Source organism: Gobius niger, assembly GCF_951799975.1.
Source record: "Gobius niger genome assembly, chromosome: 8".
Lineage (NCBI taxonomy): Eukaryota > Metazoa > Chordata > Actinopteri > Gobiiformes > Gobiidae > Gobius > Gobius niger.
In genome coordinates, this window is record NC_136859.1 from 456,202 (window position 1) to 584,435 (window position 128,234).

General features: G+C 43.7%; 3 protein-coding genes and 1 long non-coding RNA gene across 4 annotated transcripts; 2 read left to right on the forward strand and 2 right to left on the reverse strand.

The window, feature by feature from the left end:
- The first annotated feature begins 14,031 nt into the window (after positions 1–14,031).
- LOC306966977 lies at positions 14,032–14,844 on the forward strand. The gene is made up of 3 exons (XR_013793143.1): positions 14,032–14,169; positions 14,251–14,313; positions 14,711–14,844. It is a non-coding gene; the product is annotated as an uncharacterized lncRNA (long non-coding RNA).
- A 33,397-nt stretch (positions 14,845–48,241) lies between these two features.
- Positions 48,242–120,493, reverse strand: LOC306966770 (uncharacterized protein; the record flags this gene model as incomplete). The annotated part of the gene is made up of 9 exons (XM_079561588.1): positions 48,242–48,361; positions 48,453–48,552; positions 50,647–50,820; positions 52,148–52,321; positions 117,998–118,171; positions 119,118–119,294; positions 119,532–119,705; positions 119,782–119,989; positions 120,475–120,493. The coding sequence occupies 9 exons, from the start codon at positions 120,491–120,493 to the stop codon at positions 48,242–48,244; spliced, it is 1,320 nt and encodes a 439-aa protein (XP_079417714.1).
- On the reverse strand, positions 52,346–68,360 carry LOC306966274 (protein NLRC3-like; the record flags this gene model as incomplete). Its single annotated transcript, XM_079560977.1, has 6 exons — positions 68,086–68,360; positions 61,028–62,385; positions 60,783–60,956; positions 55,264–55,431; positions 52,541–52,714; positions 52,346–52,367 (listed from the first exon to the last, which is right to left on the reverse strand). The coding sequence occupies exons 1-6, from the start codon at positions 68,284–68,286 to the stop codon at positions 52,346–52,348; spliced, it is 2,097 nt and encodes a 698-aa protein (XP_079417103.1). The 5' UTR covers positions 68,287–68,360.
- LOC306966655 (uncharacterized protein) lies at positions 97,949–100,646 on the forward strand (the record flags this gene model as incomplete). The annotated part of the gene is made up of 5 exons (XM_079561471.1): positions 97,949–97,971; positions 98,142–98,315; positions 98,830–99,003; positions 99,254–99,424; positions 100,587–100,646. The coding sequence occupies 5 exons, from the start codon at positions 97,949–97,951 to the stop codon at positions 100,597–100,599; spliced, it is 555 nt and encodes a 184-aa protein (XP_079417597.1). The 3' UTR covers positions 100,600–100,646.
- Positions 120,494–128,234: the final 7,741 nt, after the last annotated feature.

A 128,234-nucleotide genomic window follows, 5' to 3' on the forward strand; every position in this document is an offset into this window, starting at 1 on the left:
TTCAGATACACAGAGTTCTCCTCAGCGTCAATTTTAAACCTGGATTCTTTTAAGTCATCAGCTTTATACGTTTCATGCCATTTCAATGATGATTTTGCTTTCGTCATCATGTATTGTGGAGCTCCATGTCCTTCTTGTTTGTACCAGAACAGATATGCAGTGGTGTCGCTGGTTGTAAAATTGCAGTTAATAGTTGCTGTTCCGTTAATCACAGAGGCGTCTCCTTCTGGCTGGGTCACTGTGTCTTCTCCTTTACACTCTGGGGAAGAACACAGGAGCACAACCAGAGCTGAGAGCAGTGTACACAGGGCAGACTCCATCTTCCAAACTCCTCTCCTCTCAAGTGTCTGCTGCTCTTACAGTCGGCTCCTCCTCTTGTGTCTCTGAGTGTTGGACGTCTACACTTTGTTATCCTGGCTCCGCCCCCCGGATGTGTCGTTTTCGTCTAAAACAATCCTCGCCGTCACACACATCCTCCGGGCAAACAGAAAAAAACAGAATATCAGGTGAACACACTGGTCTCTGTTCTGTTCTGATGTAAACACGGCCAAACACTTTTCTGTATTTCCTGTATATTCCAAAACTATGGATCTAAACAGGACTGAACAGAATCATTGAGTCTGAACCAGGTGTAACACTTCTGATATGAAAATTAATGCAAGTGCTTTGCATAAGATTTTAAGTTCGTCTCTCAGGAGAAATGACTAGTGCTTGCTTAAAGTAAATACTGAATACTGTATGCGTGCCACCAGATTAATTTTAGTGTTGGCTAGCCATGTTATGTACAGGTATATACAATATTTACATTTACAGGTTGGAAACAAAAAAAAAACATCAGACCACTGTTCTATGAGATGTGAGTCCACACGCTAGAGCGCAGCGTTATTGTCCATTATGCAATTGTTCGTATAGTTCGTAGACATGACACCGTCACGCGTTGGAGGTGGTGGGACACGCAACACGGACAAGAGAGTGGCCACAAGGCCTCCGGCCGCACCGTCAGAAGAATCAGAAGTCAGTGGTAACTTTGGGAAATGCAGAGGGCAGTAACGGCTCTCCCACAGACTGGATTGCCTCACGGACCCGTGGCAAACCTGGCCTGTACAAAACATGCATGTATGAGTAAACAGCAATGTCTAAAAACCTTAGATACAACCGTGGCAGAGTGGTTATCTCCAATAAATGCATCATATCAATGCACTTAGATACACATTCAACACCAATGACTGTATGACAAAAAGCATTACAAAAAGCATTGCAAATAGATAAATACAAATAGAGCGGTCAAAAGATAGCCGGGGAAAGCTAGCGGAGCTAACCACACTGGCATGGTACATGTACAAACATTTCATCGTAGCTACTTTAACTTTACTTACTTTAACCCACATTGGCAGCACGGTAGCGCAGCGGTTAGTGCCCGTGCTTCACAGCGAGAAGGTCCCGGGTTCGATTCCCACCAGGACGGGGCCTTTCTGTGTGGAGTTTGCATGTTCTCCCCGTGTCTGCGTAGGTTTCCTCCGGGTACTCCGGTTTCCCCTACCACTAAAAACATGTACAATAGGTTCCCCTCTGGGGCCAGGACTCCCCTGAAAAAGAGATTCTTAAACTCAGTGGGACTATCCTGGTTAAATAAAGGTCAATACAAAAAAAATAAAGGACGGCGCATAATCTGCATATGTATGTGCGCAATCGTCGCAAGAATAAAAACCACAACAGTGAATGACTACGTTCAAAATAGCACTGCGACACTTACCGATCCCATTCAAAACAAGGCACACGGTCACGATAAAGTGTCGCGGTTGAACCACCTGGTTGAGGAGCACAACATGTCATAAACTATTCATAAAAAGTACGCAGTTTAGAGTTTTACCTGCAGCCGCACCCGAGTCCCGCTTGTCCCACGCACCGAGCTGACAGCCAGAGGCTACTGTGTATATTGGGTTCATGGCTCATGGGAAATGCAGTTCTTACATTTACATTCACAACTGCAGGGACTGTATTAATATTAGCTATTAATATTAGCTGGGTTACACAGGACTAACCCAGAACTAAGCCCGGCCTGTAGCATGAAAGATTTAATATGTTATGAGGCACAAAACAACCGAGTGCAGTCACAACAACAGGACAACAACCACTGCACCCACAAACAAACAGAGAATCCAACAGAACTCTCTACAGAACACGTTTAAGCATCAAACATCACACATTCCATCTGAACACAGAGAGAAACCACTGCAGAACATGGGATAAATCAGGAACTCACTGTGTTCCCATCAGTGTTCCTCAAAGTGGTGAAGCTGCTCCTTCAGCGTCTGCACTGGTTTTTTCCACGTCTGTGTCAAAGTGAAACATCCATTAGAGAAGAGTAAACAAGCTGCAGGAACATGAGCGCTCTGGGTCACATGTTACAGCAGACCAATGACCGCCAGGACCATGTGTCGCACACGCCAAATGTAATGTTTACTTTGGACCTGACAGTGATGGTTCAGCCAGGCTTTACCATCAATATTTACGCCTCTTTTTTAAAATGATCAAGAGGCTTCATGATGTTTGACACATTAGACATGCCATACAGAAGATGTGGAACAATCCTAGTATTGAGGTGTGTGAAGACGCCGGCCACGAGGCTCCAAATGCTCAGGCAGACGGACAAATACAGCTCTTACCACACATTTATTTACAACAGAACTTCTCATGACGCACATGTCACAGACAAAATGGCCCCCAGTGACTAGAAGCAGTCAGGTTTTATACTTCCCCCTAATGGGAAAGGACCTCCCACCGGAAAGTAGCCTACCATTAGCTCAATGGGTCAGTTCCACATGCAAGTTCAGCTGGTAAGTTCACATTTTACATCAAATGAAATGATCTGTGTTCAAATCAAAGACAAAAGACAAATCAAAAATCATACACAAAAGGAAACACAAAATTAAACCGGTTTCCCCCGGCCACATGGTCCAGCCTAAGACTTTAAAATGGCCGACACAGACCACGCCCCTTCCTTTCTCACCAGGTGGTCCAGGTAAATGTCTGAGTAAATGAATAAACAAAGTTTTGAATGGACAATGTGATATAATGATTCACTTATACATGAATCTGAGGGTTATTGTTGCAAATGAGACAAAGCAAAGTAACCAAAACACATAATGGGACAAACCCACTTTGTCACAAGGTGTTTGTCGCCCACGCCTCTGCCGGCCCCTTGTTCTCTGAGCGACGCCCTCAGACTGAACAAAGCTCTGCTGCACCGTCGTTGGTAAGAAAGATTCCTACTTCACCTTCACGCGTTTGCACCAGGCAGAAGACCAGGCCCAGTCATTGGACGTCATTGTGAGTCACTCAAACTTTGCTTCAAACACATTTAAAGCAGTGGTTTTCTACAACTGCAGCTTCCAGGCCCAGTGTCTGTCATGAAGAGTCGTCAACACATTCAAAAGGATTTCCTCTTCAAACATAAACTTCTGTAGTTTAACCTCACATAGAACTGAAAATCATATCACTGTTTCCTCAGGACTTGTTTCTATTATTGATCAGAAAGACGACTCAAAAAACTACCATAACAAATGATTAACATCACTTCCACTTATGGCTGTGATTCACTGAGAAGGACCTCACTTTGGGCCACAATATCAACATGTGTCAATGCAGATGATTAAATCCTGTCCTCTTCATGTCTGGGTTTAGTCTGAAGCTTCACAGAGAGTGTCTCCCTCTAGTGGAGCTAGTGCAGTATTGTGTTGTCTTTGCTGCAGAGGTTTTTGTTCAGAGTTTTGGTGTTTCCTGTCACTGTGGGCCTCAGAGCACAGTAGTACACAGCAGAGTCTGACACACGCACACCCTGGATCTTCAGATACACAGAGTTCTCCTCTGCGTCAAACTCAAACCTGGATTTATCGAACTCAGTGGATTTCACAGTTTTCCGCCATTTTGATGAGGATCTAGTTCTTATCATCATGTATTGTGGAGCTCCATGTCCTTCTTGTTTGTACCAGTAGAGATTTGGAGTTCTGTCGCTGGTTGTAAATGTACAGTTAATAGTTGCATTGTTTCCCATAGTCACAGAGGCGTCTCCTTCTGGCTGGGTCACTGTGTCTTCTCCTTTACACTCTGGGGAAGAACACAGGAGCACAACCAGAGCTGAGAGCAGTGTACACAGGGCAGACTCCATCTTCTAAACTCCTCTCCTCTCAAGTGTCTGCTGCTCTTACAGTCGGCTCCTCCTCTTGTGTCTCTGATGGTCGTGGTTTGTCCTGTTGGGTTAAAATGATCAGATGTTGTTGTTTTCAGTACAGAAAGTTTCCTCCACAGTAAATAGGATGACAGAGGGCGCTGAGTTTATCCTAACAGTTAAAACACTGCTGCTCAAAGTGCTGTACACAAAAATACATGTCTATAAAATGTAATAAAAAATAAAAGTAAAGAAATATAAAGATGCAAAAAACAAATACAAACAAACATCAACCAACAACAGTGTCTTTGGTTCGATGCCTTCACAAACAAGTGAAGTTAAACATGTTCCAAAGTGTAGGAGCCCAGTTTCCTCTGCTCGACCCGTGACGTTAGTAACAGAAATGTGTTTGACGACCTCATTGTTCTGAGGATGAACAGACAGAAGCTCAGGGCGGTGCCGAGAAGCCGTCCCTTTAGAACATTCACACACAAACAACAATCCATTCATTTACTCACATTCAAGTCTTTTCTGTTCACGGTCAGTTTGTAGATTTATTTATTACAGATTAAATGTCAGATTGTTTTTGTCAGATTTTCTTCCTGCCCTGACAGGAAACGTATCGTCTGTGTTTGTGGTTCATCTTCAGGTCAGACCAATGGGCGCTGGCTGCTCTGCTTTATGACCACCACACTGGGGGCCGCCATTGCTGTAGTACCTCCATATCACCACTAGTCTCCCATTGAAAAGCATTGGAGTTTAGACACGTTAAAAACAACTTTAACGCCTGGTTAGACTAGGCTGATCTTCCTCCTGAGATAACGCTGGGTTAATCACAATGTAAGAAACCTGGTTTTCGTAAGAAGAATGTTAGAAATCTGGTCCTTAATGAGGGTCGGACTGTTAGCATTGGAGCAGCGCGAGCTACACGTCACTCAAGGGCGGAGTCTACAGTGAAGATCCCGCCCTTATGCCCTTTTTAGGAACATGCTTCATCAGAGCTGGGGGAGTCTGTAAATCCGCCATGACTTCCCCCTCGACCGTGGTCACTATGGTAAACGGGGAGGAGTGAGGAGGAGACGTCCATTATATTTACAGTCTATGGGTCAGACGAGTGGAGTCTCTTAATGTTGTATTTCGGCTCAGGAGGATCTGGACAAAGCTCTCTTTGGTACAGTTTGTTTTTGACTGGTTCAGATTTTGGTTTGAAATGGTTTGGACTGAGTTCAGACTAACTCTGGCTCACATCATTGTGTCGTAGCAGAGTTTGTGTTAAATCTGTCGGACTGTCCACATTTCAGGACCTTTTATTTAAAGAAAATGTTTGTTTTGATTGTATTTCTTGCTGCCTCTTTATCCAGAACAGTTGGATTGAATCTAAAGTGAGGCCAAACCAAAGCTCTGGGCTCAGGAGGTTTGAGGAGCTGAGTCTCTGGGCCGACTTCAGTTTGTGGAGTCTGTGCAGCTGTGGAGATGTTTCTTCACAGGAACAGCTCTGATGGAGGCTCCATCCAACAATTATCACACAGTTTCAACAGGAGAATAGTGTCTCCCTCTGGTGGATGTGTGGAGTACTGCAGTTTCCTCCAGAGGTTTTTGTTCAGAGACTGTGGGTTTGCTGTCACTGTGGGCCTCACAGCACAGTAGTACACAGCAGAGTCTGACACTGCAGCAGGAGACACCAGCAGATGGAGATCACGCTTTATCACTTCAAACTTCAGTCCTTTCACGATATCTGTGAATAAATCTCCTTTTCCAGAATGTGAGACTAGGAATTGTGGAGGTTTTCCTGGATATTGTCGATACCAGAAGAAATAATCGGTGTATATTGGATCTTTGTAATAAGAGAATCCCAGAGAGACGTCTCCTCCTTCTCCAGTGCTCTCCTCAGTCTTTAGTGCAGTGAGCTCTTCACATCTGACTCCTACATGAAAACAAATGAATGTCCAAGTTAGAAACATATTTGCTGCTGCTTCTTGCTCTGTGCTTCAGCAAGTGTTCAGTGGATGTAATAAAGTGTGAACATAGGTTTCAATAAGACTTACCACTCAACAAAAGCAGGAGCAGTGCTGCCATTAAAGGAAACATGTGTCCAAAACACAGCTGAGTGATCCTCATGTCAACTTTCTGAAGTCTGCTTAGTTTCTCACACTGACAGTTGGCTTTGCTGCGTCTGGGTTTAGTCTGAAGCTTCACAGAGAGTGTCTCCCTCTAGTGGAGCTAGTGCAGTATTGTGTTGTCTTTGCTGCAGAGGTTTTTGTTCAGAGTTTTGGTGTTTCCTGTCACTGTGGGCCTCAGAGCACAGTAGTACACAGCAGAGTCTGACACACGCACACCCTGGATCTTCAGAGACACAGAGTTCTCCTTTAGATCAGCCTCAAACCTGGATTTATCAAAGTCTGGGGATTTTGTGATTGATCCAGACTTCACAATCATCATCATGTATTTTGGAGACTTTCCATCTTCCTGTTTGTACCAGAACAAATATGGAAAAGGGTTGTTGGTTGTAAAATTGCAGTTAATAGTTGCTGTTCCGTTAATCACAGAGGCGTCTCCTTCTGGCTGGGTCACTGTGTCTTCTCCTTTACACTCTGGGGAAGAACACAGGAGCACCACCAGAGCTGAGAGCAGTGTACACAGGGCAGACTCCATCTTCTAAACTCCTCTCCTCTCAAGTGTCTGCTGCTCTTACAGTCGGCTCCTCCTCTTGTGTCTCTGAGTGTTGGACGTCTACACTTTACAGAACGTCTCTCCTTCACATGAAAACAAAAGTATTGTTAGTCTTTGTAATGACTGATTCTTTCTCCGCCCACATCAGTCTCTGCTCCGCTGTGCTCGTCCAATCAGGCGACAGAGGAAAGAGTGACTGCAGTAACTGTGGTGTTGAGTTTTTGTAGAAAGAGAATATTCCTGCGCTTTAGTCTGGAGTCATAATGTTGGAGCTGATCAAATCTAAACAGACCTGAGTGAGGGGGACACTGTGGACGTGAACATGTGTAAGGCTGTGGGGTCCCCCAGGGCTCAGTTCTCGGGCTCGTCCCTTTTGCTCTAATCCGTCTTCCCCTCAGTGTCAGCTTCACAATGAGCTCCAGTTTTGGTTTGTGTTTTGGGCCTGTGGAAGTGCTGGGGGGCAGTGTTTTGATCCATTACCATAGAGAAGTTTCCTAAAGCCTCATGACCCAGAAACAAAACCTGCTTACTTGTGAGCATGCATTAATATATGATGGATTTGGACGTGTGCTTAAATTAACTAGAAGTAAAAGAGGCGTCATCACCCGACAAGTTGACTCGACTTTTCTCGATAAATAAGTCGACCTCTAAAAATCACTAGTCGTTAACGCCCTAGTAAGTGGATATGGTTCAGTATATCAAGCTGTCTTACAGCATTTAGAGGATATTTTATGCATCCGCCACAGCCCAGTGACAGCGGGACTGAAGGCTACGCGGAGTCTACTCTGAGCAGGGGCGAATCCGAGTATACAGGGGCTGGGGCAGCACAGGGGAACCACTGACATAAACACTGCCAGAAACTAACAAAAATAAAAAATATTATTTTATATTTATTTTTCAGACAGCAGGAAAAGCAGCTCATGTTTAAAATACTATATTTCATATTCTTTAAGTCGCCCCCCCCCGGCCCCCCTCCTTAAAATGCTGTCCCGGTAATTTTGTACATAGACTGGAGCATTTAAAATACATATATTTTGAATTTTGTGGCGTTTAAATATTAATTGAACCTTAAATCCAAATCCATGAGATTTTAAAAAGTTTGATTTTAGCCTAAACTTTCAAAATTACTGTATCTCGAGAAAACACTTGTAATTTTCAAGATGAAACACATGAAAAGTCGACACGCTGGCGTTTGTGACTTGACTTGACTTGACTTGACTTGACTTGACTTGACCCATGACTGATTGACTTGGACTTACTTGGGACTTGGACCTTCACGACTTGACTCGAGACTTGCATTTAGTGACTTCCTCCCACCTCTGTCAGACACACAAACCTGAGAGAGGATTAAAAACAAAACACAGTCTGAGTCCAGAATTTGAATGTATTTCATGTGATCAGAGACACAGAAGACGTGAGTTTCCTTAAAACAGAAGAGACGTCCTGTGCAGGTTAGAGTAAAAGCTCATTTCCACCTGCAGTCCCTGGACAGGATGATGTCATACACAGGTTCATCACATTTATACAGAATAATACAAGATCAAATAACAGATCTTTATTGTTTGTCCTAATAGAGGCAGAAATGCATCTTTGACACGGTTTAAAAGACATTCAATCATTTCAAACAGATACAAATACAAACAAATACAGGCTGCTGTACTGATGCTGGTGCTGCTTGTTCACCATCTTTATTGCAGATTTAATGGATGATTGTTTGTGTTTTGATTTGCTGGTGGGACCTTGTATCTTCTGCCTGAGGGGAACATGCAGAGGATGTCCGGGGTCAGCGGGGATCAGGGCTTTCCTGGTCAGAGAGAGGGGTCTGTGGTGAACCTGTGGCCTGGTTTATGATCCGGGACATTTTTCTTTATAACTGTTAGAACATTGTACCAGGATGTGATGTTGAAGGAGAGAATGGATTGGATGAGTGACCTGTAGACAACTGTTCACATGTCTTTGCTCACATTCAAACTCCTGAGCTTCCTGAGAGGTGAAGCTTCTGCTGGACAAAGGACAGGCAGGTGTGGATCTCTGTGCCCAGGTCTTTAAATGAGGACAACAGGGGTGTTGGTTCCTCCCTGTTCCCCCGACTCCTGCAGCTCCTTAGTTTGAGCAACATTCAGCTCCAGACATTGGTCACTGACAGGTTGGACCAAGTCTCTGACTGTCTGTTGGTCCCTGGTCAGTAGCTCGGGGTTCTCCACCCACACCACCAGTGCTGTGTCATCCACATGTTTAAAGAGGCTCATTCCCTGGTGCTGCACATGTTATTTGTGCACGTGGAAAAGAGAAGAGGAGATAAATCACAGCCTTGTGGAAGTCCAGCAGCGGTTAGCGCTCACGCCTCACAGCTAGAAGGTCCCGGGTTCGATTCCCACCTGGATGAGGCCTTTCTGTGTGGAGTTTGCATGTTCTCCCCGTGTCTGCATAGGTTTCCTCCGGGTACTCCGGTTTCCCCTACCACTAAAAACAAGTAAAATAGATTCCCCTCTGGGGCCAGGACTCCCCTGAAAAAGAGATTCTTAATCTCAGTGGGACTATCCTGGTTAAATAAAGGTCAATAAAGGTTGTGTGGATGGTTTAAAACCATTAAAAAGCACTTGTTGACGTCTGTTGGTTCAAAAGCAGTAAATCCACAGCATCATTATTCAGTCACAGCTTCAGGAAACTGTCCCTCACTCAGGGTTTACTCCATTCACATCAGAATCCTTAGTTTGAAATGGTTTGGACTGAGTTCAGACTAACTCTGGCTCACATCATTGTGTCGTTGCAGAGTTTGTGTTAAATCAGTCGGACTGTCCACATTTCAGGACCTTTTCTTTAATGAAAATGTTTGTTTTGATTGTATTTCTTGCTGCCTCTTTATCCAGAACAGTTGGATTGAATCTAAAGTGAGGCCAAACCAAAGCTCTGGGCTCAGGAGGTTTGAGGAGCTGAGTCTCTGGGCCGACTTCAGTTTGTGGAGTCTGTGCAGCTGTGGAGATGTTTCTTCACAGGAACAGCTCTGATGGAGGCTCCATCCAACAATTATCACACAGTTTCAACAGGAGAATAGTGTCTCCCTCTGGTGGATGTGTGGAGTACTGCAGTTTCCTCCAGAGGTTTTTGTTCAGAGACTGTGGGTTTGCGGTCACTGTGGGCCTCACAGCACAGTAGTACACAGCAGAGTCTGACACTGCAGCAGGAGACACCAGCAGATGGAGATGTCGGCTTTTCACTTGGAACTTCAGTCTTTTCACATTTACATTCTCTGTCATTAAACGTCCTTTTCCAATATGTGAGACCAGGAATTCTGGAGGTTTTCCTGGATATTGTCGATACCAGAAGAAATAATCAAAATCTGGATCTTTGTTATAAGTGTATCCCAGAGAAACTTGTCCTCCTTCTCCAGTGCTCTCCTCAGTCTTTAGTGCAGTGAGCTCTTCACATCTGACTCCTACATGAAAACAAATGAATGTCCAAGTTAGAAACATATTTGCTGCTGCTTCTTGCTCTGTGCTTCAGTAAGTGTTCAGTGGATGTAATAAAGTGTGAACATAGGTTTCAATAAGACTTACCACTCAACAAAAGCAGGAGCAGTGCTGCCATTAAAGGAAACATGTGTCCAAAACACAGCTGAGTGATCCTCATGTCAACTTTCTGAAGTCTGCTTAGTTTCTCACACTGACAGTTGGCTTTGCTGCGTCTGGGTTTAGTCTGAAGCTTCACAGAGAGTGTCTCCCTCTAGTGGAGCTAGTGCAGTATTGTGTTGTCTTTGCTGCAGAGGTTTTTGTTCAGAGTTTTGGTGTTTCCTGTCACTGTGGGCCTCAGAGCACAGTAGTACACAGCAGAGTCTGACACACGCACACCCTGGATCTTCAGAGACACAGAGTTCTCCTTTAGATCAGCATCAAACTTGGATTTATCAAAGTCTGGAGAATTACTCTCTGTTCCCAATGTGTTACGGTGCAGCATGAACTTTGGAGAATCAGCATCTTTTTGTTTGTACCAGAACAAATATGCATAGGAGCCAGAGGTTGTAAAAGTGCACTTAATAGTTGCTGTTCCGTTAATCACAGAGACGTCTCCTTCTGGCTGGGTCACTGTGTCTTCTCCTTTACACTCTGGGGAAGAACACAGGAGCACAACCAGAGCTGAGAGCAGTGTACACAGGGCAGACTCCATCTTCTAAACTCCTCTCCTCTCAAGTGTCTGCTGCTCTTACAGTCGGCTCCTCCTCTTGTGTCTCTGAGTGTTGGACGTCTACACTTTGCAGCAGAACGTCTCTCCTTCACATGAAAACAAAAGTATTGTTAGTCTCTGGGAATGACTGATTCATATTTTTAGGAAACAATAAAACTTTGCTGCATGAACCTTTAGAGAATCTTTTATTTCAGATCTTCAATCAATCAATCAATGGTTTTGTGTAGCCCAATATCACACAGATGTTTCCTCACAGCTGCTCCGAACATTCAGGCAATAAAACAGGAGACACCAGGTCAATAGTGATGAACAGACGACAGATAAAAGAAATATTGTATCATAATAAGACAAAGTCTGCAGTAAGAAGAAGAGGACAGCGCTCAGTGGACCGTACTTCCCACAGCAGTGTTTCTCCTCAGGCAGCTTTACTTCAGGCTGAGGTTCAGAGCTTTACTTCAGGCTGAGGTTCAGAGCTTTACTTCAGGCTGAGGGTCAGAGCTTTACTTCAGGCTGAGGGTCAGAGCTTTACTTCAGGCTGAGGGTCAGAGCTTTACTTCAGGCTGAGGTTCAGAGCTTTACTTCAGGCTGAGGGTCAGAGCTTTACTTCAGGCTGAGGGTCAGAGCTTTACTTCAGGCTGAGGGTCAGAGCTTTACTTCAGGCTGAGGGTCAGAGCTTTACTTCAGGCTAAACCTTTATGGATTTAAATGTGAGGAGCAGGATTTTAAATGTGATTCTAAACTCAACAGGAATCCAGTGACAGACTTTAGCACAGGTGTGAGGTGTTCTCTTCTCTTTGTCCACGTGAACAATCTCACAGCTGCATTTTGAACTCATTGAACACTTTTGAAGGAACTTGTAGGACCCGCTGCAGCAGCAGTTACAGTCCAGCCCTGAAGAGACAAATGCATGAGTCAGTTTTTCTGCATCGCACTTAGGGAGGATGTTTCGTATTTTAGCGACGTTGTTCAAATCAACTGGAGCTGCGTTTGACTCTGTTGTGTTTCTCTGCTTGTTTTTTACTACATTTTGATATGGTTTATATGGTGTATGTGAAGCACTTTGGGCCCAGTGTCGTTGTAAATGTGCTCTACAAATAAAGCTGACTTTGACGTTCACATCACACTCATTGGTTTGAAATGGTTTGGACTGAGTTCAGACTAACTCTGGCTCACATCATTGTGTCGTTGCAGAGTTTGTGTTAAATCAGTCGGACTGTCCACATTTCAGGACCTTTTATTTAAAGAAAATGTTTGTTTTGATTGTATTTCTTGCTGCCTCTTTATCCAGAACAGTTGGATTGAATCTAAAGTGAGGCCAAACCAAAGCTCTGGGCTCAGGAGGTTTGAGGAGCTGAGTCTCTGGGCCGACTTCAGTTTGTGGAGTCTGTGCAGCTGTGGAGATGTTTCTTCACAGGAACAGCTCTGATGGAGGCTCCATCCAACAATTATCACACAGTTTCAACAGGAGAATAGTGTCTCCCTCTGGTGGATGTGTGGAGTACTGCAGTTTCCTCCAGAGGTTTTTGTTCAGAGACTGTGGGTTTGCTGTCACTGTGGGCCTCACAGCACAGTAGTACACAGCAGAGTCTGACACTGCAGCAGGAGACACCAGCAGATGGAGATGTCGGCTTTTCACTTCAATCTTCAGTCCTTTCACGATATCTGTCATTAAACTTCCTTTTCCAGTATGTGAGACCAGGAATTCTGGAGGTTTTCCTGGATATTGTCGATACCAGAAGAAATAATCAAAATCTGGATCTTTGTAATAACTGTATCCCAGAGAGACTTCTCCTCCTTCTCCAGTGCTCTCCTCAGTCTTTAGTGCAGTGAGCTCTTCACATCTGACTCCTACATGAAAACAAATGAATGTCCAAGTTAGAAACATATTTGCTGCTGCTTCTTGCTCTGTGCTTCAGTAAGTGTTCAGTGGATGTAATAAAGTGTGAACATAGGTTTCAATAAGACTTACCACTCAACAAAAGCAGGAGCAGTGCTGCCATTAAAGGAAACATGTGTCCAAAACACAGCTGAGTGATCCTCATGTCAACTTTCTGAAGTCTGCTTAGTTTCTCACACTGACAGTTGGCTTTGCTGCGTCTGGGTTTAGTCTGAAGCTTCACAGAGAGTGTCTCCCTCTAGTGGAGCTAGTGCAGTATTGTGTTGTCTTTGCTGCAGAGGTTTTTGTTCAGAGTTTTGGTGTTTCCTGTCACTGTGGGCCTCAGAGCACAGTAGTACACAGCAGAGTCTGACACACGCACACCCTGGATCTTCAGAGACACAGAGTTCTCCTTTAGATCAGCATCAAACTTGGATTTGTCAAAGTCTGGAGAATTGCTTTCTCCTTCATATGTGTCTCGGTGCAGCATGAACTTTGGAGAATCAGCATCTTTCTGTCTGTACCAGAACAAGTAGTAGTGAGCGAAGTTTCTTCTTTCAAAAGTGCACTTAATAGTTACAGGGTGTCCCATAGTCACAGAGGCGTCTCCTTCTGGCTGGGTCACTGTGTCTTCTCCTTTACACTCTGGGGAAGAACACAGGAGCACAACCAGAGCTGAGAGCAGTGTACACAGGGCAGACTCCATCTTCTAAACTCCTCTCCTCTCAAGTGTCTGCTGCTCTTACAGTCGGCTCCTCCTCTTGTGTCTCTGAGTGTTGGACGTCTACACTTTGCAGAATGTCTCTCCTTCACATGAAAACAGACACGAAAGTATTGTTAGTCTTTGGGAATGACTGACAATAATGGTGTAAAAAGTCAGTTTAAATATGTGTCGGTGAATAAATCCTGTACCTTCATCTTTCACATTAACATTAACCACAGCATTCATATAAAGAGTGAAAAGGAGCGGCCCCAGAGCAGAGCCCTGTGGCACGCCCCTAACCCTCCTGGAGTCCACCTCCTGCTCCGAGGTTCAGAAGCTTCCACTTGTTCTTCATGTAACCCGGGTTAAAACTCTGTCATATACAAAACTATTGCGTATACTAGTTCTGCCCCTTTAAATTTTCCGTGCGTAGTGCGTGCCCTTCGACCTCACGTAGCCAATCACGTGACGGTGCTCAGCCAATAGCGCAGTGGAGCACTAGTGTTTAACCTGGTTGCGGCGTCTTCCTCATTCAGAGGTGTGGGGAAGCCGACCGACAGCTGCGGACAGGTTCGTGTCTTACAAAATATTCACTCGTGTGCTCGATTCGATTCATGCCTGTTAAGTTAAGCTTATTATTGTAACTTATAGAACAACCTACTGGGCTGCAGGGTATCCGTCGCCGCCATCGTGTTGCGTTGCGTAGAGGAACTGGTGAGTAAGTTGAATGAATGAATGAGCTACATGCTACATGCTAAATGCTAAGCTAGCGGCGCCGAGCGTTAGCATTGGCAGTGGCATTGGCTGTTTAAAGTGGTTTTAATACATGTCACGAAAGTAATTTTCTGTGTACAATTTGTGCACACAGATCTAAGTGTGTTTACATGCATTGAGATAATTGGATTATACAGTACTGTTGGATTTCTATGAGCTTTGTGCAGCTAATGCAAAGCTAGTATGGCACTTTTTGACTGTTTTGTCAATCTTCATGTTGTTGTTTATACATTTGTTTATTTTGTGTACACTTTGACATTGATATGAACATTAGCTACAGTTAGATCAACTTAGTAACCTTAGCCCTATTATTTATTGGTCTGTTGTGGTGTTACAGGCCAGGTTCTCTCAGTCTCTTGGGAGACAATTGATGGCGAGCTGAACTAAGGCTGGGAGCCTACCATCTGAGCTGCATCCACTGAACAGCCACCCTGCTGGTCTGGTAGGAGGGTTGTTCGCAGCCTGTCCTCCACACACTCTCAATCAACCGACGTTTCACCTCACTTGCACATCCCCTTTCCCCACGATAAAACATGGACTTGCAACTCTGAACTCTCACAAACCCTCGTGGGTTGTCGCGTTGGTTGTTTTGAACGAAACCAATTGTTTTTGGACAATTCTTTTTGTTTGGTTTGTGTGCGTGTGTATTTGCTAAGCTTTATTGTCATATTCCTCCCGCTAATAATAATACAGTGCACTTAACTATCAATTACCGGTTCAACTGCAGTGTGTAAATATTTGGGGTTTTTCTATTTTTTTCCCTTGGTTCTGTTATGTAAATATTTTGTTTCCCAATCACTATTCAATATATGGTGCCTGCACCAAATTGAAATGAAATGTGTCGTGTTGTTCCTGACCATTAGCTCCTGTAGACGGACTTAGTCTTTTGTGACTTAACTAGCCTATACATTATTCTTTAACTAGTAGTATTAACAATACTTTAATACTCATCAGTGAAAGCAAATACCCGCTACATCTACAAACGGCCTCTTTGTGGAGCAGAAGGAACATGAGCTCTTCTCATTATTACTGTCCATTATTTGTGAGCTGCTCAGAGCCTTGTGTTTGGGCTTTTGTTCTAGTCTGTGCTTCCTGCGCCTCGTGGCTGTGCGGCCGAGTCGGCAGCGTCAACCTCCTGATCGCCTTCAGTACGTGGCATTAGGTAATCCTCTCATTTCCGTTGTTCAGACGCTAGTACACGGTGTGGGAAATTGATGATTTTTAGTTAATGTTATATTTTATAATGCAATTGAATGTTTTTGATGAGTTTAATCTATGTGCTTTAAGTTTCAGTTGAAACCAATCTTTTCACACGCACATCGCTGCAACAAGACCCCATTTCTTGCTCTTGCATTCTTTTGCTCAAATCTATGGAGACAAATAAGGCGTCAGGAAGACTCTTCTAGTGGAAAACTATTGAGAGAAAAGCTTGGTGACCTTGGCCTAAGCTCAACTCATCTCCTGTCTCTTCGTGAACGTCACATTTTTGATAATATATATTGTAAGAGCGCAGTTAGACGATGATTTTCCCGGGACGGCCCCGCTCGAGCACCGTGTGTGTGTTAGTGTCGGGGCTTTAGCGCTCGGAGAATCTGTGTTTAGAATTGTAATTGTTATAGGGAATAAATCTTCTTTGACTAAAGCTACTGAATTGGTGGTTTCTTCTTGGACCTTGGGATCAACGAACACGCTGGCGAGACCTTTTTGATACTTTAATATTTTAAACTTAACTGTTTAAATGTGTTTAAAATGATCTTATGGAGTCAGATCTTATGTAAATTTAGAGTTTTAATATTTCCTGTGAAATCGCCCACAGCGGTTTAGTGGATGCCGACAGCGAAGCGTTCACGACCTATGCAGCAAGTGACCTTTTGAAACCTCATGTTCACCACGTTTAGCATCGGGAGGAGCAAGATCTAAAGGGGGAGGATGTGACAAAACCCTATTACATATCCTTTTTATTTGTTGTCCGTCTACGTTACGTGCGTTTACGTTACGTGCGTTTACGTTACGTGCGTTTACGTCACGTGCGTTTACGTTACGTGCGTTTACGTTACGTGCGTTTACGTTACGTGCGTTTACGTTACGTGCGTTTACGTTACGTGCGTTTACGTTACGTGCGTTTACGTTACGTGCGTTTACGTTACGTGCGTTTACGTTACGTGCGTTTACGTTACGTGCGCGTCATTGCGTCACACGGTCACGTGACCTAGCGCTGCTCTCAGACTGGCATAATACCCGGTAGTTTGTAGCTCCCGGTGAGAGCGAGAGGGAGGCGCTGTGTGAGGTGCTGCAGGTATGTGTTTGTTTTACGTGTTAATCATAAATCAGTCTCTACACTGAAATGTGAACATGTTGAACTGCAGGAGCGACTACCGGAGCCGTGGGTCGTCCCGCAGGAGTGTTTGTGCTTGCGTTAATCTGCAGAATCGGTAAGTCGCGTCTGTAGCTTTTCGTAGCCGAGCCGCTGCATTTGTTTTCAAGGGAGCGCTTGGCATTTACGTGGCCGTTTCTCTGAATATAACTAAGTGAAATGGTCTCACTGTGACCCACTGTCTCATTGGTTCTGATTGTTTACCATGAATGTACTGCTGCTTCTTTAGCACATGGTTATTGTTTTGATGTGTGTTAATGCGATGCATCCAAGGCACTTTACGCTGCAGTCCAGTCACTGTGTCTGCTACGCACCTTATTTGTGGATGCGGTGTTTACATTCTGAGATTATTAGAGTGATGAATATTTTAATATAACAATTATTGTATTATCTATTCTAATCAGATTTATGCATTGAATCAATCTATTGTACAATAAGGAAATGCTTTGCTATTTCGATACTTAATGTTTAGCATTTAGCATTCAGTATTTGAATGTATTTGTGCGCAGTAGAAACTTAACTGGTCCTGTCCTTTTACACAGGCCAGGTTGGATGGCGAGCTTAGAGCCCGAGCTAGAGCCTGTTTGAAGTGTTTGTGTGATCTCCCTCTGGTGGATGTGTGGAGTACTGCAGTTTCCTCCAGAGGTTTTTGTTCAGAGACTGTGGGTTTGCTGTCACTGTGGGCCTCACAGCACAGTAGTACACAGCAGATTCTGACACTGCAGCAGGAGACACCAGCAGATGGAGATGTCGGCTTTTTACTTTCACGTTCTCTGTCAATAAATCTCCTGTTCCAGAATGTGAGACCAGGAATTGTGGAGGTTTTCCTGGATATTGTCGATACCAGAAGAAATAATCGCCGTATGTTGGATCTTTGTAATAAGTGTATCCCAGAGAGACTTGTCCTCCTTCTCCAGTGCTCTCCTCAGTCTTTAGTGCAGTGAGCTCTTCACATCTGACTCCTACATGAAAACAAATGAATGTCCAAGTTAGAAACATATTTGCTGCTGCTTCTTGCTCTGTGCTTCAGTAAGTGTTCAGTGGATGTAATAAAGTGTGAACATAGGTTTCAATAAGACTTACCACTCAACAAAAGCAGGAGCAGTGCTGCCATTAAAGGAAACATGTGTCCAAAACACAGCTGAGTGATCCTCATGTCAACTTTCTGAAGTCTGCTTAGTTTCTCACACTGACAGTTGGCTTTGCTGCGTCTGGGTTTAGTCTGAAGCTTCACAGAGAGTGTCTCCCTCTAGTGGAGCTAGTGCAGTATTGTGTTGTCTTTGCTGCAGAGGTTTTTGTTCAGAGTTTTGGTGTTTCCTGTCACTGTGGGCCTCAGAGCACAGTAGTACACAGCAGAGTCTGACACACGCACACCCTGGATCTTCAGAGACACACAGTTCTCCTTTAGATCAGCATCAAACTTGGATTTGTCAAAGTCTGAAGAATGAACTGTGCCTCCATATTTTCCTTTCAGTAGAATGTATTGAAGGGAGTCCCCAGTCTTTTGTTTGTACCAAAACAGACGTGGATCCGAGGAAGTGGTTGTAAAAGTACAGTTAAGAGTTACAGGGTCTCCCATAGTCACAGAGGCGTCTCCTTCTGGCTGGGTCACTGTGTCTTCTCCTTTACACTCTGGGGAAGAACACAGGAGCACAACCAGAGCTGAGAGCAGTGTACACAGGGCAGACTCCATCTTCTAAACTCCTCTCCTCTCAAGTGTCTGCTGCTCTTACAGTCGGCTCCTCCTCTTGTGTCTCTGAGTGTTGGACGTCTACACTTTGCAGAACGTCTCTCCTTCACATGAAAACAAAAGTATTGTTAGTCTCTGGGAATGACTGATTCTTTCTCCGCCCACATCAGTCTCTGCTCCTCTGTGTTCGTCCAATCAGGCGACAGAGGAAAGAGTGACTGCAGTAACTGTTGTGTTGTCGTGTCAGGAGTTTCTGCAGAAAGAGAATAATAATAATAATATATTGAAATAGTGAAATCCTCGTTACAGGATTGAAATAAAGCAAAGCCAGTGAGTGGGAAGGGCATCAGGGCCACAGCTCGGGGACTGTGAGCTTCACACAGGTCAGAATCACAAGTGTTTCTATTGCCATCGTTAGTGAACAGGGTCAGAAAGTAGAAATTGTGTTTGGTTCAATCCAGCAACATGAAACATATAAGAAAAAGCTCGGTAGATAAATAATATTCACCTCATTCCGGACGTTGTGGTGGGCGTGGCCATTATTTGTGCCCGCCCCTTCACTCGTGTTAGTTTACATAGGACTGAAGAAGTCAAGATCAGATCAGTTAGAAGAAGAAGAAGAAGAAACTTTATTTATATAGCACCTCTCACAGATAAAATCACAAAGTGCTTCACAGAGAATCACAGAAAACATTACATCATTTACACAGGAACAATCACAATCACAGCCTTGTCAACTAAAAGCTCGTCTGAAAAGCAGCGTCTTTAGCTGCTTTTTGAAGGAATCAACAGATATACATAGAGACAAAGGAAGGTCATTCCACAATTTAGGAGCAACGGCTTCAAAGGACAGATAACCCTGGTTTTAAAGCGGGTTCTTGGGACAGTGAGTTCTGGCTCGAGGACCTAAGGGTGCGACCTGAGGAGTCGGGCACAGCAGGTCAGACACATATCTGGGAGCCTGACCGTGCAGCGCTCTGAAAGTCAAAACTAACATTTTAAATTCAATTTAAATTTGATGGGGAGCCAGTGCAGCGAGGATAAAATGGGAGTAATGTGTGACCGCCTGTTAGATCCTGTTAAAGAGGGGGTGTTCTGCTTTAAAGAGGGCGTGTTCTGCTTTAAAGAGGGGGTGTTCTGCTTTAAAGAGGGCGTGTTCTGCTTTAAAGAGGGGGTGTTCTGCTTTAAAGAGGGGGTGTTCTGCTTTAAAGAGGGGGTGTTGTGCTTTTGTCAGTCACATAGCACCAGTCTATATCTCACTACAATGATGACAAACCTTCTGTTGGTCTGTAAATGCAGTAAATTAGAATAACTGCCTTGTATAAAATGTCTCTCTCAAAATGGCTGTAGTGAATGTCTTGAAATAGGCGTCTGTCTCTTTAAGAACCTCTGAGCCTTTAGACACGCCCCCTCCACACGCTGTCTGTGGCATCAGTGGGGAGGGGCTTCTGCTGAGGAGCAGTGGTTGGTTACTCGGCTGGTGACCAAAGCTCGGAGGCGTCTCCAGGAGGTGGGGGCGTTCCTAGGAGGACTCAGGCAAACCTATCCCTAAAATGGCCGCCATCAGAGTTTTTACAGATTACTCAGAAATACGTGAATGTGCCAAGGCAACACTTCAGCCATGTTTTTAATGAGGGAGTGACAGAATAACATGATGGAAAGCTTGAACAAGTCCATTTTGCAGAATACCCCCCTTTAAATCAGCAGCACAAACAACTCATGTCATGGCCACAGCCCCACACACGGAACAGCACAACTTTATATCAACTAAAGTTCACGACAAACACCTTTTCCAGCTACTTTTCTGCCTTAGCTTCTCAGCTCTCCACTGTCTCCTCTGTCTCAGGGCTGATGGTCTGTCTCCTTTTCATATTCAATCCAAAGAAATACATCCTGCATCTTCGTCTGTACCAGGTTAAAGGCTCATAGCAGCAGTTGTGACAGCGATCACATGACACTGTTGACCAATCCGCAGACCACACGTTTTCCCACACTCACAAACACAGGCCTTTATTTTCTGATTTTTTGAAGCTGGAGGAGAAATGAAGCCGTGGAGAGGACAGACACGCTGTTATAAAACATCAGAATCATGTAGTGTGTTCGCTCTTACCATTCTCAGTCGCTCTGTGTGAACCCCAGACGTTTTATTATCGCACTGCATTCAGCTGTGTCGTGTGGACCCCCCCATTCTGTATAAAATCATATAAGGCTAGAACAATCGTGCAGTGTGCTCTGATCTTTAGAGTGTTTTGTGTTGAATCAGTCGGACTGTCCACATTTCAGGACCTTTTATTTAAAGAAAATGTTTGTTTTGATTGTATTTCTTGCTGCCTCTTTATCCAGAACAGTTGGATTGAATCTAAAGTGAGGCCAAACCAAAGCTCTGGGCTCAGGAGGTTTGAGGAGCTGAGTCTCTGGGCCGACTTCAGTTTGTGGAGTCTGTGCAGCTGTGGAGATGTTTCTTCACAGGAACAGCTCTGATGGAGGCTCCATCCAACAATTATCACACAGTTTCAACAGGAGAACAGTGTCTCCCTCTGGTGGATGTGTGGAGTACTGCCGTTTCCTCCAGAGGTTTTTGTTCAGAGACTGTGGGTTTGCTGTCACTGTGGGCCTCACAGCACAGTAGTACACAGCAGAGTCTGACACTGCAGCAGGAGACACCAGCAGATGGAGATGCTTTTTGTCTTCACTGATTTGGACTGAAGCTCTCAGGATTTCATTTCTAATTTCTCTTCCTGATCCTAAATTATAGTAAATAAATGTCGGAGCTTTTCCTGGATATTGTCGATACCAGTAAAACTCATCAGACGGAGAAGCTCCTCTCTTATAACTGTATCCCAGAGAGACTTGTCCTCCTTCTCCAGTGCTCTCCTCAGTCTTTAGTGCAGTGAGCTCTTCACATCTGACTCCTACATGAAAACAAATGAATGTCCAAGTTAGAAACATATTTGCTGCTGCTTCTTGCTCTGTGCTTCAGTAAGTGTTCAGTGGATGTAATAAAGTGTGAACATAGGTTTCAATAAGACTTACCACTCAACAAAAGCAGGAGCAGTGCTGCCATTAAAGGAAACATGTGTCCAAAACACAGCTGAGTGATCCTCATGTCAACTTTCTGAAGTCTGCTTAGTTTCTCACACTGACAGTTGGCTTTGCTGCGTCTGGGTTTAGTCTGAAGCTTCACAGAGAGTGTCTCCCTCTAGTGGAGCTAGTGCAGTATTGTGTTGTCTTTGCTGCAGAGGTTTTTGTTCAGAGTTTTGGTGTTTCCTGTCACTGTGGGCCTCAGAGCACAGTAGTACACAGCAGAGTCTGACACACGCACACCCTGGATCTTCAGAGACACAGAGTTCTCCTTTAGATCGGCATCAAACCTGGATTTGTGAAAGTCTGGAGATTTTGTGATTGATCCAGACTTCACAATCCTCATCATATATTTTGGAGACGTCCCATCTTCCTGTTTGTACCAGAACAAATATGGATAGGAGTCGCTGGTTGTAAAAGTGCACTTAATACTTGCATTGTCTCCCATAGTCACAGAGGCGTCTCCTTCTGGCTGGGTCACTGTGTCTTCTCCTTTACACTCTGGGGAAGAACACAGGAGCACAACCAGAGCTGAGAGCAGTGTACACAGGGCAGACTCCATCTTCTAAACTCTAATCATCTTGTGACTGTGTTGTTTTGTCAGCTCCAGACTCCGCCCACATCAGTCTCTGCTCCTCTGTGCTCGTCCAATCAGGCGACAGAGGAAAGAGTGACTGCAGTAACTGTGGTGTTGAGTTTTTGTAGAAAGAGAATATTCCTGCGCTTTAGTCTGGAGTCATAATGTTGGAGCTGATCAAATCTAAACAGACCTGAGTGAGGGGGACACTGTGGACGTGAACATGTGTAAGGCTGTGGGGTCCCCCAGGGCTCAGTTCTCGGGCTCGTCCCTTTTGCTCTAATCCGTCTTCCCCTCAGTGTCAGCTTCACAATGAGCTCCAGTTTTGGTTTGTGTTTTGGGCCTGTGGAAGTGCTGGGGGGCAGTGTTTTGATCCATTACCATAGAGAAGTTTCCTAAAGCCTCATGACCCAGAAACAAGCCGTGATGACACTTCATAACAAAGTGTCTCACGTTTTATGAATGAAACGGACAGAACGATAGAAACGGCTCTGAAGTAAATGAATAATCCCCTTCCCTTGAGCAACGCACTTTGAGTGACTCGTGTCATGTGAACAGAATTTCCTTCCCCTGAAAAGGAGATGATTGCAGGTGGTTTTGCATAGAAGTTGTTGCACATGAGTTGGTTTCACAGTAGGGTTGTACAGTCTGACAGGGATGAAGGACCTCCGGGTGGTTCCCCTCAGACACAGCCCACCATGGCTGAGTCATTGGAGAACTTGTGCAGATGACAGCTGTCCCTGTTCTATGTGACGTCCACCGTGTAGATGGTGAAGAGGAACGGCCAGAGGACGGTGCCCTGAGGGGCTCCAGTGCTGCAGACGACCACCTCAGACTGACAGCTGCACAGCCGTACTGTGGTGGGTCCGTGAGGTGGTCCATGGTCCAGGCAGTGAGATGTCCATCTCCTCCTGTGTCCTCCAGCTTCCCCCACAGCAGCTCGGATGGTGTTGAAACATGAAATCTATTGGAGACACCGAGAGAACAGCCATCATGATGATCATACAGTCCTCACACATCTGCACATATCACCACTCATCCATTCATCACAAACCAGAGCTGGACATGAAAGGAAAAGGTGTCGCTCACATGACATGAGTCACATTAGAAACACGTCATTGTCCAGAAGCTCAGACATGTGGAGTGATGTTCATGTTTCACTTTGATTCTACATCACAGTTTCACAGAGAAAAGGTGAAACAAACAGACCAGTGTTAAACTATGGAGAAACATGTCACCGTGTCTCCCTCTGGTGGATGTGTGGAGTACTGCAGTTTCCTCCAGAGGTTTTTGTTCAGAGACTGTGGGTTTGCTGTCACTGTGGGCCTCACAGCACAGTAGTACACAGCAGAGTCTGACACTGCAGCAGGAGACACCAGCAGATGGAGATGTCGGCTTTTAGTGGTGATGTTTATAGACAGCTTTTCAGGATTTATATTCAGAAAGGTAGCTCCAATCCCATTGTGATAGACCAAAAGAGTGGGAGGTTTTCCTGGATATTGTCGATACCAATAAAACTCATCAGCTGCTGAAGCTCCTCTCTGATAATTACGTCTCAGAGAAACTTCTCCTCCTTCTCCAGTGCTCTCCTCAGTCTTTAGTGCAATGAGCTCTTCACATCTGACTCCTACATGAAAACAAATGAATGTCCAAGTTAGAAACATATTTGCTGCTGCTTCTTACTCTGTGCTTCAGTAAGTGTTCAGTGGATGTAATAAAGTGTGAACATAGGTTTCAATAAGACTTACCACTCAACAAAAGCAGGAGCAGTGCTGCCATTAAAGGAAACATGTGTCCAAAACACAGCTGAGTGATCCTCATGTCAACTTTCTGAAGTCTGCTTAGTTTCTCACACTGACAGTTGGCTTTGCTGCGTCTGGGTTTAGTCTGAAGCTTCACAGAGAGTGTCTCCCTCTAGTGGAGCTAGTGCAGTATTGTGTTGTCTTTGCTGCAGAGGTTTTTGTTCAGAGTTTTGGTGTTTCCTGTCACTGTGGGCCTCAGAGCACAGTAGTACACAGCAGAGTCTGACACACGCACACCCTGGATCTTCAGAGACACAGAGTTCTCCTTTAGATCAGCGTCAAACTCAAACCTGTATTCTTTGAAGTCATCAGCTTTGTTTGTGTCAAGCCATTTCAATGATGTTTTTGTTTTCTTCATCATATATTGTGGAGCTCCATGTCCTTCTTGTTTGTACCAGAACAGATATGCAGTTCTGTCGTTGGTTGTAAAAGTACAGTTAATAGTTACAAGGTCTCCCATAGTCACAGAGGCGTCTCCTTCTAGCTGGGTCACTGTGTCTTCTCCTTTACACTCTGGGGAAGAACACAGGAGCACAACCAGAGCTGAGAGCAGTGTACACAGGGCAGACTCCATCTTCAGGCTCAGAGCTTCTTCTTTAATCCTCATAAAGTTGGTCTGGGTGATGATCTTTGCTTCTGCTCTGCCTTTTGTCAGGCTTCAGCATCACATCCTCATGAGGAACGGCTCCTCCCACAGTTCACTTTAGAAACACAGCATTAGTGACGTGACATGAGCCCGTGGTTTCCTTTCACAGACACAGGCTGCTCGGGCTCTCAGGCTGCTGTACCAGCTCCAGGAAGCAGCTGTGTGGGGCAGGAAGTGCTGCCACTGTCTCCCACCTTGTTGTCCCCTCTCCACAGTGAGCGGAGGATTTGTCAGCAGTTTCTTTAAGACAGATTCTCCTCAGCTTGTTTGGGCTCACAGCCTGGTAGTTTTGAAGGTCTGCGTCCTCCTCTTCTGTTCTTATTTCTTCTGGAGGTGCTCGGAATCTTTATTCTTTATTCTTTATTAGGATCCCCATTAGCGCCCACAAGTGGTGGCTCGTCTTCCTGGGGTCCTGACACAATATACAATTACAAAACAGTTAAAATAGAATCCATGAATGTTACACATTTCATATAATCATATAACCTTATAGGACACATGTAGGACATGGTGACTATGTTCACATGTACTGAGCTAACTGACCTTTTACTTACAGCTCTAAGTGTGGTTTACTTTTAGTGTTTCTAATATTAAAAGGAAGCGAGTTCCAGGCGTTTGCTCCTCTGTACAGAACAGTTCTTTTCATTGAGTTACTTTTGGGTCTGGGAACAACCACAGAGTTTGTCGTCACTTGGCGAGTCACAAATCTGTGACAAAACTCGCTGAATAAGAGTTTGTTAAAGAAAACACTGGGCTGTTTGTCCATCAGAACTTAGTGCATGAACTTGAGGAGACTGGCCTGTAGTTTGGTCTCCTGAGCATCTCTCAGACATTAGTGTGGAGTGGACAGTGAAGCACAACTCGAGCTGCTCTGTTCTCTGATCTGAAGTCTCTGAAGATGCTTTTGTGCAGCATTGGACCAGACTATAGGGCAGTGATGTAGGTGAGACAATACTATGCTTTGGACGACAGTTTCAGAACAGGAGTTGGGCAGTTTTAAGCAGAACATTCTTTGCCATAGCTTTACCTTTGCCCATCACACCAACAATATGATTAATGTGATCTGACCAAGACAATGACTGATCCAGTCTGACACCCATAGCTTTACTGTTGAGACCTGCTCCACTAGTGCTCCCCCTAGTGACAGATGAAGAGCATTGGCGTCTGATGGAACACACTTTTTGTTAAAAACAACACATTTAGTTTTAGACGTGTTTAGTATATTTGTTTCGACCCACTTCAGTGCCAGGTTGAGCTCATGCTGTAGGTTCTGTTCAGCTCAGATATTGTGGGTGACGAGGAAAACAGAGTCATCAGCGAACATTATAATACTGTTATTAACTGTAAATGGAAAGTCATTTATGAATATAGAGAATAACAGTGGGCCCATACAGCTCCCTTGAGGCAAACCGCATGATGTCATTTTGGAATCTGACAAACTACCATTAAAAACAGCTGTTGATCACGATGGGAGAGGTAAGAGATGATCCATTTAAGAGCTGTCTGAGAAAAAACATAAGATTTGAGTTTGTCAGTTAAAACACACTGGTCAATGACGTCAAAGGCTGCTGTGAAGTCCAGTAATTCAGCTCCCACTGATTTATTTCCATCCAAAGCTCTTAACCATTGGTCTGTCATATGTGCCAGAGCAGTGTTAGAGTGGCCCGGTCTGTGCGCATGCTGAGCTCTGGGAAGGAGCTTATTTATGTTGAAATATTTCATAATTTGGTTAAAAACAGTTCTTTGTAACACTTTCCTGAGCAGAAGAAGTAAACTGACTGGTCTGCAGTTTGCACCAGTGAATGCTGAGTTTCCATCTTTGGGTCGGGGAATAACTTTTGATTGTTTCCAAAGGTCTGGGAATGTTCCGCTGGAGATCGATTGATTAAAAATGTGATAAATTGGTTTGACAAATGTACTGGAAGCAGCTTTAATGATTTTTCCATCCAGGTTATGGATGCCAGGTGACGTGTCCTCTGAGAGACTGTGGAGCATCTCTTCAACAGTCTTGTGATCCACTGTCTCCAGATTGAAGCTTCACCAAGCATCAAATCATTGATCAGTTTGCAACAATTGTCCGTTGAGTTCATCTGGGACCTCAGAATGTTGACTTTGTGAAGAAATGATTAAAATAGTTGGCGACATCTGCTGGCCTGGTGATGAATCTCCCCTCACATTCCACAAACCTTCTTCTTTTTACACATCAGAACATTCAAGGTCTTCCACAGTTTTTTACTGTCGCTGCAGCTTCGCAGATTCTGTTTGAAGGAATCTCTCTTTTTACCATAGTTCAGTTTTTACTCTTGGGGCCAGATCTTGTGGTTCACAACGCAGGCTGTAGAGCAGACGACTGCGCAGACGGGGGCGCTATTGCAATCCTAAGTGTCATACCTGGCACAAACAGTGGGCAGGAATGATTATTAATAAAGATGAAAGAAATAAAAGTTTGCTGCGCTTGGTTTGAAACGGTTTGGACTGAGTTCAGACTAACTCTGGCTCACATCATTGTGTCGTTGCAGAGTTTGTGTTAAATCAGTCGGACTGTCCACATTTAGGACGTTTTATTTAAAGATCTTCCAGTTCAGAGAAAATGTTTGTTTTTGTAACCCGGAGTAGTTGTACCGGTTCCCTACATCTCTCGCTCTTTTACGTCAACTTTAAATATGGTTTACGAACGTGATATCGCGTTACTTTGGTCCGCTTTCGCGAGACCTCCCGCGCTGCGTCTGACGCAACTTCCTCTTTTATCATGGCCGCCCCACACACTCCACTCTCTGTGTTCGCGTGGGTGAGGCAACTCCGAGCGGCTACACAGGTACGCGATAGAGCCTTTAAATAGCTGGTTTTAAACTTAACATGCTGTTGTAGTGACTGGTATGCCTGTCAACTTGTAGGCGCCCCTTTTGCGGGACACTAGCTGGTCCCCTTCAATTGATCCGTTTAAGAGGAGACTGGTGAGCATTCACTCATTTGTTTGTATTAGCATGCTCGTGTTAGCTATGAGCCGCCAGCCTTTGTTTTGAATGGGGCTCCGGACATTTGTTGTTGGTGCGGGCGCTAAAAACCTCTGTCCTCTGATCATTTTGTCCTACGGTGTTTGTCGTATTGATATGTTTATCTAATGCCTCAATGGCAATAATTGTAGGATGTTGTCCGTGAGTTTACATTTGCAGAAATGAATTATGAAGTAAACCAGTTATTGGCTTATAGCCACTAACATGGAAACTGATTGGCCTTTGAACATTAAGCTTATTGTGCACAAATTGCATTATTATTTATGGTGCAGTATTAATTGAACCTAATGATATATGAGAACTCTAATGATTATTGACTTGTTTTTTTGGAATTTGTACATGTACTAGACCTGTTTTGTTTGAGGATTAATATGTTTAATCAACATAACTGAAGGTTGGTCCTGTTTATGCAGGCCAGGTTCCTCTCGACTAGATTCGTGGGTTCATCTAATCCCTTGATCCATCCAATCCACGGTGCTCCATACCGCCTATGGACCCAGCTGATGGCGAGCTGAAAGCCCAGGACCGAAACCCTTTCAGACCCACTGTTCGGTAGGAGGCGCTGTAGCTGCTCAGCCCACACACACACGCTTAATCACAGTCCATGAACTCTGAACACTGGACTATAATCCCTATGAACTGAACAATCAAACCGGACAATCGTCCATGGGATTTTCTTTCCCCCATTACTTCTTTTTTTTGTAAAGAATGAAATCATTGTACATATCAAATACACCCTTCACATCTTGCTGCACCATATTCTGTGTCATGTTGTGGTTTACACTCTGTTCCATGTCACTCTTCAGAGCCGAGCAATAGAACTTCTGGTCCCAGCCTAACATAACAAACCAAACTCACGTTCACTATCTCTTGCTCTCTAAAGGGAGTGTTACATTTTGATTGTATTTATTGCTGCCTCTTTGTCCAGAACAGTTGGATTGAATCTAAAGTGAGGCCAAACCAAAGCTCTGGGCTCAGGAGGTTTGAGGAGCTGAGTCTCTGGGCCGACTTCAGTTTGTGGAGTCTGTGCAGCTGTGGAGATGTTTCTTCACAGGAACAGCTCTGATGGAGGCTCCATCCAACAATTATCACACAGTTTCAACAGGAGAATAGTGTCTCCCTCTGGTGGATGTGTGGAGAACTGCAGTTTCCTCCAGAGGTTTTTGTTCAGAGACTGTGGGTTTGCTGTCACTGTGGGCCTCACAGCACAGTAGTACACAGCAGAGTCTGACACTGCAGCAGGAGACACCAGCAGATGGAGATGCTTTTTGTCTTCACTGATTTGGACTGAAGCTCTCAGGATTTCATTTATAATTTCTTTTCCTGATCCAATATGAGAATAGATAAATGTCGGAGCTTTTCTTGGATATTGTCGATACCAATAAAACTCATCAAACAGAGAAGCTCCTCTCTGATAACTGTATCCCAGAGAGACTTGTCCTCCTTCTCCAGTGCTCTCCTCAGTCTTTAGTGCAGTGAGCTCTTCACATCTGACTCCTACATGAAAACAAATGAATGTCCAAGTTAGAAACATATTTGCTGCTGCTTCTTGCTCTGTGCTTCAGTAAGTGTTCAGTGGATGTAATAAAGTGTGAACATAGGTTTCAATAAGACTTACCACTCAACAAAAGCAGGAGCAGTGCTGCCATTAAAGGAAACATGTGTCCAAAACACAGCTGAGTGATCCTCATGTCAACTTTCTGAAGTCTGCTTAGTTTCTCACACTGACAGTTGGCTTTGCTGCGTCTGGGTTTAGTCTGAAGCTTCACAGAGAGTGTCTCCCTCTAGTGGAGCTAGTGCAGTATTGTGTTGTCTTTGCTGCAGAGGTTTTTGTTCAGAGTTTTGGTGTTTCCTGTCACTGTGGGCCTCAGAGCACAGTAGTACACAGCAGAGTCTGACACACGCACACCCTGGATCTTCAGCTGCAGAAAGTTCTTCTTTAGATCAGCATCAAACCTGGATTTGTCAAAGTCTGGAGAGTTGCTCTCTGTTCCAAATGTGTCTCGGCGCAGGATGTACTTTGGAGATTCAGCATCTTTCTGTCTGTACCAGAACAAATATGCAGATGAGAAACTGGTTGTAAAATTACAGTTAATAGTTGCATTGTTTCCGATAGTCACAGAAGCGTCTCCTTCTGGCTGGGTCACTGTGTCTTCTCCTTTACTCTCTGGGGAAGAACACAGGAGCACAACCAGAGCTGAGAGCAGTGTACACAGGGCAGACTCCATCTTCTAAACTCTAATCATCTTGTGAGTGTGTTGTTTTGTCAGCTGCAGACTCCGCCCACATTAGTTTCGGAGCTGAAGTTTCTCATGTTTCTCTGCAGTGGAGCTCTGGAGGTCGTTCTACAGCTCTGTGGTTTGAAACGCTGCTGAAGCAGGACATGAACCACTGGGTCTTTGTGCCTTTGGTAAATACATGTTTCTCCAACAGTCTGCTGTTTAAAGCAGCTCACTGTGAAAACCTCTGCTTACACTTGTTACATGTAGATCCTGGTTCTCTGAGCTCAAATGTGAACTCTATGTATCGTTTCTTATGTGGCCTTTTCCTGATCTTTAGTTTGACAAGCTGCAATAAATACACTGAAGCAGCTCTGATTTTATAAATGTAGCCAACACTGTGTGTAACAGCGCCACCTGGAGTTTACATCACAAACCAACACTGGGCATTTCTGTCTAGAGCAGGAGTGCCCAAAGTGGGGCTGAAACAATTCTGTTGGCGCCAGAGAGTGACCTACTTTCGTGCTGCGTTTGGTTAATACTAACTCTCTTCCATTCATTCTCAATGGTAAATATGGATGCAGTACACTTTTGACCACCAGCGTCAAATTGGGGGCGCTGTTTCACTCCTTTCACAGAGTTAAGGAAACACTGTTGTGGAGTCTTGGTATTTATCAATCACAGAGCGTTGTAGCATCAACTTTCACAGTTTTCCAACTTTTATTGCAAACGTTGTTACGTCAACAACAGTATATGTTAAGAACGACTTATAAAAGAATTGATGCTAAACTGACACTTTCAAAATAATCTAATGTGGCATTTTCTTTGAGTGAACGAACGAATGAGGTAAAGTCACTGTAAATGCTGCAGATACAGGTTTTTTCTGACATTTTGCACTATATTGCTACAGTTGTTGATTTTGTTTTACTAAAACTAGGCTTTTGCCATAGCTACCATTTGTTTATTATAGCTTGTTATTTGCATGGATAGAATTAAATGAAATGTTGGCAATCGAAAAAATAAAAAGTAAATAAAATAAAGTAACTATTATTATTTGCAGTTATTTGTGTTTCTCGTGCTTGACGTCGCCGTGTTTGGCCGCGGCTCACAGGCACTTTTTCATTTTGGCCTCGGAGACAAAAAGTTTGGGCCCCCCTGGTCTAGAGTAAAGAGTGTGGCCCTAATACTGACCCCTGAGGAGCTCCACATGTTCCGCTCACACACATGTGTTGAGTCTGTACAAACTCCTGTGTCTCCAAAGAAGCTGAGCCTGTTTGTGTTATTGCTGTGACTCCTGATGGTCCTACAGAATAATGATGGAACAAACAGAAGCTGAACGCTTTATCACTTCAAACTTCAGTCCTTTCACGTTATCTGTCCTTCCAAGCCCTTTTCCAGTATGGTAGACCAGGAATTCTGGAGGTTTTCCTGGATATTGTCGATACCAGAAGAAATCATCATAACCTGGATCTTTGTAATAACTGTATCCCAGAGAGACTTGTCCTCCTTCTCCAGTGCTCTCCTCAGTCTTTAGTGCAGTGAGCTCTTCACATCTGACTCCTACATGAAAACAAATGAATGTCCAAGTTAGAAACATATTTGCTGCTGCTTCTTGCTCTGAGCTTCAGTAAGTGTTCAGTGGATGTAATAAAGTGTGAACATAGGTTTCAATAAGACTTACCACTCAACAAAAGCAGGAGCAGTGCTGCCATTAAAGGAAACATGTGTCCAAAACACAGCTGAGTGATCCTCATGTCAACTTTCTGAAGTCTGCTTAGTTTCTCACACTGACAGTTGGCTTTGCTGCGTCTGGGTTTAGTCTGAAGCTTCACAGAGAGTGTCTCCCTCTAGTGGAGCTAGTGCAGTATTGTGTTGTCTTTGCTGCAGAGGTTTTTGTTCAGAGTTTTGGTGTTTCCTGTCACTGTGGGCCTCAGAGCACAGTAGTACACAGCAGAGTCTGACACACGCACACCCTGGATCTTCAGAGACACAGAGTTTTCCTTTAGATCAGCATCAAACTTGGATTTGTCAAAGTCTGGAGAATTGCTTTCTCCTTCATATGTGTCTCGGTGCAGCATGAACTTTGGAGAATCAGCATCTTTCTGTCTGTACCAGAACAAGTAGTAGTGAGCGAAGTTTCTTCTTTCAAAAGTGCATTTAATAGTTACAGGGTGTCCCATAGTCACAGAGGCGTCTCCTTCTGGCTGGGTCACTGTGTCTTCTCCTTTACACTCTGGGGAAGAACACAGGAGCACAACCAGAGCTGAGAGCAGTGTACACAGGGCAGACTCCATCTTCTAAACTCCTCTCCTCTCAAGTGTCTGCTGCTCTTACAGTCGGCTCCTCCTCTTGTGTCTCTGAGTGTTGGATGTCTACACTTTGCAGAACGTCTCTCCTTCACATGAAAACAAAAGTATTGTTAGTCTTTGGGAATGACTGATTCTTTCTCCGCCCACATCAGTCTCTGCTCCTCTGTGTTCGTCCAATCAGGCGACAGAGGAAAGAGTGACTGCAGTAACTGTTGTGTTGAGTTTTTGTAGAAAGAGAATAATAATAATATATTGAAATAATAAAATAAACCAAAGACTGTGAGTGGGAAGGGCATCAGGGCCACAGCTCGGAGGAACAGGGTCACAAAGTAGGAATAGTTTTCGGTTCAATCTTGCAACATGAAACATGAAACATATGAATAAAGTTTGGGAGATAATACAGCTGGGACAAAATATTGCGATTCTTTTTGTCACGATACGAAATATCGATACGTCAAAAGTGCTGAACGTGAGGAAAAGTGCCGCGCCCATAGAGGGCAGCACCGCACATCCACTGGCTTTGGAAATGCTTGATGCTATGAAGAACAAGACTGGAGTCAGCAGTGGGAAACATGCACAATGGAGGACACGGGAGAGCCAGGGGAAGAAGACGCTCAGCAGCTGAGACCTGCACCATTTCATTTTAAAGCCAAAGTCTGGGCTCACTTTGGGTTTGAAACCACTTGGACATGGCTAAAGCCGTGTGCAGACTGTGCCGCTCTGCCGGGACAGACAGCGGGAACACCACCAATCCAATCAAGTCACTCTCCACCATCCAGAGGGGAAAGTCAGCACTGGGTCCACAGAAGAAACAACAAACATGTGAGGAAGCTTTGAACAACAATCTGCCAAAGAACTGTGAAAAGGCCAAGAACCACCTGTGTTGGACGATATATTAGCAAAGAGCTCCGCGCGTGTAGTGAGACTGAAGCCTCGGATTCCTCATTATCATTTACAATGTTATACCTTCACCAAGGTTTTCTTCAGAGACAGTCATTCCAAACATGTACAACGAGACCAGGGCCTGCGTCAAAGCAAAGCTGAACATGGCTGAAAGAGTCGCTCTCACTGGCGATGCTTGGACATCACGAGCGACGGAGTCTTACGTTCCTCTAACAGCACATTACATATGGGAAGATCTGTCACTGTCTTCTCAAGAACTCCAGACCAGAACAATGCACCAAAGTCACACGGAGCCGAATAATGTGCAGAGCTGCTCCACAACGCGCTGACTGAGAGATCCTCATGTCAACTTTCTGAAGTCTGCTTAGTTTCTCACACTGACAGTTGGCTTTGCTGCGTCTGGGTTTAGTCTGAAGCTTCACAGAGAGTGTCTCCCTCTAGTGGAGCTAGTGCAGTATTGTGTTGTCTTTGCTGCAGAGGTTTTTGTTCAGAGTTTTGGTGTTTCCTGTCACTGTGGGCCTCAGAGCACAGTAGTACACAGCAGAGTCTGACACACGCACACCCTGGATCTTCAGAGACACAGAGTTTTCCTTTAGATCAGCATCAAACTTGGATTTGTCAAAGTCTGGAGAATTGCTTTCTCCTTCATATGTGTCTCGGTGCAGCATGAACTTTGGAGAATCAGCATCTTTCTGTCTGTACCAGAACAAGTAGTAGTGAGCGAAGTTTCTTCTTTCAAAAGTGCATTTAATAGTTGCTGTTCCGTTAATCACAGAGGCGTCTCCTTCTGGCTGGGTCACTGTGTCTTCTCCTTTACACTCTGGGGAAGAACACAGGAGCACAACCAGAGCTGAGAGCAGTGTACACAGGGCAGACTCCATCTTCTAAACTCCTCTCCTCTCAAGTGTCTGCTGCTCTTACAGTCGGCTCCTCCTCTTGTGTCTCTGAGTGTTGGATGTCTACACTTTGCAGAACGTCTCTCCTTCACATGAAAACAAAAGTATTGTTAGTCTTTGGGAATGACTGATTCTTTCTCCGCCCACATCAGTCTCTGCTCCTCTGTGTTCGTCCAATCAGGCGACAGAGGAAAGAGTGACTGCAGTAACTGTTGTGTTGAGTTTTTGTAGAAAGAGAATAATAATAATATATTGAAATAATAAAATAAACCAAAGACTGTGAGTGGGAAGGGCATCAGGGCCACAGCTCGGAGGAACAGGGTCACAAAGTAGGAATAGTTTTCGGTTCAATCTTGCAACATGAAACATGAAACATATGAATAAAGTTTGGGAGATAATACAGCTGGGACAAAATATTGCGATTCTTTTTGTCACGATACGAAATATCGATACGTCAAAAGTGCTGAACGTGAGGAAAAGTGCCGCGCCCATAGAGGGCAGCACCGCACATCCACTGGCTTTGGAAATGCTTGATGCTATGAAGAACAAGACTGGAGTCAGCAGTGGGAAACATGCACAATGGAGGACACGGGAGAGCCAGGGGAAGAAGACGCTCAGCAGCTGAGACCTGCACCATTTCATTTTAAAGCCAAAGTCTGGGCTCACTTTGGGTTTGAAACCACTTGGACATGGCTAAAGCCGTGTGCAGACTGTGCCGCTCTGCCGGGACAGACAGCGGGAACACCACCAATCCAATCAAGTCACTCTCCACCATCCAGAGGGGAAAGTCAGCACTGGGTCCACAGAAGAAACAACAAACATGTGAGGAAGCTTTGAACAACAATCTGCCAAAGAACTGTGAAAAGGCCAAGAACCACCTGTGTTGGACGATATATTAGCAAAGAGCTCCGCGCGTGTAGTGAGACTGAAGCCTCGGATTCCTCATTATCATTTACAATGTTATACCTTCACCAAGGTTTTCTTCAGAGACAGTCATTCCAAACATGTACAACGAGACCAGGGCCTGCGTCAAAGCAAAGCTGAACATGGCTGAAAGAGTCGCTCTCACTGGCGATGCTTGGACATCACGAGCGACGGAGTCTTACGTTCCTCTAACAGCACATTACATATGGGAAGATCTGTCACTGTCTTCTCAAGAACTCCAGACCAGAACAATGCACCAAAGTCACACGGAGCCGAATAATGTGCAGAGCTGCTCCACAACGCGCTGACTGAGAGATCCTCATGTCAACTTTCTGAAGTCTGCTTAGTTTCTCACACTGACAGTTGGCTTTGCTGCGTCTGGGTTTAGTCTGAAGCTTCACAGAGAGTGTCTCCCTCTAGTGGAGCTAGTGCAGTATTGTGTTGTCTTTGCTGCAGAGGTTTTTGTTCAGAGTTTTGGTGTTTCCTGTCACTGTGGGCCTCAGAGCACAGTAGTACACAGCAGAGTCTGACACACGCACACCCTGGATCTTCAGATACACAGAGTTCTCCTTTAGATCAGCTTCAAACTTGGATTTGTCAAAGTCTGGAGAATTGCTTTCTCCTTCATATGTGTCTCGGTGCAGCATGAACTTTGGAGAATCAGCATCTTTCTGTCTGTACCAGAACAAGTAGTAGTGAGCGAAGTTTCTTCTTTCAAAAGTGCATTTAATAGTTGCTGTTCCGTTAGTCACAGAGGCGTCTCCTTCTGGCTGGGTCACTGTGTCTTCTCCTTTACACTCTGGGGAAGAACACAGGAGCACAACCAGAGCTGAGAGCAGTGTACACAGGGCAGACTCCATCTTCTAAACTCCTCTCCTCTCAAGTGTCTGCTGCTCTTACAGTCGGCTCCTCCTCTTGTGTCTCTGAGTGTTGGACGTCTACACTTTGCAGCAGAACGTTTATCCTTCACATGAAAACAGAAACAAAAGTGTTGTTAGTTTTGGGAATTAATGATTCTAACTCCGCCCACATACAGTTTATGTTCATGTGTTTTATGAACCCATAATACACATTTCAATCAACCGTTATTAATACATTTTGATGAACAACAGTCAAGCTTTTTGTTTCTTTATGACAGTAGTTCTAACATTTTTAAATCATTCTCTAAATGCTCATGTGCCACTATTATAATTTATGATGTGTGTTCTGAAGCATCATGTCAGTTTTAATTAGCCATCATTTATGTTCCTGCAAAAACAAAACAACTGCAGCAGAGAAGCTGACGTCTGTTATGGTGTCAGTCTGTGATTGGTTAAAAAACTCAAAATGACACTTAAATGCAAAACTATGTGTATGTTTGTCTCTAAGTCGGCGACCACAGAGCGACCTAATATGGGAGGGGCCAGAGCTACAAGTGGTGCAAGAATACAAGTGTTTAGGCGTCACTATGGATTCACAATTATCATTTAAAAACATGTTAAGAAATTGAGGAACAAAATTTAATTCAATTCAGTGAATTTCAAACATATTAGAAATAACTTAACGACTGATGCTTCAAACTTGTACCTAAACGCCACAATTCTCTCACATATTAATGACTGTTTGACGAGCTGGTCTCAGGCCAACAAGACCACACTGTGCCTGTGGAAAGACTTTATAAGCAGTAAAAACATTAGACAAACAGAACAATTCTTATCATTACTGTAAAGTCTTTACCAAACATCATTTTTTAAAGTGGGAAAATGTGTTCATGTATTCAGATGTAATTATGGTCTATAAAACCCTAAATGGACTAGCCCCGCCCCCATTACAGGATTTTTTACAGCTGAATGTAAATACAAGCAGAGGAGACTGTCAAATCCCATTTAGAAAGACTTCTTTTGGACAATCTGCCTCAGTACGAGCAGCTCACTCCTGGAACCTGATCCCAACAGAACTGAGGAACCTGATCTCAACAGAACTGAGGAACCTGATCCCAACAGAACTGAGGAACCTGATCCCAACAGAACTGAGGAACCCGACCTCACTCCACACTTTGAGAAACTCTGTGAAGAAGTGGCTTTTGGACAATCAGACATGTGACACAACATGGTCCAGAGTCACCACTGACACATGTCTGGCTGTGTGGAAGATTGTGGTGTTTTGTGTTTTGTCCCTTTCTGATCTTTTATCTGTGAACATTTACCTACTTTTTACATATTTAATGTTGTCATTCATCATTCACTGTCTTTATGTCTCTGTGATGGTGTTTTTCTGTATGTTTGTGCCTGTGTTTGTCCTGTCATGACATCAACCTGCCATATGACGACGGATGAAAATGAGCCTGTATGTCTAACTCCGGCACATTTACATGTTGAAGAAACACATGTTGATTAATGTGCACTGTCCCGATTTAAAAGATATTGAAAAAAAAAGAACATTCGCTGCTCGCCGACATTTCCGAGCTCAGAAACTCAACTTTCTGAAGTCTGCTTAGTTTCTCACACTGACAGTTGGCTTTGCTGCGTCTGGGTTTAGTCTGAAGCTTAGTTACAGGTTCTCCCATAGTCACAGAGACGTCTCCTTCTGGCTGGGTCACTGTGTCTTCTCCTTTACACTCTGGGGAAGAACACAGGAGCACAACCAGAGCTGAGAGCAGTGTACACAGGGCAGACTCCATCTTCTAAACTCCTCTCCTCTCAAGTGTCTGCTGCTCTTACAGTCGGCTCCTCCTCTTGTGTCTCTGATGGTCGTGGTTTGTCCTGTTGGGTTAAAATGATCAGATGTTTTTCTTTTTAATGCAGAATGTTTCCTCCACAGTAAACAGGATGGATAGACGGCTCCAGGGCTAATTAGAGCTCATCCTCAGATACCAGAGGTGGGAGACTCGAGTCACATGACTTGACTCGAGTCGCAATTTTCGGGACTTGAGACTTACTTGACCAAAGCTCCAAAAAGACTTGACTTGACTTGACTTGGGACTTGCTGTTTGTGACTCGAGACTTAACTTGGACTTGAGGCCAGTGACTCTCAATGACTCGCTGTGACTTTATAGTTATTATTTATTTGAGTGAATCTGTCGAAAGATCAGGATTCATTTTGTAAAAGCGGCGCATCTTTGTTTACATTATGGTGATTATCCACATGCGTGTTCGGTTTTAGAGCGTCTGATCAACACAGCGTTTAAAGGCAGGAGGAAATACAACGTGTTTCTTTGGATGCATTAAAAGTTTTGTAAAGACAGTGAAGAGGAGGAGATTTACGGACAGGAAAACGTTTGAAACAATGGGCTGGACCTACAGCGCAGACGGAGCCTCCAGAACCACCATGTCAGAGCTGATTCATCTACAGGAATCTTGAGGCTTTTCCATGTTTTAATTCGTTCACACAAAGTTTACAGCATTTAGAGGTTATTTTAGCATCCGCCACAGCCCAGTGACAGCGGGACTGAAGGCTACGCGGAATCTACTCTGAGCAGGGGCGAATCCGAGTATACAGGGGCTGGGGCAGCACAGGGGAACCACTGACAGAAAAACTGCCAGAAACTAACAAAAATAAAAAATATTTTTTTATATTTATCTTTCAGACTGCAGGAAAAAGCACCTCATGTTTAAAATACTATATTTCATATTCTTTAAGTCAGTTCCTTAAAACAGAAGAGACGTCCTGTGCAGGTTAGAGTAAAAGCTCATTTCCACCTGCAGTCCCTGGACAGGATGATGTCATACACAAGTTCATCACATTTATACAGAATAATACAAGAAGATCAAATAACAGATCTTTATTGTCTGTCCCAATAGAGGCCGAAATGCATCTTTGACACGGTTTAAAAGACATTCAATCATTTCAAACAGAGCAGTTTTCACACAATGCAAATCCAAACAAATACAGGCTGCTGTACTGATGCTGGTGCTGCTTGTTCACCATCTTCATTGCAGATGGATGGATGATTGTGTTTTGATTTGCTGGTGGGACCTTGTATCTTCTGCCTGAGGGGAACATGCAGAGGATGTCCGGGGTCAGCGGGGATCAGGGCTTTCCTGGTCAGAGAGAGGGGTCTGTGGTGAACCTGTGGCCTGGTTTATGATCCGGGACACTTTTCTTTATAACTGTTAGAACATTGTACCAGGATGTGATGTTGAAGGAGAGAATCGATTGGATGAGTGACCTGTAGACAACTGTTCACATGTCTTTGCTCACATTCAAACTCCTGAGCTTCCTGAGAGGTGAAGCTTCTGCTGGACAAAGGACAGGCAGGTGTGGATCTCTGTGCCCAGGTCTTTAAATGAGGACAACAGGGGTGTTGGTTCCTCCCTGTTCCCCCGACTCCTGCAGCTCCTTAGTTTGAGCAACATTCAGCTCCAGACATTGGTCACTGACAGTTTGGACCAAGTCTCTGACTGTCTGTTGGTCCCTGGTCAGTAGCTCGGGGTTCTCCACCCACACCACCAGTGCCGTGTCATCCACATGTTTAAAAAGGCTCATTCCCTGGTGCTGCACATGTTATTTGTGCACGTGGAAAAGAGAACAGGAGATAAATCACAGCCTTGTGGAAGTCCAGTGTTCAAAGGTTGTGTGGATGGTTTAAAACCATTAAAAAGTCCTTGTTGAGCTCTGTTGGTTCAAAAGTAGTAAATCCACAGCATCATTATTCAGTCACAGCTTCAGGAAACTGTCCCTCACTCATGGTTTACTCCATTCACATCAGAATCCTTAGTTTGAAATGGTTTGGACTGAGTTCAGACTAACTCTGGCTCACATCATTGTGTCGTTGCAGAGTTTGTGTTAAATCAGTCGGACTGTCCACATTTCAGGACCTTTTATTTAAAGAAAATGTTTGTTTTGATTGTATTTCTTGCTGCCTCTTTATCCAGAACAGTTGGATTGAATCTAAAGTGAGGCCAAACCAAAGCTCTGGGCTCAGGAGGTTTGAGGAGCTGAGTCTCTGGGCCGACTTCAGTTTGTGGAGTCTGTGCAGCTGTGGAGATGTTTCTTCACAGGAACAGCTCTGATGGAGGCTCCATCCAACAATTATCACACAGTTTCAACGGGAGAATAGTGTGTCCCTCTGGTGGATGTGTGGAGTACTGCAGTTTCCTCCAGAGGTTTTTGTTCAGAGACTGTGGGTTTGCTGTCACTGTGGGCCTCACAGCACAGTAGTACACAGCAGAGTCTGACACTGCAGCAGGAGACACCAGCAGATGGAGATGCTTTTTGTCTTCACTGATTTGGACTGAAACTCCCTGGATTTCATTTTTAATTTCTTTTCCTGATCCAAAATTAGCATAGATCAATGTTGGAGGTTTTCCTGGATATTGTCGATACCAGAAGAAATAATCACCAGGAGTCATTTTTCTGTCAAAAGAGAATCCCAGAGAGACTTGTCCTCCTTCTCCAGTGCTCTCCTCAGTCTTTAGTGCAGTGAGCTCTTCACATCTGACTCCTACATGAAAACAAATGAATGTCCAAGTTAGAAACATATTTGCTGCTGCTTCTTGCTCTGTGCTTCAGTAAGTGTTCAGTGGATGTAATAAAGTGTGAACATAGGTTTCAATAAGACTTACCACTCAACAAAAGCAGGAGCAGTGCTGCCATTAAAGGAAACATGTGTCCAAAACACAGCTGAGTGATCCTCATGTCAACTTTCTGAAGTCTGCTTAGTTTCTCACACTGACAGTTGGCTTTGCTGCGTCTGGGTTTAGTCTGAAGCTTCACAGAGAGTGTCTCCCTCTAGTGGAGCTAGTGCAGTATTGTGTTGTCTTTGCTGCAGAGGTTTTTGTTCAGAGTTTTGGTGTTTCCTGTCACTGTGGGCCTCAGAGCACAGTAGTACACAGCAGAGTCTCTCCACAAGAGGAGATGATCGTCTCTGGCTCTTCTTGAAGACAGTTTTGCCGACACCAGAACAAAGAGGACAAATGTGTGTCACTTCATAGTAACAGTGTTTCTCTCACCTCAGGCTGCAACGCTCTTGGTAAATGTTCTGCTTGAGTGTCTGAGCCCAGCAGCACCAGGGCAGACTCCATCTTCAGACCTGCTCTCCTCCCCTCACACTCAGCTCCTGCCCTGGTGTCTCTCTCACTTTTGGACTGTTTCACAAATGGACTCTCAGGAAAGGCCAGACCGAGCGTCACACCAGCTGTGCCTCACGTCCAGAACATGTCAGGTCCAGATGTTGAGACGCCTCGGCCACATCAGCATCAGCAGAGAATCTGACGCACAATCTCCTTCCTGCATGTCCTCATAGTCTCACAGTTTTACAGTTTATTCTCTCATGTTTTATGATTGAAGTGAAGGAAAGTCCTGGTTTGTGAACCTGTGACTCTGACTCTGGTTGTGAGCGTGTGGGTCAGGGCTGGGTTTGGATCAGAACAGCCTGATGTAACGTCACCAACATGTTTCAAATCAACACGTTAACCAGATGTTTGAGAGGACACGCTACAGGTTTGGCAGAAACACTGACTGAATGAAGACAGAGGACGTCCACCAGGGGGCAGCAGCTGAGAGTTGTTTTTAATGAAAAGCTTCAATCAATACAGGAAAAATACAAACTTCAGAAATCATCAGCAGGAACTGTTCTCTGGTTTACATCTCGGATCAGCTCAGGATCGGTCATGTGACCCGTGGAGCTCGTTTTCCTGAGCTGTGACGTCATTATCTCCAGATGTTTTACCCAAATGAGGCATCACACTGTCCTGAAGCTTTACGGTTTGGGTAAAGCCGAGCTGGAGAACTCGCCCTGGTTAAGAGGTTCATATGAAAGTGTTTCATTTACGCTGGTTTGGCCCAGACTGGTCCGAGTCCAGGGCCGTGTCAGTCCCAGTCTGACCCCGGGGGGTGTAGAGAGTGAGAGGGCGGGGGAACTACTCACTCACAGGGGGGGGGGCCCAGGGCACAGAATGGCTGCCTCACTTCCGCTGACGTCAGGGCAGCTGTGGCTATAATAGTAGCTTACCACCACTGAGCATGGAGTGAGTGATGTAATGTGTCAAGAAAAAGAGCTCTATAAAAGAACTCATCATCATCATCAGTAGGGTGCATCATACGCCCCATATTTTTTTAAACTTCATTGGATCATTTTGTCCCTAGTCTAGCTTTGTTAAATATATAAAAAAGAAAATGTACGGCAAAGTTTGGTGAAGTTTAGATGGTCCACCAGTCAAATCAATGTTTTGTCAAAATATCGAAAATTTGCAATTTAGCGCATATTTCCAGGCCCGAGGTCTCAGACCCGGCCTGGAGCTGTTAGGACTGGAGGTCTGAGCCCTGGGGCTGTTAGGACTGGAGGTCTGAGCCCTGGAGCTGTTAGGACTGGAGGTCTGAGCCCTGGAGCTGTTAGGACTGGAGGTCTGAGCCCTGGAGCTGTTAGGACTGGAGGTCTGAGCCCTGGAGCTGTTAGGACTGGAGGTCTGAGCCCTGGAGCTGTTAGGACTGGAGGTCTGAGCCCTGGAGCTGTTAGGACTGGAGGTCTGAGCCCTGGAGGTAAAAGCTTACAGCACCTGGTATTCTCAGGCGTCTCCAATCCAAGCACTAACCAGGCCTGACCTGCTCAGCTTCCAACATCAAAAAATGGTCTGGATTGTTGGCGCTCAGTGTGTTACAGTCAAAATGTGCTGAATCTAACAGCCCTGTAACAACAGTTTGTGAAGGTTTAACAAAATATTTCGCAAAAACTCACAAACTTCACAAACAACTTGAATAAACAAGCAAAGAATAGTCATTTAATCAAATTCAAAACCATTGTAAAATATGAAATAAGTAAAGAGATCAACAGCACAAAACATTCAGCTAAATGAATATCACATATGCTTCATAATGCAGATCTTGCTTATTGACGTGGACCCTAAACAATGTTGGAATTAGACAAAAATTGGTAAAATCATCATCATTGGGACATCATCATTGGTTGACATTGGGGCGTTTGATTCACCCTAATCATCATCCTAAGAGACTTTAACATCAGGGGAAATGAAACGTTACAATAGTGAACAGTCAAATCAATATGTGACAGTGTTTCCCTCAGATCCCACACAAACGGGTCAGAGTTCATCAAATCAAATCTGAATGAATAAATCAAAGTGTTTCTCCAAAGCTCTGGGCCTGGAGGTTCTTCTCTCTCTTCAGGTTCATCTGGATCCGACTTTTTTATTTCGGTTTATTTCGGTTTGGTCATTTACAAATGATTCAAAACATTCAGAACAGACAAGTCAAGCAATGAACACGATAAATGAGCACTTTTAAATCATAAATGCAGCACGTTCATGGCCACAACCGTCCGTTATTTAACACGGCTGGACCATTGTCCGCTCCAGAAGCATATTTAATTCATCTTCATTGTCAAATATTTTTCTGTTATTATTCTCTTGTAAATATTTTTGAACTGAAAAACAGACGTAGCTTGTTTTATCTCATTGCAGCAGCGATTCCATAATTTCACTCCTTTGCTTCATAAACAGTGTTTTCTTCATGTAGATCAGGGGGGGGCAAGTGTTCTTGGCGGAGGCCGATTTTCTTTATTGTAAACAAACCGAGGGCCACTGATTATTAGCCCAAAGTAAACACAACACTGGAAAAATAACATCTTAAATGAGATGAATGACTTAAAATTGCTTGAATTAAATGTTGAATTTGAGTCTGTTTGAACTAATCCAAGATACAAATGCTATAGCGCCAACGGAACAAGAATAAAACCCACTTGGAATCAGACAAATAATTGATTTTAATGTGAAATGACACAAAATTATCTGAATTAACAGAATAACGACTACTAGAGGTTTTATCTCGTCTCAGACCAGAACAAATCTACTCAAACCTTAGATTTAATCTCTTAATTCAAGTAGATTTATGTCATTTCTTCCTTAAGACGATTATTCTTTTCCAGTGCACTTCCTTCAAATGCCAGTGTTGTACATAATACATGACGTCATTGGGTGTAATGACAGTATTTATACCTTTGTTTCTCCCATTTAACTCTAATAATGTTAAAAGTTGTCTCTGATGTGTGTGATAATGTTTCTCAAAATCATCTTGAGGGCCAGAGGTTCTGTGCTGGAGGGCCAGATTTGGCCCCCGGGCCTGACGTTGCCGACCCCTGATGTAGAATGTACTTGTAGTTGATTAAATATATATGTTCCTCTGAGATTATAGTTACTTTCTCGCTGGGTAAACAATATTTTCAAGCATTTAGGGATTTTATTATGTTTAACTTGGTAAATGAACTTCAGGATGTTTGATTGGATAAACAGTGAATGACTTGGTGAATTGTAAGTTGCATAATTCATTAATCTGATGATCTTCTTTTGTAATAGGAAAGTTGGATTGGTTCCAGTTTTATAAGCATTTCCCCAAATCATAAAATTGCAATTGTTTTTGATTCTTTCTTTTGCATGTTTGTAATATGTGGTTTCCAAGTCATTTTACAATCAATAATCACTCCAACAAATGTTATGTGATTTACTCTTTCATTTTCTTTAACCCCTTAACTCCCACCTGAACCGAGCACATTTTCTCCAGTTCGGCTTTACCCCAATCCAAAAGCTTCTGGAAAAAAGGTGTGAAAATAGCGACAAAACTGAGGCGAAAACAATGATGAAGATGTGACAAAAATGTGACAAAAATATGACAAAAAAATGATTTTTAAAAAGTGTCAAAAAAGCTACAAAATGAGTTGAAACCCCCCAAAAAAAAGATGGAAAAAAATCTGATGACGTGAGGAAAAAGATCCATTTAGATGAGTTTTGTGGATCTTAGCTTTCAAATGAGGCATTACACTGGCCTACAGGATTTGTGTAAAGCTAAACTGGAGAAAATGCTCTGGGTTCAGGCGGGAGTTAAGAGGTTAATATTGATCCTGATCTCATCGTTTATCTCTTTATTACTAAATACCACACATTTCGTTTCATCTAAATCCAGTGACAATTTATTCACGTCAAACCAATTCTTTAGTTTATATAATTCTCTTTCTACCACCAACACAAACTCCAACACAAGCTCCAACACAACAGGAAAAGGACCGTTCTCTCTGGGCTCAGGCTGAGGTTCTGCCTCCAGCTGCTCGTCTTCAGGAGACTCCGTTATGAACGAAAGCTGAGGAGCAGAGAACAGAGAGGATTCATTCGGACGCTGTGTTAGATCCACGAGGAGTGATTTTATGTCTATAAACCCCCCCCCCCCCCCCCCCGTGTGATCTGCTGGGTACTCGAGTAACTATGAGGCCGTCCCTCCTTTACTCGGCTGATGCAGATTGACAGCCTCACTTCCATCAGTCTACCCCAGGGCAGCTGTGGCTACTATAGTAGCTTATCACCACTGAGTATGGAGTGAATGACTAATGTAATGTAAAGTGTCTTTGAGTGTCAATCAAAAGCGCTATATAAAACCAAGGCATTATTATGATTATGATGATGATTATCATTATTGTTATTATTATTATTATTTTTATTAGGCCCGAGCGTAGTGTCCGCGAGGGACTCCACAAGCTCTAATTTTGGGGGGGTCCGCGATAGAAAATATTAAAATATGGCTCAGTGGCGCCCCCTCAAGCAGGCAGTTTACATTGAGTCAATGGAAGTCCAGTCACAAAATAAATCATCGTACAAAACTGACATTGGCCAGGGACATAGACCACGTCAGGACATGTCAAAAATGATACTATGACCCCGCCCTAAATGCTACAGGAAGTCGGCCATCTTGGCCTGAACCTCAAACCTTCTAAATCATACTTCGTGATGTCCCAAACCCATGTGGCTTTCAAAATCATCATTTACATTTTTTTTTAAATTATTGGGCGTGGTCATGACAAGGCCGCAACTGGGAGGCCATTTTCAGCAAATTTCAAAGCCTCATATCTGCCACAGACTTTGTCTGATTGGAACGGACCCAATCCAAGTTCACACTTGTCCCTATCAAATAAATGAATAAATAAATAAATAAAAATCCGGCGCGCGTGCACATTTCTGACCTGGACCTACTGGTGTGCAAACGCAGCCACTGTCGCCAAAAATGCCTTTAAATTGGCTTTTAAGTGGCTTGTAAGTGGCCCGCCCATCCTCCGTGAAAATAGCCAGAGTTCTTTGCCTGGCAGCATGTTGGACTCAGAGTTTCTCCTGAAATTCGTCAATTTTCCAAATTTCCCCCTTTATTCGCAAAAGCCACAGTTTTAGACTCGTATGGACTTATACTAACCCTCTGTCACCGAAAGAAGTTTGAATTTTGACGTTTTTGCCTCCAAATTCAGCTTTTTATGGACTGTACAATCACAGGAAGTTCAGTTAGGCTGTTTCCTGTCCGTCTCTCTGTGTGTTCCTCGTACTATATCGGTCTCACCAAAATATTGCTTCATATATCGAGGGAGCTTTGGCCGGCCAGGGGAATTTACCCTAATTACAAAATGATTCAATATATCATTTTCCAAACTGTAATTTTGTTTTCTGCAAATACACAAGTGCGGTCTTTCATAGATTATGTAAAATCGGCTGTGTCATTCAGTCTGTGTAGCTCCATTGGTAGTGCTGGGTTCCCATCCATAAGACGGCTGGATCGATCCCAACATTGACCCTTTTTTTTTTTTGGACTTAGAGAAGCCTCGCTCTCATCAGGCCCATGTTTGTCTGGACTTTTAGCTCTCAGTGATAGCGTGGTCGTCTCAGGTGAAGGCAGTTGCTAGTCCAAACACAGCTTTGACACTTTTTAATGCCTTGTCCTTTTACATGAGCGTAGGGCATTTCATAAGATATTTGTCAGTTCGCCTGTCACATATCCTATACTTGTGTAGCGTCATAGATAGAGCGTTGGGTTCCCAACCATGGGACTGCTGGATCGATTCTGACCTTGCCTCTTTTTTTTTTCTTTTTTTGTTTAACTCGACACCGACTGGGAAGAACATGAATCGGTGGTCCCACCCTCACGAAAAACAGGGAAAGAACGCTTTCACAATATGCAGAACTAAAGAGAAAGAAATGGGGAGATAGGAGGGAAACAATTGAGGCAACACTGGGGACAATGTCGAAAACAATCGGAAAAAATGTATGAGGGCGATCATTTAGTGAAGAGTAGCCCACATCAGGCCCGTTTTACGATGGAGTTACAGCTCAGTGATAGTGCGCTGGTCTTTGGTGTAGGAGGTTGCCAGTTCAAATATGGCTTTGACACTTTTCTAATGCTTTCTCTTTTCTTGCCGGCGCAAGAGTGAGGTCAGGCTGGGTGTGAGGCAGAGGCAAGAGCAGGTTTGGGTGAGAGAGAGCCTGGGCTCGCAAGGGGCGAGAGCGAGCGGGGTGGTCGCAAGGGGGCGAGGGCCTTTATCTCCGCGCACAGCTTTAATTATTATTATTATTATTATTATTATTATTATTATTATTATTAGGCCCAAGCAATAGGGACTATTTTTTTTCCCTTCATGGGCACTTCGGTGGCGAATTATGCGCTCCATGTACACGGCAGTAAAAAATGACCTCACATTTTATGTGGACCTCGGTTAGAGCTTTCCAAAGGTGCATAGTATGTGGTGGCCGGGCCAATAGCTATATATAAGATTTTTTTCGTATTATTCTGTCTTTCAGTCTTTCTTTCTTCTTTCCTCCCGTTTAAACTGGATTTTGATCCCCGAAAAATGGTCAAAAACTCACAAAAATTTGCTCAAAAATCAGGTCTGGTGAAAAATTCATGAAAATGTGTGTTTCATATTTGGGTCATGCAATATGGCACAACAGCGCCACCTGCAAAATGCTTGTGAATAAGTGGCTTGTAAGTGGCCCACCCATCCTCTGTGAAAATAGCCAGAGTTCCTATCTTAGCAGGATGCTGGTCTCTCTGGCATCTTTTGAATTTTGTCAATTTTCACCTTTATTCACAAAAGCCACACATTTAGACTCCTGCGCCTTTATATTACCTCTCGGTCACAGAAAGAAGCTTTAATTTTGATGTTTTTGGCTCCAAATTCAGCTTTTTTGGACAGTACAATCACAAGGAGTTTTGATTTGCTGTTTCCTGTCTGTCTCTCTGTGTGTTCCTCCTACTACATGGGTCGAGTCCAACAGCGAGATGAGACGGTCTCGTAAATGCACACTTTTGTTTCTGCATAATAATTATCCATGTGCTCCTTGTGTTTATATCTTGAACAGGCCCTGAACATAATATATTGGACCTGAATGTCCTTCAGAGGCTCAAACTATAACATCTACTGCTTTTTTGTTGTTTTGTGAAGGAGCTTAAAATGCTGCAATTATAATACTATTTTGTTTCTATGTAAAATTAACTTCTAATTTAAAATAGAAAGCTAATTCCAAAAAGTGTCAAAGGAAAGCGTCCTGAAAACTTTAAAACTAACATTTAGCTACAAATAATTTTCGCTTAAGATTTCCTCAACAAGTGTAGACTTAAAAAACTAAAAACCTGAGGCTTCTGCGCCCACTGCTCCAGGCTCTGAATAAACACATGAAGAGAGTCAGAGTCAGTACTCACTACAGACGCTCCAGTCGGCTGTGTCTAAGGTCCAGGAGCTCCTCCACATCTGAAACACTCAGCTTGTTGCTTTTCAGATCCAGTTCAATGAGGTGTGATGAGGGGTTGGACTTCAGAGCCTTGGCCAGAGAGGAACAGCTGATCTCTGACAAACCACAGTGCCATAATCTGAATAAAGAAAAGAACATGTCATTAAAGTTATGCAGTTACTTTAAGCCGGGAGTCGGCAACCCGCGGCTCCGGAGCCGCATGCGGCTCTTCAGCCTCCTTGTAGTGGCTCTTTGTCCCTCTGAAGCAGCACCGAGTACATCTACAAGGAGCACCGGTTCTGATGAGTAATACATCGGAACCGTGTGACTCCTTCATTAACCACGCCTCTTATTGATGCCGCTTTGCGCCAAAGCCTCTTTATAAAAAAAGCTGCAGGCGCAGAGCCGCTGCAGATACAGGCCTGCAGATACACGCCCGCAGATACAGGCCCGCAGATACACGCCCGCAGATACAGGCCCGCAGATACAGGCCCGCAGATACAGGCCCGCAGATACACGCCCGCAGATACAGGCCCGCAGATACAGGCCCGCAGATACAGGCCCGCAGATACAGGCCCGCAGATACAGGCCCGCAGATACAGGCCCGCAGATACAGGCCCGCAGATACACGCCCGCAGATACAGGCCCGCAGATACAGGCCCGCAGATACACGACTGCAGATACACGCCCGCAGATACACGCCCGCAGATACAGGCCCGCAGATACAGGCCCGCAGATACAGGCCCGCAGATACACGCCCGCAGATACAGGCCCGCAGATACAGGCCCGCAGATACACGCCCGCAGATACAGGCCTGCAGATACACGACTGCAGATACACGCCCGCAGATACACGCCCGCAGATACAGGCCTGCAGATACAGGCCCGCAGATACAGGCCCGCAGATACACGCCCGCAGATACAGGCCCGCAGATACAGGCCCGCAGATACACGCCCGCAGATACAGGCCCGCAGATACAGGCCCGCAGATACACGACTGCAGATACACGCCCGCAGATACACGCCCGCAGATACACGCCCGCAGATACAGGCCCGCAGATACAGGCCCGCAGATACACGCCCGCAGATACAGGCCCGCAGATACAGGCCTGCAGATACACGACTGCAGATACAGGCCCGCAGATACAGGCCCGCAGATACAGGCCCGCAGATACAGGCCCGCAGATACACGCCCGCAGATACAGGCCCGCAGATACAGGCCTGCAGATACAGGCCCGCAGATACACGCCCGCAGATACACGACTGCAGATACAGGCCTGCAGATACAGGCCCGCAGATACAGGCCCGCAGATACAGGCCCGCAGATACAGGCCCGCAGATACAGGCCCGCAGATACAGGCCCGCAGATACACGACTGCAGATACACGCCCGCAGATACACGCCCGCAGATACACGCCCGCAGATACAGGCCCGCAGATACAGGCCTGCAGATACACGACTGCAGATACAGGCCCGCAGATACAGGCCTGCAGATACACGCCTGCAGATACACGCCCGCAGATACACGCCTGCAGATACAGGCCCGCAGATACACGCCCGCAGATACACGCCCGCAGATACAGGCCCGCAGATACACGCCCGCAGATACAGGCCCGCAGATACAGGCCTGCAGATACAGGCCCGCAGATACACGCCCGCAGATACAGGCCCGCAGATACAGGCCCGCAGATACAGGCCCGCAGATACAGGCCCGCAGATACACGACTGCAGATACAGGCCTGCAGATACAGGCCCGCAGATACAGGCCCGCAGATACACGCCTGTAGATACAGGCCCGCAGATACAGGCCCGCAGATACAGGCCCGCAGATACAGGCCCGCAGATACAGGCCCGCAGATACAGGCCCGCAGATACACGCCCGCAGATACAGGCCCGCAGATACACGACTGCAGATACAGGCCTGCAGATACACGCCTGCAGATACACGCCTGCAGATACAGGCCCGCAGATACACGCCCGCAGATACACGCCCGCAGATACAGGCCCGCAGATACACGCCTGCAGATACACGCCCGCAGATACACGCCTGTAGATACAGGCCTGCAGATACACAGAGGTCCAATCCTCCCCAATGATTACGATGATTATAAAAGGAAATTGAAACCACAAAGCGTTCCACGTGTAGCTCTGTATAGCCTTCATATCCAACCAACAACGGTTAAATTCATTTTACAGAAAGATACTCAATGTAAAAGACTACAATACGCTTCAATAATTCACTCAAGAAAAAGTTGAAGGGACTAGATGGAAGTCGTTACTTTTCTATTCGCTACTGCCACCTCAGGTCTTATGCGTAACTGCAGTCTCTATATTAAATGTGTCTTTGAGCTAATCTCACACAGACAGTGAACTGACCTGAGAGTCCGCAGGCGACAGTCCGGCCATTCCAGGAAACCACACAGATGAGACACTCCCGAGTCAGACACACGGTTACAGCACAGCTCCAGCTCAGTGAGATGTGAGGGGTTGGACTTCAGAGCTGAGGCCAGAGAGGAACAGCTGATCTCTGTCAGACCACACTCTCTCACACTGAATAAAGAACAAATGGATGGGATTAAAGTCACACACATGAATAAGAGAAAAATAACTGCTTTGTAAACCAAACTATTATAGGGTCTTTTATCAAGGCAGGAATTAAAAAGTGGATGAGAGCTGAAAATGTAAAATACTATTTTCCTGGTATGTTGTACTTAACCCCGAGCACTTTTTCTCCAGTTTGGCTTTACCCAAATCCAAAAGCTTCTGGAAAAAGCTGTGAAAATAGCAACAAAACTGAGACGAAAACAATGATGGAAATTTGACAAAAAGTGAGAAAACATTGACAAAAAAAGTGACAAAAAATTGACGAAAAATATGACAAAAATGTGATAAAAATGTGACAAAAAATGACCAAAATTTGATAAAAAATTGACGAAAAAATTAAAAAATGACAAAAAATTGACAAAAAATGACTAAAAATGTGACAAAAAATGACAAAAAAGTTACAAAAATGAGTTGAATACCCAACAAAAACATGATGGGAAAAAAATCTGATGACGTGAGGAAATAGATCCTCTCGGTTCAGGCGGGAGTTAAGAGGTTAATTTACCATTTGATGTTGCCTCTATTGTATAATGATATATGATAATACATTTTATTTATATTGCACTTTACATTTCAAAGACAATGCTGCTTAAGCAGAAAATGCATAAATGACTGCCGATACAATTTTGCACATGCTACTCGCTTTGCTCAGGAGCAAAAGCCTGGTAAATGATCCTCTTCAGATTAGCTTTACACGTTTTCTTCGTTTCAATATCTTTCAAATAAATTAGAGAAGGAGAAGGGGGTGAGAGAGGTGAGTGATTGTACTGTAAAGGACAGTTTTTTGGTCAAATTTTGAGTAAACTGTCATGAGAACGAGGTGTTTGAGCTGATCTCATACAAAGACAGTGAACTGACCCGAAAATCTGCAGGCGACAGTCTGGGCTCTTCAGAAAAGCACACAGATGAGACACTCCTGAGTCTGACAGAAAGTTATAACTCAGCTTCAGCTCAGTGAGATGTGAGGGGTTGGACTTCAGGGCTGAGGCCAGAGAGGAACAGCTGATCTCTGACAAACCACAGCGCCACAATCTGAATAAAGAAAAAAATATTAAAGGCACAGAATAACATAATGATAACTGCACTGTAAACAAAAAGTCTGCGTTATTTTACACATCTTTATTTCAATAGTTTTAAGGGGAGAGAGGGAAGTGTGGCCATTCCCCCTCTCTCCCTAAATTTCTCTGAGCACTGACACCAGAGTCTGGCCCAGACTAGTGACAAAGTGTAGAGCCGTGTTTGAGCTGATCTCACACAGAGACAGTGAACTCACGTGAGAGTCTTCAGGCGACAGTCTGACCTCTCCAGAAAACCACACAGATGAGACACTCCAGAGTCAGACAGGCTGTTATTGTCCAGCTCCAGTTTAGTGAGATGTGAGGGGTTGGACTTCAGAGCTGAGACCAGAGAGGAACAGCTGACTTCTGTCAAACCACAGTTTCTCAAACTGAATGAAAAAAAAAGAATCACACTAATGAATATCAGGAGAATAACTGCAAGAAAATATTAGTGTTATTTATATATTATTATATCTGTAGCTAAATTCACTGATTTCTTCTTTTGAGACACTGAAGAGGCACCAATAGCCAAATGACAAAATAGGTCGAACCAGAGTGACTCGTGACGAGCCGTGTGAGCTGATCTCACACAGAGACAGTGAACTGACCTGAGAGTCTGCAGGAGACAGTCTGGTAATTTCAGAAAACCACACAGATGAGACACTCCCAAGTCAGACAGACTGTTTTGCTTCAGGTCCAGTTCAGTGAGGTGTGAGGGGTTGGACTTCAGAGCTGAGGCCAGAGGGGAACAGCTGACCTCTGACAAACCACAGTCACACAATCTGAATAAAGAAAATGTTACAAAAGTCACACTGATGAATAACAGAATAACGCTGTATACCAGGGGTCGGCAACGTCAGGCCCGGGGGCCAAAACCGGCCCTCCATCATCAAACTCTGGCCCTCGAGATGATTTTGAGAAACATTATGACCCAAATCAGAGCTCGAATGCCTGTTAAAGTACTCTAGAAATGTGGAAAATACTGTCAATTCCTTAAAATGTCTTAGCAGAGCAGCCATAAGGCCATAATCCTAAAAGAACACTCATCTATTGGTAGAAATGACTTTAATCTACTTGAATTAAGAGATTAAATCTAAAGTTGGTGTAGATTTGGTCTGGCCTCAGAGCAGATAAAACCTATTCTTGCCAATGGAACAAGCACACATTTTTTCTTAATTCAGATTATTTTGTATAATTTCAAGTGAATAATAAATATTTTTTACAGTAAAAGTGAATTTTCCTGATTTCCAGTGGGATTTCTATTTGTTCCATTGGCATTGGCGCTTTTATCTGATCTTAAATTAGTTTAAACCGACATAAATTTAGCATAAAATAACCTTTAGTCAAGTGATTTTAAGTAATTTATCTAATTTAAGATGGACGTTACTCCAGTGTATTTGATGTACAACACTGGCATATGTAGAAAGTGATGCTTTACTTCAAATCCTTCAAGTGGAGGGTCCGGCCCTTGGTCTTTTGACAATGAAGAAAACCGGCTCCACCAAGGAAACTTGCCGACCCCTGCTGTATACTGTACACACATGTTCATCTTGGGTTTTTAAAGAGAGAGAGGGAGGTGCAGTTTCCTCCGCGTGACCTCAGGCCACTCCCACTCACTCCCTGTTTGTTGCAAACATCCTTCAAAGTAAATCAAACTCTCCTTAAATGCATCATGTGCATTAGCACTATAAAACCATAATAGTGAACTCTCTATGTTTTGATGGATCTTTATAAAAAAGTTTAATACAAAGTGAGCGTTCAATTTTGTCTTTGATGTTTCCCCTCTCACTGCTCTGCTGCTCTGCCCTGGTTAACCTCTTAACTCCCACCTGAACGGATCCCATTTTCTCCAGTTTGGCTTTACCCTAATCAAAAAGCTTCTTGGGAAAAAAGCACCAAAACAATCACAAAAAATGAGATGAAAACAAGGATGTAAACGCAACAAAAAAGTGACGAAAACGGAAAAAAAAATGTGACAAAAATTCAACAAAAAAGTGACAAAAATTCAAGAAAAATGTGACAAAATTCAACAAAAAAATTACAAAAAATCAACTAAAATTCAACAAAAATTCAACAAAAATTCAGCAAAAATGTGACAAAAACTGAACAAAAAAATTACAAAAACTCTAAGCTCTAAACTAAAAACATAAAAAAGGTGACACAACACAGCAACAACGTGAGGAAAAAGATCAGTTTTGTGGGTCTTAGCTTTCAAATGAGGTGTTACACAGGCCTATATAATGGCCAAAGAGGACGGTTGGTTCAGGCGGGTGGTAAGAGGTTAAGTCCAGGTTTAGTCCTGGTCCATATGGCTTTTTAGGCCCTCTGCAGTTGATGAATTAATATCAGGATAGAACAAAGCACCAAAACGAGTTATCAAAAGAAAATCATTGTGTTGAATTCAAACACGATCATGTCAGGGCGATTCCAAAGATTCCATCACGTGTTTGAATGACACGTGAACGCAATCTATGAGTCTGTACGGAAAAGGCCAGTCTAAAAGTGCACTCAACACTTTCAGGACTGTCAGTTTTAGAGCGAATTGTCAGAGGGACTAAAGGTCACGCAAGAGTGATGAGTCATGAAGGGTATAGCCGTGTTTGAGCTGATCAAACTCTGAGACAGTGAACTGACCTGAGAGTCTGCAGGCGACAGTCTGGCTTCTCCAGAAAACTACACAGATGAGACACTCCTGATTCAGGCAGATGGGTCCTACTCAGCTCCAGCTCAATGAGATGTGAGGCGTTGGACTTCAGAGCTGAGGCCAACCCCTCTGACAAACCACAGCCCTCCAATCTGAATAAAGAATGAATGATGTGATTAAAGTCACAGATGGAAAAAAGCGGATTACAGCAAAATAACTACATAATGCTAGTTTACACACAATAATCTTCACTTCACTGTAAGAAAAAATGAAAAAAGGGAAAAAAACATTATTACCTCCTGAGCTGCAGGGACAGATCAGAACCACATCATGACACTGATTTATTTCCGTTTTCTAAACACGAGCTGCACTGTTCAATGAGGAAACTAAATGCATCGTGTAACGGCCCACTCACATGTTCAATGTGACTGTACAGTAAAGGCCGGTCTAATAACACACTCAACACTTGGCACTGTTGGTTTGCTTTTTTTTTTTTATGCTTGAATGCCTTTTAAACCATGTCAAAGATGAATTTCTGCTTCTAAATGGAAAAAACAATAAAGTTCTCTTAACTTATCAATCAGGACTGTCAGATTGTGAGCAAACCATCAGCGCGACTACATCCAAAGTGACTCGTCAAAGTGTAGAGCCGTGTTTGAGCTGATCTCATAGACAAAGGGAACTCACCCGAGAGTCTGCAGGCGACAGTCTGGGCTCTCCAGAAAACCACACAGATGAGACAGGTCCGACTCAGTCACCCTGCCTCCCACGGTCAGTTTAGTGAGATGTGAGGGGTTGGACTTCAGAGCTGAGATCAGAGAGGAACAGCCAATCGGAGAGTAATAGATGCCAAAGCTGAATAAAAAATAAACGATACGATTAAAGTCCATAGATAATTCAGACAAAAGCCAGATGGGATTAGAATTACCCGGGGTGGGCGGTCAAGCTGAAATCACTCCAGGACGTTATGTGTATGTGCATTCACACGGGATCAATGCCATTAACCTCTTAACTCCCGCCTGAACCGAGAGCATTTTCTCCAGTTCAGCTTTACCCAAATCCTGTAGGCCAGTGTAACGCCTCATTTGAAAGCTAAGACCTACAAAACTAAATTGATCTTTTTCCTCACATCATCAGATTTTTTTTCCTCACTTTTTCGATTTTTTTGGTCCATTTTTTGGTCACTTTTTTGTCACTTTTTCGTCAAATTTTTCTCACTTTTTTCACATTTTCATCCTTGTTTTCGTCTCCTTTGTTGCTATTTTCACACCTTTTTTCCAGAAGCTTTTGGATTGGGGTAAAGCTGGAGAGAATGTGCTTGTTTCAGGTGGGAGTTAAGGGGTTAATTCACATTTTTTTACAGACCTGTTTCCTGAAATTATAGATAGATAATGACACTGAATGATGACAAAAAGCCTTTTACTAATTTGTGATGCGAGCGCTAACTCTCACACACATGAATCAGATTATAAATGTGTTAACCTTTGTTGAATATGAACGGTATGCACATATGTTCATTTTTAGAAGACTCCTCAACATTCAGCTGTGAATATCAAATCATGACGGACCTCGAGTCATCTTCTGTACTCTGTAGTCGTAGTGTCAAACGTTTCACCTCGTCATCCAAAAGGCTTTGTCAACGCAGTAAGGTTTAGCACATCCCGCAGCCCAGATAAAGACCACAAGGAGGAGTTCAGCTTGGCTTATTCCCGCCCCTCCTTTAGTTCCAAGTCCGAACGACCTAAATCACACCTAAGTTTCAGTCTGAACGGTCCTAATCTCAGCTGATCACTCTTAATGACCTGCCTATTGATCTGTCCTGGGCTGAGTTCCGGCCTCATTAACGTGACAGAGCCCTCGAGGTATGGGCTGTAAGAGATTTCTGCACACTGGAGAAAGATGAGAGAGATTGTTAGCAGTGATCAGCTGAGATTAGGGCAGTTCAGACTGAAACTAAGGCTGTGTTCAGACCTGCACTGTTTGGTCCACTTTAAACGGACCAGGGTTCGTTTTGAACGCTGGTCCGGATCTTTTATGCAGGTATGAAAACAACAAACGAATCCTGGAGACTCTGAGGAGACACTGAGGAGACACTGAGGAGATATTGAGGAGACTCTGAGGAGACACTGAGGAGACTCTGAGGAGACACTGAGGAGACTCTGGGGAGACACTGAGGAGACTCTGGGGAGACTCTGAGGAGACACTGAGGAGACACTGAGGAGACACTGAGGAGACACTGAAGAGACACTGAAGAGACACTGAGGAGACACTGAGGAGACACTGAGGAGACACTGAGGAGACACTGAAGAGACACTGAAGAGACACTGAAGAGACATTGAGGAGACACTGAAGAGACACTGAGGAGACACTGAAGAGACACTGAAGAGACATTGAGGAGACACTGAAGAGACACTGAGGAGACATTGAGGAGACACTGAGGAGACACTGAGGAGACACTGAGGAGACACTGAAGAGACACTGAAGAGACATTGAGGAGACACTGAAGAGACACTGAAGAGACTCTGAAGAGACTCTGAGGAGACACTGAGGAGACATTGAGGAGACACTGAAGAGACACTGAAGAGACTCTGAAGAGACACTGAGGAGACATTGAGGAGACACTGAAGAGACACTGAAGAGACTCTGAGGAGACACTGAGGAGACATTGAGGAGACACTGAGGAGACACTGAAGAGACTCTGAGGAGACACTGAAGAGACATTGAGGAGACACTGAGGAGACACTGAAGAGACACTGGGGAGACACTGGGGAGACACTGGGGAGACACTGAGGAGACACTGGGGAGACACTGAGGAGACACTGAGGAGACACTGAGGAGACACTGAGGAGACTCTGAGGAGACTCTGAGGAGACACTGAGGAGACTCTGAGGAGACACTGAGGAGACACTGGGGAGACACTGAGGAGACACTGAGGAGACACTGGGGAGACACTGAGGAGACACTGAAGAGACACTGAGGAGACACTGAAGAGACACTGAGGAGACACTGAAGAGACACTGAGGAGACTCTGAGGAGACTCTGAGGAGACACTGAGGAGACACTGAGGAGACACTGAGGAGACACTGAGGAGACACTGGGGAGACACTGAGGAGACACTGAGGAGACACTGGGGAGACACTGAGGAGACACTGAAGAGACACTGAGGAGACACTGAAGAGACACTGAGGAGACACTGAAGAGACACTGAGGAGACTCTGAGGAGACTCTGAGGAGACACTGAGGAGACACTGAGGAGACTCTGAGGAGACACTGAGGAGACACTGGGGAGACACTGAGGAGACACTGAGGAGACATTGAGGAGACACTGAGGAGACACTGAGGAGACACTGAGGAGACACTGAGGAGACACTGGGGAGACACTGAGGAGACACTGAGGAGACACTGGGGAGACACTGAGGAGACACTGAGGAGACACTGAGGAGACATTGAGGAGACATTGAGGAGACTCTGGGGAGACACTGAGGAGACACTGAGGAGACACTGAGGAGACATTGAGGAGACATTGAGGAGACTCTGGGGAGACTCTGAGGAGACACTGAGGAGACACTGAGGAGACACTGAGGAGACACTGAGGAGACACTGAGGAGACATTGAGGAGACATTGAGGAGACATTGAGGAGACTCTGAGGAGACACTGAGGAGACACTGAGGAGACACCGAGGAGACACTGGGGAGACACTGAGGAGACTCTGAGGAGACATTGAGGAGACTCTGAGGAGACACTGAGGAGACACTGAGGAGACACCGAGGAGACACTGGGGAGACACTGAGGAGACACCGAGGAGACACTGGGGAGACACTGAGGAGACACTGAGGAGACACCGAGGAGACACTGGGGAGACACTGAGGAGACTCTGAGGAGACATTGAGGAGACTCTGAGGAGACACTGAGGAGACACTGAGGAGACACCGAGGAGACACTGGGGAGACACTGAGGAGACACTGAGGAGACTCTGAGGAGACTCTGGGGAGACATTGAGGAGACACTGAGGAGACATTGAGGATACACTGAGGAGACTCTGAGGAGACACTGAGGAGACACTGAGGAGACATTGAGGATACACTGAGGAGACACTGAGGAGACATTGAGGAGACACTGAGGAGACACTGAGGAGACACTGGGGAGACTCTGAGGAGACACTGAGGAGACACTGAGGAGACACTGAGGAGACATTGAGGAGACATTGAGGAGACTCTGGGGAGACACTGAGGAGACACTGAGGAGACTCTGAGGAGACTCTGGGGAGACATTGAGGAGACACTGAGGAGACATTGAGGATACACTGAGGAGACTCTGAGGAGACACTGAGGAGACACTGAGGAGACATTGAGGATACACTGAGGAGACACTGAGGAGACACTGGGGAGACACTGAGGAGACACTGAGGAGACACTGAGGAGACTCTGGGGAGACTCTGAGGAGACACTGGGGAGACACTGAGGAGACACTGAGGAGACACTGGGGAGACTCTGAGGAGACGTTGAGGAGACACTGAGGAGACGTTGAGGAGACACTGGGGAGACTTTGGGGAGACATTGAGGAGACACTGAGGAGACACTGAGGAGACTCTGAGGAGACTCTGAGGAGACATTGAGGAGACACTGAGGAGACACTGAGGAGACACTGAGGAGACTCTGAGGAGACACTGAGGAGACACTGAGGAGACACTGAGGAGACATTGAGGATACACTGAGGAGACACTGGGGAGACTCTGAGGAGACGTTGAGGAGACACTGAGGAGACGTTGAGGAGACACTGGGGAGACTTTGGGGAGACATTGAGGAGACACTGAGGAGACACTGAGGAGACTCTGAGGAGACTCTGAGGAGACATTGAGGAGACACTGAGGAGACACTGAGGAGACACTGGGGAGACTCTGAGGAGACGTTGAGGAGACACTGAGGAGACGTTGAGGAGACACTGGGGAGACTTTGGGGAGACTCTGAGGAGACTCTGAGGAGACACTGAGGAGACACTGAGGAGACTCTGAGGAGACTCTGAGGAGACACTGAGGAGACACTGAGGAGACACTGAGGAGACACTGAGGAGACACTGAGGAGACACTGAGGAGACTCTGAGGAGACACCGAGGAGACACTGAGGAGACACTGAGGAGACTCTGAGGAGACACTGAGGAGACACTGAGGAGACACTGAGGAGACACTGAGGAGACATTGAGGAGACTCTGAGGAGACTCTGAGGAGACACTGAGGAGACACTGAGGAGACACTGAGGAGACTCTGAGGAGACACTGAGGAGACACTGAGGAGACACTGAGGAGACACTGAGGAGACACTGAGGAGACACTGAGGAGACACTGAGGAGACACTGAGGAGACACTGAGGAGACTCTGAGGAGACACCGAGGAGACACTGAGGAGACACTGAGGAGACTCTGAGGAGACACTGGGGAGACACCGAGGAGACACCGAGGAGACACTGAGGAGACACTGAGGAGACACTGAGCCTCCTGGATATTTGGGCAGATGCTCTAACACAACTGCTAGAAAAGACACAAAAAAATGCCTTTGTGTGCAGAACTATGAAGACTTATAACTACAACTCCTCAAGTGTCAAGTCTGTCTTTAATTTTTCCTCTTAGATCACCTGCTCACTGTCCTCCCGAACTGCTAAACTATGGAATTGAATAATTGGAATCTCAGCACAATTGATACGTTTTTTTTCCCACAAAGTGAGGACTTTCATAGCTCCGTTTGCGATGAATGGATTTCCTCGCGGTCTTGTCGGTCGGAGACAAAGATATTTACTCATTTGGACTCTTAACAGGGTACCTGCCCTGGATTATCTGTCATTTAAAAAACAGATGGATTTTATTTTGGGAGGAAAAGGGATGAACTGTGAAGGAACTACCTGCTCTGGAGAACTGAACTAACGCTGAAAGACCAAGTAAAAAGTAAATTCATTATAAATTTATGAACTAATCTGGAATAATTCTTACCTCCTGAGAGGAGCTAAAGCAGCTGGACCGCTTATCTCTCCTACGCCGTCAACACTTCCCTTCAAAGTCAAGCCACGGAGCTAAACCAGATATGGACTGAGCTCTCTGGGTCATGTTTTGCATAACACTGACTCTCAGGATCATAACACACAACCCCTCCTTAACCACAACCTGAAGGGTTAGGGTTAGTCTGAAAATCCTTTTAAACCTTAGGTTTACAGACTGACCTGAATGAGGAGAGTTGACAGTTCGGACTCTTCAGACCGTCACACAGCACAGACACTGATGCGTCGCTCGGTTCAATGCTACTCAGCTCCAGCTCTCTGAGATGGGAGGGGCTGGAGCTCAGCGCTGAAGCCACCATTTCATAGTGAAGCTCAGAGATGTCATAATTATTAAACCTGTAACAGAGTCACATGTGTTAGATCAGAGTGAAGGTCGGTGAAGCTTCTGTCTGTGATTGAGGACTCACACAACCTTCCTGCAGTTCCTCACCGCTGGGATCAGTCTGTGGCTAAAGTATTCACACGTGTAGTACTGAGACATATGAGAAAAGTCCAGCTCCTCCACGACCTGCTCTGACATCTGCATTATGTAGGCCAGAGCCGAGCACTGGATCTCAGACAGTTCCTCCTTATATTCACATCCAGACTTCAGGAAGTCCTGGATCTGCTGCTGCACGGTCTGGTCCTTCAGCTCCGTCAGACAGTGGAAGATGTTGATGCTTCTGTCAGGAGAGGTATCATATGTATTCATCTCTTTAAGTTTTTGAATGACTTTGGTGATTTCTGATTGGTCGATTGGACTCAGCAGAGCTCCTAAAAGTCTGTAGTTGGACTCCAGACTGAGGCCATGAAGGAACCGCACAAACAGGTCCAGACGGCCGGTTGGACTCTGCAGGGACTTTAGAAGACATCGCCTGAGGAACTCGCTTGGACTCGAGATGGTTTCTTCACCTGCACCAGGACACTCTTCATCCTCATGGTCTTCCTTGCTGCTGTCGCTGAAGCGGAGAAACTCCCTGACCACCTCCTGGTTGTTCTGAAAGCAGTGGTGAAGGTAAACGGCTGCCAGAAACTCCTGCACGCTCAGGTGGATGAAGCAGTAGACTGACTGGTTGAAGACACTCTCTCGTTTGAAGATCTCAGTGCAGAGTCCGGAGTAGACCGAGGCCTCGCTCAGGTCCAGACCCACCTGCTCCAGGTCTTCTTGGTAGAACATGATGTTTCCTGTCTGCAGATGCTCAAAGGCCAGTCTCCCCAGCTTCAGGAGCAGCTCTGTGTCGGCCTCTGTCAGCCCCCAGGTCTCAGACCTGACCTCTGTTTGTGTCTGTTTGTACTTCCTCTTCCTGTGCGTCTGCACCAACAGGAAGTGTGCGTACATGTCTGTGAGGGTCTGGGGCAGTGGTCCGCTCTGATGGCTTCTCAACACGTGGTCCAGGATTGTGGAGGTGATCCAGCAGAAGACTGGGATCTGGCTCATGTTGTGGAGGCGGCGGGAGGTTCTGAGGTGGGACAGGACTGTTTGAAGCTGCTCTTCATCTGAGAACCTCTTCCTGAAGTACTGCTCCTTCTGTGGGTCAGTGATGAAACCCCTGACCTCCATGACCCTGTGCACGCACTGCTCTGGGATCTGATGGGCCGCCGCTTGGCGGGAGGTGATCCATATAAGGGCGTGAGGAAGCAGAGCGCCTCTGATGAGGTTCACCAACAGTACGCCCACCTCTGACCTCTGATTGACCTCAGAGATGAGCTCACAGCTGAAGTCCAGAGACAGTCTGCTCTCGTGGAGGCCGTCAAAGATGAACAGGAGTTTACAGACGGACAGAGTCTGTGACAACGACACAAAAGAGGATTAAGAACAAACTACAGTGGGTTGAAAAAACTATCTGCCTTCTTTTAACTTTGACATTTTGTCACGCTATGGACCATAAACATAAATATGGTTAACTGAAATGTTATGTGAAAGACACTAAGTGACACAATCATGCAGTGAATTCAGGGACAACAGATGAAAAATAGCCTTCGTGGCTAATTTTGGGGCATTTACAGAAATGTTCATCACTGCACAATGTCCCTGTCAAATAAACTAATGAAATAAATAAATCTGCTCTCTTTCCTTTTAGTGCAACCAATTTCCTTCAGAAGTTTCCTGATGATTTCTGAATAATCACATGTTGACCTAATGACAGTTCAAATCCAGCTGCTCTGTGATGGTCTCAGGTCTGTTAGAGACTATTGGGGAGCAGAAGCATCATGAAGTCCAAGAACACACCAGACAGGTCCGGGATTAAGTTATTGAGAAGTATAAAGCTGGGTTAGGTTATAAAAAGATTTCCAAAGCTTTGAACATCTCTCAAAGTACAGTTAAATACAGAATCCAGGAAGGAAAGAGTCTGACATCACTGCAAACCTACCAAGGAGATGGCGGCGCCCGGTGTGCTGGGTGTGGCAGCGGCTCTCCTCACTTATGTGTTGCTCACCATCAATTTTAAATATACCGACACCGGTCAAATCTTGAAGGATTCGTACAGCAAAAGACATCGCTTTGGTCAACCATAAGTTTCGTAGTGGGGGTTCAAAGCTAACAAGCATTTTGGACACGGGAGATCTGCCAGAGCTGCTACCTTCATTCATCCTCTTCTTTATACATGCATTTCAGTCACGTGACATCTGTAGTTCTAGCCGCCATTTTGAACACCGCTGGCTAATGCAACAGTATCTATCTGCGTCTCAACTTGTTGAATTCAAGATGCTACATCAAAAAATTGCACACTTGAGCAGCGGAGCTGAACAGATGCACAATGAAGATCGAAACCTTGGGATTTAATTCTTATACAAACTGTCTAGAGATTTTTTTAAAGGCAGTTCGCGGACATGTATCTACATGTATGTGGTCCATAATCCCTCTCCATACACCGGTGAAGCCGGACTGTCACTGATGCATCTCAGGATGGGTCACGGATGCCAAGATACATCAGGTGAAGACGCGCAAAATGTTCTTGGTGACAGAAAGGGTAAGTAATAAACAAATAAACGTATCTGGTTGCCCCTCTTTGAATCGCCACCTTAACGTGGTGGAGGGTTTGAGCACCTGAATGATCCTGGAGCTCTGTTGTCGGGGCTTCGTGCCCCTGTAGGGTCTCTCAGGGCAAACAGGTCCTATAGGTGACGGGTCAGACAAAGAGCGGTTCAGAAGCTCCTTATGAGAGACCAACAGGCCCGGTTAATCCTGAGGCCGTCCTTCTGTGGACCCACCACCTGCAGGAGGAGCCATAAAGGGCTGGTGCAATGTGATTTGGGCAGCTCCAACAGCTGCTCCCCACGACCCGGAAACGGACAAGTGGAAGATGATGGGTGGACGTATCTGGTTGCCTTTTGCTAACGTTAGCATGTGTCGCACTCATCTCTCTCAAACAGTAAAGCTACGAGGGTTGTTATTTTGTTTTAGTCTCTACTATGAGTCGTGTTTAATCGATAGTTTATGGTTTTATCAGCTGTGGATCGGGGGAACGTTAACAAGAGAAGTGTGTTTACGTTGCTCTCCCCGACAGGCAGGTCACACGGGTCAGTGGGCGACATTTTAACCTCTGACCCCCCGCCTTAACCCAGCACATTTCCTCCAGTTTGGCATTACCCAAAGCTTTTTGACAGGAGCTTAGAGCCGAGGCCAGAGTATACTCACGTAGGTAAACAGATAGCCTAGCATTTGTTTGTAGCCTAGCCTCGTTTGTTGTTTCCGCGTTGCTTGAACCAAAGTGCTCACTGCACAGCTGGGACTCGGCCGTGTGAGTCCAGTCGTCTCTCCTGACGGCTTTTATCCATTTCTGTCAACGAACTGGGTCTTTAGGAAACTTGTAGAAAGCAAGTCCCTTTTTTGAGACAGGGTATTGCACATCCCACAGCGCAACAGGTGGACGGCATAACAGCGGTGTTCGGAGCTTCGGTATTCAAAATGGCGGCCACAACAATGCGTGACGTCCCAGGAAATGCGTGTATACTGGAGCATCAACACGCAAATGCCGCTATCAAACAACAACAAAGCCTGGCGTTAATATCATCCATCTGCCTCTTGCTGTCTGACATCCACCTGTGCCCCGGACCAATCCACAACTCTGCTCATGACACAGCTCACGTCAATATCGCCGAAGCAACTTCCAACAGGAAACTTACAGGCACGAACTTCATATACTCCAAAGTCTAACCTGAATGACTCCTCCATCCCTCTGGGGAGGCCGGGAGGAGGACCGATGGCGATCGACATGGACGAGGCTGGATGGACACCAGCGACTCGGAGCGACTTTCCTACCTGGGTGGAAGTGCGTGCGCTCTACCCCAAAGGTTGCCCTTCTCGTCTGCAAAGAATCTGGATGAGGACGTCTCCTCCCGTGGACCAATGGCTCATCAGAGATCCAGGCTGGAGATGGCGACAACTGCCCCACCGCAGCTGACCCAGTAAGGCTGGGCACCGTTAGTTTTTTTTTCGATACCACTACTTCAACGATACCTGCTTTTCGGTACCGGTGCCTTAATGGTACTTTTTCCGATACCTGTGTAATTGAGTTAAAATAATGAGCAGGAAAAGTATGGTTCAGGAGGAAGTCCAAACATGGCACGTCAGAAAACAGGAGCAGCAGCGTCGCCTGGAACTTAAAGCCGTGATAAAAAGAGAGAAAGGACATTATTCCCTCCTGAGCTGCAGGAACAGACCAGATCCACATCAGGAGCGTTTACTGAAGATAAACTTTTCTAAACTCACTGAGCTGTTCCACAGTGAAAGCTCCTCACACGTCACAGATCTGTTACATAGTGAGAGCGCTCACTCTGTCACTGACAATGCACCAGAACTGTTCCAAACATGGCTGATGCAGAGTGAGCTTCACCTTTTCCAGAGACAATCTGTGATCCAAACGCTCCGGTGCAGCTGGAGTTTAAACAGCAGGAACTTCAGGCTCTGCGGCTAAAGCTAAAGCTAAAGCTAAAGGTAAAGGTAAAGCTAAAGGTAAAGCTAAAGGTAAAGCTAAAGGTAAAGCTAAAGGTAAAGCTAAAGGTAAAGCTAAAGGTAAAGCTAAAGGTAAAGGTAAAGCTAAAGGTAAAGGTAAAGGTAAAGCTAAAGCTAAAGGTAAAGCTAAAGGTAAAGCTAAAGGTAAAGCTAAAGCTAAAGCCCATGTGTTTCTTGTTGTTGCTTTTCTCTTTGTCTAAGAGTCTAGTTTCTTATTCAGTCCTGGTTTAGTCCCGGTTTAGTCCTGGTTTAGTCCTGGTTTAGTCCTGGTTTAGTCCTGGTTTAGCCCTGGTTTAGTCCTGGTTTAGTCCTGGTTTAGTCCTGGTTTAGCCCTGGTTTAGTCCTGGTTTAGTCCTGGTTTAGTCCTGGTTTAGTCCAGGTTTAGTCCAGGTTTAGTCCAGGTTTAGTCCAGGTTTAGTCCCGGTTTAGTCCCGGTTTAGTCCCGGTTTAGTCCCGGTTTAGTCCCGGTTTAGTCCAGGTTCAGTCCCGGTTTAGTCCCGGTTTAGTCCCGGTTTAGTCCCGGTTTAGTCTTGGTTTAGTCCTGGTTTAGTCCTGGTTTAGTCCTGGTTTAGTCCCGGTTTAGTCCCGGTTTAGTCCCGGTTTAGTCCCGGTTTAGTCCCGGTTTAGTCCCGGTTTAGTCCCGGTTTAGTCCTGGCTCAGTCCTGGCTCAGTCCAGGTTTAGTCCTGGTTCAGTCCTGGTTTAGTCCAGGTTTAGTCCAGGTTTAGTCCAGGTTTAGTCCTGGTTTAGTCCTGGTTTAGTCCTGGTTTAGTCCTGGTTTAGTCCAGGTTTAGTCCAGGTTTAGTCCAGGTTTAGTCCTGGTTTAGTCCTGGTTTAGTCCAGGTTTAGTCCAGGTTTAGTCCAGGTTTAGTCCTGGTTTAGTCCAGGTTTAGTCCAGGTTTAGTCCTGGTTTAGTCCTGGTTTAGTCCTGGTTTAGTCCTGGTTTAGTCCTGGTTTAGTCCAGGTTTAGTCCAGGTTTAGTCCTGGTTTAGTCCTGGTTTAGTCCTGGTTTAGTCCAGGTTTAGTCCAGGTTTAGTCCAGGTTTAGTCCTGGTTTAGTCCTGGTTTAGTCCTGGTTTAGTCCTGGTTTAGTCCTGGTTTAGTCCCGGTTTAGTCCCGGTTTAGTCCTGGTTTAGTCCCGGTTTAGTCCCGGTTTAGTCCCGGTTTAGTCCTGGTTTAGTCCTGGTTTAGTCCCGGTTTAGTCCTGGTTTAGTCCTGGTTTAGTCCTGGTTTAGACCTGGTTTAGTCCTGGTTTAGTCCTGGTTTAGTCCCGGTTTAGTCCCGGTTTAGTCCTGGTTTAGTCCTGGTTTAGTCCTGGTTCAGTCCTGGTTTAGTCCTGGCTCAGTCCGGGCTCTGCCATCTCTAATAATGACTGAAGTTACAGCTTTGCTTCTGCATTTGTGCTGAAGCTGCTCATGAGTTCAGGCTTTTTTAGACTCACTGTGGATCATTTATTGACGTTTGGAGAGAAAAAGTACCGAAAATTAGCACACAGTTTTTTCGATACCGCCCCCTACTGGAGCTTTTCAGTCGGTACCAAGTACCTTTCAACGGTACCCAGCCCTAGTCAGGAGCTACAGAGGCCCAGTTAACCTCAGCCACAACATCACAGAGCCAGAGCCCATGGGTGCATCAATTATTTATATTACATAAACTTTTCAAATTCCTTAAACTGTTCAAACAGTTGAAATGTCCTAAGAAGAAGCTGCACAAATGGCTGAAATTCCCCCATACACACCAATGCAAACAGTTCTGTAGAAAAACTGCAGAAGGAAGATTTTTTATGAAAACCCACAAGTTGTGGAAGCTGAACATGCACCAATTGCAGAAAGTAAGAAACAGCAGGATTCTCCTCAACATGCGGAACATTTTGATGTTCGTCATCAAGAAAACACTGATGTATCGTTCTTGACCCCACGTCGGACGTTAAAACTGTATAATGCACAGTTTAATCCTTACATATATGATCTAAAAACAAAGTGAAAAGACGATCAGATCGTAATCGGCCGGTGTGAAGTTTTAATAAACTGGATTATTGGACTGGACGATTTAAAAGTTTTCAACATCTTTCCATAAAGAAAATCCAAATCCACAATCTCAGCTCATCTTCGATTCATTAAACAGAAACATGAGGCAATATTTCAACTACACAGTGACACGAGAGGTTCTTCAGACACCGAGGAGAGAACGCAGAGACACGAGAGGTTCTTCAGACACCGAGGAGAGAACGCAGAGACACGAGAGGTTCTTCAGACACCGAATGTTAGCTTTGGTCCTGGATCTTCTCAGAACAACCCTCTGTTCTCAAACAATGGCACTAAAAACTATTCTGATTCTTACTGATATCTGTCGTTATCTACGTCCGACAGTGAAGAACTTTTCTATGATGTCACAAGTACATGGCAGTAACTCTAGACTGAATTCTTGGTTTAAGGCAGAGACTTACAGTCACCTCCACTCTGCTACATGATGTTGTAACATTAAAAAGCTCCTCCCACTGAGCCCCGGCTCTGCCTGGTCCTCAAGTCTCACCTGTGGAGTCAGCGCTGGATGGAACACTTGGATGAGCTCCGTCAGACTGTAGCGCCCCCTTCTGACCAGGTTCATCTCTCTGAAGGACAGTGGCACCACCAGCTGCAGCTCCTGGTTCTCTGAGCCCTGGGCCCAGTCCAGACAGAACTTCAGGACGGAGAAGGTCTTCCCCACTCCAGCCACGCCCAGAGTCAGCACCATTCTGATGGGTTCCTCCTCCTCCTCCTCCTGTGGTTCCTCCTCCTGTGGTTCCTCCTGCTCCTGTGGTTCCTCCTGCTCCTCCTGTGGTTCCCCCTCCTGCTCCTGTGGTTCCTCCTCCTGTGGTTCCTCCTCCTGTGGTTCCCCCTCCTGCTCCTGTGGTTCCCCCTCCTGCTCCTGTGGTTCCTCCTGCTCCTCCTGTGGTTCCTCCTGCTCCTGTGGTTCCTCCTCCTGTGGTTCCCCCTCCTCCTCCTGTGGTTCCCCCTCCTGCTCCTGTGGTTCCCCCTCCTGCTCCTGTGGTTCCCCCTCCTGCTCCTCCTGTGGTTCCTCCTCCTGCTCCTCCTGTGGTTCCTCCTCCTGCTCCTGTGGTTCCCCCTCCTGCTCCTGTGGTTCCTCCTGCTGCTGCTCAGTGGGCAGAAGTTTAAAGAGGTCCTGAGCCCTGATCAGGGTGTCATGGATCAACTCTCCCATTTGATTAAATTCCTCCTTTTGCTCTTCACTGAAACGCACTGTGATGTACATCTCAGTGAAGATGCTGCTCAGAAGAGTTCCATCTCCTGTCACTCTCTCACATCTGCTGCTCAGACTCTGCTTATGCTCCTCCAGGACCTTCTGCAGACCTTCACCTGGACACAGATGGAGCAGGTTAGAGCGGTTTGAAGATACGGTTTGTAGCTTCTCTGTGGTCATGTGGGGGAATCACAACAAACTCCTAACAGGCTTAAGAGAAGAAAGAAGCAAACTCACCTGAGGAAAACTACAGATATGGCGTCAGAAGCAGACGCAGGAGCAGAACCACAACACGAACGATCACAGGGATGAAACATGCTTTAGTTTCCTCATAAACTGACCTGCAGTGGAGCGGAGGAGCTGCTCTGCCTCTTCATCCTGGAGACGCTTTTCTCTGTGGACACAACATTTCACCACATTTATCAAACTGTTCCCACAGAGACTCGGCTCATGAATGTGTTGGTCACAGTGACTCCATTAGTGATTACAGATCTCATGTTCTGTTGTTGTTCTGCTCTAGAGCGACACCTGTCTCTCTGTCGCTCACACTGCACACATTTAGATCTTTGTCCCCGTGACTACATGGTCCAGTCCTGCAGAGTCTAGGTCCATGTTGGAGATGTTCTGAGTAGGACCATCTCTGTGAAGCTCAAAGACTCTTCATCAGATCAACATCCTGCTTCTACTGCAGCAAAGTGAGATCCTAATAAACTACAGTCTCCAACATGAAGAGGATCACTCAGCACTTCTTATGAGGAGCCGCTGACATTTGGGGGAAACATCCAAAATAGAACATTGTCATTTTGAGCAGCCGATAAATCCAAAGGTTTATGATCTAGAACAGTTTTGATAATTGTTCCTGGAAACATTTTCAGTGGAAATGACACAGACCAAAGTTTAGTCCTTTACATGTTTCCATGGCTGAGTTAAAGCTCTTTAAAAGTGCTCACAAACACTAAAATCACCCACGAGCAGAAAAGCTGGTCACAACTCTGTGTTTTGTAAAGAGTGTTTTCATTATTTTGGATGTATTGGGAGTGAGAGCAAATAACGGAGCATTTCTTTCATTAAACATGTTAGAAACTCCTCTAAATGTGAGCTGACCTGGAGGCTGTGGGTGAAACTGAATGAGCCCAGAGGAAGTTTTCACTTCAGCCTGAATCCTTTTGGAAAATAAAGTTTAAAAGAGAAATGCCTGACCTTGTCCCAGTGCTGCCCCCTGGAGGTTCTTCTGAGGTGAAACCTGAGGTTCTGTCTTCAGCCATTTGTGCGGCTCCGGCTCCACCTGCTGGAGAGGAATGACCAATGAGCCAATAGTAAGCTAATGCTAATGCTAATGCTAACTAGCACATGCTGTACCCACGGAAACAACATTTCTTGTAGATACTGATTAAATAAGTTAGAACAGAAACATACTTGGATTCACACATTAAACATTGGTAACAGGAATAACGTGACATATTCTCCTCATAGACGATTATAGACTCCTCCCCCAGGCTGATGATGTCATTCTCCTCGTGTCCACAGCGGTGCCTCATGGGAAATGTAGTTCTAACGTGTTTAATTAACCAGTGGGCCGCATGTAATATAAAGAAGAAATCATCTCGCATCTGTGAAAAATCACAGACGGGGATGTTGGCCTGTGATTTTTCATCTTCAATTATATATATATATATAAAAAAAAAAAAACTACATATATATATATATATATATATATATATATATATATATATATATGTGTGTGTGTGTAATTGTTGTAAATTGTTTCAAAACTATTAAATATGACCTCCTAAAACAATGTAAATAAAGTTCTGTAACAGCTCCAGCTGTGCCGCCATTTTGTGCCTGTTTCTTTCCTGGAGCATAAATGGCGGAATGACCCACAGAGCTGTGAGCAAACAGTGCTTTAAGTCAAAGTCCGTCTGTCTTTTCCTGCGTCACAAACACATTAAAGCTGTTTCTGCTTTGACTCCACTTTCACACACTTTAAATGTTAAATGGACTCCAGTGTAGCAGAGCCTGGAGCATCATTATAAATCACAACAACAATATACTCACGTGTCCAAAGTTTCCCCACAGGAATCAAAGAGTTCATGAAAGGGCCAAACAAAAGCCCAAACTCACAGGTTTAGCTCCACTTTTCCTAAATGGAGTCGATATTAGAGATGACAAAATAAAAGCTCCAATAAACACATTAGAAATGCATTTCAAGGCAGCGTCTTGCCCGAGGACACAACAACAGTGCGCATTTGTGGGAGCTGGGATTCGAGCCGCTCCACCTGCGCCACCGTCACCCCGTAAACTGCAGCCTCACCTGAAGCAGCGTCATGACGTCAGCAAACAGGAAACAGGAAACAGGAAACAGGAAGCCTCGAATGTTTTTTCAAAAGACTCGGATCTTTTTTGTTTGTTTTTGTCCGCAGGCTGTGAACGCATTCCTACCGTTCGTTCAATATGAGAAAAACAAACAAACGCGGCAACAAAACGTAATTATGACCCTTCCCTGAACTTCTCCTGTTTGTCTGTCAGTCGGACCTTAGCCGCGCGCGCACGTGGGTTACCGCACGCCGCGCGCGCACACGCGCGCGCCCTGGAGACGGAGCAGAACTCGAATTTTCTAACAGAATGATGCATATTTTAGTGACTTTCCACCTTGGACATCGGGGACTTTTAAACTAAGACAGGAAGGAAACAGGTGAGAGAGAACAACAAAGTACACGTTTGTAATACTACAGTATATGTATATATACTACAGTATATGTATATATATACTACAGTATATATATACATATACTGTAGTATATGTATATATATATACATATACTACAGTATATATATATATACTGTAGTATATGTATATATATATACATATACTACAGTATATGTATATATACTGCAGTATATGTATATATACTACAGTATATATACATATACTGTAGTATATATATATATACTGTAGTATATATATATATACTACAGTATATATATATATACTGTAGTATATGTATATATATATACATATACTACAGTATATGTATATATACTGCAGTATATGTATATATACTACAGTATATATACATATACTGTAGTATATATATATATACTGTAGTATATATATATATACTACAGTATATATATATATACTACGGTATATGTATATATACTGTAGTATATATATATATATACTACAGTATATGTCATAACTTTGTGTTTTAATCATTGCTCTGGTGGATTTATAGCACAAAGAGACGTGGAGGGAAACAGCAGAACGAGGACAGGACGGAAATGGAGCGAGAAACAGGTAATAAATAGTGAGACCTGCTGCTCAGAGCTTTAGTTTGGACTGACGTGATACAGTCACTGCAAAAAGAGCAGCTTCAGAGCCTGCAGTTTGTGCAGTAATAGCGGGAAAAGTGTGTATAAAGTGTGTATAAATTGGAAGTATCTGGTGCAGTTGCAGTACTGGCCGAGGTTAATGGTCAAACATACACTGATCAAAGGCAAGAGAAAGTGAAAAGATTTTTGCCGTTCCTTCTTACAAGGATTCATTTATTTAGGTAGAATCCGCAGGGGTCAGGGACCACTATATAAACTTGCGGCGGCTGGTCAGGGACCACTATGTAAACTTGCGGCGGCTGGTCAGGGACCACTATATAAACTTGCGGCGGTCACGGACCATAAAAAGCCACAGGCCTGAGTTTCTAAAAAAAAGCGCGCAAAGAGAAAACAACAAAAAAAAAAAAGATAAATACAAAAATATACAAAAAAATGATGTTCCGTGCGCAAACACGTCGAGAAAACTAGGTAAACTACAAAAAATGTTAAAAAATAAATAAATAAAAAAGTAATAAACAAATAAAAATAAATAATTGTGATTGGTCATGAAACAAGAATCACAGGCAATTGCTTACTTTAAATGTGAACGGGGGACAGTCTAAATTAAACAGGGGGTATGTGCATAAACTAAAACTTAAATGGCTAACTGCACTATTGTGCTGTTTGGAATAAGATCTCACTCTGTGGAGGCCTGTGGATTTAAGCTCCATGAGGATCTCACAGGTCAGAAAGGCCATGTCCTCTGACTGTAGGGCCAAGTGACAAAACAATATTGTTGAAAGAGCAACACTAGTAAATAACTGAATATATGAGATACTAAACTCTGCTGTTAAAGAGGGGGTATTATGCTTTTTTCAGCCACATAGCACCAGTCTATAGCACACTACAATGATGACGAAACCTTCTGTTGGTCTGTCAATGCAGTAAATTAGAATAACTGCCTTGTATAAAATTGCTCTTTCAAAATGGAGGTAGCAAATGACTTGAAATAGGCCTCTGTCTCTTTAAGAACCTCTGACCCTTTCCGACACGCCCCCTCCACACGCTGTCAACACTGCGCTCGTTGTCTCGACAGTATTGAAACTACGATCGGTGCATTTTAATTTTTATTGTTGGAAAGGAGCTACTGTTTATCACTTTGTGAACAATGGCCACACAGGATGTGATTTGGAAACGAACCTTCCACACCGGACGCTTGGAAGGGGCTCTTACCTGAAAAATAACTGCTGTTTGGAGGCTTCTCTTTGCTACTGCCCTATGGATCTCTAACTATACCCCCATGGACGACACCAGGATCTGCAGGAGCCCATACGATTCAAAGACGGACATTATCTGTGCAGGTGGACAATGGTTTTTCGAGGTTACCCGTTAGCTTGTTATAATCGACTACAGCTCATTGTTGATGAAAAGTCTGTAATAAACCACAAATGTGTAAAGCCAGGCTCATTGTGTGATCATCGTAAAGGCTGCTTCGAGTAGTTGCTGCTTTATTGACGTTATTTGTGCATAATATGCTGCCTGTTTTCAATGAATGTTGTGAAGGTGAAGGTTGTTAGCTTGTCGTGGCTAATAGTGCCTTAGCTCCGGGAGAAACCACTCGGCTACGACTCACTGTAGATGAAATGTGAGCAATAAACTACGAAATCAACAAGCCAGGCTCCGTGTGTGATCATCATAAAGGCTGCTTCAAGCAGTTGCCTGTTTTAGTGACGTTTTCAATGCATAATATGCTGCTTGTATTCAGTGAATTTTCCCGTTAGCTTATCGCGGCTAGCTTGTTAGCTCCGGGAGAAAACCACTCGGCTACGACTCACTGTAGATGAAATGTGAGCAATAAACTACAAAATCAACAAGCCCGGCTCCGTGTGTGATCATTGTTAAACGGTTCTTTATGTGTGTGGTGGTTTTATTGACTTTATTTGTGCATATTTCTCGTTTTCACGTGATGACTCGAGGTTTAGCTTAGCATTAGCTTTCTCCGGAGGCTCTGTGCATCATCAAGGCCCAGCGCAGAACCAGACACTGAAATAAGTGTTCTTGTCATCGGTTTTAATCCTGGGTGTTTCGGTAACAGAAACACTGATGTGTGTCTTTGTAAAAGTCTGCTGTGGCTCCGGTTCACAACACATGAAGCTAATCCTCCATGATGACTCTGTTTACATCTTAGGGCTGGACACTGCGGGGAGGGGGTTCTGCTGAGGAGCAGTGGTTGGTTACTCGGCTGGTGACGAAAGGTCGGAGGCGTATCCTGGAGGTCGAGGGCGTTTCCTGAAGGAATCAGGCGTTTTATCCCTAAAATGGCCGCCATCAGAGTTTCTACAGATTACTCGAAAATACGTGAATGTGCCAAGGCAACACTTCAGGCATGGTTTTAATGAGGGAATGACTTAATAACATGATGTAAAGCTTGAAAAAGTCGATTTTGCATAATAGGCCCCCTTTAAGTTTTTATCCCAAGGTGCACAGGAAACACTTGTGGAGGAACCCAAGTACAGGGTCCTGGAGTAAATACAGGAAGGAGACTCGGGGATGAGAAGATTGAACAGCCGGAGGTGGTAAGAGCCTCTTGATTATGATTTTGTATTTTAATATTTAGTACGTATGATATACTTGGTTTTCTTGTGGTGAGGTTGTTTCAGTTTAGCCTTGTGTGTGTTGCTCATGGCAGATTTGTTTGGGTTAAAGGGGAATGTTTGGGGCTCTGTTCGTGGGACTGTTGGGTCTGGTATAGGGGTTTTGAGTGTGGTTTGGCCTTGGTGGTTATATTATATTATATTTTTTTATTTATTTATTTATTTTATTGTTTTTATTATTGTTTTTTGTTGCTGTTAGTGTATTTTAATCTTCTTGTAATTGTTATCTTCATTTTATTTTTGTAATATTTACACCGTATACAAGCCCTAGCAAATGGTCCTTGTTAGTAAGGACGACCTGCTATAATGTTCTTATCTGGATTTGAGGGAGGAGGGAGGCTGATGGAGCATTTCTGTTTGTCTCGTCTTCTCTGTGTCGTGTTAGTTGGAATTGTGTTGAGTAACTGTTTTGTTGTTGTTTCTCTTATGATTGTTGTGTTTGTTTTGTTGCTTGTAAACTGTGCACACTGCTGTTAGTGCCATTTCTGTTTTCTGTCTGATTTGTGGACCCCCTCGAAACCCCCTTCCATTAATAAACAAACAATTGGGATAAGAATTGACAACACATGTTTTGCATTGAATTGAATTAAAAAAGGCCATAGACGTAGTCATTTATAAAAGTATAGAAGACAAACCCCAAATTTGCCAGGTAAGACAATTGGAAAATAACAGTTAGACGTGGGGGTGAGGGAGAGTAGGGGAACTTTCCCCATTTCCCCCCTCATTCTGTTACAGATATTGGTGAGATGGAGATCATGAGGCTGGAATCCTTGGACGTGAAAGTCTAGGATCTACATTACTGATACACAATGTTGCTAAAGTTAATCACACATGATAACGCTGTGCTCTGGTAGGAATAGTTGTAGGTTTGCTTAATTAGATTATTGGGAGGTACACGATGTTTAGTAATAAAAATAATACACTATGTGCTTTGCAAAAAAAAAAAAAAAACACGCTACATGCTGGCATTGACTGGAGCTGAAAGGGTGGCAGAGCTGATTTGGGGGGGGTCAGCATCACGTTAAAGCCACGCCGAGCTATGGAGGTGAAGGTGGAATGTCACTATACATAGGATCACACACAACACAAGCTGAAATTCAGTTAGTTTAGAGTTAATTAAAGGCTAATTTAGACTGTTTAGTTTTTAAACTTAATATTATACTTACTCTTAGGGAGTAAGTAACAGGGGGATTGTAAGGATTCTAACGAAATCTGAACAGGCCTCTGACTCATGCTTTGCTCACACGCTACACAACAAGAAGACCATGTCACTGAGATGAGCTGATAGACAATGGTCCACACCATAATCATTCTGAACATAATGCAAAGTACAGATAATATACAAACACATAGACACAAACAACTGACTCACTGATAGGCCTCACCCTCTCTGTGCAGAGAAGTGCAAGACTAGGATAAAAGGAACTGTCAACGGAGGTCTGGACTTCACTTCTCTTTCTCTGAAGTCACCAGCTGGTTATACAACTTTGTAACTGGAACAACGGCAATAAAAGCCTTATCTTTGAGACGACTTCTATCTCCAGTGTCTGCTTTGGCCATATCCAAATAACTGTTCTCGCGTGATACAAAAGAACCGGATCCAAACAAACTGTATGTGAAATATCTGTCACATAAGCGTCATTTGTGGATGTTCATAGTTTTAAAGCTTTTGAGAAAACTTTTATTTTGAAATAAAGAAACAGCAAACAGGAAGTGACCTCAGCCAGAAGAACAAGTCTTCATGTCTGAGTGAAAAGGTTTGAAAATCTCTTCAAGAATTCAGAAAAAACTGCTTTTCTCCGACTCAAAGGTAAAACGTCTCACTGTCAGTGTCAGGTGGTAAAACCGATGTCAATATCAGACGATATTATTATACTGTCAAAGTGTTTCATTAGTTTTCAAAGTAAATGTTTACCCATGCTAACAAATGCTAAAGCTAATGTCAGAGTCCACATAAAAGAACATCGGACACACGTTGGACGAGGCTTCAGCCGGAATAGTTCCTTATATAACAGACTGTAGTGAAGTGTGGGGTAAAGCAGTTATACAGACAGGCTGTTCTTACTCCAGAAGAAAACTATAAGAACCTCAAAGCTCCACGAGACACAAACTAACTGTTCATAAAACTGCAGACCTGGAAATCTAATGAACTGGTCAAATTTAAAATGGAGAGTGAAAAATAAGTTGGTGCCAATAAAACAAATGTATGTTAAGGGGAGACACTACAGGCAAAACTCATTTTTTTCAGTTTTCAGGTTTTGGGCAAAATTGGTCTCTGAACATATAAACTTTCACCTGGAAACAGAAAATATGCCTAATCTTCACAACAACATGTTTAAATATTGCGATGATTCAATGTTCCCCCATAGACTTATATGGGAGAACACAATTTCAAGGGCCTTTTTCTAAAAACATGTTTCTGTCATTGTGGCGACACTATGTCCACGTCAGTCGGACCTAAAGACTTCACATTTTCCAGCCTTGGACTGAACAAGATTTGGAAGATTTTTTCAGAGGGATTTTTTATTATTTAATCCCTTAAGCCCCATTTATTGAGTTTTGAATGTCAAAAAATAAGGCGAAAATTTAATTTTTACAAATTTTTCCACTAAAAAACAGCTTATTTTAAAACTAAACAAGAAATCCTAAAATCCGCTCTGAGAAAGTCTTGGCAACTCATTTATCAATAAAATGAAACAATAAATTTGAATGTAGCTCTATCCATTATTCAGATTTTGTCGCAGAAAAGATGGGAAATTTGGGGCATTTTTAGGCATAAAACACCTCGTTCTTATATGAAACGATAAAATGACAGAAAACTTGCCATGTATTTTTTTCTCACATTTATGTCAGTGATCGACAGCAAAAGTTTCAAATTAATATCTGTACATTTAAATGTTTTCCCTATTCGCCTGCAGTGTCTCGCCTTAATCACAGACAGTAACAACAGAAGAAAGGGAGATCTCTGGGCACCACATTCACACTCTTCACACAAACTAAAGCGGTTTCTTTAAAAGGATCAGTTTATGGAACGATCACTCCATTCATTAAAATGTATTAAACAAAATGTACTTGGAAAATACGAAGGCGACGAAACATAAGAACCAATGTTTTGACAAATTTGAAACAGTCGTTGGTTTAGATGTAAAGTATTATTGTAGCTTGATATCGGATGAAACAAATCAGAAACGGGCGTCTGTTCAGAGCAAGCTCAGATATTGGAAAAAAAAAAGAGGCGTGAAATTTATGAGACAATGTTTTCCTCAAGCTCCTGTTCAGCATTGAAGACTTTGCTGTTGTTATTGTGTCTGTAATAACGCCATGGCTTTTTTTTTTTTTTTAATTATCAATTTTTTTTGTCATTTTTTTTTCAATTTTTTTTCTTTTTTTGTCTTTTTGTTGTTGTTGTTTTTCAATTTTTTGTCATTTTTTTGTCACATTTTTGTCATTTTTTTGTCACATTTTTGTCATTTTTTGTCACATTTTTGTCAATTTTTTATCACATTTTTGTCATTTTTTTATCACATTTTTGTCATTTTTTTGTCACATTTTTGTCAATTTTTTATCACATTTTTGTCATTTTTTGTCATTTTTTTGTCACATTTTTGTCATTTTTTTGTCACATTTTTGTCATTTTTTTAATCAAATTTTTGTCATTTTTTGTCATTTTTTGTTTCAATTTTTTTTGTCATTTTTTTGTCAAATTTTTATCAAATATTTATCACATTTTTGTCGTTTTTTGTCACATTTTTGTCATTTTTTGTCTCATTTTTCTCACTTTTCTGTCACATTTCCATCATGTTTTTCGTCTCAGTTTTGTTGCTATTTTCTCACCTTTTTTCCAGATGCTTTTGGATTGGGGTAAAGCCAAACTGGAGAAAATGTGCTCGGTTCAGGTGGGAGTTAAGGGGTTAACAAACATAACTTGTTTAAACTCATCATTCTGGACTCATGAATATGCAGGACAGGTGCTGTGTTATCGAGAGAGTGGAGGGACTGGATTAAACTGTTGAACATGAGTTAATGACACTGTGTCTGTGAATCTCAAACCAAAAACAGCTCAATGATGGAACAGATGAGCTCAAATATACTGATGTGAATCTGTTTCTGAACTCGGATCATTCGTGTCTCTGTGAACCAAGGCCGTGGGAACCCAGGGTGCTGAGGGCGCGGCACATTTTCTCCAGCTTTACCCCAATCCAAAAGCTTCTGGACAAAAGGTGTGAAAATAGCGACAAAACTGAGACGAAAACAAGGATGAAAATGTGGAAAAAGTGAGAAAAAATTGATGAAAAAGTGACAAAAAATGTACAAAAAAATGACAAAAAATTGATATAAATTTGACCAAAAAATGACAAAAATTTGACCAAAAAAAGGACAAAAAAATGACAAAAAATGTGACAAAAAATTACAAAAAATCACAAAAAAATGACAAAAAATGTGACAAAAAATTACAAAAAATCACAAAAAAATGACAAAAAATGTGACAAAAAATTACAAAAAATGTGACAAAAAATTGACAAAAATGTGATAAAAAAATGACAAAAAGGTGAGAAAAAATGACAAAAATGTGACAAAAAAATGACAAAAAATGACAAAAAATTGACAAAAAATCACAGAAAATCACAAAAAATGTGACAAAAATATGACAAAAAAATGACAAAAAATTGACAAAAAATCACAGAAAATCACAAAAAATGTGACAAAAAAATGAAAAAAATTGGACCAAAAAAATGACAAAAAAATTGACAAAAAATTGACAAAAAATTGACAAAAAAGTGAGAAAAATTTGACGAAAAATTGCGGAAAAAAAAGGACGAAAAAGTGATAAGAGTTTGACACAAATGGACAAAAATTTGACAAAAAAGTGACAAAAAAGTCACGAAAATTTGACAAAAATGAGTCGACTGCCCGACAAAAAAAGTGCTGAAAAAAAATCTGCCGTGAGGAAAAAGATCAGTTTAGTTTTGTAGGTCTTTCAAATGAGGCGTTACACTGGCCTACAGGATTTGGGTAAAGCTGAACTGGAGAAAACGCTCTCGGTTCAGGCGGGAGTTAAGAGGTTAATGTATTTTGGGGGTAAGTTTTGTCCCTCAGCGCCCCCTAACCCCTCAGCGCTGCAGCTGCGCTCTGCGGCCACTAGAGGGCGCCAGAGACCAGCACATTCCTGCTCCTGTGACTGAGGGAGTTTCCAGTAGAGGAGAGAGAGAGTCAGAGTCTGATTCATGAGGCCAAATGTTCCTATTGCAGCAATAACCGGGTCTAAAGCCCGCCCTAAAAGGGGAGGGGCCGGTCACGTGGCTGCAGCTGTGGCGTCTGCAGGTCGAGGTGAGTTTGTTGTGTTTAAATGTGTCTAAAAGTGGAGTCAGAGCCCAGTTTCAGACAAACAGCAGAGTCTGAGAGGTTTGAATGTGTTTGTGGAGTTTCAGCCTCGAAGCAGGAAATGAGAGAGACGGACTTTGACTTAAAGCTCTGTTTGTTTCTCTCAGTATTAATATCCAGACGGACTTTGACTTAAAGCTCTGTTTGTTTCTCTCAGTATTAATATCCAGACAGACTTTGACTTAAAGCTCTGTTTGTTTCTCACAGTATTAATATCCAGACGGACTTTGACTTAAAGCTCTGTTTGTTTCTCTCAGTATTAATATCCAGACGGACTTTGACTTAAAGCTCTGTTTGTTTCTCACAGTATTAATATCCAGACAGACTTTGACTTAAAGCTCTGTTTGTTTCTCTCAGTATTAATATCCAGACAGACTTTGACTTAAAGCTCTGTTTGTTTCTCACAGTATTAATATCCAGACGGACTTTGACTTAAAGCTCTGTTTGTTTCTCACAGTATTAACCCCTTAACTCCCACCTGAACTGAGCACAATTTCTCCAGTTTGGCTTTACCCCAATCCAAAAGCTTCTGGAAAAAAGGTGAGAAAATGGCAACAAAACTGAGACGAAAACAATGATGGAAATGTGACAAAAACGTGAGAAAACATTGACAAAAAAATGGACAAAAAAGTCAGAAAAAAAATGACAAAATGTGACAAAAAAAATTGACAAAAAAATTGACAAAAATGTGACAAAAATGTGATAAAAAAAGTGACGAAAAATGAGAAAAAAATTATAAAAAATTAACAAAAAAATGACAAAAAAGTTACAAAAATAATAATAATTGTTAAATACCCAACAAAAAATGATGGAAAAAAAATGTGATGACGTGAGGAAAAAGATCCTCTGGGTTCAGGTGGCAGTTAAGAGGTTAATATCCAGACAGACTTTGACTTAAAGCTCTGTTTGTTTCTCTCAGTATTAACGCCTTAACTCCCACCTGAACTGAGCACATTTTCTCCAGTTTGGCTTTACCCCAATCCAAAAGCTTCTGGGAAAAAGCAACAAAACTGAGACGAAAACAATGATGGAAATGTGAGAAAAAAGTGAGAAAACATTGACACAAAAGTGACGAAAAAAATGACAAAAAAATGACAAAAATGTGACAAAAAAGTGACGCAAAATGTATGAAAAAGTGGCAAAAATGTCACAAGAAATTGACAAAAAATGGACGCAAAAATGACAAAAATGTGATAAAAATTTGACCCAAAAATGACAAAAAATGATTTAAAAAATGACAAAAATGTGACAAAAAAATGACAAAAAAATGATTAAAAAATTGACAAAAAATGTATAAAAATGTGATAAAAATGTGACAAAAAATGACAAAAAAATTGGACAAAAAATTGGACAAAAAAGTTACAAAAATAATAATAATTGTTGAATATCCAACAAAAAAATGATGGAAAAAAAATCTGACGTGAGGAAAAAGATCCTCTGGGTTCAGGCGGGAGTTAAGAGGTTAATATCCAGACTGGACCATTTAAAGCAGGGGTGGCCAACCCGCGGCTCTCGAGCCGCATGCGGCTCTTGGCCAATCAGAGTGCGGCTCTTTGCATGATTGGAGATGTTTAATACAATGCGGCTCTTTGCAAAATAATTGGTAAATATTTCCCATAAACTGAAAAAGTCTTTGACCAAAAATCCAACCATCGTCCTACAGACCATGTTTCCATCTCTACACATGAATGAGAGTCTGTATCTCCCGGCGTTAAAAGGAGCCCGTGCAGCCTCACTCACAGCGGGATGTAGGTTGAACAACAGGCAGATCGTGGCACTGGATCAGCTTCTATGCTTTTCAGGTTTCTGATCAGCCTACTCTTTATTTGATGGAATTTGGCCACATATTCTCAGAAAAAGATCAAAATTAGGAAATGGAAAAAAGCGGAGCTCTTTTGAAGCGTATGATGCGAAGCGCGACATCGCAACGCGGAAATACGCAAAGTCATTGACTTTTCTTTCACACGTGACAGAGACTGTAACAGATGCAACTTAAAACAGAATCTCAGACGTCCTCCAGAGGCTCCTGGTTAAAGTTCCTAAACTTTGTGCAGCCTAGAGTGCGTTCTCTGCACAGTACAGTCAGGACACAGCTGCAGGCACTGAGCGCACAGGCCAGGGGCGAATCAGAGAAGGGGGCTCAGTGGGCAGGGCCCCACATACAAACACACCCCAGCATTAAAAAAAATAAAAAATAATAATAATAATCTAATTCTGTCTCAGTCAGAACAGGAAACACAAAATGTCATTTAATATACATGTATTTCAATCTTGTTGAGGAGTAAAACCATTCAATCTAACACAATTATTTAAAAAAAAAAGAAAAAGGCATAAAGTTATAGTTTACTGTGATTAAATAAAACGGTCACATTCTATTTAATCACAATAAAGTACCGCCCCGGGATCTCGCTAATGGTCGGTGCCTTTGTGGCTCTTCACAGGATCAAGGTTGAAAATTTCGGCTCTTGGTCTCTGACTGGTTGGCCACCCCTGATTTAAAGGTTTGAATCCATGACAAACATGAGCTTCGTCTAAACTGGGCTGAATCCTGTCGATCTGAGTCGGAGTCACTTTAAACTGTTGAGTCATGTTTAAACAAACACTTGTGTGACTCTCCAGCAGGTGGAGCCGGAGCCGCACAAATGGCTGAAGACAGAACCTCAGGTTTCACCTCAGAAGAACCTCCAGGGGGCAGCACTGGGACAAGGTCAGGCATTTCTCTTTTAAACTTTATTTTCCAAAAGGATTCAGGCTGAAGGTAAAACTTCCTCTGGGCTCATTCAGTTTCAGCCACAGCCTCCAGGTCAGCTCACATTTAGAGGAGTTTCTAACATGTTTAATGAAAGAAATGCTCCGTTATTTGCTCTCACTCCCAATACATCCAAAATAATGAAAACACTCTTTACAAAACACAGAGTTGTGAGCAGCTTTTCTGCTCGTGGGTGATTTTAGTGTTTGTGAGCACTTTTAAAGAGCTTTAACTCAGCCATGGAAACATGTAAAGGACTAAACTTTGGTCTGTGTCATTTCCACTGAAAATGTTTCCAGGAACAATTATCAAAACTGTTCTAAATCATAAACCTTTGGATTTACAGGCTGCTCAAAATGACAATGTTCTATTTTGGATGTTTCCCCCAAATGTCAGCGGCTCCTCATAAGAAGTGCTGAGTGATCCTCTTCATGTTGGAGACTGTAGTTTATTAGGATCTCACTTTGCTGCAGTAGAAGCAGGATGTTGATCTGATGAAGAGTCTTTGAGCTTCACAGAGATGGTCCTACTCAGAACATCTCCAACATGGACCTAGACTCTGCAGGACTGGACCATGTAGTCACGGGGACAAAGATCTAAATGTGTGCAGTGTGAGCGACAGAGAGACAGGTGTCGCTCTAGAGCAGAACAACAACAGAACATGAGATCTGTAATCACTAATGGAGACTGGACTGAAGAACAGCCCTGGACTCTGACCAGCCTGGCCCAAATCAGCGTAAATGTGACACTTCCACAAGTACATATTTTAACCTCTTACCCCCCGCCTGAACCACCCTTTTGGCTGTGTAACACCTCATTTGAAAGCTAAGAACCACAAAACTGACCTTTTTCCTCACGTTGTTGCTGTGTTGTGTCACCTTTTGTATGTTTGTTTTGTTTTGTTTTTTTCTTTTTTGTTGAATTTTTGTTGAATTTTTGTCACATTTTTGTTGCATTTTTGTTGCATTTTTGTTGAATTTTTGGAGAATTTTTGTTGATTTTTTGTTGAATTTTCGTCACATTTTTGTTGAATTTTTGTTGAATTTTTTTGATTTTTTGTTGAATTTTTGTCACTTTTTTGTTGCGTTTACATCCTTGTTTTCTTCTCATTTTTCGTGTTTTTTTTTTGGGTGCTTTTTTTCCCCAAGAATCTTTTAGATTAGGGTAAAGACAAACTGGAGAAAATGTGCTCGTTCAGGTGGGAGTTAAGAGTTTAACCTCTTCCCGCCCGCCTTAACATTAACGAGTGCATTTTCCCCAGTTCGGCTTTTTATTATTATTTTTTTGATCGGCATCATCAGCACAAAGAGCGGGAAAGGTGGTCGTAGAAACAGAAGCAAAATCATTCATATAAATAATAAATAAAAATGGTCCCAAAACTGACCCTTGTGGTGAACCAAACTCCCCGGAATTCCTTTTAGATTCATGTTTTTTTAATACTGGGCTTTACCCAAATCTAAAAGCTTCTCGACTGGAGATCAACAATGTAACGCCTCATTTGAAAGCTAAGACCTACAAAAGTGACAGAAACTTTTTGTCACGTCGCCACATTTTTGTCATATTTTTGTTGTTTTTTTAAATTATTTTTCTATCATTTTTTGTCCGTTTTTTCTCATGTTTTTGTTTTGTTTTCATCCTCTTTTTCTCGCTATTTTGATGCTTTTCTTTGTAGCTTTTAGATTTGGGTAAAGCTCGGTTGAGGCGGGACTGGTGGCCCCTCTGTGCTCTTCCAGATGTGGCCGGTCCGCCCTGTAATGGAGTCATTCATGAGCCGAGTCTCTGTGGGAACAGTTTGATAAATGTGGTGAAATGTTGTGTCCACAGAGAAAAGCGTCTCCAGGATGAAGAGGCAGAGCAGCTCCTCCGCTCCACTGCAGGTCAGTTTATGAGGAAACTAAAGCATGTTTCATCCCTGTGATCGTTCGTGTTGTGGTTCTGCTCCTGCGTCTGCTTCTGACGCCATATCTGTAGTTTTCCTCAGGTGAGTTTGCTTCTTTCTTCTCTTAAGCCTGTTAGGAGTTTGTTGTGATTCCCCCACATGACCACAGAGAAGCTACAAACCGTATCTTCAAACCGCTCTAACCTGCTCCATCTGTGTCCAGGTGAAGGTCTGCAGAAGGTCCTGGAGGAGCATAAGCAGAGTCTGAGCAGCAGATGTGAGAGAGTGACAGGAGATGGAACTCTTCTGAACAGCATCTTCACTGAGATGTACATCACAAACTGCCCCAGTGCAGAGGGCCGAGGCCAGCCTGAGAGGAGGAGTCTGTGGAGACACGAGGTCCACATCAGGTTTCAGGACTTCTTTAGAACTCTGGCTCTGCAGCAGCAGGAGGAACCACAGGAGCAGGAGGAACCACAGGAGGAGCAGGAGGAACCACAGGAGCAGGAGGAACCACAGGAGCAGGAGGAGGAACCACAGGAGCAGGAGGGGGAACCCATGAGAGTCGTGCTGACTCTGGGCGTGGCTGGAGTGGGGAAGACCTTCTCCGTCCTGAAGTTCTGTCTGGACTGGGCCCAGGGCTCAGAGAACCAGGAGCTGCAGCTGGTGGTGCCACTGTCCTTCAGAGAGATGAACCTGGTCAGAAGGGGGCGCTACAGTCTGACGGAGCTGATCCAAGTGTTCCATCCAGCGCTGACTCCACAGGTGAGACTTGAGGACCAGGCAGAGCCGTGGCTCAGTGGGAGGAGCTTGTTAATGTTACAACATCAGAACAACACAAACGTCCCACAGAGGATTCACTTTAAAACATTATTGATTGACTGTGGAATTCTTCCACAGTCAATTATTGGTTTTCATGTTCTTTATTATTATTCCTCTTCCATCTTTTTCCCGATTTTCTCCAGCTTTCAGCACCTTCATGCTTTGTGCAATTTATGCAAGTTATGCATCAAAACGTTCCGCATGTTGAGGAGAAGGTGCTGTTACTTTTGGGACTTCTGCAACTTACGGTTTTTCCACAATCGGCCAAAATGTCAGAGATTTTTCCCATTGACTTATAATGGGGCTGCCGCAAATCCATGCTTTTCTGCACTTTTTTCTGCAATTTCGTGCATGTTCAGCTTCTGCAACTTGTGGGTTTTGAGAAAAAATTGTCCTTCTGCAGTTTTCCAGTTTTTTTTATACGAGAGTTTGAAATGTTTGCATTAGTGTGTATGGGGGAATCCAGCCAATCGGGAGACTCCGCCTTTCAGCCATTTGTGCTTCTGCCAATCAAGCACTGAGGCCATTTCAACAGTTTGACCAGTTTATGGAAGTTTATGCAATATTAATCATTTATGCAAATTAACCACTTTATGGGATTTAACCAGTTTATGCAACTTAAGAGTTTATGCCATTTAGGATTTATGAATTTTAAAGAGTTTATGCAATTTACATAATTTATGCAGTTTATCCACCTTATTCCGGAGGTTCGCGTGGGCGTCGCCATGATATGTTCCCGCCCCTTTTCTCCTATGTGTTAACATGGGGCTGGAGAATCCACATAAAATCAGTCACTACACGAAAACAAAGCCGTTTTCAGACAGAGAAACGCTGCAGTGTCGACATGTCGGTGCAAATGAACATTTTACACAAATCAATCGACTAAACATCAGATTTGAGCGGAGAATATTTTCCCTCGTTCTCCGTTAAAATGAACGGGCTTCGCGCTCGACCGGAAGTGTCTGGACGTCGAGGAGCCGAGACAACGCAAAAAGTGGCAAAAGTGGGCGGGGCGGAATAAGGTGAATACAGTTTATGCAACATGACATTTTATGCATTTTACCAGTTTATGCAAATTAAGCAATTTATGCAATTTGAACAGTTTATGCAATTTCAGCATTCGCTTCCCGCAATTCCGCAGTCAATCTTTCTAGTTATCTGACTTTATTGCCTTTAAACACAGAAACAGGAACTTTACATTAGAACAAACCTAAATAATAATGCAGACATGTATAAAACAGGTACAATAGGGGTTTTAAACGGGCCGTGGTTTGAGCTCAGGCCTGGTCTTTTCATGTTGTCAATACTTGGATCTGTTTGTTCTGCTCATTGTCGTCTTTGTGTATTTTTAAACACACAGTGAACTGTCACTCAAATAGTTGTTACTGCGGGTCAGAAGTGCCGTCATGCACCAGCTTCATATAGAGCCTGCAGTTACGCATAAGACCTGGGGTGGCAGTAGTGAGCATACAATGCATCTCGTCTCTTTAAATAAAGAACACAAGAAGCACATATTAGAACTTATAGCCGATTTTTATAGAATCAATAAGAGAAACGATAAAGAACCGAATCAATAAGATAAATTATCAATGGTTTTAATATCGCAAAAAAGTTTTACATAAAACATAATTAATCATTTCAATCAATATTGTGAAGGAATTTGTGTGTTTTAAAAACATATCATATACATATATCATCAGTTTGTCGGTGGGTTGAGCGTTAACATGATTGTGGCTCTTTGAGACTTTGGTTTGGTTTGAAATGGTCCCAAATGCCTCCTTTGATGTTGTGGGTTGTCGACTCCTGAGTTACATCATCTGAGTAAAGTCACACAAGACTCAAAATGTGGATTTTCTAAGCAGATGAAAGTGGGCACTATATTATAAGGCGTAATAATACCTCGGGAGCACTTGGACAGTCAAAGACTGATTTAGGCCGCCTGTATCCCTGATCTTTCAGTCAGTCCCAGATCTCATGACCAAAGGTGAGGGTCAGAACTTAGATGGACTCAGCTCCGTCTTCACCACGACAGGTCGATACAGCGACGCATCACTGCTGACGCCGCGCCCATCTATCCATCTCACGCTCCATCCAAACCGCCCAAAGCAGAACAACATCATCTGCAAACAGCAGAGCTGATCCTGGAGCCTCCAGAATGATCTCATTATACACGGTCTGGGCAGGACGCCCTCGTTTTCTGCTCCTGCCAACAGATCCATGAATCAGATTAGTTTATTTGCCACATGTTGGTCGTGAGCAGCGTCTCTCTGTTTGGAAGAAGTCCCTCAGTAACAATCGACAGACCCACGAGAGCGAGACCTTTCTTCTAAACGGCGACAAATGACCAAAAACACAAACACAGTAGGTGAGTTTGAGATCCATGATCCTGTCTGAATATAAACACAGAACCGCTAATGCTGCTAATGCTGCTAATGCTGCTAATGCTGCTAATGCTGCTAATGCTGCTAATGCTGCTAATGCTGCCCTTTGCTGATTGGTTCTCTCTGCTTCCTGTTTCCGCTCTGGAAATGTAGTTGATTCTCAGTCTGAACAGACTCTATCGCTGCTGCGGCCGTGAGTCTGGACATTTCCAGGCGAGAAGAAGAAGAAGATCTTTATTTATACAGTGCCTTTCACAGAAATAGTCACAAAGCGCTTTACATGAGACACTTGTACATTCACTCCATACTCAGTGGTGTAAACTACGTTTGTAGCTTCAGTTTCCCCTGGGGGAAACTGACGGAAGCGCTTCTGGTCCCTGTGACCACCTCCATACACACATCATTCATCCTGGCCTATTGTACATGTTTTTAGTGGTAGGGGAAACCGGAGTACCCGGAGGAAACCTACGCAGACACGGGGAGAACATGCAAACTCCACAGAAAGGCCCCGTCCAGGTGGGAATGGAACCCTGGACCTTCTAGTTGTGAAGCGAGAGCACTAACCGCTGTGCCACCGTGCCGCCCAGAGATCCTGAGGTTCTCAAACCGGGCACCGTGCGGCCCCAGGCAGCCCAGAAATCCTGTCCAGTTATTGAATCCAGTCTGATGCTCTCAGATACCTCAGTTCTTAATACTGAATATCAGATCGTGACATCCAGACCTTTACAAACTAATGATGTTTGAAATAATCTGAGTATTTAGTGGGATAAATCCAGAGACTGTGGAGACACAATGATGTAACTGAAATATATTGTTCTTAATCCTCTTCTGTGTCGTTGTCACAGACTCTGTCCGTCTGTAAACTCCTGTTCATCTTTGACGGCCTCCACGAGAGCAGACTGTCTCTGGACTTCAGCTGTGAGCTCATCTCTGAGGTCACACAGAGGTCAGAGGTGGGCGTACTGTTGGTGAACCTCATCAGAGGCGCTCTGCTTCCTCACGCCCTTATATGGATCACCTCCCGCCCAGCGGCGGCCCATCAGATCCCAGAGCAGTGCGTGCACAGGGTCACGGAGGTCAGGGGCTTCATCACTGACCCACAGAAGGAGCAGTACTTCAGGAAGAGGTTCTCAGATGAAGAGCAGCTTCAAACAGTCCTGTCCCACCTCAGAACCTCCCGCCGCCTCCACAACATGAGCCAGATCCCAGTCTTCTGCTGGATCACCTCCACAATCCTGGACCACGTGTTGAGAAGCCATCAGAGCGGACCACTGCCCCAGACCCTCACAGACATGTACGCACACTTCCTGTTGGTGCAGACGCACAGGAAGAGGAAGTACAAACAGACACAAACAGAGGTCAGGTCTGAGACCTGGGGGCTGACAGAGGCCGACACAGAGCTGCTCCTGAAGCTGGGGAGACTGGCCTTTGAGCATCTGCAGACAGGAAACATCATGTTCTACCAAGAAGACCTGGAGCAGGTGGGTCTGGACCTGAGCGAGGCCTCGGTCTACTCCGGACTCTGCACTGAGATCTTCAAACGAGAGAGTGTCTTCAACCAGTCAGTCTACTGCTTCATCCACCTGAGCGTGCAGGAGTTTCTGGCAGCCGTTTACCTTCACCACTGCTTTAAGAACAACCAGGAGGTGGTCAGGGAGTTTCTCCGCTTCAGCGACAGCAGCGAGGAAGACCATGAGGAGGAAGAGTGTCCTGGTGCAGGTGAAGAAACCATCTCGAGTCCAAGCGAGTTCCTCAGGCGATGTCTTCTAAAGTCCCTGCAGAGTCCAACCGGCCGTCTGGACCTGTTTGTGCGGTTCCTTCATGGCCTCAGTCTGGAGTCCAACCACAGACTTTTAGGAGCTCTGCTGAGTCCAATCCACCAATCAGAAATCACCAAAGTCATTCAAAACCTTAAAGAGATGAATACATATGATACCTCTCCTGACAGAAGCATCAACATCTTCCACTGTCTGACGGAGCTGAAGGACCAGACCGTGCAGCAGCAGATCCAGGACTTCCTGAAGTCTGGATATGGATATAGGGAGGAACTGTCTGAGATCCAGTGCTCGGCTGTGGCCGACATGATGCAGATGTCAGAGCAGGTTCTGGAGGAGCTGGAGTTTGACAAGTACAACACGTATACAACGTATCGTCACGGTAACAAAAGACTGGTCCCAGCTGTGAGGAACTGCAGGAAGGCTGTGTGAGTCCTCAGTCACAGACAGATCAGAGTTAAGGTTTATGAAGCTTCTAACACATGTGACTCTTTTACAGGATTGAAAACTGTGATCTCTCAGAGATTCAGTGTGAAATGGTGGCTTCAGCGCTGAGCTCCAGCCCCTCCCATCTCAGAGAGCTGGAGATAATTGTCAGTGATTTGAGCGAAGAATCAGTGTCTGTGCTGTGTGACGGTCTGAAGAGTCTGAACTGTCAACTCTCCTCTCTCAGGTCAGAGTCTGTCAACTCTCCTCTCAGGTCAGAGTCTGTCAACTCTCCTCTCTCAGGTCAGAGTCTGTAAACTCTCCTCTCTCAGGTCAGAGTCTGTAAACTCTCCTCTCAGGTCAGAGTCTGTAAACTCTCCTCTCTCAGGTCAGAGTCTGTAAACTCTCCTCTCAGGTCAGAGTCTGTAAACTCTCCTCTCAGGTCAGAGTCTGTAAACTCTCCTCTCTCAGGTCAGAGTCTGTAAACTCTCCTCTCAGGTCAGAGTCTGTCAACTCTCCTCTCAGGTCAGAGTCTGTAAACTCTCCTCTCAGGTCAGAGTCTGTAAACTCTCCTCTCTCAGGTCAGAGTCTGTAAACTCTCCTCTCTCAGGTCAGAGTCTGTAAACTCTCCTCTCAGGTCAGAGTCTGTAAACTCTCCTCTCTCAGGTCAGAGTCTGTAAACTCTCCTCTCAGGTCAGAGTCTGTCAACTCTCCTCTCTCAGGTCAGAGTCTGTCAACTCTCCTCTCTCAGGTCAGAGTCTGTAAACTCTCCTCTCTCAGGTCAGAGTCTGTAAACTCTCCTCTCAGGTCAGAGTCTGTCAACTCTCCTCTCTCAGGTCAGAGTCTGTCAACTCTCCTCTCTCAGGTCAGAGTCTGTAAACTCTCCTCTCTCAGGTCAGAGTCTGTAAACTCTCCTCTCAGGTCAGAGTCTGTAAACTCTCCTCTCTCAGGTCAGAGTCTGTAAACTCTCCTCTCAGGTCAGAGTCTGTCAACTCTCCTCTCAGGTCAGAGTCTGTCAACTCTCCTCTCTCAGGTCAGAGTCTGTAAACTCTCCTCTCTCAGGTCAGAGTCTGTAAACTCTCCTCTCAGGTCAGAGTCTGTAAACTCTCCTCTCTCAGGTCAGAGTCTGTAAACTCTCCTCTCAGGTCAGAGTCTGTAAACTCTCCTCTCTCAGGTCAGAGTCTGTAAACTCTCCTCTCTCAGGTCAGAGTCTGTAAACTCTCCTCTCTCAGGTCAGAGTCTGTAAACTCTCCTCTCTCAGGTCAGAGTCTGTAAACTCTCCTCTCTCAGGTCAGAGTCTGTAAACTCTCCTCTCTCAGGTCAGAGTCTGTAAACTCTCCTCTCAGGTCAGAGTCTGTAAACTCTCCTCTCTCAGGTCAGAGTCTGTAAACTCTCCTCTCTCAGGTCAGAGTCTGTAAACTCTCCTCTCTCAGGTCAGAGTCTGTAAACTCTCCTCTCTCAGGTCAGAGTCTGTAAACTCTCCTCTCAGGTCAGAGTCTGTAAACTCTCTCAGGTCAGAGTTTGTTTTCAGTTTTACCCCTAGGTAATCCTAATCCGGTTTGAAATGGCTTTTGTCAGTATTATCTTTGGACTTTAATTGCATATTTTTTTTTTTTTTCCCAGTTTGACGCGGTATTCTCAGCCCGAGGTCGACTGTTCCTCTCTGGTCTCAGCTCTGAAGTCCAACCCCTCACATCTCACTGAACTGGCTCTTGAGCATACGAGTCTGTCTGAGTTGGGAGTGACTCAGCTGTGTGGTTTTCTGGAAGGAACAGACTGTCGCCTGCAGACTCTCAGGTCAGTTCACTGTCTCTGTGTGAGATCAGCTCAAACACGGCTCAGGATGCTCACGATCTGACAGTCCTGAATGATAAGATATAATCTTTGTCTGTTCCAGTAGAGGCAGAAATTAACCTTTGACAGGCATTCAATCATTTAAAAAAGGAAGCAAACAAATAGAGCCAAGTGTTGAGTTAGACTGGCCTTTACTGTGCAGTCACACTGAACACGATGCACTTAGTTTCCTCATTGAACGCTGCAGCTCGTGTTTAGAAAACTGAAGAAAAAAAAACAGTCATGATATGGATCTGGCCTTTCCCTGCAGATCAGGGGGTAGTAATTGATTCAACCTTTTCTTGGTCAGCACATATTAAAAACAGTTACAAACATGAGTAGAGTCATCTCTAATATAAGAAGTTTTTTTTTTAACTGTTCCAGTTACCAAGTTGGTTCTTCAGTCACTTGCACTCTCACATCTGGACTACTGCTCCATTATCTGGTCAAGCGCTTCTAAAGAGGACCTTGTAAAACTACAATGAATCCAGAACAGAGCAGCTGGTCTCGCACTGCGATGCCCATTCAGGACCAGTGTCAGTGCCCTGCACGAGAGGCTATCCTGGTTTAAAGTAGAAGAAAGAGTGGCCTGCAGTCTTATATTGTTCTGCATAAATGTTTACACTCTTCAAAAACCCTGAGGTCTGTTCCCCAACTACGGCCGACCAGCGAAAGGCACAGTTTAAATCCTCGTCAGGCTTCACGGTGTCGTTTTACACGTCCACAGCCGAGGACCGACGCTCCGAAGAGAACAGTTCTGTGCAGAGCGATGCCTCTGTGGAACAAGCTCCTCATGCTTTAACAGCCTTAGTTTCAAAAGCTGTTTTAAAAGAATGGTAGAAAAACACGTCCTAAATCACGGGATATAATGTAGTGAACAATAATCTCCCAGTATTGTAATATTGTATTAGCATGTTCTTGTGGTGCTCAGAATCGGGATTTTTAAGGATTTTAATGATGTATTTGTACATGTAATGATGATTTGTAATATTTTAAATGTAAATTTCATGGAGCCCAGGAAGAATAATCTTTACTATTGTAAGGTAAATACTAATGGGGAACCATTAATAAACAAACAAACAATAATGTTCTTTCACTCTTTTTCATAGCTACTTTCAGTTAAATGATTATTATCTGTAAACTATCATTATGTAGTTATTTTTACATGTCTTGTTCTTCTTCATCTTTTCATTTATTCTTTTTGTAGATTGGAGCGCTGTGGTTTGACAGAGATCAGCTGTTCCTCTCTGGCCTCAGCTCTGAAGTCCAACCCCTCACATCTCACTAAACTGGACCTGAGTCTGAACCGAGACCTGTCTGGACAAGGAATGTCTCATCTGTGTAGTTTTCTGGAGAGGCCGGACTGTCGTCTGCAGACCCTCAGGTCAGTTCACTGTGTGAAATCAGCTCAAACACGGCCTTTACACTTTGTCACGAGTCGCTCTGGTGTGACCTTTAGTCGTGTAGTAATGTAGTAGTGTATAGTGTACTTTGAGGCTGTGTCCTTACGTATCCTGATATCTCCACACCACAGATTTTATGGAGAAATGATGACGCAATGTTCCATCTCCATAAACTACACATTTCACCAGCGTTCATTGGGCAGGCTCATTTATTGGTCAAACTAATAAAGGTAAACACTGTTGTAGTAGAAAACAAGTCAAATAAAATAAATGTGAGTTTGTTTTGTAAAATGCAGAGGTTTCTGCTTCGTAAAGAATCTGATTTCAGCTTGTTGCGTACAAGCGCGATAATCCTGATAACATTAAGTGCAACATGTAGCTGTTCCTCACTGTTCAAAAGCCAGAGAGAAACTGCAGCAGTTTGACAGTCAACAACTTTCCCAAAATAACCTGCTTCACTCCGAAAGCCATGTGTTCAGGAGGTTATTATGAAAAGAAAAGGAAAAACAAAGCATATAAAGACTGCTCTATTTTTGCAGTAGTACAGAATTATCTGAATCTATACTTTTAATAATTCTGACCAGGTTTATTTAACATAGAAATGAGTTTTTATCAGGAAGTATTTCAACAGAACAATGTTGATGAAATGACAATATTATTTTTATTGAGATGTTTTGAAAGATGGTATATCGACTATTAAAGGGACTGGACAAGTTGGTCATTTTTATACTCGCTACTGCCACCTCAGGTCTTATGTGTAACTGCAGTCTCTATATAAAGATCGTGCATAACGGCACTTCTGACCCAAAGTAAGAACTTTTTGAGTGTCAGTGCAGGATTTTAGAGGCAGTTGTGGTTAACATGTCTGGGCTCGTTCTACACGTGAGGACATGGCTGAAACATGTAGGGCTGGAAATACATCATTTTAACATTTTTAAACTCTGTATTGTCCCTTTAAAAAAAGAATGATGTGACACAAACCCTGGTGGCCATGCAAGTTATGTAAAAATGTTGAAGAGCCCAGGTAGATACAGTGTCCTAAAATATGTCGACCCTTCTTGTTTGCACTTTGTTTCGTATAAGGTGTTAAAGGGACTAGACAGAGTTAAAATGATGTATTTTGGGAATAGAGATAAATGTGTGTGAAACAACACTAATAGGCTCTTTGTTTAAAGTGCTATTTTGTTTTTCATCAGTGTGACTTGAATAACATTTTTCTTCAGATTGTGTGACTGTGGTTTGTTGGGGGACAGCTGTTCCTCTCTGGCCTCAGCTCTGAAGTCCAACCCCTCACATCTCACTAAACTGGAGCTGGATTCTAACAGTGTGTCTGACCCGGGAGTGTTTCATCTGTGTGGTTTTCTGGAAAGGCCAGAATGTCGCCTGCAGACTCTCAGGTCAGTTCACTGTCTCTGTGTGAGATCCGCTCATACGCGACTTTAATCTCACTTTGGCTCGAGTCGCTCTGGTGCGACTTATGTTGTCATTTGGTCACTTAGACAGTTCACTCAAACACTGACAGTCAGAAGCTGCTGCCATGACCCAGCACTGGAGACGAGCTTCATTTCATCCACAAACTATGGCCCAAAGACGGGGGAAATGTCGAAGATCAGTTGTGAATAAGTGAGTGCTCGCTCTGTGTGAGAGATTTATGGGACAGAGGTCCTTCAAGACATAAACATCTCACTATTATTGTTTCATAGAGCGAATGCACATGTTGAGCATTAGTGTCAGTGTAGGGTTTATTAATCAATTAATTTGTTTATTAATTAATTAATAGGTTGTAGATTTGCCTTAAAATTTAACGGGGCACCAGTTCGAAAAGCGAACAAAATAAAAGTAAGAATAGGCTAAACTACAGATTTATCTGAAGGAAGTGAGGTCTTGAACGTACATATTGGCCCTTAGTCTGAAATAATAAACACAGACATTACCAAAGCAAACTGTGGTTTATGGAGGTTTAATGATCAGAATCAATGAACAGACGGCCTTAAATATTTAAGTGCAAACAGGATAACCTAGAACCCTAACAGGATGAATAATCAGATAAAATGTTCTAAAATTGTATCTGAAAGTCAGTAAGGTGGTTTGCATAGAGGTTATGTGAGTCTTATTGAGCCGGGTCGGTGAGATGCGCTTACGACCGTGACAGAAAGGTTTTCCACGCCACTGCAGTCCGGCGTTCCAAAGTCCTGGTGTCGGCCTTCTGGTCGTGGTCTCTTGGGTGGCGATTTCAAGCTGATGAGGCGAGGCGGGGGGGGCGGGGTCTCTCTCCAGCTCCTCTGGGCCTTAGTGTTTTGCTTGACCAGCTAGACTCAAAATGGTTTCGCTGAAAGCTCAGCGATCAAAATGTTGTCTTGTAGGAAAAATGCAAATGTTCTTAAAAGAAGTAACAGATAGTTACAAATCACGTCAAATGACGGGCTCAAACTTAAAGTTCTGAGTTGTCCATCTGAGACAAAGAGAGGTCAGAGTTCAGCGGGGGATGTGCCATGTGCGATTCTCTCTCTCCAGCTTCTTTTTATACCGGGCCGGCCCCTTTGTCTCCGCTGGGACCAATCGATTCAGTCCGTAACCCGATATAACCGGGACCCAAGTCACGGTGGGAGGAAGTGAAGACAGGAAATACATTTCTATTGCGATAAACACATTAACAACTTCACAAACTTTCCCAATGCATTACCGACATTTCGACAGTATGTTTGTACATGGCATCTTTGTTGACCTGGGGATATTTCATCATTAGAACAGATTGTTTGAGTTCATTCTCACTGTCCATGAATTAAAGAATTGGCTTATTACTCAAATCGGATGTTTGAGATTCAGTCTTTAGTCCAATTCGAAGGTCAATAAAAGGTTCTCGTCTCTGGTTGTGAAGGTTAAAGGATTAGTTCGTCACAGTCTTCATTTTGTCCTGAACTGTGTTCGATCTGATCAGCCATTCACAAGACAGGAAGTGAAGACATTCCAAAGCCATAAAATGGCCTAGGAGTTTTGGAGTGGGGGTTTTGCTCATCTCTGGAATGTGGTAACCATGGCGAAGAGACATGCTCAACTTCACCAAAACAAAAAGTCCAGTCAAGGATTTAACCTTTACTATGATGGATACTCCCTGGATGAATGAGAGCCTCCACATATATATATAATGCACATGTTGTAATCATAGCTGGGACTTTAATAAGTTAATTCAGATTTTGAAGCAATTATAATCACATTTTCCCTGATCCCCTCGCGCCCAAGACCCAGAGGCCCAGACGTCCGATCCAGGCACAGCCTGTCCTGGGTCTCCTCCCAACAGGACATGCCTGGAACACCTCCTGAGGGAGGCGACCTGGAGGCATCTGGAAAAGATGCCCGAACCACCTCAGCTGCTCCATTAAATGAAGGAGCAGCGACTCTACTCTGATTCTCTTCCTGGGCAACTGAGCTCCTCACCCAGTCTCGAAAGGTGCACACCCAGCCACCCTGCGAAGGAAACTCATTTCAGCCTCCTGTATTCGCGACCTGGTCCTTTCAGTCTTTACCCAGCTCTCATGGCCATAGGTGTTGGTAAATACGTAGATGGTAAATTGAAAGCTTTGTCACCCAGCGCAGCTCCCTCTTCACCACCACAGTCTGATACAGCGACCGCATCACTGCTGCACAGATCCGTCTATCGATCTCACGCTTCATCCGTCCCTCACTCGTGAACACGACCCCAAAACAATCGAACTCCACTTAAGGCAAGGACTCTCCGCCGATCTGAAGAGGGGAAGCACTTTTTTCTGGTGGAGAACCATGGCCTTGGATTTGGAGGTGCTGATCCTCATCCCGGCCCCTTCACACTCGGCTGCAAACCACCCCAGATCTGCTGAAGATCCAACACAACATCATCTGCAAACAGCAGAGATGAGATCCTGAGGTTCTCAATCCAATCCCTGTTCAAGTTGGAACTAACCCTCCACTGTTAACTTACCCGAACCCTTGCTCCTGATTAGGGGGTACGGCAGGTAGCAGGTGAAGGTACTCAGCACAGATCTCATCCTCCCCCGGAGACACTGAGGAGCTTTCCAACAACCTTGGGCTTGAGTAGATCTTCGAAGTACTCCTTCCACCGCCCGACAGCCTTCCCAGTTGAGGTCAGCATCTCCCCACCCGCACTGTGAACAGTGTTGGTGAAGCACTGCTTCCTGAGGCGGCGGATGGTTTGCCAGAATTTCTTCGAGCGACTCTTCACTGGGGTGAACTCGAACACATGGCGACTGAGCTCAGGCTCCTTGACCCCAGCGAGGCAACGTTCCACGTCCCAACTGCAGTGACCTCCTTTGCTGTGTAAGGAGGTCACAGCTTTTACAAAGGTAGAAACTGTGTAAACCAGGTCATCGAGACGCCTGCCTTCGACTGCCACCCAGTCCTTTCTGCACTGCCCCACGGATCCCTCTGCGGGTGGTGGGTCTGTCCATGTCCGGGTTGAGCACGGCTCGTATATGAGCTCAAACCCCAGGCCTGGCTCTAGGGTGGGGCCCTGTCTGTGCCACACTGGGCGACGTCACAGTCATGACGCCTCCACTGTTCTGCAGGTGGTGCATCTTCAGTGTTTCAGAAGAAGAAATCAGTGGATGTCTACAAGTCACAAATATAATATTATGTATATACATACTGAAGAACATGAATAAATAACGCTAATAGTTTACTTTTTTAGTTTATTGGTTTATTTTTATTATGTTATGTGTGATTTTTTTCCCTTCAGTTTGGCGGGGTGTGGTGTGACACAGATAAGCTGTTCCTCGCTGGCCTCAGCTCTGAAGTCCAACCCCTCACATTTTACTGGCCTGAACCTGACTGGAAACAATGTGACTGACACAGGATTGTCTCATCTGTGTGGTTTTCTGGAGAGCCCAGACTGTCGGCTTCAGACTCTCCGGTGAGTTCACTGTCTCTGTCTGAGTCTGGGCCAGACTCTGGTGTCAGCACCTCCCGCTCTCTCCATGAAGAATATTGAGTTAAAGATGTGTAAAATGTTAATAATAATTTGTTTACAGTGCAGTTATTATTCTGTTACTCATTTGTGTTATTGTTTTTTTTTTTGTGAATTCAGTTTGAACACCTGTGACTTGTCCGACATCAGCTGTTCTTCTCTGGCCTCAGCTCTGAAGTCCAACCCCTCACATCTCACTGAACTGGACCTGAGCTGGAATGACGACGTGTCTGAAACAGGAGTGTGTCATCTTTGTGGTTTTCTGGAGGTGCCAGACTGTCGCATTCAGACTCTCAGGTCAGTTCACTGTCTGAGATCGGCTCAAAAACATCGTTAATCGCTCTTATGTTTGCTCAAAATCTGAGCCAAAATTAGAAAAAAACTATCCTTATATACACAGCAGTTATTCCTCTCTTATTCATGTGTGTGACATTAATCCCATCATTTGTTTTTTTTCCAGTTTGAAAGATTGTGGTTTGTCAGAGGTCGGATGTTCCACTCTGGCCTCAGCTCTGAAGTCCAACCCCTCACATCTCACTGAGCTGGAGCTGGACTTTAACATTGTGTCTGACTCAGGAGTGTCTCATCTGTGTGGTTTCCTGGAGATGCCAGACTGTCGACTGCAGACTCTTAGGTCAGTTCACTGTCTCTGAGTGAGTCACTCTGGTTCGACCTAACAGTTAAATGTGGACAGTTACTGTGCATTATTTCCCCTGAATTACCGAGGATCCCCTGGACTTTTAGACACAGTAACAACCGGTCACACGCGCCACTATTTAAGAACCACTGGCTTAAAGTAACTCACAGTTCGTTTGTTTACAGAGCAGTGATTATTCTGTTATTCATCTGCATGACTTTAATAACATGTTCTTTACTTTATTCAGATTATTGGACTGTGGTTTGTCAGAGATCAGCTGTTCCTCTCTGGCCAAGGCTCTGAAGTCCAACCCCTCACACCTCATGGAACTGGAGCTGAGCTGTAACGACCTGAGTGTTTCAGATGTGGAGGAGCTCCTGGACCTTAGACACAGCCCTGACTGTCGCCTGGAGATTCTGTAGTGAGTACTGACTTCATGTGTTTATTCAGAGCCTGGAGCAGTGGGCGCAGAAGCCTCCGGTTTTCAGTCTAACTGTGTTGATCATTTAAAATAGAAAAATATACAGTTTTGTAATTGCAGCATTCTAAGCCCCTTCACAAAACAACAACAGTAGAGATTATAGCTTCAGCCGTAAACACCACAGACAGAGCTGGAGGGTTTGCGCCTGTCCCAGTTATTGTGCAGATGAGTGGGCTCGTCCTAAAGGAACCGCGTGAGCTCTTAATGTTTGGATTTGGAGCTGTTATTGTGTCTTTCTCATGTCAGAGTTCTTTCATTAGAAATAGTGTTTTTGTACCTTCATATTACGCCGGATTCCAAATGATTGTGCAAATGATTTTTTTCTCAGATTTTTTACATTTTGAACTCAAATGACAGCCAGCATAATTTGCAAGTCTGTATCTGTTAGAGGATCATTTGAATGTGTTTAGGGGAGGTGTGTTTAACAGTTTAGGGGAGGCCTAAACTGTTAAACACACCTGAGAGGGTTTGAAGTCAGTGACCACATCTCAACAAGGGTTTATCAGTGTTTCATTGAGAGCGTCCTGATATTTAGCTGAGTCTCTTGGTTTGATCATTATCTGTCAAAAACAAGGCAGTAAAATCACAGGCCAACAACAAAGCAGTTTGTCTCAGCATCACAGTAAAGCAGTGCGTCATGTCTGCAGTCAGATCACAGATGTCGATCCACTGTCCCAGTACTTTGAGCTGCTTCCATCAGGGCAGAGATACAGACTTCCTTGTGCCAAAATGTGAACAGGAATTCTTTTGTTCCCTTTGCCATCAAGGAGCTGAATAAGCTGTAACTACTGAAGTGAACCTGCTGCGTCTGCAATGAACTGATTTTATCATGTAGCTGCTGGGCAATGTGTGAGAAGCCAAAGCATCATTGTGCATGGTCGACAAGAAAGTTGTTCCATATTCTCTTTTCTATTAAGTTCTCTGCAGCCGATGTGACAGTGTCTGATCAATGAAATCCTTTTCATTTGGGAAATGTGCGTATGCGAGTGGTGTCCAACGCCGAGGGCTCGGCCTCGCTCCAGCTCCTCCACTTTGAACTGGACTCTGCTCAAGTAACACAGCGTCCAAATGAATCCCTCTGTTCTCTGCTCCTCCACAGCTTCTACAGATAACGGAGTCTCCTGAAGACGAGCAGCTGGAGGCAGAACCTCAGCCTGAGCCCAGAGAGAACCAGAACTAAAGTCTGATCCAGATGAACCTGAAGAGAGAGAAGAACCTCCAGGCCCAGAGCTTTGGAGAAACACTTTGATTCATTCATTCAGATTTGATTTGATGAACTCTGACCCGTGTGTGTGGGATCTGAGGGAAACACTGTCACACATTGATTTGACTGTTTACTATTGTAACGTTTCATTTCCCCTGATGTTAAAGTCTCTCCATCAGAGCAGAATGAGCCCCACACTTCCTATGATCCTGAGGACAAAACCAGGCTCCCAGGCCCGGTCCTCATTAGAGACTCCAGTTAGAGCTCAGGGAAGACACTCTGGAGGTCCTGAGCTTTCAAATGAGGCAAGTCTGTGATATAGAGAAGTGAGGAAACATCAAGCTGTAATGTCATCATCTGAGCAGAATCAAACACATTATTTTCAATCACTCTGATCATTTTCACCAGTATATTTGCATTGATTGTAATAAAGTGTGAGTAGAGTCGCAGTAAAGCGGGACAGAGCGAGTTTGTTTGGTGACCACATGAGCGAGAGCTCGGGACAGACATGAGAAGTGAGTGAAGATATTCCAGTGAGTTCTGAGGAAAGGAACACGGTGAGAGGAAGTGATGAAGATGAGCTGAAGTTTATCAAACAGAGGATGTTTTCAGGATTTACTCAGGGAAATGTGTCATTGTTCTGACATTGTGGACAATAAAGACCATGCATTCCAGTTCTTCTGCTGGACTTGTGTGTTTGATTTCCTCACAGAGAGTCTCAGGTTTGTGTCTCATTTACAGCTTTATGTCGCCTCTAAAAACAGGATGAGAAAGTCTGAGACAGAACGTTCTCTCGTGCAGAAACATCCAGCACTGGTGATAAATGATCATCATCGAAGCGTCAGGTCTGATGTGAGCGAGGAACGTGACCACATCACATTCACACACTTCCCACTCATCATTAGAACCGCAAATAATGAGTTACTTTTTTATGTTTCTGCATATTTGCATTTGCAAATAACATGCTACATTAAAACAAATGTTCACTCTGGCAAAATCCTCGTTTTAGTTGAACAGAATCAGCGATAAAGTGCAAACTGTAACCAACAGTTTTACAGTCGCCGACCAACAGTGACTTTACCTCATTCGTTCGTGAAGTCAAAGTAAATGCTGCATTAGATCATTTTGAAAGTGTCGCTTCAGCATAAATTCTTTTATAAGTCCATTTAAACATGACCTTTGTTCAACGACCTTTGTAATAAAAGCTGGAAAACTGGGAAATTTGATGCTCCATCGCTCTGTGATAAACACCAAGACACACAAGTGTTTCCTTAACTTCGTGAAAGGAGCGAAACAGCGCCCCCAATTTGACGCTGGTGGCCGAAAAGTGAACTACATCCATATATGATTATAAGGTTAATTAAAAGTGAAATGTCCCTTGTCAGTTTGGGGTTTTATATATAAGAATATCTTCAATTGTAAATTGCTCAAGATCATTAATTTTATTATTTAACCAGCTGGACGTCCTGCCAGAACTTTCCACTCACTGGGCAAGAGAAGAACAGATGTTCTGTTTGTTCTGGATTTTCATGACAAAAATCACGGGTCGACTTCAAAACCAAATCCACCCCTTAGTGTCTCTGCAGATGGACAGTAATTATTAAGAGTTTTAAATTGCATTTCTTTTACTTTGGGTGTGATCGGCCATTTTGTAAATGTCCAATGTTTTTCTGAAATTGTTGGATTTTGTAATATTTTAAGTTTGATCTTCCATCATTATGATAGATCTGTTCTTTGAAAGCTTTATTTAGAGATTTGTTGTCACATGTTTTTGTCTGTAATGCTTAATTCTCCTATTTTAAATTTGGGAGTTTGATTTAGAAAAAATATTTAAAAAAAATATGTTTTTTAACAGCTGTATCAAAGCCACTGGGAGAGATTTACAGATTTATTCTTTGAGAGAACATTGAAAATTAAATTTGTTTTGTAATTCTTGTATCTGTAAAACTTCACCGTTTATTTCCAAAATGTCATGTACAAAGATAAAGCCTTGGTCAAACATAAGCTGGTTGAACAAAGACTTTTTGTTTGATACAATTACAATCATTAAATACCATTTTCCAATGATGTAAAACTTGCTTGTGAAACTCAGAAAACTTAAAGGTGGTTTAGAGATTTCAGAGTCACATTTCAAAAGAAAGTTTAACCCGACAAACTTCTTGAAAATACTTTTTGGAATGTGATGCCGTATTTAACATGGCTTCAATAGACGTTCTTTCAACCATTTTATTTTACCCCCAATTACTAGTAATTACCACTTTTAGTGCCACAATAAGTACCTCTGTCATTACTAGTCATTACCACTGTAAGTACCATGGACTTACCGGCCCGTAATGTAAAGTGTCGCCCGTGTGGTTTTAGAGCAGAAGGAGAACAAGAAGAAAAAAGCTAGTTTGAAATTCAATATTTTTGACTCTTTGAAACTGGCTTTGTCTTTTCCTGTACAAGAAACGTAATATAGAACAATGTGCTCCCGAGAAAATATAGGCTTGTTGCTCTGTGACTCACTTGATTTTCAAATACTGTCCATTTTAAAATTGTCCAATGGTGTCTTAATATTAAAAGTACTATATTAAAGTGATTGTTACTATGTTTGAAATGAAGATTTGGTAAAAAGAATTCTGAATGCTTTTGAGTTTGTTTTATGTTAAAGTTTTGAGTTAAAATATGGATTTATGCTTTTTGTTTTATACTTTTAGAATGGATTAAATATTTTGTCAATAGTGGTCACGTGACTTCGTGACCAACAGGGGGAATGAGGAGATAAAATGTCAGTTATTCTGTTTATAGCCTTGTTTAAGAATTCCACGGTTAAATTGATCCCAGACACTAAACTATGTACAATATGTTTTGAGACCCAAGGACAGAATGTTAGCTATTTGAATGACTACGTATACAAGGGCTGTAACAACTATATAATATGTGAATCTCAATGCTTTGGTGGTGGGAACTGGGACTTGGGAAGTGCTCTGAATGCAGCATGTCGCCTCTCTGAATGTGTGCTCTCCTGATTGTTGCTCTTGTTAATAAATCTGGCTCTGGACACGATCCGCTTCTCTCCGGGAGTTTATTGTTGAGGTGGGAGTAAGTCACTAAATGCAAGTCTCGGGTCAAGTCCAAGTCGTGATGGTCCTGTAACATCCTAGCGCTAGAGACGCTGTAACAAGGTAATATGTGGATGTATTGTAAGTACCGCGAGACTTTGTATACATGCATGAGATCCAATATGGCCAAGTAAACAGACCTGAAGTTATACTGGTGTGGTTATTCTACAATAATAAGTTCATGCCAGAGGGCAAATACAACAACGTGTGAAGTCGTTTGCTCTAACTTTTCTTTTTAAACAATTTATAAAACAGGGCGCTGTAACTGTGACACTTTATAGATTAAAGTAGTTTCCCCCCATTAAAAACTCTTTAAGGTCATCAAACTAAAATGAAACACTGTTTATAATGTTAACTTTTCATTATGTTCAGGTGTAGCTGTGTTTTACTGTAACCTGTAATACCTGTGTGCACCAGCAGGGGGCGCGTGGGGCGTTTGGTCTCAGTATTGGCGCTGTAGAAGAAGTCCTGTCATATGAGTGAAACAGAGGCATCAAGCTCCGGGAGTAATATTACTTTAACATGTTTTACAGGTAAGCTGGTCGGTAAAACGCACATAAACAGTAGTAGACTTTCTCCTGTACCTTTTACAGTAAGTTTTGTTAAGCTAGGAAGTGTTTAGTCAATATTATTTGTGTAAAAACGAGTGTTAGACCAAGCTAACGTTTCTAAGATGGCGGACGTTGGTCCAACGGTCACCGCGGTGACCAAACAAAACACTGTTTAATTCTGTACGAGGTTAAGTTCACGACATCAGTGCTCAGAGATACTTGAGAGGATTATGATAAAGGCAATTTATGTGATAAGGACTTTCCAAACGCACTTTGAAGAGTTTAGTTTTTACTATAAGCACATCAGTTCTGTGTGTTCAGCTAAGCTACTGGTGTCTGTGCTAAGGCAGGACAATGTCACAGCACAGTTAAGTTTCAGAAGAGAACGGTCATGACAAGAGATCAATACAATTCATAGGTAATAAGTGATTAAAACATGATTAAAAGGTGGTTAAAAACAGGACTGAAGGTTTTTCAGTCATTTGAACATGTTTTGTGAGAAGTCCTGTCAGTGCGTGATATGAGTGAAACAGAGGCATCAAGCTCCGGCTGTAATAGTATTAGTACATGTTTTACAGCTTGTGTTGCACCACGAAGGAGTCGGCCCGTCTTTCCAGATGTGTGACATAACCACCTGTTCTGCTCTGGTGATGTTTGTGTTTCTGTGCATTTTTAAAGAGCTGTAGCTCAGCAATGGAAACATGTTCAGGGCTGTGTCGAGTCGACGCAAAGTATTTCCAGGAACAATCATCTAAAATGTGCTGGATTTTAAACTGTGGGATTTATCGGCTGATCAAAAGTGTGAGAGGCTCCACATAAGAAGTGTATTGAGTGATCATCTTCATATATTTGAGTTTATTAGGATCTAACTTTGCTGCAGTAGAAGCAGGATGTTGATCTGATAAAGAGTCTTTGAGTTCGAGCTTCACAGAGATGGTCTTACTCGGTCTAGTCTATGCAGGGTTAGGGTTACTAAGGCACTTACAGTTTTCCCCCAGATAGAGCCATATCAGTCATTCATTTCATTGTCATTTAGTGAAAGAGCTTTGGGCGGCTGGTTTTATAAATGTGCTACAGCCGTCGGCATTGGGGCTAAACGTACTTAAATCAGGTCTTATAGTTTGAACTAACATTAAACTCAAATGCTGCTGATGCTGTTTCTAATTCAAACTAAAGCAGAACAACTTAATCACTGCCTGTAAAGAAACGAGCTCCAGGTGAATTCACCTTTTCCATCTGTCCTCCAGGGGGCGGCACAGAGAAGGCCCTGCAGCCCAGACCTTCAGACCTTCAGACCTTCAGACCTTCAGACCTTCAGACCTTCAGACCTTCAGACCTTCAGACCTTCAGACCTTCAGACCTTCAGACCTGGCTGGCTCTGTCTGGGGAAACCTTGCGGTGATAACGACCGGTCAGAGTCTGTCAGGCGGTGAGTCCAGCTCTTATGTTACACTCTTGTTTAGTCCTGGTTTAACCCTTGTTTAGTCCAGGTTTAACCCTTGTTTAGTCCTGGTTTAACCCTTGTTTAGTCCTGGTTTAACCCTTGTTTAGTCCTGGTTTAACCCTTGTTTAGTCCAGGTTTAACCCTTGTTCAGTCCTGGTTTAACCCTTGTTTAGTCCAGGTTTAAACCTTGTTTAGTCCTGGTTTAGCCCTTGTTTAGTCCTGGTTTAACCCTTGTTTAGTCCAGGTTTAGCCCTTGTTTAGTCCTGGTTTAGCCCTTGTTTAGTCCTGGTTTAGCCCTTGTTTAGTCCTGGTTTAGCCCTTGTTTAGTCCTGGTTTAACCCTTGTTTAGTCCTGGTTTAACCCTTGTTTAGTCCTGGTTTAGCCCTTGTTTAGTCCTGGTTTAGCCCTTGTTTAGTCCTGGTTTAGCCCTTGTTTAGTCCTGGTTTAACCCTTGTTTAGTCCTGGTTTAGCCCTTGTTTAGTCCTGGTTTAGCCCTTGTTTAGTCCTGGTTTAGCCCTTGTTTAGTCCTGGTTTAACCCTTGTTTAGTCCTGGTTTAACCCTTGTTTAGTCCTGGTTTAACCCTTGTTTAGTCCTGGTTTAGCCCTTGTTTAGTCCTGGTTTAGCCCTTGTTTAGTCCAGGTTTAACCCTTGTTTAGTCCTGGTTTAGCCCTTGTTTAGTCCTGGTTTAACCCTTGTTTAGTCCTGGTTTAACCCTTGTTTAGTCCTGGTTTAACCCTTGTTTAGTCCTGGTTTAGCCCTTGTTTAGTCCTGGTTTAGCCCTTGTTTAGTCCTGGTTTAGCCCTTGTTTAGTCCTGGTTTAGCCCTTGTTTAGTCCTGGTTTAACCCTTGTTTAGTCCAGGTTTAACCCTTGTTTAGTCCTGGTTTAACCCTTGTTTAGTCCTGGTTTAACCCTTGTTTAGTCCTGGTTTAGCCCTTGTTTAGTCCTGGTTTAGCCCTTGTTTAGTCCTGGTTTAGCCCTTGTTTAGTCCTGGTTTAACCCTTGTTTAGTCCAGGTTTAACCCTTGTTTAGTCCTGGTTTAACCCTTGTTTAGTCCAGGTTTAGCCCTTGTTTAGTCCAGGTTTAGCCCTTGTTTAGTCCTGGTTTAACCCCTGTTTAGTCCTAGTTTAGCCCTTGTTTAGTCCTGGTTTAACCCTTGTTTAGTCCTGGTTTAACCCTTGTTTAGTCCTGGTTTAACCCTTGTTTAGTCCTGGTTTAACCCTTGTTTAGTCCTGGTTTAGCCCTTGTTTAGTCCTGGTTTAGCCCTTGTTTAGTCCAGGTTTAACCCTTGTTTAGTCCTGGTTTAGCCCTTGTTTAGTCCTGGTTTAGCCCTTGTTTAGTCCTGGTTTAACCCTTGTTTAGTCCTGGTTTAGCCCTTGTTTAGTCCTGGTTTAACCCTTGTTTAGTCCTGGTTTAGCCCTTGTTTAGTCCTGGTTTAACCCTTGTTTAGTCCTGGTTTAACCCTTGTTTAGTCCTGGTTTAACCCTTGTTTAGTCCTGGTTTAGCCCTTGTTTAGTCCTGGTTTAACCCCTGTTTAGTCCTAGTTTAGCCCTTGTTTAGTCCTGGTTTAACCCTTGTTTAGTCCTGGTTTAACCCTTGTTTAGTCCTGGTTTAACCCTTGTTTAGTCCTGGTTTAACCCTTGTTTAGTCCTGGTTTAGCCCTTGTTTAGTCCTGGTTTAGCCCTTGTTTAGTCCAGGTTTAACCCTTGTTTAGTCCTGGTTTAGCCCTTGTTTAGTCCTGGTTTAACCCTTGTTTAGTCCTGGTTTAACCCTTGTTTAGTCCTGGTTTAACCCTTGTTTAGTCCTGGTTTAGCCCTTGTTTAGTCCTGGTTTAGCCCTTGTTTAGTCCTGGTTTAACCCTTGTTTAGTCCAGGTTTAACCCTTGTTTAGTCCTGGTTTAACCCTTGTTTAGTCCAGGTTTAGCCCTTGTTTAGTCCAGGTTTAGCCCTTGTTTAGTCCTGGTTTAACCCCTGTTTAGTCCTAGTTTAGCCCTTGTTTAGTCCTGGTTTAACCCTTGTTTAGTCCTGGTTTAACCCTTGTTTAGTCCTGGTTTAACCCTTGTTTAGTCCTGGTTTAACCCTTGTTTAGTCCTGGTTTAGCCCTTGTTTAGTCCTGGTTTAGCCCTTGTTTAGTCCAGGTTTAACCCTTGTTTAGTCCTGGTTTAGCCCTTGTTTAGTCCTGGTTTAGCCCTTGTTTAGTCCTGGTTTAACCCTTGTTTAGTCCTGGTTTAGCCCTTGTTTAGTCCTGGTTTAACCCTTGTTTAGTCCTGGTTTAGCCCTTGTTTAGTCCTGGTTTAACCCTTGTTTAGTCCTGGTTTAACCCTTGTTTAGTCCTGGTTTAACCCTTGTTTAGTCCTGGTTTAGCCCTTGTTTAGTCCTGGTTTAACCCCTGTTTAGCCCTGGTTTAACCCTTGTTTAGTCCAGGTTTAGCCCTTGTTTAGTCCTGGTTTAACACTTGTTTAGTCCTGGTTTAACCCTTGTTTAGTCCTGGTTTAACCCTTGTTTAGTCCTGGTTTAACCCTTGTTTAGTCCTGGTTTAACCCTTGTTTAGTCCTGGTTTAACCCTTGTTTAGTCCTGGTTTAACCCTTGTTTAGTCCTGGTTTAACCCTTGTTTAGTCCTGGTTTAACCCTTGTTTAGTCCTGGTTTAGCCCTTGTTTAGTCCTGGTTTAGCCCTTGTTTAGTCCAGGTTTAACCCTTGTTTAGTCCTGGTTTAGCCCTTGTTTAGTCCTGGTTTAACCCTTGTTTAGTCCTGGTTTAACCCTTGTTTAGTCCTGGTTTAACCCTTGTTTAGTCCTGGTTTAGCCCTTGTTTAGTCCTGGTTTAGCCCTTGTTTAGTCCTGGTTTAACCCTTGTTTAGTCCAGGTTTAGCCCTTGTTTAGTCCAGGTTTAGCCCTTGTTTAGTCCTGGTTTAACCCCTGTTTAGTCCTGGTTTAGCCCTTGTTTAGTCCTGGTTTAACCCTTGTTTAGTCCTGGTTTAACCCTTGTTTAGTCCTGGTTTAACCCTTGTTTAGTCCTGGTTTAACCCTTGTTTAGTCCTGGTTTAACCCTTGTTTAGTCCTGGTTTAACCCTTGTTTAGTCCAGGTTTAACCCTTGTTTAGTCCTGGTTTAACCCTTGTTTAGTCCTGGTTTAATCCTTGTTTAGTCCTGGTTTAGCCCTTGTTTAGTCCTGGTTTAACCCTTGTTTAGTCCTGGTTTAACCCTTGTTTAGTCCTGGTTTAACCCTTGTTTAGTCCAGGTTTAACCCTTGTTTAGTCCAGGTTTAACCCTTGTTTAGTCCTGGTTTAACCCTTGTTTAGTCCTGGTTTAACCCTTGTTTAGTCCTGGTTTAGCCCTTGTTTAGTCCTGGTTTAGCCCTTGTTTAGTCCTGGTTTAACCCTTGTTTAGTCCTGGTTTAGCCCTTGTTTAGTCCTGGTTTAACCCTTGTTTAGTCCTGGTTTAGCCCTTGTTTAGTCCTGGTTTAATCCTTGTTTAGTCCTGGTTTAACCCTTGTTTAGTCCTGGTTTAACCCTTGTTTAGTCCTGGTTTAGCCCTTGTTTAGTCCAGGTTTAACCCTGGTTTAGTCCTGGTTTAGCCCTTGTTTAGTCCTGGTTTAATCCTTGTTTAGTCCTGGTTTAACCCTTGTTTAGTCCTGGTTTAACCCTTGTTTAGTCCTGGTTTAACCCTTGTTTAGTCCTGGTTTAACCCTTGTTTAGTCCTGGTTTAACCCTTGTTTAGTCCTGGTTTAGCCCTTGTTTAGTCCTGGTTTAGCCCTTGTTTAGTCCAGGTTTAACCCTTGTTTAGTCCTGGTTTAACCCTTGTTTAGTCCTGGTTTAACCCTTGTTTAGTCCTGGTTTAATCCTTGTTTAGTCCAGGTTTAATCCTTGTTTAGTCCTGGTTTAACCCTTGTTTAGTCCTGGTTTAACCCTTGTTTAGTCCTGGTTTAACCCTTGTTTAGTCCTGGTTTAACCCTTGTTTAGTCCTGGTTTAACCCTTGTTTAGTCCTGGTTTAACCCTTGTTTAGTCCTGGTTTAACCCTTGTTTAGTCCTGGTTTAACCCTTGTTTAGTCCTGGTTTAACCCTTGTTTAGTCCTGGTTTAATCCTTGTTTAGTCCTGGTTTAACCCTTGTTTAGTCCTGGTTTAATCCTTGTTTAGTCCTGGTTTAGCCCTTGTTTAGTCCTGGTTTAACCCTTGTTTAGTCCAGGTTTAACCCTTGTTTAGTCCTGGTTTAATCCTTGTTTAGTCCAGGTTTAATCCTTGTTTAGTCCTGGTTTAACCCTTGTTTAGTCCTGGTTTAACCCTTGTTTAGTCCTGGTTTAACCCTTGTTTAGTCCTGGTTTAATCCTTGTTTAGTCCTGGTTTAACCCTTGTTTAGTCCTGGTTTAACCCTTGTTTAGTCCTGGTTTAACCCTTGTTTAGTCCTGGTTTAACCCTTGTTTAGTCCTGGTTTAACCCTTGTTTAGTCCTGGTTTAATCCTTGTTTAGTCCTGGTTTAGCCCTTGTTTAGTCCTGGTTTAACCCTTGTTTAGTCCAGGTTTAACCCTTGTTTAGTCCAGGTTTAACCCTTGTTTAGTCCTGGTTTAACCCTTGTTTAGTCCTGGTTTAACCCTTGTTTAGTCCTGGTTTAACCCTTGTTTAGTCCTGGTTTAACCCTTGTTTAGTCCTGGTTTAACCCTTGTTTAGTCCTGGTTTAGCCCTTGTTTAGTCCTGGTTTAGCCCTTGTTTAGTCCTGGTTTAACCCTTGTTTAGTCCTGGTTTAACCCTTGTTTAGTCCTGGTTTAACCCTTGTTTAGTCCTGGTTTAACCCTTGTTTAGTCCTGGTTTAGCCCTTGTTTAGTCCTGGTTTAACCCTTGTTTAGTCCAGGTTTAGCCCTTGTTTAGTCCTGGTTTAACCCTTGTTTAGTCCTGGTTTAACCCTTGTTTAGTCCTGGTTTAACCCTTGTTTAGTCCAGGTTTAACCCTTGTTTAGTCCAGGTTTAACCCTTGTTTAGTCCTGGTTTAGCCCTTGTTTAGTCCTGGTTTAGCCCTTGTTTAGTCCTGGTTTAACCCTTGTTTAGTCCTGGTTTAATCCTTGTTTAGTCCAGGTTTAACCCTTGTTTAGTCCAGGTTTAACCCTTGTTTAGTCCTGGTTTAGCCCTTGTTTAGTCCTGGTTTAGCCCTTGTTTAGTCCTGGTTTAACCCTTGTTTAATCCTGGTTTAGCCCTTGTTTAGTCCTGGTTTAGCCCTTGTTTAGTCCTGGTTTAACCCTTGTTTAATCCTGGTTTAGCCCTTGTTTAGTCCTGGTTTAACCCTTGTTTAGTCCTGGTTTAACCCTTGTTTAGTCCTGGTTTAACCCTTGTTTAGTCCTGGTTTAGCCCTTGTTTAGCCCTGGTTTAGCCCTTGTTTAGTCCTGGTTTAACCCTTGTTTAGTCCTGGTTTAACCCTTGTTTAGTCCTGGTTTAACCCTTGTTTAGTCCAGGTTTAACCCTTGTTTAGTCCTTGTTTAGCCCTTGTTTAGTCCTGGTTTAACCCTTGTTTAGTCCTGGTTTAGCCCTTGTTTAGTCCTGGTTTAACCCTTGTTTAGTCCTGGTTTAACCCTTGTTTAGTCCTGGTTTAACCCTTGTTTAGTCCTGGTTTAATCCTTGTTTAGTCCTGGTTTAATCCTTGTTTAGTCCTGGTTTAATCCTTGTTTAGTCCTGGTTTAGCCCTTGTTTAGTCCTGGTTTAACCCTTGTTTAGTCCTGGTTTAACCCTTGTTTAGTCCAGGTTTAAGCCTTGTTTAGTCCTGGTTTAGCCCTTGTTTAATCCTGGTTTAACCCTTGTTTAATCCTGGTTTAACCCTTGTTTAGTCCTGGTTTAACCCTTGTTTAGTCCAGGTTTAACCCTTGTTTAGTCCTGGTTTAACCCTTGTTTAGTCCTGGTTTAGCCCTTGTTTAGTCCTGGTTTAAGCCTTGTTTAGTCCTGGTTTAGCCCTTGTTTAGTCCTGGTTTAAGCCTTGTTTAGTCCTGGTTTAACCCTTGTTTAGTCCAGGTTTAACCCTTGTTTAGTCCAGGTTTAACCCTTGTTTTGTCCTGGTTTAACCCTTGTTTAGTCCAGGTTTAACCTTTGTTTAGTCCTGGTTTAACCCTTGTTTAGTCCTGGTTTAGCCCTTGTTTAGTCCTGGTTTAGCCCTTGTTTAGTCCTGGTTTAAGCCTTGTTTAGTCCTGGTTTAGCCCTTGTTTAATCCTGGTTTAACCCTTGTTTAGTCCTGGTTTAGCCCTTGTTTAGTCCTGGTTTAAGCCTTGTTTAGTCCTGGTTCAGCCCTTGTTTAGTCCAGGTTTAACCCTTGTTTAGTCCAGGTTTAGCCCTTGTTTAGTCCTGGTTTAGCCCTTGTTTAGTCCAGGTTTAACCCTTGTTTAGTCCAGGTTTAGCCCTTGTTTAGTCCTGATTTAACCCTTGTTTAGTCCAGGTTTAACCCTTGTTTAGTCCAGGTTTAGCCCTTGTTTAGTCCAGGTTTAGCCCTTGTTTAGTCCTGATTTAACCCTTGTTTAGTCCAGGTTTAACCCTTGTTTAGTCCTGGTTTAGCCCTTGTTTAGTCCTGGTTTAGCCCTTGTTTAGTCCAGGTTTAACCCTTGTTTAGTCCTGGTTTAACCCTTGTTTAGTCCTGGTTTAATCCTTGTTTAGTCCAGGTTTAACCCTTGTTTAGTCCTGGTTTAGCCCTTGTTTTGTCCTGGTTTAACCCTTGTTTAGTCCTGGTTTAACCCTTGTTTAGTCCAGGTTTAACCCTTGTTTAGTCCAGGTTTAACCCTTGTTTAGTCCAGGTTTAACCCTTGTTTAGTCCTGGTTTAACCCTTGTTTAGTCCTGGTTTAACCCTTGTTTAGTCCTGGTTTAACCCTTGTTTAGTCCTGGTTTAACCCTTGTTTAGTCCTGGTTTATGGATACACACAGGGTTATGTAAATAACATGTAAATGATATGATAATGAGAGGGCGTGTGTTCTTCTAACACGTATGAAGATGTGTCTGTAGCTGAACATCTAAACACCACAGTCCTTCCATATGTGAAGAAAAGCCTCATCCTAAAACGGAAACGGTTTACACAGATGTTCTGCACAGAAAATCATCACAAATCTAAACATTTCCTGAGGAACAGTGATGGAAACGAGGATGAAAACACAACAAAAGTTTAGTTTGGTTTATTTCAAGCCAAAATGTAAAGATTAAACAATGAGGAGCCGTACATTAGACGGTTACACAAACCAGTCACAATCAGCCCCCCCCTCCCTCTGTTTCACCTTTATCACCTCATTTCACCCTCAAATACATCATCAGACTCTTTTCTGAGCAAAAGGCCCAGTTACATTCTGATTCACAGCCAGTCGCTTTAAATCAAAATACACAGATTCTAATCATTACACAAAACATATATTTCCTCAATCTGCAAAATCAAAGTGAACATAACAAATAAATGCACAGTGACAGTGTTTTCCTCATCAATCATTGATATATTAAAGATGATATAAACTTAAGCCCATACAAACATGTTTATAGGATCTGAGATCACTGTGATTAAACCTCACACACTCTGACCCTTTGTCAAATACTTTATAGGCAGATTTATTCCCTTTAAAAACAAAACCCTTCTCACCCTGGACACGGACTGTTCCTCCCTCTCCCCTCAGGCAGGAGGCTACGGTCCCTCCAGACCCCCCTCCCTCCACCATCACACTCACAAACAAAAGACCCAATAACTCATATCATAAATGTTAATATAAATCTGAAGCAAAAAGTAAAGCGTGTTTATATGAAGCTCTGGTCCTGGAGGTTCTTCCCGTCTGAAGCTCCGCCCACTGCAGCTCTCTCTCTCTGGATCAAACTTTAGTCAAACTCTGAACAGGAAAGAGCCGTTCTGTCTGGGATCAGTCTGAGGTTCTGCCACCAGCTGCTCATCTTCTGGAGACTTCACTATCAGAAGCTGTTGAGGAGCAGAAAACAGAGAGGATTCAATTAAAGTGATTTAATGTTTTGAATACGCCCTCGTCCTGGAACTGCAGAAATACTTGATCTGAGCAGATACTCGAGTAACTCTGAGACTTTAGCAGAGTCCAGTTTAAAGCAACACAAAGAAACAATATGGATGAATTTCCTCTTAAGGCGAGACACGGCAGGTGTGAAGTACTGAAGGTGAAAGTACTGATTTTTCAAGCAGTGGTGTAGATTTTTGAGCCCTTACAGTCGCTCATACAGACTTCAAACTTTCCATCCTTGGACTAGAGGGATTTTTTAATATCTAATTCCGAGCCTGATTTATTCAGCTTTGAACCCCCCAAAAACAAGGCGGAATTTGAGTTAAGAGAGAAAAGGAAAAGGACTGAGAACCTTCTGTGTGCTCCAGGCTCTGAATAAACACAAAGTCAGTACTCACAACATTGTGTTCAGTTGACAGTCAGGGCTGCGTTTAAGGTCCAGGAGCTCCTTCACATCTGAATAACGCAGTCTGTTATCACTCAGGCTCAGCTCAGTGAGATGTGAGGAGGGGTTGGACTTCAGAGCTGAGGCCAGAGCGGAACAGCTGATCTTTGTCAAACCACAGTCACCCAATCTGAATAAAGAATAAATGATGAGATTAAAGTTCACAGTAAACTTTGACACAGAGACATTATTTACTGTTTCCTTTTCTGTTTGTGAACATTAAACACTGTTATTCTGAGACTGGCACCTGCAGCATTAATGACTGAACACGAACACACAGGATATAGAAAAAGAAGAAATCATTTATCTCTGAGACACTGTAAGTGTGAGTTTGTCTTTTAACCTCTTAACCCCCGCCTGAACCAAGCACTTTTTCTTCAGCTTTTCCCAAATCTAATCTTTTTGTCGAGGGGCGTGGTGTTTGTCTGAGGGGGCGTGGTGTTAGTCTGAGGGGGCGTGGTGTTAGTCTGAGGGGGCGTGGTGTTAGTCTGAGGGGGCGTGGTGTTAGTCTGAGGGGGCGTGGTGTTAGTTTGAGGGGGCGTGGTGTTAGTCTGAGGGGGCGTGGTGTTAGTCTGAGGGGGCTAACACCAGGGGGAAAAGCTATTAGTCAGCTTTTCCCAAATCATGTCCCCCAGTTTGGCTTTTTCCAAATCTAAAAACTAAAAGAGGCAAAAAAATGACAAAAACGAGGTTTAAAAAGTGATGAAAAACAAAAAATGTGACAAAAATAATGCAACAAAAAAGGTTTTGAGTTTTTATGTCTTAGATTTCACATGAGACGTCACTCTGACCGATTAAACTTTTAGATTTGAGTAAAGCCGAACTGAACAAAAGGTGCTCGGTTAAGGTAAGAGGTTACGGTGTTTGAAAAACTCGTCCTTTTTGAGATTTGTTTTATAAAATCCTGCACTTTTCAAAGTTACTTTTTAAGGCAGTGTTTAAATGTTGTGTTTACCTCCACGTGATATTAAAAGGATAAATACACATTTTCTTTTAACTTCATCTTTTAAACCGAACCATAACCCTCACTCTTCTCCTGAACCTCAGGCAGGAATTAGAAATGTGAAAATCCCTGTGAAAAAAACTTCCAAATGTTGGAGCATTTTTCTCAGAGGCTGTTGCTAAATAAAGAAATAGAAGAGTTTATGAACCCAAAAGCCATAAAGCTGAGTTTGTAGCACATTTAAGTTATATTCAGCTAATCTCACACAGTGAACTTACTCGAGTTTCTGCAGGCGACAGTCTGGGCTCTTCAGAAAACCACACAGATGAGCCACTCCCGAGTCAGACACTCTGTTGTCACCCAGGTACAGCTCAGTGAGATGTGAGGGGTTGGACTTCAGAGCTGAGGCCAGAGCGGAACAGCTGATCTCTGACAAACCACAGCCAAACAATCTGAATAAAGAATAAATGAGGAGATTAAAGTTCACAGTAAACTTTGACACAAAAACATTATTTACTTTTTCCTTTCCTGTTTGTGAACATTAAACACTGTTATTCTGAGACTGGCACCTGCAGCATTAATGACTGAACACTAACATACAGGATATAGAAAAAGAATAAATCATTTATCTCTGAGACACTGTAAGTGTGAGATTGTCTTTCAACCTCTTAACCCCCGCCTGAACCGAGCACTTTTTCTTCAGTTCTGCTTTTCCCAAATCTAATCTTTTTGTCGTATTTTGTAAACGTTTTTTGTCGTGTTTCTAGTAGGTTTTTTGTTTTTTGTCACATTTATGTTGCTTTTCCAGTAACAAACCACTCTAACCACTAAGCCACTGTCAGACTGGTGTCAATGGCAGTGAGTCCGAGTAGCATCTCGAATTTCCCCAATCGCATTAATCAAATACTTACCTACGCTTTTGTTTTGTTCTCGTCTTTTTATCACTTTGTCATTTTCTGTTGCTTTTTTTTTGGCACTTTTTTGCCCTTTTTTGCTTTTGTTCTTTTACTGACTCTGACCTGAGAGGGTGATTGGCTCCATCTCCCCAAGTCCTGTTCACCTCAGGACCTGGAGGCGTGTGGGTCGGATCACAGCTGACCCTTCTCACCCTGGACACGGACTATTCACCCCCCTCCCCTCAGGTAGGAGGCTACAGTCTATCCAGACCCACAGATCCCAACAGTTGAACAGTTTTTCCCCACAGCCGTCAGACTCATGAACGATAAACAGAGCCGGTGCCTAAGCAAAAACCCACTTGGGGCCCTACAGCATCACCCCAAGGCTGTTTGATGAAGTGAACTCATTTACCATCAAAAACAGTTATACTGTGCAGTAGTGCAGGGCAGGAGTGGAACATAACCTGCCCCACTAACCACTAACCCACTGTTAGTCTGCGGTTTAGGACCATATTAGTCTATTTCCCCCAGGAGGAGAGAGGAGGAGAGAGGAGGAGAGAGGAGGAGAGAGAAGTTAATCAGAAAGGAGAGTGTTTGATAAAACATTAATTATCTCCGAAACTAGAAAGAAAACAGTGATTTGGATTAAAACTAGTGACTGTTTAGCTTTGAATTTCTCAGGAACCGAGACACGCACAACTAAACTGTTTTCACCTACGGAGAGCTGAGAGTCTCGCCTTTAAAACGAGCCACAGCCTGTGTCCATAGATATAACACAGAATACACTGTGGTGCTACAAATATCATGACAAATGGTCTGGATTGTTGACGCTCAACAGCAAAACAGCGGCACACTGAATGTGTTAATATAGACGCTGCAGTTACACGTATGACCTGAGGTGGCAGTAGTGAGCATAAAATGACCAATTTGCATCTAGCCCCTTTAAGACATTCACGGTCTGCACCTCTGTTCTTTTACAGACTCTGACCTGAGAGGGGAGTTTACAGACTATTAGTGTTAGTTTGAACATTTCCATCTTTATTTCAATTTTCTTTAATGGTTATTAAGGAGAGAGAGGGAGGTGCAGTTGTTGCTTCTGCCTCGACCTCAGGCCACTCCCCCTCAAGCCACTCCCCCTCAAGCCACTCCCCCTCAGGCCACTCCCCCTCAGGCCACTCCCACTCAGGCCACTCCCACTCGCTCCTAAACTCCTGTGAGCGCTGACACCAGAGTCTGGCCCTGACCCTCAGGTCCTGGAGCAGCGCTGACCTCACAGACGGACAGATCTTTGTTTTAACCCCCACCTGAACAGAGCACTTTTCCCCCAGTTTGGCTTTATCCAAATCTAAAAACTAAAAGTGTCAAAACAGCGAAGAAAACATGATCAAAAAGTGATGAAAAGCAAAAAAAATAGATCAACAAAAACTTGGAAAAGCAAAAATAACACAATAAATATGTGACAAACACATGAAAAAGTTTTGTAGGCCTTAGCTTTCAAACGAGACGTTCCTCTGGCCTATAGGCTGTAAACTCCAGACGCTTTTAGATTTGAGTAAAGCCGAACTGAACAAAAGGTGCTCGGTTAAGGTAAGAGGTTACGGTTTTTGAAAAACACGTCCTTTTTGAGATTTGTTTTTTAAAATCCTGCACTTTTCAAAGTTACTTTTTAAGGAAGTGTTTAAATGTTGTGTTTACGTCCACGTGATATTAAAAGGATAAACACACATTTTCTTTTAACTTCATCTTTTAAACCGAACCATAACCCTCACTCTTCTCCTGAACCTCAGGCAGGAATTAGAAATGTGGAAAATCCCTGTGAAAAAAACTTCCAAATGTTGGAGCATTTTCCTCAGAGGCTGTTGCTAAATAAAGAAATAGAAGAGTTTATGAACCCAAAAGCTATAAAGCTGAGTTTGTAGCACATTTAAGTTATATTCAGCTTATCTCACAAGGTGAACTTACGTGAGAATCTGCAGGCGACAGTCTGGGCTCTTCAGAAAACCACACAGATGAGACACTCCCGAGTCAGACAGTCTGTTATAACTCAGGCTCAGGTCAGTGAGATGTGAGGGGTTGGACTTCAGAGCTGAGGCCAGAGCGGAACAGCTGATCTCTGACAAACCACAGTGGTACAATCTGAATAAAGAATAAATGATGAGATTAAAGTTCACACTCAAGCCACTCCCCCTCAGCACACTCCCACTCAGAACACTCCCACTCAGGCCACTCCCACTCAGGCCACTCCCACTCGCTCCTAAACTCCTGTGAGCGCTGACACCAGAGTCTGGCCCTGACCCTCAGGTCCTGAGATCTTTGTTTTAACCTCTTAACCCCCACCTGAACAGAGCACATGTCCCCCAGTTTGGCTTTATCCAAATCTAAAAACTAAAAGTGTCAAAACAGCGACGAAAACATGATTAAAAAGTGATGAAAAACAAAAAAATAGATCAACAAAAACTCGGAAAAGCAAAAATAACACAATAAATATGTGACAAACACATGAAAAAACCCGTCAAAGAAAGTGATGAAGAAAGCAACAAAAATATGACAAAGTTTTGTAGGCCTTAGCTTTCAAATGAGACGTTACTCACATGAAAAAGTTTTGTAGGCCTTAGCTTTCAAACGAGACGTTCCTCTGGCCTATAGGCTGTAAACTCCAGACGCTTTTAGATTTGAGTAAAGCCGAACTGAACAAAAGGTGCTCGGTTAAGGTCAGAGGTTACAGTCTTTTAAAAACTCGTCCTTTTTGAGATTTGTTTTTTAAAATCCTGCACTTTTCAAAGTTACTTTTTAAGGAAGTGTTTAAATGTTGTGTTTACCTCCACGTGATATTAAAAGGATAAATACACCTTTTCTTTTAACTTCATCTTTTAAACCGAACCATAACCCTCACTCTTCTCCTGAAACTCAGGAATTAGAAATGTGACAATCCCTGTGGAAAAAAAATTCCAAATGTTGGAGCATTTTCCTCAGAGGCTGTTGCTAAATAAAGAAATAGAAGAGTTTATGAACCCAAAAGCTATAAAGCTGAGTTTGTAGCACATTTAAGTTATATTCAGCTAATCTCACACAGTGAACTTACGTGAGAATCTGCAGGCGACAGTCTGGGCTCTTCAGAAAATCACACAGATGAGACACTCCTGAGTCAGACAGGTCTTCGTTACCAAGCAGGTCCAGCTGAGTGAGATGTGAGGGGTTGGACTTCAGAGCTGAGGCCAGAGCGGAACAGCTGATCTCTGACAAACCACAGCGGTACAATCTGAATAAAGAATAAATGATGAGATTAAAGTTCACAGTGAACTTTGACACAAGAACATTATTTACTGTTTCCTTTTCTGTTTGTGAACACTAAACACTGTTATTCTGAGACTGGCACCTGCAGCATTAATGACTGAACACTAACACTATGTTTAATGTCGCACATCTCACCAAGAAAAAATCCTAGTTTGTGAACCTGTTTACAAACAATGGCAATAAAAACTATTCTGATTTTGACCTGAGAGAGGAGAGTTTACAGTTCGGACTCTTCAGACCGTCACACAGCGCAGACATTGATGCATTGCTCAGTTTGTTGTCACTCAGATGCAGCTCTCTGAGATGGGAGGGGCTGGACCTCAGAGCTGAGGCCACCACTTCACAGTGAAGCTCAGAGAGGTCACAGTTACCAAACCTGTAACAGATGTTAGAGTCACAGGTGTTAGATCAGACTGAAGGTCTGAAGCTTCTGTTTGTGACTGAGGACTCACACAGCCTTCCTGCAGTTCGTCACCGCTGGGATCAGGTTCAGTTTACCCTGAGGAGACACTTCGTACATGTTTAGGTCCAGCTCCTCCAGGACCTGCTGTGACGTCTGTAGGATGTAGGCCAGAGCTGAACACAGAGACTCAGACACTACTGGCTGAACTCGACCTCCAGACTTCAGGACATCCTGGATCTGCTGCAGAATCCTGGTTTCTGTAAACAGGGAAGATGCATCCAGTGTTTTTGTTTATCACGGCAAATACAATAAATCTGTAAGTGTTGAGATAAATAATGTAATATATCCACAAAGAAATAAATAAGTCTGCGAACCAGTCCTAAAATAAATAAAAGGCTCTTTTTCATTCATGCTGTACAGTCATGTCATAACTTTACTCCCAGGCTCTGTACGTTATGGCTTGCATATCAGTATGACGCATAACTAAGGTATTTTACCCTCTTCATGTGGAAGCACAGTCAGACTTGAATGGGCGACCAGCACATTATGTTGAGTTCATGTCAAGTCCTGCACTGATGTTAAATAAACTTCTCCTGCATAAGACATCCAGACTTCTGCCTGTTCCTCATCCATCCTCTGACACCTTTGTTTTTGATACGTTTTACAGTTTTTTTGTGGCAGTGCCGTAAATTTCACAAAGAACTTTGTGACTCCATGTTATTCCAATGGGATGGACACATACGTCTCTCATTATACAACATTGCAGCACGTTAGCGCCCTCTGTAGGTGGTCATGGAAGTACGTCCTGTTAGGGCCGTCAATGCTGCTTGTGAAATAACAAAGATATTATTCACATGGAGAGGCTAAAATATAGTTTTAATGTTTACTGACAAAGATTAAAGGCACATCAGGACAATACGGTTGGTCCACAGTGTTGTGTTAGCGCCCCCTGTAGGGTTACAGAGGAGCAGTAATGGAGGCACGGCCCGTGAGCGCTGTTCGATGCGGCTTTGATTGTAATCCTATTTTCATGTGTATGAACAAGTCTGTTCCAAAAAGAGTTCAGATTGTTCAAAATGCTGCTGCCAGACTTTTGACTGAGAACAGCCAGAGCCCACATTACCCCCATCCTATCAAGTCTCCATCGGCTTCCTGTCACATTTCATATAGAGTTTAAAATGTTAGTGGTGCTCGGCTGCTGCCTGGTCAGGCGCCTCAGTATATCGCTCCTCAGGAGCTCCTTCAGTCTTTAGACCAGGGTCTCCTGAAGATCCAAAAACACATTCTAAAACCGGGAGAGATCAGACCTGCCCCAGTCCCTTCCTGAGCTTTGACTCTGTGGACTCTTTTAAAAAGCATTTGAAGACTTTTGGTTAATGGATTTTTAAATTTATATTCACCCATTTTCTGTACAGCACTTTGTGATTTTTATCTGTGAAAAGCCATATACAGATAAACGCTACTATTTACAATTACACAGGCCTAGTTCTTATGTAAAAGCCATTAAGACCTGGATGACTGAAATACCTCCCCCTTAAACAGAGGTTGTTATACTAGGCCCTCCCCCTGATCAAACATGAACCTACTGCTATAAAAGTCAAAATCACTACATCCGGGTTAGCGGAGATAAATGCTAACGGCGCAGCAGCTACGCTAACCCTGGAAGTACCGACTTTAGTAAATATGACTTTTTTAGCAGCAGGTTCAGCATGTTTGTCTAATGAGTCTGAGAAATAAGTCGGTTCAGTCACTCTCTGTGGAGTTTCACAAATATCGATGGTTGTTTTTAAGAGTTTGTTTTTTCTCGCATATTTGCCAGTTTGCTCGGACCTGGAAGCGGAAGTCGTGACGTCACACTGAACAAACACATTCATACAGCATTTTTCTGAGTGCATTAAATTGCCTTTATAACATTCCTAATGACTGCAGAATGTTCATACCTCTCCCTACTCATTAAAGCCACACCGCGTAGATTTTTACCAAATAAATGAAATTGAAATACATGCATTTATTTAAGACAGATATTTTCATCATTGAAAAATACCTCATAATTGAACAAACATGTGATTTTGCTGTGAGCGGCTCACGTCTTCTTAGACATGACTGTAACTTTACCGGAAGTGGGTGCGTCTTCAGTTCGTCTCCATGGCGACTAAAGTCAGCAGAATTTGTGATTTGTATAGGTTAGATCCTCATCCCAATCCATTCTTTGATTTATCACTGCAGTAAAAGCATTTTCTGTGTCGAGCTGGTCATTAGGAGCATGTTTAGTACTGATGGTAACAATATAGTACCAAATGTTTTGCAGTGTACCTTTAAATGGAAGCCACCTGTGCGTAATCTACTCTCAGAATCATTCCAGCTGTTCTGTGAGGGCCTCAGAGCTTTGGTCACTAAACAACATCATGAAGGTCATGAATTCACAAGTTTATCTAGATATTTTGCAGAAAGACCTCAGACATTCACTACAATGTGAATAAGTAATAATAATAATGCATTGGTTTTATATAGCGCTTTTCTGGACACTCAAAGACGCTTTACATTGCACTATTCATTCACTCCATACCCGGTGGTGGTAAGCTACTATTGTAGCCACAGCTGCCCTGGGGTAGACTGACGGAAGCAAGGCAACCAGTCTGCGCCATCGGCCCCTCTGACCACCACCAACCACTCACTCACTCACTACATTCGCTAGGCTTCCTGGTGTTACTAAACGGTCTCCCATCCAAGTACCGACCAGGCCCTTCCCTACTTAGCTTCCAAGGTCTGATGGGATTGGGCAGAGCAAAGGCGGTAAGTGAACCCTATTAAATATCTGCTGACTCTTCTTTTGCAGCAATAACTGCTTTTCTGAAATTGCAGATCAGACGCTCACACCACACCGATCAGGATGAACCTTCATCCTGGATCATTCCTCTTTAAAAACCTGTTGCAGTTCAGTGAGATTCAGGGGCTGTACTTACTTATTCCTTCTTGTCCTGTCAATGTTTACATGTTATGGCCAATAAAAGTACAATCAAATGTACATTTTTGAATGGTATTAGATTAAGCAGACACTGTTAAATAATTCCTATGGTTTTAATAAAGATCAGACCACATTAAGTAACAAATTTCGGCAGAAATGTAAGAAATTCCAAACAGTGTAATCACTTTTTCTTCCCATTGTTTGACCTAAGATCTTTCCCACAACGAGTGACTGTTCGGCTCAGACAGAACCGTGCCCTGTTCACCTGACTTTATTCCAGAATCAAGCGGATAGAAAGTTAGTCCATACCTGCTTCATGGGATGCTTTCTCCTTGGTGGTCACAGTGATGGTGGAGCTCTCGCGGCTCATGCCGTGCTCCCCACAGTCACACAGGACCCTGATGGAGTAGGTCGTCTCAGGTTGAAGTCCAGAGATCACCATCTCCTCAGACTGGGACTGCTCTCTCTTCCACTGGATCTTCTCCTGAGTTTGTCTGTACTCCACGATGTATCTGGGAATGTTCTCGCCCTGTCCCACCTGTGGTCTCTTCCACTGGACTCTGATATCTGTGGCTGAAGCCGTTCCTGTGAGACCTTCTGGAGGAGCATTTGGTAAGGTTCTGATGGAGGTTTTAGGAGCAGCAGCAGGTCCCACTCCCAGATCAGTGACGGCTCTCACTTGGACTCTGTACTCTGTGTAAGAGCTCAGACCAGCCACAGTGACCTCTCCAGCCTCAGCCTGAAGTTGCTGGTTCCATTCCTCCTTTCCTTTCTCACTGAACTCCACTCTGTATTCAGTGACGCTGTGCGCCCCCTCTGACGGGACACTGAAGTGCAGGCTCACAGTGTTGTGTGTGACTTCTCTTACAGTCACTGGTTTAGGTTTAGAAGGAAGCTCAAAGTCCTCACTGATTAAGTCCCCGACTTCGTACAGGTAGACGGCTGAACCTTCGTGGTTCTTATCTGCTAAACCCACTACCAGGAACCGAAGGCTCTGTTTGTCCTTGTCCATGTTGGCTTCTGCAAAATTGCTGAAGAATTTAGCTTTACGTCTCACAGAGTCGATCACGTCTTTAGAGCTGTACCAGCGTCTGGGCTCTGGAGCATCAGAGCTGTCAGACTTAGATCCTTTTAAGTGTTGGTCTAACTCTGAGAGGAACGGCTCAGTGCTGTCCAGAGAGGTCAACACGAACACCAGGGCTTTCTCTGAGTCAGACACTTTATCTGAGAGAGCGTTTTTGGAAGAGACCGTTTCTGTGTTCTTCATCAGTTTCATAAGAGATTTGATGGTGTTGATCTCATCATCTTTGTCTTCCATCCACTGGTTTAGTCTGTATCTACTGAACGGACCCTCAGCCGCCTTCTTCAGGACTTCTGCCAGAGCCGCCTCCCCCTCTGCTCCTCCACGGATCAATGGAAGCTTCTGGGACAATGTTCTTTGGAGTCCCAGCTTAAACTCAGAGCACAGACCTTTGAAGGTTTTGATTTTTTTGCAAAGTTGTGGGAAGTTCTGGCCTGCAGGACTCTTCAGGACATCGTTACACCACATCTCCAGCTCAGTGAAACCTTCCAGGATGTTCTGAGCCTCAGTGACCAACCTCAGACTGATCTGTCGGACCATTTTGGAGGCTTTAGAGTCCAGGACACTGAGCGGCAGCAGATGCACAGTCACAGGGACGACATTCTCTTTGTTGGAACCCAGGAGTCTGGGCAGGTCTTGATAAACTCTAACAGCTTCTTCAAACGTCGTTGGGCTTTTCTCCAGAAGGAAATCTCCATGAAAAGTGCAGGAGAATTTGTTCACCTTTTCTCTGTCTTTATCTTCCATTTGCAGAGAACCACTTCCTTCAATTGAAATCAAAGGTATTTTTTTAATCATCACCCTCAGGTTTCCCTGAATGTCTTGGACACTTTCATCTTCAGAGGTTTCTTGATCGAACACGAAGAAGGCCTGAGCTCCGTAGAGGATGGCTGTCACTACATGAGTCGCTAAGCCTTTGTCCAAGACTTCACTGTGCTCTAAGTTTCCTGTTCCGAGCTGATCCATGGTCAGAGCTTTGAACACGGTGGTAGTTTTGTACTGCAGAGTGACTCTGGCCTGTTTGGTGGACTTTTTTTTGTCGTTTAGATATTTAGCTGATCCTTCAACTTCAACAAGTCCACTCAAAAAACTGGCTTTAAGTGAAGCTTCCACTCCCAGAGAAGAGGACTTATCAGAGATGGACTCAGACGCCACGATCCTAAACTCAGTGTTGGGTTGGGGGCTCACGCTCATGTCTCTGTTCAGCTTCTCTTTGTCCCACAGAGTTATACCTGGAAACACAAATATGCAGGTATAAATGTCCTCTCCCCGACTCTAGGGTTTTGTGATTTTGCGATTGCAAATACGAATGCAAAATAAAGCAAACTTCCTGACATCAGTGCATTTTTACAACTATTCTCACACTCTGCAACTTTTTAAACTTGGTTAAATTTGGTTAAATTTGCACATAGGACATGTTATGATGAACGCCTGAGGACTTATGAAAGTGTGAGGTTGGTGTGAGGTCGTACCTGGGACCAGTTTGTCGCTCCTGCAGTCATACAACATCCCAAGGTGAAAAGGCCGACCCAGAGCCACCATTTGCAATGTATCCATCTGCACAAAAAGCACAAAAACAATGTGTTTGTAAACTCTTTTGAACAACAAAAACCCTTTTGATTTTGGTAAATTCATTAGTTTGCAATAATTGTGTCGATAATGTCAATAATAATGGGCTATAATATAATTAAGAAAATACAGAATTGGACTTAATCCTTTATAAATGAGTTTGTTCTGCTTTATGGGCCTTAGAACCATAAACTACACTAAGCCTGATGACTGAAAGGTAATGTTCCTGTAGTTACACTGTCTGACCCCAATCAGTGGATTTATTCTTCCCCAATAGCACGGGCATATTTCTAGATGACGATGCCAGGATTCACGGGGCTCATATTGCATGTTTCTATGAGTTTCCTGGTTATTTGTCATATCCTGGTTATGAAAATGCTCTGATTTTCACATGTGCCAGTGGTTTCCATCAAAGAAAATGTGCATCTGTCTAAAATTCTCATTATAAATGTGCACAGCTCTATATAAATCCAAGAGATTATTATAATTATTATTATTAGAACAAAAGCAAATTTACATGCGTTTCCATCAAAGGGATTTTGCAAAAGGGCGGTGGTTACCATGGTTACAGCAGTCAGCTGACTGTTGCAGTGCAACATTTACCCAGCAGAGGGCATGCTGTGTGTAGGGTCGAAAAGGTGGATGAAGCCCTTAGCTTTCAAAATAGTAACCCGATACCATGTCCACGGAGCCCAAACGTGCAGTTAAACTCTCTTTAGTGCATAAAAAACACATGACAAAAGATCAGGAGTAGCAGAGGTCAAGAAACTGCTGTCCATGATATGACATAATGAGCCCTTAGCAAAAACAAAAGCCAAACCCCAAATACCAGCCCCCGCTTCAGAAGACGTCAGGCTGAGTGAGAGGCGCCGGGGGGGGGGTTGCACAATCCTCACCCAGCAGCGGAAACAACAGGGGAAGTGACCAACAGCTGTTTCATAGTAACTTCTGTTTATCACTGTATATATGTATGTGTGTGTATATATATATCTGTTTATCACTGTATATATGTATGTGTGTGTATATATATATATATATATATATATATATATATATATATATATATATATATATATATATATATATATATATATATATATATATATATATGCTGGCATGAAGGTTAGCGGCTAGCTTACTAGCGGCTGGCTAGCTCAAGTGGTAAGTCACCCGACTTCCACACAGTAGACCCCGGTTCGAATCCCCGTTGGGGAAATGGGCTGCCAGTGTGGGTCCTTAGGCAAGACCCTTCACGCTACTGCCTACCTCATACAATGATGAGAGACAATGAAATGAATGACATGCCGGCTCAGACGTCGCCCGGCCAAACAAGGTCTGAACAGGGCGAGAACAGGGCTCTGATGGAATGCTACTACTCCAGTAACCCTAGTCAGAGGGGCTACATGCAGAGGATGTGGGAGAAATGGTTACTTCGAAACCCACAGTCCAAACTCACGGCGAAACAACTAGTAGCTCAGTGTTCCAACATCCACAAACGGCAACTGCATCACAACTTGAGATTGACAAGGTACAAAACCAATGCTCCGGCAATGGGGAGCCAGGACACCAGGTCAGAGGGGAGTTAACACCAGCCCCCCCAATAGAGATTGGGTACGAAGCCCCAATAAGCGCAATCACGCTGAACGAGGCAGCGACTGACCTGAAAAATAAGATCATGGCAGGCAACCCCGAAGCCCATTACAGAGGCTAAGAGAAGTACTGTCAGAAAGTCTCCTAGAAGATGTGAATGCAGCTCTGAGACAATTCCTACATCAACCATCACTGAAACCAATGAGCTGATCTACTCCACAGCAGCAATGATCCTAGAGACGCTTGGCTATCGGAAGAGCAACCATGAGATGAAATACCCACCATGGAAAAAAAGGCTGGAGGAAAACATCAAGGCAGCACGGAGGGAAGTGAGTCAGAGGCCTTGAAAGGTGGCTAGACAACGGCCCACCACTAGTATGTATGTGTGTGTGTGTGTGTGTAGTATTGGACTAAAAACACTGTCCACGTGGCTGAAGCAAAAGCACAAACTGTCTTCATTCAGACTGGTCACTGAGGCGCCGCTTTAAAACTCTGGCTCTGCTGTAGGAACATTTACTTTGTCACTCTTATGCTGCGTCCACACCAAACTCGATTTGGGCGTCAAAAACACGCGTCACGCCCGTTGTTGGACGCCTGTGCTTATTGAAGTCAGACGCTCGTCACAAATGTCACCGAGCGTCAGACGCTCTGGCCACGCGTCAGCTCAGAGTGCGTTCGTAGCATCTTGGAAGCAGCTGTTGCCTGAAAAATACACCTGCTACAGCTCATTGTTGATTAAAGTCTGTAATAAACCACAAATGCGTGAAGGCTCAGTGTGTGATCGTCATAAAGCTGCTCTTTGTCATTGCGGCTTCATTGACGTTATTAATGCTTGTTGTCATGGGAGAAAACCGGAGCTCAATCCGAGCTAACTGAGCTAACTTGTGACTTGTTTACATCTGTGGGGCCGGCGTAGGATCTGCCCCGGTGGCTCAGCTACAGCGTACGGGCTTTTGACGCCCAGGAGGCGCGTCACCAAGCGCGAACTCAAAACGCGCCGCACAGGAGGCGTGACGCGCTGCGGGACATCCTGACGCCCCCCGGAGGCGTGTCCTCCATGTATTTTAAATGTAAACCTGACGCTTTGGAGGCCACAAATCGAGTTTGGTGTGGACGGAGCATAAGAAAGTTTGGCTTTTGCAGAATCTGGTACTGAATTAAATACGCCTGCATATGGCCGATCTTACCCCCCATGTTGAGACGCCCTCTGTCTGTCCTGTTGTCAAACATGTACGTGATGAAGAACACGCCCCCCCCCCCACCCCCCCCCCCCCCCCCCTTCCAACTGGGACCATTG